At 48.6% G+C, this 121,896-nt stretch overlaps 1 protein-coding gene across 2 annotated transcripts; it reads left to right on the forward strand.

Annotated features, from left to right (window-relative positions):
* Nucleotides 1–12,303: 12,303 nt before the first annotated feature.
* Nucleotides 12,304–117,994, forward strand: MNT (MAX network transcriptional repressor). 2 transcript variants are annotated; one of them, XM_006138575.5, is made up of 6 exons: nt 12,304–12,567; nt 45,347–45,905; nt 51,080–51,121; nt 51,759–51,870; nt 98,840–99,032; nt 105,536–117,994. In XM_006138575.5, the coding sequence occupies exons 1-6, from the start codon at nt 12,495–12,497 to the stop codon at nt 106,243–106,245; spliced, it is 1,689 nt and encodes a 562-aa protein (XP_006138637.1). In that variant the 5' UTR covers nt 12,304–12,494; the 3' UTR covers nt 106,246–117,994. The 2 variants fall into 2 exon arrangements, with proteins under 2 accessions (XP_006138637.1, XP_006138638.1); XM_006138576.5 differs by lacking the exon at nt 51,080–51,121.
* The last annotated feature ends 3,902 nt before the right edge of the window (nt 117,995–121,896 follow it).

Consider the following 121,896-nt stretch of genomic DNA (forward strand, 5'->3'; position numbering starts at 1 on the left):
CAACAAAAATGATTAAAGGCCTAGAAAACATGAGCTATGAGGGAAGACTGAAAGAACTGGGCTTGTTTAGTTTAGAAAAGAGATGACTGAGAGGGGACATGATAGCAGTTTTCAAGTATCTAAGAGGGTTTTACAAGGAGGAGGGAGAAAAATTGTTCTCCTTGGCCTCTGATGATAGGACAAGAAGCAATGGGCTTAAATTACAGCAAGGGAGGTTTAGGTTAGACATTAGGAAAAATTTCCTAACTGTCAGGGGGGTTAAACGCTGGAATAAATTGCCTAGTGAGGTTATGGAATCTCCATCACTAGAGATATTTAAGAGCAGGTTGGATAGACATCTATCAGGGATGATCTAGACGGTGCTTGGACCTGCCGTGAGGGCAGGGGACTAGACTTGGTGATTTCTCAAGGTTCCTTCCAGTTCTAGTGTTCTATGATTATTTCAAAATAATGCCCCCTTATTTTGAAATAATAAGTGGAGTGTCCACACTACCAACCCTGTTACTTTGAAATAGCGTTAATATGGATGCGCCGCTGCTGCTATTTTGAAATAACTACTCCCCAGAGTAATTCAAAGTAATTACACCCCAGTGCTTCCTGCAGCTCTAAGGCAAGGTAGCGCATCCACAATAACGGAGCCTGCCTCAAACTAATTTCAAGGCTCCCCTACAGTGTGGACATGCTATTTTGAGGGTTATTATTTTGAATGTAGTTATTTCACAGTAATTTTCTAGTGTAGACATGCCCTAAACGTTTGACTTTGCCACCTTCCTACTCTCCCTTTACTGTAGTTTTTTGTGTGTAATTTCCTAGGTGTACTAAAATGCAAATGGAAAATTCTATCATGTGGAATCACACTGACACCCTCATTGGGTTGAAATGCTTAGATCCACAGCACAGACTTCTGCCACTCAAGGTAGTTGGGTAACTGACAGCAACAGTAGTAGGGTACGTCTAAACTACATGGCTCCGTCGACGGAGCCATGTAGATTTGTTTGTTCGGCAAAGGGAAATGAAGCCGCGATTTAAATAATCGTGGCTTCATTTAAATTTACATGGCTGCCGCGCTGAGCTGACAGACAGCTGATCAGCTGTTTGTCGGCTCAGCGCGCTAGTCTGGACGCTCCCCTGCCGACATGAAAGCCCCTTATCGACCTCCCCGGTAAACCTCATCCTACGAGGCATAATGGAGAGGTCGATAAAGGGCTTTCAGGTCAGCGCGGGAGCGTCCAGACTAGCGCGCTGAGCCGACAAACAGCTGATCAGCTGTTTGTCGGCTCAGCGCGGCAGCCATTTAAATTTAAATGAAGCCGCGATTATTTAAATCGCGGCTTCATTTCCCTTTGCCGATCAGCCTAATCTACATGGCTCCGTCGATGGAGCCATGTAGTTTAGACACACCCTAGGTTATCATTCTTTAGACCAGACACTGGAGGAGAATGACACACATGTTGTGCCAACGGGTTTCACACATATTTACTGACAACCGGGGAAAGGTGAGCCTCAGGGACCTCAGGGTCCATTCCAGATTCAGGGGCGGAATGTTTTGCCTGTGGTCACAGACTCTGCTGCCTCATTTCCCACCAAGCTTGGGTCCTCTCCAGCTTGTTCCCACTCCAAGCCTGCTACTCACACTTCTCATGCAGGTGTTCATTACATATCCCCCTCCCACCTCCTATCCTAGTCCCAGTTTCCTTGCTCAGTCAGTCCCAGACTTCCTTACACTCCTCTCAACCCCAGGCCTATTCCCCCTGAAACCTGGCCCCAATCTACTGGTCCAACCCCATGCCCATTCTGGTGCTTGTCTCTGTGCACCTGAGCCAGATGCCTCCTCATCTTCGTTCCTTGGGTGCCAGCAGAGGGAGCATATTGAGCACAGTGGAAACATTCCCCTTCCTGTGAGCCCATCAGGACAGCGCCTCCAGGGTGACTCAGGGCCAGCAAGTCCCACTCGGCCCCGGGACAGAACAAGAGCAGCAGCTCTGTCCGGCAGGAACAACGTTGCCCACCTTGGCGATTTTTCGCCAGACGGGCCATGTTTGGAAAGCCTTGCAGACAAAGTATCTGGAATCAGCAGCAGACGACTTCTGGGATGGCAGATGTGTTGCCTGCACTGAAATTTGGGCAGTTTTCCATAGGGCTTGTCTGCACAGGCTTGGCACTAACACACTGCCAGAGCCCTCAGCTGGGGCTGGGTGGGTCTTGGCTGGCGGGGGGTTGTTGAAGGGACATGGTCTCGGGGGAAGGGGCAGGGCTTTGGGTGGAGGGGGCGGGGCCTCAAGTGGAAGGGGCGGAGCTTTGGCTTGCCTTCCCCAGCTGGGACTTCACCCACCGCCCGTGCTGCCTGCATGCTGTCCATGTCCCTCATTTGCATGACCTCATCCTGTATCTTTTACAGTGTGGCAGCAGGATCCGCATGCAGCAAACAGCACATCATCATAAGAACAGCCATAATGGAGACCAAAGCTCCATCTAGCCCAGTATCCTGTCTTCTGACAGTGATCCCAGGTGCCCCAGAGGGAATGAAGAGAACAGATAATCAAGTGATCCACCCCCTGTTGCTCATTACCAGCTTCTGACAGAGGTGAGGGACACCATTCCTGCCCAATAGACATTGATGGACCTTCCTCCATGAATTTATCTAGTTCTTTTTGGAGTCCCAGTCTTCACAACATCTTATGGCAAGGAGTTCCACAGGTTGATTGTGCGTTGTGTGAAGAAATACCTCCTTTGGCTTGTTTTAAACACTAGCACACTCTGTATGTAAGCATCTCCAGTCTAAGGGAGCAAGTCTGGGGCCTGGTTTGTAGGGATACAGTTCATAGTCCACTCCCCCAGTGTGGTTTGTGTGGGTTCATTCCTCCAGAGCATGATCAATAACAAGAGAGCCTGGGGCACACTAGCACACTCTCCCCCACACAACCGTGACTAGGATGACTTGTGACTTCACTCTCCCTTGTTAGTGGTCTCAGTGCCTCTGGATTACACAGCCTTCAGGTTGCAGGGTGTACAGATGCACATCTGGTGTTTAATTAAACACAGTCCTGATTTACACCAGACAGGATCTGGCCCTTGTGGGAAAGGGACTGTAGAAGGCAATGTTGTAATGCTTTTTCCCACTCCGCATACTTAAAACTTCTTTTTTACATTGCTACAGAGAACAGAGCAAGCGGGCTCTTTCCCTCCTTGGCGTGCCCTGCTACACTGAAAGCTTTGCTTGACAATCATGGCCTTTATGCTGTCATCTGAAGTTCTGACTGAATTATTAGTTGGCAACACCAAATAACTGGGCTTTTGTCCTGCATGTGCTACTGTGGTAAGTGACGCAACCTCCCTTTAAGAGGCACTGAGACAAAGCGATGTTGCATTACAATTCTCTAGTCCTTTTTTATTTCATTTATTTATTTTTCCTCCCCCAGATTGGTAACACCAAAGAGGGTAAGTGACCTATTTGGAGAATGGCCTCCACAGAGATCTTGGGTCCTCCAGAAATATTGCAAGATGGAGGCTGGGGGAGATTATTGAAATGAAATTTAAAATATCGGATTAAAAAAAATAAATAAGAGGAGGCCCTCAACTGAAGGCAAAAGACTTCAGCATTTGAAGCAGCAGCAGTCCTAGCTCTGAGGGTCATTCTTACAGCGGCTTTGGACAAGGCACTGGATCCATCTGCATTTTGGCTTCTCTATAAAAGCAAGACAATCTCACTCACCTTAATAACTGTGAAGACTAATCAGTTATTGACGTCGTGCTGCAGTTGAAAAATGCCAGGTAGTGTTATATGGATCCACTCTGGGTGGTGGAGATGCTAGATGGTGTGTGAGACTCCATAGCGGGGCCGTTTATTGGTGACGAGCTGACGAGGAAGGCAGGGCAGGGGTTGGACGTTGCTGGGGCTGCCTCCCACTAAAAACGAAACCAAACTTCTTGAGACTCCCAGGACTTGGCTGCGGCTGTCTGGGGATGCCGCTGGTTCTGGGGGTGGTTTGGGTTATCCAGCTTTTAGAACAAAGTCTAGTCCCCGGGTTTTCAAACTACGGTCATGAGCCAGGACTGGGTCGTGGAATGTTGGGCACTGGGGCTTGTCACCTGAGCCCCCTGCAGCAACCAGTGGGGCTGCTAAGGCAGCTTCTTGCCTGTCCTGGCACCCCAGATTGTGCTGCACCCCAGAAGCAGCCAGCAACAGGCCCAGCTCTTACGTGGGAGGAGGGGGCTGCCCCTTCCATGAGCACTAGCTCCTCACTCCCGTTGGCTGGGAACCTGCTGCTGGCTGCTTCTGGGGGCAGCATGGTCTGCGGTGCCAGGAGAGGCAGGAAGCTGCCTTAGCCCCCCCGCTGCACCGCTGACTGGGAGCCACTCCAGGTAAGCCCCTCCTGCCCCAGCCCCGACCCCCCTCACCAAGCAAGAGCCCCCTCCCACACTCCAAAGCTCTCATCTTCAGCCCTGTCCCTGGGCCCAGTTATGTTGGGTCACAGCATCAACCATTTTCTTCAACTGGGTTCTGAGAAAAAAGTGTGAAAAGCGCTGGAGTAGGGCACTGGGTCGCTGACCCGGGACTGTGCTGTGAAAAGGCAGCAGGTCAGACAACGTGCTAGCTCACAGGATCTGAAACACATTGTTGTCCTTAGTGTGGGCAAGGAGATGTTAGCTGGGGATGCCTAACCCCGGTGGGGATTTATAATGCGCGAGTCCAGAGCGTGATGTGATATAGTTCCTGGGCCTGGCCTCTATACAGCTTTTCATTATCTCTCAGCTAAGGACTCCTACTATAGCTTGAGTGCGGGATGGAATAAGGCTGAGCTACAGGATGGACCTCCCTAGCCCAGCACCCTTGGGATCCAGAGGGCAGCAACAGAGGGGCAGGCATTGACCTCCCCTGGTCCAGCAAACTCCCTGATTTGGGATCAGTCAGGCCCTGAGGATGCTGGACCAGGGAAGGCCAATGCCAGTACCTCTGCTCCAAGCCGCTAGGCTCCAGCTCTGGCCACTGATCTCTGCCCCCGGAGCTCCTGCAGACTCCCCAACCATGCTGGACCACAGATGTTGCCAGACCAGAGAGTCCCGGACTAGAGAGGTTCAACTGGTCTGTGTTCTTTGGTCTCAGTCACAGAGCATGGGTCAGGATTATAAAAAGTTATACCCAAGGGGCCAGGATGGATTGACTCTGGTGGTTGCTGCTCAGATAGGGTACGTCCAGGGCCGGATTAAGGCATGGGCTAGCTGGGCAGCTGCCCGGGGCACCAATCTATGGGGGGACGCCTGATGGCAGCTATAAGGGGCGCTGTGCGGGCTGCAGCAGCACCCAGTGTCCACCCTGCAGCAGCCGCCTGGGGCGGGGGCCGCGTTAACCCCCACAGCGCTGGCCAGCAGCGCCCTTCCCCCCACGGTTGCAGGGCCCTGCACGGCCAGGCTCAGCCCACCCCGGGCTGTGCACCAGCGACAGTAGCCAGGCTGGGCTGCGCCGGGCACGTGGGTCCTGCTGCCACCAGTTCCGCACGCCGTCCCCCACACGCCGGGCGGGGGCGGGGCCGTGCATGCGCCCTCCCCCACACGCCGGGCGGGGGCGGGGCTGCGCATGCACCCTACCCCAACCCGGGGTGCAATTAAACTGTCTGCCCGGGGCGCTGTAATGGCTCGGTCCGGCCCTGGGTACGTCTACACTACAGAGACGATCGAAGCTTCCGGGGTTCGAATGAGCGGATCTGGTGAAGACAAGCTAATTTGAACTGAGAGGGGCTAGTCTTTAAAGAGTTAACAGACTATCTGTTGTTTTTTAAGTTTATAAAACAAGGATTAGAGCTACCTCATGGGGGTGCTGTGAGACTTACAACATTAACATGTGGAAAGGGCTTCTAGACCTGTGGGGGAAAGTATTAGACAAATACAAATTAGTGGAGCTACTATTTGGCTCTTATATTTGCCCATCACTTAGCTCTATTTGATCGCTGAGAAGTTTCCAGCACAATAGATGGGAGATTTCTAATATGCCAGAGGCAAGGTTTTGTTGTTACCAAAAGCTGATTCCTAACCTGTCCTTCTCTTGGCAATCCATGGGCTCATGCTGTGGGCATGGATCTGTGGGCACCTCTGCGGTTCTCCAGACTTTATATAATGCAAAGTAGCTAATTGTTCAAACAAAACTTATGTCTAGATCAGAAACTGCTTTTCTGTTATCCTTCCTTCAGAATTGGGCCTTCTGTTACAATTTTCAGGCAGTCGCATGGGCTGTCAAGCTACCGTACCTTTCACCGACACTACAGTCACCCCAGTAGGGGGAAAGACACGATCGGTGCGGTGGGGAGTAGCGTTACAGGTCCCGTCCCCATTTTTCTCTGCTTTTTATTCTTTCCCCATTTCTAGCCCTTTCTCCTTTGGTGTTTTAATTGCGCTGTTTCCAACATAGTTGAAATATTTGATCTGTTTGGGAGTTAGAACCTATCAACCGGGGGCGGTTTGAGTTGCTTTGCCAAGGAGCAGCTGGAGTCCCCAGTCCTTTAGAGGAGGGGGTCTCAGACTCCTGGCCTGCAGCCCAGTCCCAGCTGGAGCAATAGCACAATCCTCCCCAGGATTCCTGGCAGGCTGGGGGAGGGCTGTCCGTTATTAGCCCCCAAGTCCCGCCCCTTCCTGCCATCGCCCTGCTCCCCCCATGGCATCCTGTCCTCTAAGAACACGGCTTCAAGGACCCTGGAGAGGCCTGGTGCAGGGCAGGGGCAGCAGCGGCCCCCTCCACATTCCCTGTGGCGGCAGGAGCCGTGGGGAAGTGAGCACAGCTTTGCACAGTGCCAGGTCCCGCCCCCGTGGTCCTCCAAGCTGCATGCTCAGGGGACAGGGTTGCCAGATGGTCTCCCAAAAAATATGGTATTTTTTGGTCGAGCAAACAAAAGAAAGAAGGAACACGGGATAAGCGGCGATCACAGCCCTGCCTCCTAGCTGGGAGGTGGGGCCGCGAACGCCGCTGGGAGCTTGTGATTGCACAGAAGCCTGGTGGGGGCGGGGGGAGTGGCTGGGACTTCCAGCCACTCCCCCTGCCCCCGCCAGGCTTCTGATGCAACCAGAGGCACCGAGCAGCGATTGTGGCCCCGCCTCCCAGCCAGGAGGCGGGGCTGCGAATGCTGCTGGGAGCCTGTGATTGCGTAGAAACCTGGCGGTGGCAGAGCTGCCCACATTAGGCTTCCGTCTGGTGCCCAGACGGAAAAATCAGAGAATACCGGACACTGCACGTGTCCGGTATTGTCTGATTATTTTTTTTACCGGGCAGAGGGCTCAAATACTGGACTGTCCGGTAGGATACCGGACACCTGGCAACCCTATCGAGGGCAGGGCAATGTCAGGAAGGGTAGGGTTTGGGGGCTGGTAACGGACAGTCCCATGCAAGATTGCTCTGGCCAGGACTGGCCCACTCCCTGGCTGGGAAACTGAGACCCCTAATTTAGGGCCGGATTGTGCAAAGGACTGAGCGGCCCTTGGACAGAGACTTCCAATGAGGAACCTGCACCGGGAGTGGAGTGCAGGGGTGTAGCCATGTCGGTCGAAGGACGTTAGAGAGGCAAGGTGGGCCGGAAAATATCTTTTATTGGACCAGCTTCTGCTGTTGCGAGAGACCAGCTCTAGTGTGTACCCAGAGCTGTTCTTCAGGCCAGCAGCTCAGAGGTGCTTGGTTTTGCAGGATCTGGTGCTTAGGGCCTGACTTTCCGAGTTGCTTGTGCAGCTATTTAGGAGAAATTCCAATGCCGCCCAGTGGGTTAGCAGAGCACTCACAGGTAGGTTTTGTTTCTGCTGGAGATGCACATGCCTCAGTGCACACAAAAAAAATTATTCTGCACATGGATGGAAAAAATCCACACATGAGTGGAAAAGATTCCAGGGAACATGGGAGCTTAGCAGGCATCCTCACTGAAGAGGGTGCCTTACTAATCTGCTAGAGTTCTTTGAGGGGGGTCAACAAAAATGTGTACAAGGGGGATCCAGTGAAGATACTGTACTTAGATTTCCAGAAAGTCTTTGACAAGGCCTCTCACTAAAGGCTCTTAAGTAAAGTAAGTTGTCATGGGATAAGTGGGAAGGTCCTTTCATGGATTGATAACTGGTTAAAAGACAGGAAGCAAAGTGTGGGAATAAATGGTTAGTTTTCAGAGTGGAGAGAGGTAACTAACGGGGTCCCCCAAGGGTCTGTCCTGAGACCAATTCTATTCAACTTATTTATACATGATCTAGAGAGAGGGGTAAACAGTGAGATGGCAAAATTTGCAGATGATACCAAACTGCTCAAGATAGTTAAGACCAAAGCAAACTGTGAAGCGCTTCGAAAAGATCTCACCAAACTAAGTGACTGGGCAACAAACTGGCAAATGAAATGTAATGTTGATAAATGTAAAGTAATGCACATTGGAAAAAATAATCCCAACTATACATACAATATGATGGGGACTAATTTTGCAAGATCTCTCTCTATCCCCTTTTTAATGATTCCTAATATTCTATTTGCTTTTTTGACTGCCGCTGCACATTGAGTGGATGTTTTCAGAGAACTATCCAGTGATGGCTACTTTATACAAAAAAAGGTTGAGAAACACTGGGCTAGATGGCTTGTTGGTTTGACCCAGTCTAGTGGCTGTTATGTTCTAAAACAAGTGGAGCTGAGTGATGGTGCTTTGCAAGATCAGGCCTTTATTTTTTAAGCCTTTGGTGCTGATTTTTTTACACCACCTGTGGCGCTCGCAGGCTGCTTTCCCTTCTCTGTGCAGGGATGAATCACGCCAGGGAACTCCCTGTATTGAAAGGCAGGGCAGAGCCAGCTCCATTTTCCCCTGCGCTGCGCGAACTTCCCTGTCGAGCCGCCTCACGTGTTTCCCCGGCGGGGCCCTGGGAGAAATGGCGCACGGGCCCTTTAAGGAGCAGGCTTGGCCAGCGCAAGCCATGACTAGACAGATTATCCTGCCCGAGGTGACTGTGCTCCGCCTCCCTCTGCCAGATCAGGCGGCTGGTGTAAGGCCCGGAGCTCCGCCCCCCTCCACGTTGGGTTGCCTGATTTACTGGGGAGGGTGAAACGCCGCAGAAGAGGCGGCTTTGCCTTTCCCCTCCTCCCCCCGCCTGCACCCCCCCCCCCACCTCTTCCTCCTCCATCCTCCAAATGCAGCAGCCTCCGCCAGCAACATCCATCACGAGGCTGGGAGAAAGCCAGTGCGGGCAAAAACTGGGGCCAAGGGCTTGGGGAGACTGTGCAGCGGGGAGGTTGATCTGGGCGCTTTTTCGGCCATAGGCATCACGCTGAGCATGCCCGCTGGGGCGTGCGTGGCTGCTTGATCCTCGCAAATACACCCTCCCCCCAGGGATCAAACACCTGCAAGGGAGCGGGAGGGGCCTTCCTCTCTCCTGGGATTGCCGATCGCCTAACGTCAAAGGGAGCCGTCCCCGAGGTTAACGCACCTGGCGCTGTGCCCCCAGCACCGTTCGCGGCATAGGTGTTCAGTGTGAGCAGCCCCCGGACTACAGCCCGCTGAACCCCCTCTCCCCCATACGATGGGTTGCGCAGCGCACGGGAAAGCACCGATTCCGTGGGCGCATGGAACCGAGAGCGCGTCAGCTGCGGGGTAGGGGGAGCGCACCCCAGGGCGCCGGGTGTCTGGGCTCGGCCGGGTATTTTACAGCCTTCGGGGCTCCATGTTGCAGCAGCTCCCGGTGCATCTCGCAGCCCGCGGGGCTGCCGCCGACTTGCTCGGCGGCCGGGTGCCCTGGATTGGAGGTAATTCCTTTGGCTCCGTAACCAACGCAGCGCGCCCCGTTGGCTGCGGGGACCTCCCCTTCCCGCGCCCTGCAGTTTTCTGACCCTGGCTGAAACATCTCCCGGGAGCGCCGTGTTCAGAGCATTTTAGGCTGTTTCATTCAGCCGCGCCCTCCCGCTTTCTTCGAGGCCCCCTGCGGGTGCGAATCTCTGTCCCAGGAGCGTGGGAAGGAAAAACCCTCTCCCGGTGGCACACTGATGGAGGCGCAGCCATCAGGGTTCACCGGGGGTAACGTGCCCTCCTCCTCTTCTAGTGCGCTGTTCATGGCTGCTGGGGAAACTCCGAGGGTGGCTGGCCCTTTAAAGGAGACGCCGTCGGAGGCAGACGGAGCAGGGTGCCCATGTGGAGCTGCTCCATGCCTTGTTGTTTTCCAAGCGGATTGGCTCGGGGCAGGATGACATATTGTAATCGGATGCAAACGCACTGCGGGGGGAGGAGCAGGTGGAAAACCCGGCGCCAGGACTCACCTCTCATCCTCTTGCAACCAGACCTGGGGTATCATTTAGTACAAAATAATAGTGCATGCGACTCATGGAGTTGTCTCGTTCTCTGTCAAAGTAATCGCAAAGCAAGAGGCACCCCTCCTTCCCAGGAACGAACCAAGTAAAAGAAACTGACACTCAGCAACTGAAAACAAGCCTGTCTGTAAAAATAAATGTGGGTTTCTTTTTTGCCCTGCAGAAACATCTGATGTAGCCTTAATGGGTATTTGTACCCTGTTGTGTATACTTACCTCCCTGTGCTGCAAGGGCAGGAAGTGAATTCAGTGATCTATTTGGCCTTTTCCATTTACATAATTTATCTTGTCCTGAATTACACATGGAACCTTATTTGTTTTCAATGATAGCTACAGGCATATATGAATAATTATGATCACATGTTCTCTTCTGTTTCATCTACCCTGTACAATCCCATTTGCAAAGTTCATACTGATGTGGTGGGACAATACCCTTCCTCTTTCTAGGAACCTAGTGCTGAATATTGAGCAAAGGGCGGTCTTGCAGAACCAGTAACTGCATCATTGTCATGGTTATATAAGAACATAAGAACGGTCGTACTGGGTCAGACCAAAGGTCCTTCAAGCCCAGTATCCTGTCTACCGACAGTGGCCAGCACCAGGTACCCCAGAGAGGGTGGACCGAAGACAATGATCAAGTGATTTGTCTCCTGCCATTTCTCTCCAGCCTCTGACAAACAGAGGCCAAGGACACCATTTTATCCCCTGGCTAATAGCCTTTTATGGACCTAACCTCCATGAAATTATCTAGCTTCTCTTTAAACTCTATTATAGTCCTAGCCTTCACAGCCTCCTCTGGCAAGGAGTTCCACACGTTGACTACACGCTGTGTGAAGAAGAACTTTCTTTTATTAGTTTTAAACCTGCTACCCATTAATTTCATTTGGTGTCCTCTAGTTCTTCTATTTAGGGAACTAATAAATAACTTTTCTTTATAGGCCCTCTCCACACCACTCATGTTTTTATGAAACACCACTCTTTTGTTTTTATGAAAGACCTGTCATTCATACTGACTTCTATTACAGTTAGAGATATTTTCAAATAATTCATGAAAGAAGAGAAAAATCAGCTGATGTGGAAATTCTAAGATCTCTGTCAGTTTGTGTTAATAAAATGTCAGGTGACTGATTTGTGTAAGCCAGGGTGTCCAACACACTAGCCCCGTGTGACTACTTGGCTGGTAAAGTGTAGCTAGTTGGCTTGAACAATGTGTCTGTTTGGCCAGTTGAGTGGGGCTAGATTGCTATATAACTGGTTGGACACCAGGGCTGTATCTTATTTAGGTCCTGGTTTTCAGCAGTGTGAAGCACCCATAAATCCAGATGAAGTTCTTAACACCAGAGCTGGAGGTACTTAACCCCACTGAACAATCAGGTCCCAATAAATAATAACTGCAACACCTGAGGTTGATGACCGGAAATATTCTGTGGGCAACAATACTGCAGGGAAAGAGAACAGAGAGCAAAATGACCTAATTTCCCCTCCCCCATCTATAATTATTATAATTAATAATTATATTGAAAGCAAGGGGTACCCTCCACCTGCTCAGACCCAGTCGGTAACATGCAGACCAAAGCCAGTCTAATTTGTGAGACAGAATCTTTTTGGATTAAAGTGTAGATAGATGTGTTTGATTTATTTATTTGTATTTATTTAAATATTTTACCCCCCATTCTATTTGATTAGTGATAGATAGTTCACAACTAAGTTAGAACAAAGTTCCATGAAGATAGTCTTATCTGACCGTTTGAGTGACTCACTCAAATCCATCAAGAAAAGGAGAATTAAAAAAAAAACACATTTAATTGATCCCAAATAAGAGCCTTGGCCGATCTGCTCCCTTTTGTAGCAAGAGTTTTCACTCAAACCTGCAGTGGTTAAACTCCACCCCTGCAAAATGGCATTGACGAGTTCCAATCCAGTGACCTACACCGATCCAGGCTGGGTTTTGTCTGCAGCTGTCTGTATAGTAGCCGAGGGCAGTGTTAGGCCTTTTTTCTTGTTGTGTTTCTGTTACATACTCATCGCCATCTTGTTGCAAACCCTTTTCTTGTCTGGAAGATTCGCAGGGGATCGGGGGTGGGGGGGTGGTTTGATCAAGCATTTTGACTTGGGAGAAGAAAAGAAGAAGGAGACCTCCCGGTTTTTTTAAGTCTCCAAGATTTTGGATCCTCCACTGAAAGGCAACCCAAGAGATGAGCATTGAGACGCTTTTGGAAGCGGCCAGATTTCTGGAATGGCAAGCCCAGCAACAACAGAAAACACGTGGTAAGGGGGGGACAGCATGTAAAATCGGAATTAGAGCGGTTTAAAGACACAGGACACCATTTCCCCAAAGCGGGGGGAAATATAGTCTTTATTTTTAGAAGAAAGCAGCCTTACTTTCAGCCACCCGCCGCTGCACTGCGTGTTACCGACTGGGTCTGAGGCGGGTGGAGGGTACCCCTTGCTTCCAAAGCGGATTTTGTAAGAAAAAAGCACGGTCTGCAGTCCGTTCCAAATCATTCTATGGAATGATTGCAAAGGGGCTTGGAGATAAACCAGCCTCCCTTTAGCCTTGGGAATCAGCTCTGGACCAGGCAAGTCTTTAATTTGGGATGGAGTGGAGCATTTAGTAGCGATGTGCTGACACATGCTTGTGGGCGATCGGAGAGGCTTGGTTTTCCGGAAGATTAGCTGTCTCTCACCTTTCCTCTCTCATTCATCTGTATGTATGTACAATGCACAGACTCTTACTCGTAGGAGGGGAGTCTGCCAAAGCACTTTTTTTTTTCTTTGCTGAAATGGTGAAAACGATCGTGTTCAGAAAGGAAGAATCACCGAAGCCTTATTTTTTGGGTCAGAACATAAAGCTGTGTTAAGAATGTGTATCTCTGCTGGTGGGTTGGGAGGGAGTAGTTATGCGCCAAAATGACCCCCTCCCCTCCCAATCTGCCTTCATAGATTTGCTTTGCAGTTGAATTCTTAGAATGATCCTTGTTCTATTTAACGTGTGCATGGCTTTTTTTTGTTCCTTGTGGGGGAAAAAAATCTATATTTCAGGGCTTAGGGCGGTGGCAGTTCTCCAGCAGAGCTGAGCGAGGGGAGGTTGCTTTTTGCATAATGAAATGACATCGAGTGTCATATGATACACGCCACACAGTTCCTCCCTCCCTCCCTTTTTTGTGTGTCTGCCTTCCTGGAAATGTGCAGAGGGGAACCTTGGGTGGTTCTCCTTCCTCCCCCCCGCCAATGGTGGGATGGGGTGGGTGGGGAGAGCCCTGATTCCGTCTGCGGGGGGCGGGGGGGGGGAAGGATCAGGCCAAGGCTGGGATGCCTTTCCTTTCGCATTTGGAATCTAGGGTGCTGCTGGCTCGCCGCGTTCCAAACTAGTGCGTTCCATTGGGGGGGGGGGGGGGGGGATGACGTGTCAGGCCCCGCCCTCTACCACGTGCGCCGCCGACACTCCCTGTGGGGCTTTTGTTGGGTTGGGCCACAGCTGTGCTTTCGTTCTGAGCGGGGAGTGTGTGCCCGGTGGGGGAAGGGCTGCTCCATTCCGGGGAGGGGGAGGAGTCAGAAGTGCAAGGGGGGGGGGGGGTTTAAAGAATAATTTACACCCTGCTGCTGGTCTGCTCATTCATGTGCCAGTGCAGTTTATCCGGGCATCTCTTGCTGCAGGAAGAACCAGGCTGCACCCCCAGGAGTTTATAGTATATATGGGATTAAAAATAGAGCAGCAAGAACTATACTTCGGTATTTTCCCTCCAGCTTATCTCCCTCCCCCCTCCCCATGTGATCTTCATCCTGCAGATAGTAAGGGGTGTGCACTAGAGTGGTGATTATTTCATTTCTTAGGTTGTGGTGACATTCACTGTATGCCATCCAGAAGTCAGCCACTTGCAGCCCACTGGGCCGTGTGTGGCCCATGAGGTGTTTTTGTTTACCGTTGCCTGGGCACCGGGTTGCCAGAGTCTGCTGGTTTTTGCCCACCTAGTTTTTTAAACTTGAAGGGCACACAAAGTGAGGGGCGTGCTGATTTCACACAAAGCTGAGTGTGAGAACCACGCACTCCCTCTGCATTGAATCAAAGTGGTGCTACAATTCAGTCGGCCCATCCCACATATCCTAAGTGCACAAGTACACTTGGCTAAAATACCCTGTCCCAGGAGACGGTCTTGGTTACCACTATCTTGTGGCTCGCTGAGATGAAGGAGGGCTGCTCATGCGGCCCACTCACTGGCCTAAGTTGTCCTTCACTGTGCTACACAAAGGCAGGCTTTTAGGTGCATCAATCTGTCTTCCAATTCCCACTGGCTTGCAGGGAGATGCCTGCAATGTTTTGATCAAGACGAGAAGGGTAGTTTTAAAATCATCATTCTGGGTGCTGCTGCTTTTGTGTGTGTGAGAGTGTGTCTCTCTCTCTCTCTCTCTCTCTCTCTCCAATTCTTCCTTTGTGGGGATATTTTTGGTGGAGTGGATGTGGAAATCTCAGTCTACTTGAGTTTTAGATATTGGCCTGTATCAAGATGTGCCAAATAAAAAATGAACCCAGGACTTTTATTGGCATTCATAATAGTGGGAGTGTATGGGCAGGATTAGACCTCCTGCAGGAGGTACCAGAGGGTTAGGCATCCCCACTTCCAACCTGTTATCTTTTCATCACATGGTAGCATAGTTGTAGGTGCGGATGATACCTGGCTACTTGGCAAGAATGCCATCTTTCCTGATTGATCGCCGAACTTGCTATCAACCTTAACCCTGGCATCATTCACTTTTTCTGTAACAAGTGTAACCTTTTCAAAACGAGATTAAGTGTGTATCTATGTGTGGCTAGATTAGCAGTGCATTAATACAGTAAGTGGGCTTTCAATTAATTCTAATCAAGCAAAGGTGCTTGAAAATATTACAGTTGCATTTTGGGATTCCCCTTTTTATTTATTCATTTTATGTGTGTGTTGTCAAAGCAGTTGGAGCGATAATGCAGCATTAGCTCAGTGACACTACCTGCTGCAAAAGCAAGAAGGAACAGCTCTCTTTGTATGTCATTACTGTGGGATGCAGACGAAAATCTATTGTTTCACTGATGAGTCATGCAGGAGATAGTGGATGTGGTGAAGAAAGGCAGCTTGGAGACATGAAAGACCAGACAGCTTTCTGGTTAACTAAGAAGGAAAAATCATCAGTGTAGGCTAGTGGGCTAACATGTCGTCTTCTGAGCCAGAGCTAATGTCATCGCTGAAGCTGGGAGTTGTACCTGTAAACTGAAGCTTTAGGATGCATTTTTTTAAAAAAAAAAATCCATGTGCACATTTAAGATGATGGTTTTACAGCCTCCATATTCCAACTTGCTCCCTGGTTAGTGTTAATGTTCCTAGCTCCACAGCAAGTGCACCCTAGAAATAGAAGAGATGAAATATGTGAGACGTGGTGGCAGGCATGCATGGGACGATAATTTCTCAGGTGCCCCAAAATATGGGAGGCATAGCGCAGAACAAGTAGTGGTAGGGTCCCAGCTGTGTCTGGCAAGGTGAGGTCAGCAAGACACAACAAAGGAATGTCACAGGCACACAGGAGCAGGTGGGGATTGCATGAGAGAGCAGGAACAAGAATGACTCCGGTCACGCAGCTTGTTAGCTGCAGGGGACATTTGTTAAAAACAGGGTTTGTGGCGGAACAGAGCTTGAGGAAGGTGATTAAGCAGACAGGGCCAGAGGGGGCTTTCCAAGCACAAAGAGTGCCATGACCAAGCACAGGGGTGCCTTCTTAAGTCTGTAAGCCCTTTGGGGGCAGGGATGGTCTTTTTCTCTGCTTGCTGGCGCCTGATCCTGAGTGGGCTCTTGGGGTGCTACCACACTAGAAATATTTACTACTGGTGCTAAGAGAGGAGGTCTCCATGCTGGCAGAATAGGGAGGTCACGTGGCAAGGGAGAGTCCACGTGAAAGGAGACCAGGTCAGAGACACAGGGGCTACGTCTAGACTGGCATGATTTTCCGCAAATGCTTTTAACGGAAAAGTTTTTCCGTTAAAAGCATTTGCGGAAAAGAGCGTCTAGATTGGCACGGACACTTTTCCGCAAAAGCACTGTTTGCGGAAAAGTGTCCGTGCCAATCTAGACGCGGTTTTGCTCAAGAAAGCCCCGATCGCCATTTTTGCGATCGGGGCTTTTTTGCGCAAAACAATACCACGTTGTCTACACTGGCCCTCTTGCGCAAAAGCATTTGCACACGAGGGCTTTTGCCCGAACGGGAGCAGCATAGCATTTCCGCAAGAACACTGACAATCTTACATGAGATCGTCAGCGCTTTTGCGGAAATTCAAGCGGCCAGTGTAGACAGCTGACAAGTTTTTCCGCAAAAGCAGTTGCTTTTGCAGAAAAATTTACCAGTCTAGACGCAGCCAGGTAATAGCGGTCTAGTGTACAACTTTAAAGGAGACAGCGAGTTGTATGGACTAGGGGGATGTAATAGTGTAGTCGATTAACCAATACGCAAAAGGTGATAGGTTAATGCTATAGACTACACGCATTTTCCCTCCCCACACATGTTGCCAGTAATTTTTCAGCAGCCTGGCCAGCAGCCTGGCTCAGTCCTGGCTTGCGATGGGTCTGGGACCAACCCCTGCTGTGACTTTGCATTTCAAGTGTATTAGGAGCCAGGCAGGCAGGCAGCCAGAGTCAGTTTCTGCTCATCCTGGTCCAGGAGCTCAGACTGCCCCCCAGATGGGCTGCTGCTACCCCACGCTGCTGTCTCTGAGTGGCAGGGGGCTCCTTGAGAGTGGGGCCAGAGCGTACTGGCTGTCAGCCCCACCGCCGGGGACTATAGAATAGTTGACTAACCGATAAGAATTCTTGAGGTTACTCGACTATTCAATTAACCGATATTTAGCATTCCTTGTATGGACTTGGTGTGTGGGCCAAGGGGGAAACAATTGAGCAGCTCAGCGGCTGGGGAGTGACAAAGCAGAAGTGATGGGCATGAAACAATATTTTGAGCCACCGGAAACGTGTGGGGCTGCGAGTGGAGTCAGGAAGAGAGTCTGCCAGCACTGCTGGGGTCTGATGTCGCTCTAGCAGGGGCCCGCAGGAATGTACCGGCCCCGTGGGAGAGCAAAGCACGTGGCTGCTGGGGAGATCCTGCTGTCCAGTGCCAACTCTAGACTCATAGGACATCTGGCTGCCCCCCTCCATTCCATTGCCAGAGAGGAGGAAAACTTTCTGCCGTGGCAGCCACCCAGCCATGGGACTGAACAGGAAAGAGCTATTGCTCTCAGAGTCTCCTCTGCCAGGGGTGGTTTTTTTTTTTTTTTTTGGCAAGACTATTACGTGTAGAACGTGGAACTGTGCATGTGACAGAGCTTGCCGAGTCAATATCAGCGTGTTGTTTGCTGCTGTGGGGAAAGATCCAGACACTAGCGAATGTTTTGTAGCATGGATGGTCATTTTCTGTGTATTTGCACAGCACTTGGCTCAATGGGGCTGCAGCCCGTTGGCTCTGCCTCCAGGCTCTTCCACAATACACCCCTTCAGTGTAAAGGAGGAAGGAATTATTTTGGGGAAGGTGAAAAGAAGGCCGGTGCGGTTTTTGCAGATCCCTGTAAATGTTGAGTGTGGCAGTGGAACTTTTCACATCGGTATTTGTTACCCAAAGTTCCATACTGTGACTCCGTACTGTGTGGGGGTACGTCGGCAGATACCGAGACTTGCACAAGTCTTGTGTCGAACCAGGGGGAGCAACGGAAGAGTGATGTGGAACGTCAATTCGCAGGTGAGGAGACAGTGGCTCGGATGTGCAGCCTCAGGAAATTGACAGTTAAGCCACAGGGGACATGAATTCTGTACCTGGCTCTGTGACCTGTGCGACGCGAGCTTGGGCAAATTACTTTACCTCTCTGTGCTTCACGCGTGACATGGGGCTAGCCGTGCTGATATGTCTCCCCGGGGTGTCGTGAGGCTTAACTCACTAATGTCTGGCAAGTGCTTTGAGGTCCAAGGGTGCAAAAGGGCAGAGGATTACGAAGTAATATTAAAGCACTTGATTCTTCTTTGACACCAATAAATAACACAATCTCGGGACCAGAGCTATCTGGGGGACAAATGCTAATACAGTGTAAAGCATGTAGCTTTCTCTTCAGCGCTAAATTACTAAGGTCCTCTCCTTGCCCCCTCTCGGTCAGTGGGAGTGGACAAGGCCAACTGACATCCTTGGGGGGAGGCCTATTGTTTCAAGCTCAGGGGGCCGATGTGTTCAGCCAGTCCAGAAATCAAGATGGACTGAACATTCTAGAGCGCTTCATAACAGGAAGCGAAAGAATATTCCAAGGAGACACATGGCCAGTTTGAATTCCATCAAGGGCTGTGCTCCCACCTGCCCAGGCTCAGTGATCTCCACCCATCTGGGCAGGTACAACGGAGGGACCGTTCGTGGCAGCGAGTTTGGGTTGAGAAGATCTGCTTGAAAAGAGAGGAAGCCATAAGATCCATGGAAGGGAGCCATGGTTATTTCTGGTTGACTGGTTGGGAAATCAGGCTAGAAGCTTCTATCACCAGATGTTCTGTGGGGTTTTTTTGTTTTTTCCAGACTGACTCTGTTAGTGGATTGCAACTTGAATAGTCTCAAGCTTTGGGGATCAAACCAAGGAAAAGCCACTGGGAAAGTTTCACTTGCTGAACAGGAATGACGTCACATTCTTAAGGGAGTCAGCTGATTTCTGCAGAAGAGCGAAGGGGATCTCTACCCCCATCAATTGCATCAAACAATTGCTTAGGAGATCTCTAAAGCATCTATACCAGGCTTGACTAAATGAGCTATGCAGCCTGCACTGAGCCGGCAAATGCTGTATTTGTAGGACTGTCACGTCACTGTCAAATCTAGTGTATAAAACATTTGTCAGTTTCACAGCAGAAACAGCCCTCACTCCTTAGTAGTTTGTCTCTTTGGTTTAATTGTGTGTCTCAGAAGGCTGGATTCCCTGATCACACATGTGGCTTCCAAATGTTTTGTAAAGCTGACACAAGTATTTCCAAATATTTTGTTTTCCCAGCAGTTACACTGATGCCTTTTCTCTTGGCCAGTCTGCATTTGCTTATCTGGCACACATGGCTTTTTGTTGCTCTCCCAACCTCTGTGATGTGAAGAAAAAACTAAAACAGGTAGGGGATTTAGGGGATTGTTTATATTAACTCAGGGGTGGCCAAATACCGGCCCACGGAAGCTCCTGGTGGGCTGCCACTGCTATAATTACTTGCGCCTCCAAAGGTACAGTCGATTGAAGCTTCCGTAGGCCACAGATTGCTGTTCCTAGCCAATGGGAGCTGTGGGAAGTGGCAGGGACCAGGATACCACTTCCTGCAGCTTCCATTGGCTGGAAACGGCTATCCGTAACCAATGGGAGCTGCAATCACCCATACCTGCAGAGGCTCAAGTAAATAAAGTGGCAGCAGCCCGCCGGGTGGGCTAACGCTGGCAAACTGATGGTGTTTTATTGTTGATCCCTGCCTTAACTGGTAATCTGCCTGTTCACCTCATTTAGTTCTCTAAGGACCCATGTACATTAGGGGAATTGTGTTTGTAACAGTTTGGTCTTGTCTTTGTGGATGAGATAAAATGATGCCATCGGCCATGTTAAATATCCCTCAGCAAAACCAGTTTCTAACCCCATTGGGAATCTGCTTTGTTGTAACCCCATGCTCCACAGTGGTAAATCGTTTGGAATACATGGCTGTAAGGCCTTGTCTGCACGGAAGTTGAAACGGTGTTTAAAAATGGTTCTTACTAGAAATGTGCTTGGATGCTCTGCCTAAGGCACATACTAACCTGGTTTCAAATAGCAGCTTGAACAGGACATAAATGTGTTATTAACTGGTATACAACAGCATTACAAGGTTAGGTAGTGTGAATGCTGGTGCAGACAGGATTTAAAAGTTGTTTAACCGTGGTTAAAACAGGTGCCACGTTTTCAGCCTTTGCTAAAAGATGCACCAGGGTCTGCGAAAGATGCACACATGGGAAACTGCCATCGCCATTCTGCATCGGAGCACAGACTCGGTAGCACACAAGGATCAAATTGGGGGATTGTGTTTTAGGGGTGGGAACTAGGCAGGTATTTTCTCTTTAAATGGACACTCTCCAGAAGTTCCTTGTAAGTTGCATACACACTAGGGATGTAAAAGGATAACTGTTTACATGGCTAACTGGTAAGCCTGGGCTTATCGGTTAGTATGAACGGTTACATGCAGGCTCCCACCCCGCTCCAGAGAGCTGGCTGCCGCCTCGTGCTACAGGTCCGTGTAACTGTATAACCATTGAATGTCAGCAGTTACATGGTTACCCAATTAGCTGCTTTTTAACATCCCTAAATTACACACTTTCTTTCTCTCTCTCACTCTCTCTTCATAAGGTCTATATATAACATAACAGTATCTGCTTCCTTACTAACATTTATTCCTGTCTTAATCTTTTGTTCTTGTAGTGTTGCTCTTAATTGCCAGTTGCATGGGCTGGTTTCTCTTTGTAGAGTTGCTTGAGATTGCCTAGTTGTCTGATGGGGAAATTGAAGCGCAAAGAGACTAAGTGTGGGGGACCGTTGGAGACAGCCAGCATCCTGACTTTAAAAGTGCTGAGCTCCCGTGTTCCCCATTGCAGGTCCCCCCAGAAAATGGGGCTGTGACACGCCCAAGCGCACACGGCAAGTTCCTGGCAGACTAAGCAAAGGTCTTGACTCTCAGTCTCCCCCTCTCCCCACTGGCCTTGTCCCCTTTTGTCATGAGCGTCATGCTGCATGAGTCTTTCAAAAGCTTTGACCCTGGGCTTCCCCCAAGACTATAGTGAGGATTTTTTTTTTTCTTCCCTCATAGGATTCCAGGTCAATTGCCTTTGAGCTCCACTGCACTCAGAGATGTGCCATAACGGATGCATGGCAGGTGGATATAACGAAGCTGATGTAAACACCAGCTTGACTTGTATCAGTCCACACAAGCCTGCTGGAACCACAGACTCAGCAGGCTGGTGGCAAGGAAAGAATTGCCTCTCGTATCCCTGCCCTATCCTGTTCCTTTACTGCTGGACTAAATAGCTCGGTGTCCCCCTCCTTTTGTTTAACTGGATGATGAATGCAGACAGAGTACAGCATGTTAACCTGTGTACAGATAATCAGGACAGGTGATATGACGAGAGGGAGAATATCTCTGCATAGCTTGGAATTTAAATTTTCTCTCAATCTGGTGCTGTCTTCACCAGTCTTTTGTATTTGATACACTAAAAAGGAAGGGTTTTGTAGCATTGTGTAAGGAGATGGGATTGTTTTGTGGGCTGAGCAGAACATAAGAACATAATGCTGGCCATACTGGGTCAGACCAGTGGTCCGTCTAGCCCAGTATCCTGTCTGCTGACAGTGGACAATACCAGATGCCCCAGAGGGAGGGATCACAACAGGTAATCATCACGTGATCCCTCTCCTGCCATCCATTTCCAGACAGACAGAGGCAAGGGACACCATCCCTACCCATCCTGGCTAATAGCCATTGATGGACCTAACCTCCATGAATCTATTAAGCTCTTTTTTGAACTCTTCTAAAGTCCTAGCCTTCACCACATCTGCTGGCAAGGAGTTCCACAGGTTGTCTGTGCGCTGAGTGAAGAAAAACTTCCGTTTTTTGTTTTAAACCTGCTGCCTATTCATTTAATTTGGTGTGCCCTAGTTGTTATATTGTGGGAATAAGTAAATAACTTTTCCTTAGTCACTTGTTTCACACCGGTCATGATTTTATAGACCTCAATCATATCCCCCCTTAGTCTCCTCTTTTCTAAGATGAAAAGTCCCAGTGTTTTTAATCTCTCTTCTTGGGACCTGATCCAAACCCCTAATCATTTTTGTTGCCCTTTTCTGAACCACAAACTCTTGGCTGCTTTTCCTAGCTCTGCTCCTGTCTCCTTGGGTGGCCTTGGGAAAGCCGTTTAAATTCCAGGGGTGAAAGCCTGACCCCATTGAAGCAAATGGCATAACTCCAGTTTGACTTCAGTGGTGCCACATTTTCACATGGCGTGTTTATTTCCCTCTTTGTAAAGTGGGGGAAATAGTATTTGTTAGGGATGTTAGATATCATTTAATGTAATAATCATGTCACTGCACCAAATCTTAGCGGTTACACAATTATTTGATGGTCCCTGGGTGCAGTGCCAGCATCCAGTGTGCGCCTGGCCTCACTCCTGGGGAGCCCCCTCCAAGCCCACACATCGCAGGGTGGCAGGTGGGAGCCGATCTGTGAAGGGAGTTGGTTTAAAAACAGTTTCCTTGTGCAGACCGGCTCCCGGGTGCCGCTCCTCACTGCTGCCTCTGATACAGAAGCAGCAGCGTGGGGTGGTAGCAGCCCCTGCCTGCGGGGGGAAGGAGGAGGTGGGCGGGTCCGCAGGAGCCGATACATGCGGGGAGCCAGCTTGAAAGCTGGCTTCCCATGTGTATTAGCTCCCACCTTTCTCCTTCCCCGTTTCCGCTGCTGCCTCTCAATCAGAGGCAGCATCACGGTGGGGACGGGGAGGGGGAATAGGAGCTTTTGGGGACCATTTAAAAGCTGCCTCCCCACTGGCACCAGCTCCTGCCTCACACACCCTCTCCCTGCTGCCTTTCATACAGTTGTTTGGATTAACTGATAAGCCCAGGCTCAGCGGTTAATCATTTACACGACTATACACTCACATCCCTAGTGTTTATCTGGCTCACAGGGATACTGTGCCATCAAATTAGCCACATTTTGGGTTATCCCTATAGTATAGGTTGAACCTCTCCGGTCCAGTACCCTCCGGACCTGACCAGTATGAAACCAGAGTATTTGCCAAACCATAGGAGGTCAATATTGTCTAGCAGCATTATCAACACTTCCACTGCTTCCTGGGCTCTTAGAAAGCATATAGGGGCAAATTAGAGCTAAATAACAGCACAGAACACTGACAGCCCGGACTGGTGGCTGTAAACTAACTTTATGGGACCGTGGGAAACTTGGCCACACCCACGATAAGTGGACACGCTCACTAAAATTGTGCTGGACCACGGATGGAGCCGGACAAGAGAGGTTCAACCTATGTGGAAAGGGGTGTGTGTGTGTGTGTACGCACGTACCACATGGCCTCCTCGCCCCTCATGGGGGGGTGGGAGCTGCACACCCTCCCTGCACCCCCAGCCCCATCACACACCCCCTCAGCCGATACCCTGCACCACCCAGCCCCCTCACTCACTACACTGCTGAGACCTCACACCTCCAACCCGTCACTTACCCCTTCTAAGAGATCCCATATCCCCAGCCTTCTCCTGCCCCCTGGCCAGACACCTATCCCCAGAGAGGGGGTTGGTGAATGCAGCGAGCAGTGGGTACAGCCCCCTAGTGTGTGTGTGTGTGTGTGTGTGTGTGTGTATTCATGCTAATTGAAAGTGTGACAGAGAGAGAGAGAGAGAGAGAGAGAGAGAGAGAGAGTGTATGTGTGTACGTACACCTACACACATACTTAGGGCTGTACTTTCAACTGGTATGAATTGACATGATTTTGTTGGGAGTCAACAGATCTGATCCTTAGTATTTTATACATGAGTGTTTGATAGATGCATATGCTGGGCTTCTATGAAAGACTCGAGGAAGAAAGGATATCGGCTGCCTCCAACCCCCTCCCCCTCGGCCACATGCATAGGGTTTTCATAGAAACGTAGAATACTAGAACTGGAAGGGACCTTGAGAGGTTATCAAGTCCAGTCCCCTGCCCTCGCGGCAGGACTAAGCCCTAGATCATCCCTGATAGATGTCTATCCAACCTGCTCTTAAATATCTCCAGTAATGGAGACTCCACAACCTCCCTAGCCAATTTATTCCAGTGTTTAACCATCCTGACTGTTAAGTTTTTTCTACTGTCCAACCTAAACTCCCCTTGCTGCAATTTCATAACACTTGGTCGGTGGGGATCTGTAAATACTTCAAACTCACCATTTTACAAATTCTGAATCTTGTTGTTCAGGACTTGAGATGCCCAAGAATGAATTGTATGTAGTGCCTGCATAATTCCATCGGGAATGTAGTAATTGTCTTACTAGAACAGATCAAGAGTCCCTCTAGTCCAAACAGTGGTCTGTATTAGCAGCTGCAGAGGAAAGTGTAAGAAGTCTTCTAGTGGACAGTTACGAATCACCTGCCCATAGGGGATTTTTCTTAATCTTTGACAGAAGATGCTTTGGTTTATGCCCTGAGGCATAAGGGTTTAGAGCTCTTTTTTTAAGGCATTTTCATCCATATAACGTCTAATCTATTTCATGTTTAATCTCACAGAGCTCTTGGTCTCGATGATATTTTGTTTCGGTTGAGTTGCACAGGTTAAGTATGTGTGTATGCAAATGATGAGGGACTCCCAGACAGTGTCTGTTTAAAGAGCAAAAGGATTTCCTTTGATCAGTTTCCACCCTGTTGCTTTTCAGTTCTGTCCAGCGTCCCCCTTATTTTTGTATGATGAGAAGGTGCAAATAGTTGTTCCCAATTTCCTGTCTCTGATCCATTTGTTAGTTTACATACCTGTGACACAGACCCTCTGATTTGTCTCTGTCTAAAATAAACAATCCCAACCCTGCTGTGTACGGAAGCCGTTCTGTGTTTCTCGTGTTCCTGACCCATTTCGGAACTGCCTCTGTGTCGGCAGACTCCTCTTGGCGCTAAGGGGGAGGGGCAAAGTTGAACGTAGCATTCGAGGACAGGGGTGCTGTGGGTCCGTATAATGACCCTAGAGCAGGGGTTTCCAACCTTTTTTGGTCCCCATACACCCTTGGCTTTTAGTAAACCTTCCTGTACCCCCTATTCAATATGAAAGGAAATAAATTCTAGAATCCACAATTTTTTTCACTAACACTACTACTTTTGGAATATTTCAGTTAGGATAATCTAGTTATTTACCACATATTCCCCGTATCTCCTTGACAAGCTTCTCGTATCCCCTGGGGATACTCGTAGCCCAGGTCGGGAACCCCTGCCCTAGAGCCTTGAAGAACATGGGAGGTGAGTGATTAATGAAGATTTTTTTAGGGATTTAAAAATCTGTGATTTTCCCAGTCAAAGTGGGGCAGCTGCTTCTTCTAGTTCTTACTTATCCAGAGAGAAGCAGTTTCAGCTTCCAACCACAGATGGCCACTCTCTCTTGCATGACTATACACCTCTGCTGGCTAGGAAAGCAGCTTTATTTCTTACGAGGGTCTGGTTTTAATTTCCCTAGTACAACGTACAGGTCCCTACCAAACCATGAATAACCTTGGTATGTTTCAATGTGTGCATTAATCCCAGCAGCATCCTAGAATCTCTTGGCTCCCCCTCCTTCTTTCTGCTTCTTCAGTCTTTTTCATAAGAGTCGCAGCATCTGATTTGAAAAAGCCAACTGTCTCCCTAATGGCACCTCATGCAAGCCAAGAAAGTGGCGATAGCCCCTTGGAAGGCGATGGGCGTCTGTACCCGGCGTTAGCCTAGTTGTGCACGGCACACTTGAAATCCTTCTGGGAGCATCTGTGTGTGAATGCTGTGGCTGCCAATGGCATGCTTGGTTTCCCTGGACTATACGAGGAAGAAGTTTTGGTGAGTCTGAGCTTTCTGTTAGATCTAGGTTCTGGGCAGTTTTGTTTGTGCTAAGACACTGTGCTGTTTAGCGGGAATGAAACCCAGATTCCCTTTACCACTCCCAGCACCCTTCAAAAAGGGTTGGAAGCTGTTGTCCGACTGTCATACAGGGCCGCTTGAGTTCACCATCCATTACAGCAGGGGTCTCCAACCTTTTTAAGTGTGAGATCACTTTCTGTATTTAAGTGCAATCCACGATCTACCTCAAACTCAAACACCCTTGCCTCGCCTTCTTCCCGCCCCTTCTCCAAGGCCCTGTCCTTGCTCACTCCATCCTCCCTCTTTCTTTCACCCTCACTCACTTTTATCAGGCTGGGGAAAGAGGCTTGGGGTGCAGGAGAGGTTCAGGACTGGGACCGAGGCTCGGAATTCAGGCTCCAGCTTGGCACCGCTTACCACAGCAGGCTTCTGGGTGATGGTGCAGGGGGCTAAGGCAGGCTCCCCCCTCCCCTGGCCTTGCATCACTCCTAAAAGCAGGCAGAAAACTCTCTCCAACCCTGCCCCTCTCTGCTCTATGGAGATTGGGTATGGGGTGGAGGGAGGGGTACCCTGACATCAGCATCCCCCCTTTCTCTTCTCATGCCCTGCGCAGCAAGCAGGAGGCTCCCGGGGAGGGGGACACCTCCAAGGCAGAGGGCAGGAGCAGCACAGCAGTGCTGAGAGGGGCAGATGAAGAACCAGCACTTGATAGCCTCCCGGCCAAACCAGTCAGAATCACCTGTCAGAGGTTCCAAGATCTACCAGTAGATCCCGATCTACTGATTGGTGACCCCTGCACTACAGGATAGCTAGGTTTTGTCCCCTGGTTCATTCTTTCATTCCAATATCCATCCAGTTTGTTAAAAATGCCTCTCTAGAACTCTAGGTAGCTTCAGTAGTTTTTAAATGCTCTGGTGAGAATTCATACGGCCCAAAATTCAGAGGGTTCTCCCGTCAATTCACAGACAAAATCCTCTGTTATCAATGGCTTGGTCCCCCGTTCCCATTGTGGAAAGCTGAGAATGTATAAGCCATGCAGTTTTCCCCAAAAGTCAGGGAAAGCCGCGGAGGGGCTCCGGCGGCGGGGCAGCTCAGGCGCGCCTGGGATGCCCTGCCGCCGGCTTCCCCCGAGGCTTTGCAAAGCCGCATACCTGGCGTATAAGACGACCCCCGATTTTGGGGGGATGTTTTTTAACATCAAAAGTCGTCTTATACGCCGGAAAATACGGTACCCCAAATGTCCTCTAGCAGCCCAATAAGCAGGGGAAGTGTTGGTAATGCTGCTAGACAATTTTGGCTTCCTGTGGTGCAGAAAATTCTCTTGTTTGGAACCAGTCAGGTCCTGAGGGTGCCGGACTAGAAAGGTTCAACCTGTAGAAGAAAGTGTTTATTGCTTGCTTTGTCCTTCCTGTTGCATAAAGTAATGCCTAACAATTAGACCATTGAAAGAGACAGATGGTTAATAAACAGATACAGTGGTGCCATGACTCAGTGTGAATTGGAGTAAGTTACTTACCCTGTCTGTGGCTTACCTTCCAGAAGCTCTGAAATGGAAATATTAATTCTCTCACCTGCCAGAAGGATTATGTTTTCTTTAGAAGTAAGTTTTATTACAGTAATCACCAATTACTACACACAGTCAACCTGTGGAACTCCTTGCCAGAGTATGTGATGAAAGCTAGGACTTTAACAGGGTTCAAAAAAGAGCTAGATAGATTCATGGAGGTTAGATCCATAAATGGCTATTAGCCAGGATGGGTAGAAATGGTGTCCCGAGCCTCTGTTTGTCTGGAAATGGGTGACAGGGAAGGGATCATGTGAGGATTACCTGTTGTGTTCCATTTCTCTGGAGCATCTGGCATTGGCCACTGTCAGAAGACAGGATACTGGGCTAGATGGACCGTTGGTCTGACCCAGTGTGGCTGTTCTCGTGTTCTTATGTTCTTATGATTTATATTTACAACACAGTCAACCTGAATATTTAAATGTTTCTTGGTTCCACTGGATTTCTCCAGGCAATCCACCATCCCTCATATGAGTGTACTTCAGAGACTGGATGGGACTGTATTCCAGAGATCATGCAAAGTTCCCTCTTGCTTTGGGGTCCTGCAGGGAAGCCATTTAGATGACATGTAGATGCATATGAGAATAAACTGTTTCCTGGCTATTCCTTCAAAAAAAGCAGCTGATGCCCAATAGAAAAAAAAATTGAAATAAACATCCTATTTAGAAACCACTCTGGTGACTAGACTCCCAAGGGCCTATCATATGATGTGGCACAGTCAGTAGTAAATATGTGGTTGTTCTGTCTGCTGAAACCAAAGTTCTGCAGAACTGGGCTTTATGTAGCGTTGTACCTTCTGCTGATTTCAGACTGCCAGTTCCACGGTGCGCACCAGGGAAGGCGGCTCGGTTATTAGGTAGCCTTATCTTTTGAAGGCAAGACAGTTAGAGCTTTTGTATAAATTGTGTCGTGATGACTAGCAGAGAGGACTCGCAAAGGGGGGAAAAATAAAGCCTAGTCTTTGGCTTTGGTTTCATTGAGAGTTTTTCTCATAAGAACAGCCACACTGGGTCAGACCGAAGGTCCATCTAGCCCAGTATCCTCTCTTCTGACCCTGGCCAATGCTAGGTGTCGCCAGATGGAATGAGCAGAACGGGGAATCCTCAAGTGATTCCACCCCTGCCAGCTTCTGACAGAGGCTAGGGACACCATTCCTACCCATCCTGGCTGATAGCCATTGATAGACTTTCCATGAATGTTTCTAGCTCTTTTTTGAACTCTGTTAAAGTCCTGGCCTTCACAACATCCTCTGGCAAGGAGTTCCACAGGTTGACTGTATTCCATGAAGTAGTAGGGATGTTAAATTTAGATGAATTAGCCAATTGAATAGTTGATGCAATTTGTCCATAAGGACACCTCTGCCTTTGAAGTGTAGCAACGGCCCCAGGGGCTGTTGCTATACTTCAAAGGCAAAAGCGCTGTGGGGAGCATGGGGCCAGCAGGGGACTCAAGCAGCCCCCTGGTGGCCCCGTGTGCCCCGTGGTGTTTCAAAGTGGCAGCGCCACCTGGAGCCCGGGGTCAGCTTGGTCCCCAGCTGACCCCAGGCTCCATGTGGTGCTGCCGCTTTGAAACGCCGCATGCAGACAGGCATCAGGCTCCCCATGGCTTTTCAAAGCAACCGCGCCACATAGAGCCCTGGGTCAGAGTCCCTAGCTGGCCCCGGGCTCCAAGTGGTGCTGCTGCTTTGAAGCACCCCCTTCACTTCCCCCCCCCCCCCTTGCTGCCTCTTTCTATTAAAGGAGCAAGGGGGGAAAGTCACTAATCTACTGGGGTGTCGACTATCCGATAAGCGTTTGTTTATTGGATAGTTCACAACCCTATAAAGTAGTACTTCCCTTTGTTTGTTTTAACCCTTTTCCCTATTTCTTGTGGCAAGTAGGCACCAACCTGTAAATAAGATAAAAAAACACCCCTCTCCAAAAGAGGAGCATAATACACAAACCTCTAGATTTGCTGCGGTGGGAAACTGCCAGCATCCAAGACCCGATGGACCAAGGGTCCTGAAGTTTCCTGCGTCCAGGCACAGATCATCAGAAGCCACTTTGATAGACCAAGGCCCGCAAGGACACGTGTTCTTAGGGACGAGTTTTCTCTGTTATCTAGAAGCCAGGTGTGATGTGGCAACTGGAGTTCCTTCCAGCTGTGCCTGGCTGGGAACCTCGCATGTTATTTGGGAGAATCAACCAAATCCCTGTGCTCTGGCTCCTCCTCCCTGGGGCAGCAGCATCTCGTTGGTCCAACCGTCTTGTTCTGGACACGCATGCTAAGCTTTCAGGGCATCTCTTCAGAGACCGGCTTTGGCTCCGTGACTCGGGGGATCCCCATGACACCACTCCCGGGGGCTTTTGAGAACTCCCCTCCCAGGCTGGCGTAAGATCTCTCAAGCAGAATCCTTAGGAGAATAAGGTTAAACTGGGGTGCTAAGGCTCCACCCCCAGCGCCCCTCCCCCCTCCTTGATTTTTAATTTAAGGGCCCTACACTCAGCCAGGAGTGAGCTTATATGGCAGCTAGCTATGCACATCTTAAAACCCCAGCAACTGGTGCTGGGAGTATCCTCGAGCTTGGATCTCTTTCGCGGTGTCAGATCCCGGGCCCTTGGATCCGTTCTATTTTTCCTTTCCGCTCAGCACTGCATTGGGGCAAAGAGTTCTGGCTCCTGACTTGAAGGAGGGTTTCAAGAGCAGATTGGCGGTGAGGAGAAGTTTGCCCTGCCCAAGAGGCTGTCTGTCCCCCCAAGAAAGAGAGGACATGTGTATCCCTTCCTCTCCGTGGGCACCTTGCAGCTTTGTACAGTCATTTCCTTCTCTGTTTGCTTGGGGGAGGGGATGTTACGAGTGTTGCTTACTTTTCCAATAGTGTTTCACATAAGCACGTCATAGCGAAACCAGCAATAAGCTGTAGTAGTTGATGCTGCAGGAGGCCTTTCAGCATCATCTGATTTGATTTGCTTACATACACGTGCCCATTCTGCTGCTGATTGGGGAAACAAGGACTCAAACCTTTTGGCGGCCTGGTAACTAATCTGCCTCTGAGTTGCTAGTAGCTGCTAGTAGCTCAGTGTTGGAAAGGATGGCTTTGGGCAATGGGCGTGGGTTAGACATTGCTACCCTTCCTAGAACCACCGTTCAAATCCCAGCAGGTTTGATTCCATCCGTTAGGGCAGGGGCTTGGAACCTTTTTTGGGTCAGGGGCCACCGACCACGGAAAAATCAGGTGAGGCTGATTGTACTGACTGATACGCTCTGGGATGGGGCCAGAAATGAGGAGTTCAGTGTATGGGAGGGGGCCAACATGCAGATTTCTGTCCACCTACCTCATGCAAGGAAGATGTTGATAAACAGGAGAGGGCTCAGCGAAGAGCCAAAGGGATAGAAAACCTGCCGTAGAGCGGGGCTCTCAGACTCATGGCCCGTGGGCCATCATCAGCCAGAGCATTTTTGCAAACCGGCCTGGGAGTTCCAGCAGCCGGGTGGGCGTGTCCATCTCGATCCCCAAGCCCCGCCCCTTCCCACCACTGCCCTGCCCTCTCTCCCCCATTGCACCCCATCCCCTGAAGGACAAGGCCTTGGGAGTTAGTGGCGTGGGGTGGCAGCAGCGGTTGGCCCCAGGAACTGCAGGGACGCGGGATGAGCGTGTGCCCTGAGGAACGTTGGAACCATTTACCAGAGTCATGGTGTAGTCTCCGTCACTGGCAACTTTTAAATCAAGAGTGGATGTTTTTCTCAAATGCAGGCGTTAGGAAGCATTTTGGGGAAGTGGATAGCTTGTGTTATACCAGAGGCTACTCTGGATCACGTGGTTCCTTCTGACCTTGGCATCTGTGAGCTATGACTACACAGACAAAGAATGGCTGATCCGTAGCAGACGGGTGGGGAAGGCGTTTGCATCTCTCATAGAGGAAGGTGTGGACAGTGCAAGCTGCCAAGCCAGGAGAGTATTATAAATAAACAAACCAGAACTCCTGGTGTCCAAGATGTGCCTAAAGCCAGGCGGGTACCAAGTGCAGCTGGTCAGTCTCTTTTTCCCCCCACCCCCCGCCACGGGTGTTGTGGGTGAGCTAGTGAAGAGTACATGTGTAGGGTGTGGAGGATTGTGCCCGTGTGTCATAACTCTGCATAAAAACGATCACAGATAAAAGGCCCATAGGAATTTTTAAAGGCAAATTGAACCAGAAGGTACATAGTTTTACCCCCATGTATCTTGCTTCTTCCATTAGAACTAGTGCCTCCAGCCAAGACCAGATGTAACATTTTGCTCTGATACAGTGAAAGAGGTTTTTTTTTTTTTTTTGAGGTGACGTCCTCCTCAGTCTCTCGCTGCTCATAGATTCCCCTGTCTGCTCTCCAAAAAGCAACTCTCCTTCAGCTTGTCTCATGGACAACATCAGTCCTGTGTTAGGTTTGGTACATTCCTGAAACTGGGATGCTCTTCCTCCCATATGAATTGGGCTCCTCGGTGCCCAGGAGAAAGGATTTGAGGATCCTACAAGCAGCCTCTGTGAAGTCTGAGGTGGTAGTATCCTGCCTTTTCTAGGGTTGAACAGAGTTGACTATTTTTTTAAAATTAAATTAATGGAGATTGCCTATCTCCTAGAACTGGAAGGGACCTTGAAAGGTCATCAAGTCCAGTCCCCTGCCTTCACAGCAGGACCAAGTACCATCCCTGTCAAATTTTTGCCCCAAATCCCTAAATGGCCTCCGCAAGGATTGAACTCACAACCCTGGGTTTAGCAGGTCAATGCTCAAACCACTGAGCTATCCCTCCTAAGATTAAATCTCAGGATTTAATACTACTTAGCACCTATTTCATCCATCAGTTTCAAAGTGCTTTCAAAGAGGAAGATAACATTTCATTGGCCCCATATGGGAAAACTGAGGTGGAGTGATTTTGGCCAAGGTCACACAACAGGGTGAAGAAACAGAATCTAGGTTTCTTGATTCCCACCTCCGTGGAGAATAAAAGAGGGGACGGTTGGGGTCAGGTCAGGTTGGAAAATGATTCAGCCCTCTCGGGCGTGGGTTGGGCCAGGTGGACTTGAGTCCAGGATAGGTTTAAACACTGCACCCAAGCAGAGCGCTAGTCCAGTGCCCTCTTCACTGTAGTAGAGATCCTGACTGACCCGATGGGAAAAGGGTGCAATGCAGCTGAACAGAAGGGAATTCGGTAGAGACGGAAGGGCGAAATTGGGGTTGCATTTTGTCATTTTTATCTGAACTACCAAATCTCAGGATTTCATACCTTATTCTGCCTCCTAGCCACACCTGTCTGCAAGCCCACTGCTCAATTCCCAGCTGTCCTCTACCTTCGGGTCAGCAGGGAACCACTTTGGGAGGGCAGGGTCGGCCTTTTCCGTCATGGACTGTGAGTTCTTGCCATCGGTTCCAGTGGGATTTTACCTTCAAAAACCTCCCTCATCTTCTCTGCTTCTCTCCATAACCTGGGGTCTGCAAAAGCAGAAAATAAATAGTCTTCCCATTGCCAACAGTGGGGTTCTGGTTGGTTTGCAGTTTTCCATTCACAATTCAGAGAGGTCTCAGTGGATTACAGGAATGGGGCCATAAGATGCATCGTGAGTGTTATTTGCCTGACAATGGTAATCCAAAGATATTGTGCTGCTTTTGAAGTCTTAGAAGTCTGGGGGAAAAAAACAGCATCCTCCTCCATTCTTTGTCCAAGCCTGTTCTCTTTTCCTATTCCCAACAGGGGGACTCCCACCAGAAAGATCAAACCAAGCACGTATTCGTTTCAGAACTCCATTGTTTGTAGCTACGCTGTCCCGCCCAGACATTTGTAAGCAAACTTCAGCTGCATGGCATTGTCCTCCAGACAGCTGATTATTGCTTTAGCCCACTTGGAATGCTGGGAGAGGAGGTGTTTGCTGTAACATAAGACACTTAGGGTGAGCGCTGCACTAAAACGGGAAATGACAAAAATGCACCAACACAGTTGGTCTCCACAAGCTGGCCTAAGGTCCGTTTCTTGTTCGGGAGGTTTAAAACGGTTAAAAATGTAACCGTTAAATATCTTAGTGGTTACACGTGCTGCGGACTCTGCAGAATAAAGCTAGACTGCAGAGCCTGGGGTGGCAGCCGGCTCCCCATGTTCACTGGCTTCAGCTGCTGACCCTGCTTCTGGGGAGCCAGCTGTCACCCCACGCCTGCAATACAGGGTGGCAGCCAGCTCCCTGGGAGCCAGTGTATGTCAGGAGCTAGCTTATAAACTAGCATACTGGTTCCTGGCCCCGCTCCCCGGGGAACCAGCTGCACTGCAGGCTCTGCAGTATAAGCTTTATACTGAAGAACCAACGGGGCGGCAGCGGACTCCCCAGGAGCAGGGCCGGGAGCCGGCATCTAACCATAACTGAAACCAATAAGCTGATGCTTATCGAGTAACCGTTAAAATGGTTAACCTCTTACATCCCTATTTCTAGCACAGCTCTACAGGATTTGTCTGTTGCATTTCTCCCACTCCAACCCCATGAAGCAACCAAACTAAAGGGAAAGGAATTCTGTGTTTATTAAACTGTTATTTTACTGCTTATTCAGTATACACGGCTAACCTTTCTAGAGAGGGACCTGTTTGCAAACTGAGAAACAGAGCATCATCATCTCTAGTTAACAGTAAAAGAGATTTTCAAAGGCAGTTTGGCACCCAATCCCCATTCAAATCCAATGGGATTTTCCCTTTCTAAACTGACCCCTAATTCCCTTACATTCTTTTGGAAATTCAAGCCAAGAGGCACAAAAATGGACATAAACTACACGATTATCAGTATGAAATAAATATCTGAGTTAAGATTTATCAGAGGTAAAGGAAAAAGAATTAACAGGAGGGACCCATCTCCCACCCATTTAAACTGGTGTAAATCTGGAGTAATACTGATGTGTGATCTATCAGAGCTTTTGTGTGGCATGTGCAAATTAATACAATAATTTCTTTGCGTTCCCCACTACCTGAAGCATTAAATGGTTCAAATATACATTGAAATGTGCCTGGATGTGCCATCTGGTTTTCTTTGCATTGACTCCAGGAAGTTCTGATTTACACCAAGGGCATGTCTACACAGCAGGGCGAAAGCCAAAATAAGCTACGCAACTTGAGCTAGGTCAATTGTTCAGCTGAAGTCGAAATAGCTTATTTTGGCTTTTGGCGCTGTCTACACAGCAGGAAATCCGAAAGAGCACTCTTCCTCCGACTTCCCTTACGACGAGGGCTACTGGAGTTGGAGTAAGAAGTCCTCCAGTTCAGTGGTGCACAATCTTTTTGATCTGCAACCCCCGTGCTGTGGGGGCCCCACCAGCTGGCCAGATCTAAGTTCCACACTGTGTGGCCACCAACAGCCGGGCTCAGTCCCTGGCCTGCCGGATCTAAATACTGTTACCTCCTGGGAAGACATCCATGAACCTCTTGGGGGTCACGAGCCATGGGTTGCACACCACTGCTCCAGCTCAAAATTATTTCGACATTGTCTGCTTGTAGTGTAAAGGCGGACGATGTTATTTCGGAATAACGCTACTGTGTAGACACAGCCCATGAGAATTAGGCCAGTGCATAAGTGCATGTGCACTTCTGGCATGTTCTCTCAATATTCCAGCATATGTATATCAAAGATGGCGGATTTAGCACAGGCAGATGCTCTTGACATGTCAGTTGTGAAAGCTGATGGTCTGTCCAGTTAGCAACACGACAAACAGCAGGAATCCTTCATATTGTACTCTTGCAAAATGTGTTTTCCTGGAAGGCCGCAGCCTGCTCCTTCGGTGAACTTCTGCATTCCTGACAGCAGCCGCTCCTGCCGAGTGGTAGCAGGAGGTGTATATAGCTCTGTCTGCAGAACTACTACTTGTAATTGCAGCTTGAGGAAATTTCCAGGCAAAGTAGGCGTTAGACATAAACCCAGGCGATTATTACATAACAAAGTTAAGAGTCCTTGATGTGAACCAGTGAGGCCCTAAAATAGCACCAGTTCACTATCAGAGACTGTTGACCCTGCTACCTGTGTCCTCCTCATGTGACATGATTTGCTGTCTCTTCTCTTCCTCTTGCTGCTAGTGCGGCAGTCCTGCTCCTTTATTAGGTGCAGCCGCTCCAGTTGGGGCTGCAGCTGAACTCAGATCCTCAGCCCGAGGGACTGAAATCCAGCCACGGAACATGGACAGCTTGAGCGGGGGTAGTGAAAGTTTCCCAGTTCCAGCATGTGACCTAGAGAGTCCCCGAGGGATTTGAGAGGAGTTCCGCTTTCATAGTCCCCTCAGGCCTGGCTGCCTCTACTGAGAATGTAAACGGAGGGTGACCGTGATGGGGGTGAATTTGGGGATGTTGGCCCCTGTTCAGGAATCCGAGCAGGCCAGAAATACCGGGGCCTTGTGAATGTCATAAACATCCCGTGTGTTCTAGGGATGTCAAATCCAGCTTCCGGCTCCATGTGAAGCTGCTGATTCCCAGCCCAAATGGCCTGGGAGCCAGCAGCAGGCTGCGGGCAGGGGACGGTTCCCAGATAACCGTTACCCAATACGTGGTGCTAACCAGGTAACCAGTTACCCATTCATATCCCTAGTGTGTTCTGCATATTGGATTTGTATGAGACCGTCTAGGTGAACTCATACAAAAGTGGGCCTTGATGAGTGTGTGTGGACTGTCATATACGAGAGATATGCCATGTGCTTCTGTATTTGTACATATGATACAGATGGGGAAAAAATTGTCTGAGGCCACCCAAGTTATTTCATATAGACTTCTAAAGAGCTCTCAAAGGACTTCTTAAAAGCTCTTAGAAATATAAGACTGGAAGAGACTTCAAGAGGTCATCTAGCTCATCCTCTTACACTGGGGTGTTTGTCTGACCTGGCCTTAAAATTCTCCGATGATCAGTTTCCACAGCCTCCCTATTCCAGTGCTTAGCTATCCTGAACGTTCATTTTCCCTAATATCTTACCTGACTCTCCCTTACTGCAAACCAAGCTGCTTGCTTCTTATCCTACTCTCTATGGCCAGGGAGAATGATTGATCATCAACTTCTTTACAACAGCATTTTACATATTTGGAGACTCTTATCTCTAAACCAAACATGCTCATTTCTTTCCGCCTTTCCACACAGGTCATGTTTTCTAAATCTCTTATCGCGTTTGTTCCTCTCCTGTGGACTCTGTCCAATTTGCTCACTGCTTTCTTAACATGTGGTGCCCACAGGAGACTCCAGCTGAGGCCTCACCAGTTAGGCACAGGTATAAGCTTGAGGAGGAGGTTCGGCAGAGACTCTACTTCCCTGAGGTCTGTCTGGTGTAATTAAGAGAGCTGTCTTGGCCACACTTTTCCCCTTTGCATATTCAGGAGCAAATGCCAGTTCAGTTCCTTTGTGTTTATAAATAACTCATGTCATTGATCTATTGTGTTATAGATTGGCTAACCCATCCTTGAAATGATTCCTCTAGCCCTGCATTCGTGACACCAAAGGCCTAGTGGGCAGCTGGTCAGTAGCCTGCTTTGTGCTGCATTTACATAAATGTTTCTGAGCAAGAGGACATGCCTGTCAGCCAGGGGCGGCTCATGAGCCTAGGCGAGCTAGGCAGCTGCCTAAGGCGCCGCTGGCCCGGGCACCTGATGATGACATCACGACCATTGACAGCCGTGCAGGCAGGGGCGCCGATTGTGCAGCCCCGCCTAGGGCGCCAGCTGCTGCAGCCGGCGCCAACTGCTGCAGCCGGCCTCAGGCCGCTCCTGCTGTCAGCTGACTTTCCTGCTCTCTTATCTGCTGGGATGAATGAAAATTGCTCATTGTGTGATTTTTCACTAACAATACTGATGTGTAAATTGATTAGCATTGCCCTCACTTTGAGGTCACGGGGCAAATGCAGGCCATATTCTGGGGTCTTACATTATAGCTATTCTTAGAGATCTGCACAAATTCGAAATTGGTATCCATATCCATAGCCGTGAAAAAGAGCGGCAGAGACCCGTAAATTTGCAGGGTTCTAGGTACAAAGTTTTGTGTCTGTATCTGCAAAAATGAACCACAGTTACTAGGGATGCTAGATATCAGTTAATTGAATAGTCGAGTAACCACATTCATTCCTATCGGATACTTGACTATTCTATCTTCCACAGGGGTGGGGCGGCATCCAGTGCTCTCCAGCCCCACTCCCAGGAGCCTCCTGCCACCCTGTGCTGCTGCTTCTGTATCAGAGGCAGCAGAGTGGGGTGGTAAGCGGTGCCAGTCCATGAGGGGAGCCAGTTTAAAAACCAGCTCCCTGCGCAGACCGGCTTCCTGCCATCCCGTGTTGTTGCCTCCCGTGAGGCAGCAGCGGAGGGGTGGCAGCAACCCCTGTCCGCAGAAGGTATGAGCTCCCTGTGGGCAGAGGCTGCTCTGCAGCAGCCTCTCCTGCCTCCCCCCTCTCCGCTGCTGCCTCTAATACAGGTGGAGGGGGGAGGAGGACACCATGCAGCCAGTGCTGCAGGGAACCATCTTTTAAGCTGGCTCCCCCAGCACCAGCTCCTGCTTCCCCCTCCTTGCTGCCTCTGATACAGAGGCAGTAAAGGCGTTGGGAAATGTGAGTAGTTGAAAAGATTAACCAATAAGCTTAGGCTTATCAGTTAATTGTATACTCGACAACTTGTTTACATCCCTAATGGATACCTGCACCCATATCCGCAGATGCGGATAATCACAAATATAAAGTGGCTATTTGCAGGGCTCTACTTATCCTGACTTAAATACCAGGAGCCTGGACGGACTTTCATTCATCATGGACTTCTGTTGAGTTGTCCCAGGGATGAATTTGGTTTCAGGGTTTACCAGCCTTAACCAGACTTGCAGTAAGTCCAGCAGTTTATTATCAGACCAGAATTTTTTAACTTCTTTCAGCTAGTTAGAGGTTCTTCGTCCCTCCATCACAGGCAGTAAAATCTGGCACCGGTGACATACTCCTTGCCTCTTGGAGCAAAACTGCCCAGCAGCTCTAATGCTGGAGAGCCTGCTCAAACATGAAAAAGAGAGAACAATTAGTCACCAGGTCACCCGGATCGAATTTCCTCTTGTATTCTGTGCCAGGGCAATCCTGTTGGTTCTGGCGGCCAACCAGGCAGCAAATTGGAGTAAAAGAACAGCAGACAAAGGGCTTTTATTTATTCATTCTTAATGTTGTTCAGTTTAAGTGAATCAGTCTGAAATGGTTGGTAATTCAGCTTTAAAATTGTTTACATCAGTGGAATCCTGCTGACAGGTGTTTGCCCTTACATCTTCCTTTAAAAAAATGATGTTGGTAATATCATTTCCTCACGGTTGCTTGTATTAGAGAAGACCACAGTCAAGCCCAACACCACAGTCCAAACCCCCCCTTGCTTTGAGGGCTCCCACATGCCAGCTTCACAAGTTGGCCTTGATCTCTGTAACAGACTGCATCTAAGCACTGCATACGAATGTGCCGGGAGCTTGGGAAAACCCAGATTCCAAGTGTGGAGTTTCACATGCTTTCCACCCCATGTGTCTCACGCAAAGCGTTGGAAACCTAGCCCTAGTTTTTGAGCCTGATCCAAATGTTGCCTTCCGCTTTTTTAGATGCTGGAGCATTCTGAACCGAGTCCTTGTCCCAGCCTGGGGTCTGGTTGGGTTTGCACTTTGCTTGTTACTGCAGCTGAGAAATGAACCAGGATTCTCAAGGTTCATTGGCAGCAGCTGTAATAGGGGGGTGAAAATAAAGCTTCTTTTCCTCCTTTGCCTCAACCGCAGGAAACACACTGAGCTGCCCTCGGTTGGAATTTGCTCTCTGCATATTTTACACTGTCTGCTGCTGTTCCTTTTCCTTCTGAGTGTTCTATCCCCTCCCTGATATGCACTGTGCCAAAGTCTGCTTTCAGTTACTCTGCTGCAAGTCTGGTTGATTCCAGTCAGGGTTGTGCCTGTTTAGATGAGTGCAGAATTGTACCTGAATACTTTTCTGAGAGTGGGTTGGTGATAGGAAATACCCAGTATCATATCCGACAGCAAACAGGCATGTTGGAATGGGACGAAAGTTCTGCCAGCATCTGGAAGAACATTTTATTCCCTCCACCTCCTTCCCCACTTGCCCCACTAAGCAATTCAACTAATGCAAAAAGCATTTGTTTTTAATTGAGAAAAACTGCCATGAAGTGGAGCTGAGCATTCAGTTCTGTATGTGTGAAAAGGATTGTTTAGAAGAGTGTGTTGGAAGACTGCTTGGGAAAGAGTTTTATCAGCGGTTTTTGTGTCGCTGGTGCAAAAGGGAAATCCCCAATTAAATGTAAGTTGATGTGGGCTTCTGTTGATTTTGTTTAATTTGACTACTCTGCCCAGTTCTAGCCAGTGTACTGTAGGGATAGGACATTCAGTAATGGATTTAAAAGTAGTCATTCTCTACAAAGGAATTTTATCACACAATTACAGAGAGAGACTGCTGAACTGGAATTCATTTACAAGTTTGACACTGTTATTCTGGGCTTGAATAAAGATATTAACTGGTTAATGCACTACAAAGCCAATTTCCCCAACCTTGGATATTCGCATTTTCACATCAATAGTTATGAATGGGACACATCCAGCCTACTTACTTAATTTCATTAACATGGGTCCTGCAGTTGACAGGTAACTGCTTTTGAGTCCTATATTCCTTGGATTCTGTATTTTCCACTCCAGCTCATCTGATGAAGTGGGTTTTACCCATGAAAGCTCATGATCTAATGTATTTGTTAGTCTGTGGGGTGCAACAGGACTCCTCATTTTTATAGGGCTAGAAGTCATCAAAGAATTAGGTGGACATTAGAGGAGTTGCATTACATCACCTTACTAGCTTTATTTAAAATCTATGTGCCTTTATGATGGATGATGTTTTAGATGTTTTGGGTTCATTTACTGACTCAGGGCCAAATTCTGCTCCATTTTACAATCCATGGTAACTAAAGTGAGTGGCGTTACTCTGGATTGACATCAATGGCATAATGTTATTTACATTCTAGTAGCACCTAGAGGCCCATTTGAGAGCAGGGATCCATTGTGGTAGGCTCCGTGCTCACAGATAGTGAGACACAACCCCAGTCTAAACAGAGACCCAGACAGGGAAAGCGTCTTGCCCAAATCTGTGCTAGGAATGGAACCCGGGTTTTCTGACTCCCTGTCCAGAGCCTTTGCTGCTGGATCATGCTGCTCCTGTGGTACAGAAACGATCATGTCTAGCATCAAGAGGTGAAGACGCCAAACCAGCTAGAATAAGCAGAGGCTCAAATTCTACTTGCTCAAAACCCCCACTTTCTGGTATTACCAGTCTCTTTTATTTCCATCTGGTTTTGGTGCTGCCGTCTAGGGGAAAGTAGTGAAAAAATGGGAGTACTGGTGTGCAGTGTAAATATCTTCATTGAGTCAGACCCCTTACATGCTTCAGAATGCAGGACAACTCCTAGTTTCTTCCGGGGGACAGTTGCATTTGACAATAGTGGGCCATTCTTGTATCTTCCCTCTGAATCATTTGGGAGCGTCAAAGATAGAATGCTAGACTTGCTGTACCACTGGTTCCTTTGCTCCTGAGTATTTGAGGATCATTCAGGGGAAGGAGAGGTCGTTGGTACCAGATTTGTGGAGTAACTCCGTGACTGCAGTCACCCCTTAAACTTGCAGGTAGGGGGTTGTTTGCCCACTTCAAAGGAGTGAGTTTGTTTTCTAGGAATTTGATGTCAAGCAGGGATGTGTGGAGATGCCAAGTCTATCTGGGTCTTAGCACTAGTATAAATACATTTCAGATGTGCCATATTTGCACAATTCAAGCCAGGAACCCGGCACATGGTTAACGGGGGTTTATTTTGCTAGTCAGGACACACACATTTTGTCTGGTGGTGTAAAAATACACACGGGCATGTCAAAGTTAAGTGAAAGGGCATGACTAATGCACAATGGCAACGAGATGTAATTTACGAGCCTTGCTCCTGCCTCGCCACAGTTTCACAGCAGAAGTAAGTCTGTGGGTTCCAGCTGAATTCCTCCTCACTGAAGGCTTCACACAGCTCCCACTGAAGTTGGTGGCCCAGCTGCCATTGACTTCAGTGTTGTGGGATTGCACCCTCCCCCAGCCGTAAATCAGGAAGGGTATGTCTACACTACCCCGCTAGTGCGAACTAGCGGGGTAATGTATGCATACCGAACGTGCAAATGAAGCCCGGGATTTGAATTTCCCGGGCTTCATTTGCATAAGCCGGACGGCGCCATTTTTAAATGCCGGCTTGTTCGAACCCCGTGCCGCGCGGCTACACGCGGCACGGGCTAGATAGTTCGAACTAGCAAGCCATTCCGAACTATCTGTACGCCTCGTGGAACGTGTAACGAGGCGTACAGATAGTTCGGAATGGCTTGCTAGTTCGAACTATCTAGCCCGTGCCGCGTGTAGCCGCGCGGCACGGGGTTCGAACAAGCCGGCATTTAAAAATGGCGCCGGCCGGCTTATGCAAATGAAGCCCGGGAAATTCAAATCCCGGGCTTCATTTGCACGTTCGGTATGCATACATTACCCCACTAGTTCGCACTAGCGGGGTAGTGTAGACATACCCAAAGATCTCAAACCCAAGAAGTCCTTTCTGTCCTGAATCACCCCAGGGAGGCCTTTTGAACCACATGCCCAGTGTTGATATTAGGCGGTGGAGGGACTGGCTCACAGCTGTGTGAAGTCAAAGAGAGATGCATGAGCTGGAAGGGTTTGCCTGACTCATGCACAGGATCTCCGTAGGGCAGCGGTTTTCAAACTCTTTTTCTCATGACCCAGTTGAAGGAAATCGCTGATGCCACGACCCAACATAACGTGACTGGAGTGTGAGCTCCAGGATGGGGCTGAGGATGAGCGCTTTGGGGGGTCGGAAGGGGCTCTGGCTTTGTGGGGGGTCAGGCTGGGCCAAGAAGGGCTTACCTTGAGCAGCTCCTGGTTAGTGGTACAGCGGGGGGGGGGGCTAAGGCAGCTTCTTGCCTCTCCTGGCACCGCAGACCATGCTGCCCTCAGAAACAGCCAGCGGTAGGTCCTCAGCCAATTGGAGGGTGGAGCTAGTGCTCAGGACCGGGGCAGTGCATGGAGCCCTGTGCGCTCTCCCCCTGCCTAGGAGCTGGGCCTGCTGGCAGCTGCTTCTGGGGCGCAGCACAGTCTGCTGTGCAGGACAGACAGGGAGCTGCCTTAGCACCCCCACTGGTCACCTGATCACCCTGCAATAACAAGACCCAGCATCCGACATTCCTCCACCCAGTCTTGGGTCATGACCCCTAGCTTGAAAACCGCTGCCTTAGGGAGATGAAGCCAGGATGTTTTTTTAAGGCCGGACACTGTCATTGTCTCCTTTCTCTTTGGGCCTGATCCCACCCCCCTGGAAACCCTGAGGAGTTTTGTCACTGCTGCTTCAGCCGTTGCAGGATCGGGTCCCTTTAAAGACATTCAAGAGCCCTTGGCCTGTTTATAAATGGAAAAAGCAAGACGTGGACAGAGTTGATGGGGATTGAATTCTGCTGCAGTGCAGTACGCGGCAGCAGGGTCTTTTGTTGGACCTGGACTGGCGCCCTGAGCTGGAGGGAAAAGAGTTCTCTGGCAAGGCACCGTGTCGGAGGGCTCCCTGCAAAGGGCCTGCTTAAAACTGTGTGACGGCGTGCGGAGGATAGGGCCAGCGATTCCTTGTCCTTAAGTTTCTTTGGATGGGGTTTGGTTTCATTTTGAACCAGCTTCTGGGAGGCAAGGGTTAAAAATAAATGTGCTTCATCTTTCTTAATGCCAAGACTCCAGATTTGTAGCCTGGGGGTCCGAGGTATTTAGATCGGAGGGTTTGCTCTGGGCCTGCCTAGTTCAGGGTATATAAGATAAGAGCTGTGGAGGCCAAAAGGTAGCTCATGCCCCACCCACTATATACATTATTGCACAACTAGCTAGACCTGCTGTGAAAATGGTTTTATCATCTCTGAGGAAGCAGGGAGAAGGCCACTACCCGGAGGCAAGAGGCAGATCTTTATAATCTGTTGGTCTTGTCTGGTACGAGATGTTCCGTATACCAGTAAGGCAGTGAGACCTAGTCTTATAATTTGTGAGGGGGGGAGGGGTGTCACATTTTGGGAGGGCAGATTGGGCCAGGACATTGGCAGCTCCGCTACTTGAGACAGCGGGTGGGTTATCTAGTAGTATATGTCTTTTCTGCCAGACTGCCTGGTCTCACTGCTGTCGGGGAGAGTAGGCTGGTGGGTTTGTGGTTGGATGTGTGCGGGACCCTTTGGTTTCTTGTCCTGAAGGTCTGGTTCTGAAGGCAGCACATTATCTTCTACTCCCTGTTTGAGTTTGTCTGTCTGTCTCTCTGTTTGTTCAAGAACTAAATGGTAAGAGCTAGGACTGCCAAATTTGGTATACTGAGCAAGTAGGGTTGCAAGATAGTTGAAACAAAAATACCGACCCCCCCCCCCAAAAAAAAACCCAACAACAATACTGGGAAAAATTCTGTTGAAGGGGAAAAAAGGGGGGGAGACCAAAGTTGTTGAGCCAAAAAAAAAAAAAAAAAAGGACTCCAAACACTTAAGCCAAAAAAAAAAAAATTAAAATAAAACAGCATGTCCCCTTTAAAAGTGAGTGCAGGGCAGAGGTTGAGCACTAAGACCCAGGGGAAGCATTGCTGGGAGGCCAGGCGCTGAGTGTTTGTAGGGTTGCCAGGTGCCCAGCATTTTTGCCTCCTGGCCGGGAGAAAATTCAGAAAATACCGTACATCTAAGGTGTCCGATATTCTCTGAATTTTTTTACCGGACGAGAGGTGAAAATACCGGACTGTCCGGGTCAATACTGGACACCTGGCAACCCTACGAGCAAGATCAGGGTTTATTTGTGCCAGGGCAATAGGCTGTGCCTGGAATGGGATTGCTTCTCAGAAAAGGGACAGATAGGGTTGCCAGATGTCCGGTATTGACCCAGACAGTCTGGTATTTTCACCTCTTGTCCGGTAAAAAATTTCAGAAAATACCAGACACCTAAAATGTCCGATATTTTCTGATTTTTGTCTCCACCTAGGAGGTGAAAATATTGGACACCTGACAACCCTACAACACACTAGGCAACTGGGCCTCCCCCCGGCGCCCCTTGCTTTTTTTTTTTTTTTTTTTTTTTTGTGCTCAACAACTTTGCTGTCTCCCTTTTTTCCCTCCTCAACAGAATTTTTTCCCCAGTGTTTTTCTTTTTTTGTGGAGGGGGGGAGGTGTTCGGTATTTTTGGTTACATCATCTGGCAACCTTAGAGACAGAAATACCATGAAAGGGGCTGGCTGGGGACGCATCCCGCCCCCTTGGGACTATCCAAGCTTTGAGCCAGCCAGGCACCCTTTAGAGAGGATGAGGGGGAAGTTGAGGCTCCCCTACCCTCTCCGATTCGTACAGAGACACTGCTATCTGTTCCCATTTGTCAGGAAACAAGGGGAAAGTACACAGTTTCCTGCATTCCTCCCTCTGGCTGGAGAGTGCAGGGGGCAGATGAGCTGAGCACTTTGCTCTCGTTCCCTGATAGGGACAGGAAGGGGAAGAACAAGCCGCCTTGGTAGGAATTTTCCTTTTATTTTAAAAAAGAATAAAATAAAATATTGAGATAAAGGCCTGAGCAACGCCGGGTAAATGTGCAAGTATTTTATTATTGACGCACGAATCAAGGGAAGGTGAGCGGAGAAAGTAGCAGGATCTCATAGCTGGGTTGCAGGACAGGGAATCGAGAGCCCCAAGCTGTGTTCATTGCTCTGCACTAACTTACTGCCTGGACTAGGACAAGGCATTTCATCGCCCTGGGTCTCCGTTCCCCCATCAGCAAAAGGGAGGGATACCGATATTACCAGAGACCTACGGATGGCAAATACAGTGTCCGGGCAAAGGGCTTCACTATGAGCACTTTCTGTTTTCTTTTACAGAAGAAAATGAAAAGCTCCGCCTAGAGCGGGAACAGGAGCAGAAGAAGGCCAGCGTACAAAGGGTTAACAATGCCGTCCACCCAGAGGAGCCCAGGAACGAAATCCCAGCAGTGCCCATCTCTCCCCCTGCGCCAGCTCCTCCCCCTCCTCCGCCTCCGCCCCTAGCAGCCCCCATATCAGTCATTCCCATCCCCGTGGTCACTAGCCCCCCTCAGCAAGCCACCCTGTCCCCTTCGCTCATACGCCACCCGCCTCTCATAAGCACTCCCAGCATCAGCAAGGAGGTGTCCTCCGGTGCACCTGTCATACAGAGACCACCCGGCCCCCTTCTCCCAGACGTCAAGGCTGCTACGCCCCCTTCAGGGAGCCCCAAGCAGTTGCAGCAGTATGCCGCTCCAGTGCTGGCCATCTCTCAGCATCATGTGGTTCCACAGCCAATCCAGCCTCAGCCCCATCAGCCTCTGCAGCAGCACCCGGCACCGCCTCAGCAGCTCAACGCTCTTAAGCTGGCCCCGGCCGAAGATGCCAAACCAAATGAGCAGAAGAAGAGACCTGGCGGGTGAGTCCCTAGAAACTCTTACACTGCTTCATGCATGTGTCCTGTGGTCAGCTCGCTGGAGCACCCATTAGGGAAAGGAAAAGGGAGGAGGCGTGGGGGGGGGATGGGGTTTTTGATCGCTGCTCTGTGGAGGGTTCTCCAACCCTGTCCACAGTCAGATCAGCACCAGGCATGTTCCATGAGTGTTTGGATCAACAGTGGGATGTTGGCTTGGTTTGCTCTGACCAGAGCGCAGGGTTTGGCCTGACCCCACATTGCATTATAAAAGTTGGCTCGCAACCAGGAGCACACACATCCCTGGAGTATACTGACGTCCTCCAGGGGAACATCAGCTCATTTAGATATTTGCCTCGTTTTATAACTGGCCGTGTAAAAAGCAACTGGCGCCAGTACCAACTAAAATTTCCTACAGACAATGAGATATGTCCTGCTCTACGTACCATACACTGAAATGTGAGTGCAGTGTTTATATGCCAGTTGATTTATTTTATAATTATAGGCTAATAATGAGAAAGTCAGCAGTTTTTCAGTAATGGCATGCTGTGACAGTAATTTTAGGTCTGATTTTGTGAGCAAGGTCGTTTTTAAGTGAGGGGAAAGCTGGATGGTACACAAGACAAATCGGACTCCTGGAAAGTTATCTGGAAAGCTTGAGAGCCACTGCTGTAGACTACTTCTCTGATCCCAAGAGGTCTGTAATGTTGCTTAAGCAAAAAAAAGAAAAGCCTGCAGGGAAACCATGCAGGGACTAAGGATGTTAAATTGCGGTTAATTGACTAGTCGAGTAGTCAATGGAATTTCTATCAGCTATTTGACTAGTCGATAGGCACTTCCGCTTTTCTCCTTTGAAATGTACAAGAGCCCCCACTGGGGCTTTTGCACATTTCAAAGGAGGAATGTGGAACTCCGCATACAGCTGGGGACCAGTAGGAAGTCCCGCTAACTCCTGGCTGCAGGTGGGCATGCCTGCTTTGAAATATATAAGAGTCCCCAGTGAGGGCTCTTGTGCATTTCAAAGCCATGGAGCCCGGGGTCAGCGTGGGACTCGGAGTCCCCTGCTGACCCCGGGCTCCATGCTGCACTGCATGCCACGTAGAGCCTGGGGTCAGCTGGAGACTCCCCAGCTGATCCCAGGTTCCATCGAAATGCTGCGCAGAGCCCCGGATCAGCTGGGGAGTCCCCAGCTGACCCCCAAGCTCCACGGGTGCTGCCCCTTTGAAATGCCAAGGCGGCATTTTAAAGAGGCAGCACCGCACAGCTGAGCTGGGGATCAGCTGTGCAGCAGCTGCCCCTTTGAAACGCCGCCTTGGGGTTTCAAAGCAGCGCAGCACAGCTGATACCTGGCTCAGTTGTGCGGCACTGCCGCTTTGAAGTACCCCTTCCTCCCCCCTTCCCCCCATGCTGCCTCTATCTGCTAGAGGCAGCAAAGGGGAGGAAGCATCTAGTCAACTAGTCCTTAACATCCTTAGGAGGGACCCTGTGAGCAACAGCAGTTCAAATTTGGTTGTCATTAGAACAGTTTCCCAAGGCAGATAGCATCATCATTATTTCTTTGTGCAATGATAATTTTAAATACTAAATTAAATGCAAGGTGAGCACACGAGCAGCCTGTTTCACAGAGGAGGAGTGTCCTGGTTCTCATGTGACAAAGGTAACAGAGCAAACATGCCTATGGTTAGCTGCAGTGGACAAGTTCTTTGTGCTTGGTGTCTCAGTTCAGGAATTAAAGGGGAACTTTGTTGAGACAAAATTATGTATAACCGGTAACTAAACTCCTCTCTCCAGCCAGATAAGAGGTCCAGCAGAGGTGAAGATTCTGAGAGCTGCCCCTATGCTGTCCTGCCAGTTTGTCTTAGCCGTGGCCTGGAGAGACCACATGTAGGGGTGTGATGACATTAGGGACGTGAACGGGCCAACTGTTTAACCAGTATCCAGGAGCAGCCCCGCTGGGGGAGAGAGGGAAGACCAGGAACAGGAGCCTCACACATGCGGGGGCTAGGAGCAGAAGTTACCCCTTCATCTCCTGCAGCCCCATGCTCCTGGGAGGTGGGGGAGGGGCTTAATCAGTTAACCAGTTAAATCTAAGGTTCAGTCAGTTAACTGATTAACCAGGATTGTACATCCCTAGGTGATACTGGGTCCTTACTGTACATTTGGCCTTCCATGCCTCTGCTCAGATTGTGAACAAGGATGCCTTTTTGGGGTGGACAGCTGTCCACTGAGACCTGGGGTTGGTACCAAGCAACAAAGAGTAGCATTGCCTTCTGCTCATTACCAGACTGAGCGGGATTTGCACTGCTAGTCAAGAGGTTCAACGCGCCGTAGTCCATTGTTTATATCCTGTGTTCTCTGCCTTCGGTCTCAGCATTGCTCTCATGCAGCGGTTCCCAACCTTTTCCAGATGAGGACCTATTTTGACAATTCAGAAAGACTTGGTGATGCAAGGCAATTCAAAAACCGGGGGAGGAGGGAGGGCAGAGCCACCTAGGGAGACACTTGACTCTTTTGAAATGTAATGGCAACCCATATTTGGGTCCCAACCCATAAGTTGGGAAACCCTGCTCTAATGCAACAGGGAAAAGGAGTCCAAAAATGAAGGGCTGTGAATTCTGCTCATTGGTGGAGAGAGGGTGCCTGGCCTTGCTGAGCAGCATCCTCCATCTCTTGGCTGACTGAGGCGCGTTGTTGACCCCCGGCCAAGGGGGAGTCTCATCTGGTTCACCTCAGCCAAAGAGTAATGGCTGCAGAGTGGGGCCTTGAGAGCAGGGGAGGGCTGTGAGGTGTAGAGAAGATGAAAGGAGCTTGTGTCTCTTGGGGGCACAGAGATTCTTCCCAGGAAAGCCAGGAAAGGACAGAAGGATAAAAAAGAGTCTAAATCAGGAAGCTATGAAGAGAGTAGCAGTTTTTCTCCTCAGAATATAATCATAATTCTCGCTAGAAAGGTTGTGGTCTTTAGCACTGGATTATCAAAAATGTCAGTTGCTACTGAGGATGTGAAAGCGTAACCGTTTACATGGTAACCGATGAACTCATCGGTTAATGTGCGTGGTTGTACACACCCTTCAAGTATGCATGGAGAGCCACCTCCCCCTCCTCCCCCCTGCACTGCTGCCTCTGTAAGAGAGGCAGCAGTGCAGGGCATTGGCAGTAGATGGTGTGCATGGGGAGTCAGTTTAAAAGCCAGCTCCCTGCACACACTGGCTCCCGGGGAGCTGACTGCCCCTCCCACGCCCACGTGTAACCGCTGAACTTTTGTTTTTTAGCGGTTACACATTTACTTGAATAAACGTATTTTAACCTTCCTAGTTGCTACCAGGATTGCTTGTGAAAAAGAGATTGTGCATACGAATGGCTAGATAGACCCATAACTGCCCATTTGTGTCAAGTATCAGAGGGGTAGCCGTGTTAGTCTGAATCTGCAAAAGCAGCGAGGAGTCCTGTGACACCTTATAGACTAACCAAAGTGTTGGAGCATAAGCTTTCGTGGGCAAAGACCCGCTTCGTCAGATGCCCATTTGTGTTCATGCAAGTCCGTGGTCTGGGCAAGTCCAGTGATTACTCTTCCTTAATAAGTGAGCAATTGGGTGCCTGCAATTCCGGAACAGGCCCAACGTGCTCCTTTCTCTAGCTCTGGTTTTATGTGACGGGGAAAATGCTGCGTCAGAACAGATTACCACAGCCCCAGGCCCAATCTCCAGAACTCTGCTTGTGGCAGGCAGCCACCTCCTGACTTGCACCCAATTATTCCTGGAGGGTTCGGACAGCGGGCAGTGCCTTTGACCGTTTAGCTCCGAACAGGATTTGCTTGTTTCCAGGACATTAAGCAAGCCACCTTGTAAATGCTACTTTCTGTAATGCCTTTGGGTCAGACACCTAGGTCTGTGCTGTTTTCTCTTCAGCGCTGCTTGTCCAGACACATGTATGTGGAGAGATGGTTTAATTAGCTCATAAATGTTTCATGGGAAAAGGCCCAGGGCGGTTTATTTTTAATTGATTGAATAATTTTAGCCCTTATACAAAATTGACCTTGCTTTCCGCATATTTTTTATCAGTGGCAAATAACTGTACAGAGACTGGAAAATACCAGAGCTCTTTCCCTGCCTAATAATATACTCTCCAGTCTGAACCCCAGAGCTAAGTTGTGGCCAGGGGGAGGTGACATTTGTGAATTCATTCTGAAAGAAGGTTTTCTCTGTTTTTATAAGCATCTGGAGCCCTGGCCCTATACTGTGTTTGTTGAACAGTGGCAAATTCTGTGTTCCTTGATTACATTGTTTCATATTTCTGTTTGGTTACATTATTCCAGTTACAACAGAAAATGAAAAGCTTTCAAGTATGCCTGCCACGTAGCATATGTTTTAGTTTATAGTTGTAGAACTCCCACTGATGGGTGGGTATGGATTAGAAATGGGCCTAAGGTCTGGCTCCAAACACTCCGAAACCGCTCTGAAGTCAAAGCTTGGATACTATAGTGTTTAGTGCTGTACAGTATACATGCCCAAAATCCACACCAATGTAAATACCTCTGAGCTTTGCATCTTTTCTCCTCTCTAATGTATATACCTAATATACTAACTGGAACCTATATGCACCTAGTATACAGTATATACCAGTGTTTCTCAACCTTTTTTTTTTTTTTTTAATAAAGTACCCCTTCAAAAAAATTACAAGTACCCCCAGTACCTACAGTTTTCAAACACACAAACATTTTTTTCTACTATTGCAACACATTTGTTTAAACAACTTAATCATAGCTGGGTGGGCAACGAAATTTTTGGGTGTAAAAAGTACAAAAATAATAAAGCGCTGTAAAACTTAAAACAAAAATTCAGTTTTCTCAAAATTTCAGTTGTCCCCACCCCCCAGACTTCTCTCAAGTACCTCTAAGGATACTCATACTACTGGCTGAGAAACACTGATATATACATTATGTATTGTGTATGAGATGTATGTGCATGGTTATAATATATATATATATGGTTTATATCATATATACAACAGGTCTATACTATATTTACAAATAATATGTTATAAAAACCTCTCATTTCTGAACAGTTTCCTGATGTTCTTTAGAAATCTCTCCTTATATATCAGCGACACACAAGGCTGAAGGCTCAAATGGACACAGTTCTAAATCTGACACTGAGTTTATCTTTGTTCTGTTTGGGTTGCAGGGTTGGGACCAGGGAAGTACATAATAAATTGGAGAAGAACAGGTGCGTAGAAAGCCAGATTTTTGTTTATTGTAACACCCTTTCTTATGCTTCTCGTCTGCAACTACTTGTTTTTCTAGAAAGACTTGAACAAAATGTAGAGTTACTTTAATTGATCTTGTATTACTCAATTTCCTTTTTAGCTGACTCTTGTCTGTTTTGCTTACTACTGAATTGCATTACAATAACCCTGCAAAGCCCTAATCCAGCAAAGTGCATTAGCACATGCATATTATTAATGTTGCTTATTGTGTTGAAGTAATACCTAGAGTCCTCCCCTGAGATCAGGGCCGCACTGTACTGCAAACCGATAGTAAAAAGCAATCCCTGTCCCAAAGATCTTACAATCTAAATAGATAAATGGTGAGAGACAAAACAGACACAAAAAGTTGACAGGGTTTATCTAAGAGCACACCACACTACAGTGGCAAAATTGGGAATGGCACGCAGGTCTCATATGCTCCAGTCCAGCAACTGCTCCACTGAACCACACTGGCTCAGGTTTAAGAGTGCAGGTAATCCCACTGATCGCGACCCACATCTTTAAGTGCTTTGCTGGATCAGGCCCCAAATTTAGTCCTCATCCGCAGTTTGGCTTATGCTCCCGCAAACTGACAGGCGACTCATGTTGTTTCTCCAGGCGTGCCCATTTGAAAGAATGCTTTGAGACGTTAAAACGCAACATCCCCAATGTAGATGATAAGAAGACCTCAAACCTCAGCGTTCTAAGGAGTGCCTTGCGATACATCCAGGTATGGCCTTCTTGGAACTGATTGTTACTCCTGGCTGCTGATTCTAGAATGCTTTACTTGTTGGCACAAAAATCTAGTATTGTGGGGGGGTTTTTTTTTTACCGTTTAATTGTTTTTATCATTGGTTGAATTCTTTGGCTTTCAGTGCTTGCAAAGGTAAAATGAACAGGGACTTTCTCCTTAATGTAGAATGGTCATTTGTACCTTGCAAAATTTTCAGCATCTTTGGATCTGCTGGGACTACCCTGTGTAATCCATGATGCCTGTTGTCAGAAAGTCCTAGTTTACCAAAAGCCATCCATGCCCATGAGAGCGATCCACTTTGGATCAACTTCCATGGTGGGGTCGGGGACCACCCGAAGGATTGAGTAACACTTAAACCTGACGTTAGGGGGCCTTTAAAGGAACGGAAGTGGTATATAACCCTGCTGCTGGTCCTCTGCATGGGTGTGAATTGAACCCCCAGGCATTTTTCTCCCTGGGGACCCAAGACACTAGTAGGTTTTGTGATGGTTTTGAATGTCTCTAGTTTTTTGCCGGGGAAACAGGGCTGCACTGCATCTCTGACATGTTCTATGGCAGGAAGAGGCGCTCCGGGCCTGGGAGCTGTGAGTGGTTGTGATGCAGGAGCACATCATTTAGAGATTAAGGATCAAATTCAGCCCTGGTGTATGGTGGGCCAGCTCTTGTTGAAATCAGTGCAGAAGTGTGCATGATAATCTGTGGCTGCGTTTAACCAAAGCGTGGTACTGTACTGTCAGCAGTGAGAGCTGGAGGCTGTTGTTTGTCTGTAGATTCCAAACACCTTTTCCTTATGTAACGTTTGTTAGTGTGGTCTAAGGATGTGATCGGTTAAGTGGTAAGCACCACCTGGTAAGGTAACCGGTTACCAGGAGGCTACTCTAGCCCAGCCGGGCCCACAACACCATGGTAGGGGGCTACTCCAGCTTGGCCGGACTGGAACAGCCCTCTGGTTAAGCAGTTAAGCGGCTAACCAGTTATACATAGCGGTTAACTGGTTGACTGGCATTTTATATAGAGTGGTCAACGGTACAGTATGTAAAAAGAAATCCCAAGCCTTGTATTCGGTGATTTTAAAGTTTCCATAAGTGTAAATTAAAACTAGCTTTGTGATTTACAATGGGTGTCTGCTAACTCTCTGTATGTGTGGTATCCTTAGTGCTGACTTTTGGAGGTGCTGAGCCCTTCCGGGACTTCACCTGGAGATCCAGGTGCCCAGCAATTGCTCGCCAACCCTCAAGTTGACACCATTACTCATTACATGCCTTCGGAGCCAGAGGTCGAGGGCTCGAGCGCCCCCCCCCCCCAAATCCAACATGGGGTCACCCAAGATCAGCTTGGCGATGGATGCACCTGGCACCGTTGGGACATAGGACAGATAAGAGGGGCTGAGATATAGGGCACTTGGGAGGCTCCTTCAGTGGTGCAGTGGATAAGGTATCTGCCTCCAGAACCAGAGGCTAAGGGTTCAAGGCCCACCCTCAAAAAAGATGGATTTGGGACATAGGATGGATAAAAGAGACCTGGGGGGCTCCTCCAGTGACCCAGTGGATAAGGTAACTGCCCTCAGAGCCAGAGGTCAAGGGCCTTGTTCTATTCTGTTTGTGCTTGTGCTGGGAAGGATGCCTTCAGCTGGGTGGGTGGGAGTGGAACACAGCATGGAAACCAAAGGAGAAGAGCTGTGTTCCCAAGAACAGTCATTTCTGGAGAAGCAGTCATTTTGCAGCTCATGGGCATTGAAAAACTCAGGAGCCTTCCCTTTGATTTCCAGGGAAGGAGCTGAGCTTCCCTTAGTGCTAGCAGAGACAGAGCGAGCGGATTGCCCACTCTCACATATGGGAGTCAAGTCCAAAGTCCTGATACCATGAACAGAGACGTCTCGGGCGTTGGTGGCTGACACGCTATGAATATTGCTACAAGCGCTGGTCCATCCCTCCGCAGGCGCTGTTGACAAGCACAGTGTTCATGCTGTGCCTCTAGAATGCAACGTAAAATTCTCTTGAGGGTGACAGTGGGGATGACGGTTCCTCTCTGTCTCTATAGTCTTGATCCACCATGAAATACTGTGGCGGCTAGGAACAGCGAAGGCAGCAGCACGGCACTGTAAACAAATGTGCAATCAGATCTGTAAATTGCTAAGAATTAAGCTCTTGCACTAATTATAGCAGAGCATTTCCCTGATAATGGAGCGGTTCGTAAGAGGAGGATAAATGTTTCCATTCAGACAGTTAATGAAATACGTGGTCGTGTCCTTGAGTGCCTCCGAAGTGTAAACTGCAGTTAGGACAGTCCAAAACACGGCCATTGACTCAGAAGAGCATCCTGACACCCTTGTGTTTCCCCTGTGTGATATCTGTTTCGGTTTTGATCTCAGAGTTGGCTCCCCTGTGCTCCTCCATTCCTCACATAGCAGGCCAGTCATTATTTGTGCAGAACCGAGTGGCAAATGAAATTAAAATGGTGCTGGGTTTATAGCTGCGCAGTTGCCTTTGAAAAATGTCTTGGGAGCCGTGTTCTGTTTTGGGAGGCCGGAGGGAGGGAAGGGGAAGGGCGCCCATCTCTACCCCCACCTACCCACTGGCACTGACAGGCATGTCAAGGTAGTATAAAGCTGCAGCCTACCTAGCCATTCACCCAGGTGTCAAATGCGAAAATCCAGGCAAGGTTGTCATTTTGATGCCAGGTTGTTACAAAAATGGCTCTGAACGAAAGGAAATCTTTGTCTAATTCTTCCCGTTCGTTCTCCCGCCAAGTTCACAATGACCACGTTGGGGTGTTGGGGCCGTCAGTTGCCTGCTGCCTGTTTCTTCCCCTTGTAAAAGCCAGTCTTTGTCATGGAAGTTATTGGCGAAGGAAAAAGAAAATGTGAAAGGGTAAAAAATAGGGATGTAAGGGTGTGTCTAGACTACAGGGTTTTGTCGACAAAAGTGGACTTTTGTCGACGAAACTATACCTGCGTCTACACTGCCGCTGAGTTCGGTTGACATAACGTCGACAGAACTCAGCAGTTTTGTCGATGGCGGTAAACCAGTCATTCTACAAGGAATAACGCCTTCTGTTGACAGAGTTCTGTCGATAGAAGGCATTATTGCATTTACACTGTCCTTTGCATCTACACTGTCGTGTCGACGAAGCGGCTTGCTTTGTCGACAGAACTGGATGTAGTCTAGATGCTCTTTGTCGACAGAAGCTTTGTCGACCGTATCTGTAGACAAAACTTCTGTCGACAAAAGCCTGTAGTCTAAACGTACCCTAATTGACTAGTCAACTATCTGAGAAGCAAAAGCTGGGTCTTTTGTACATTTCAAAGGCAGCACACGCGCTAGTCCTTATCAACTAATCGAATAGTTGATGGAAATCCCGTTGACTATTCGATTAGTTCATTAATCGATATTTAACATCCCTAGTGAGAAAACAAGGCAGCAGCTTCCTTGTCCCCTTCTGCTCCAAAAGCAATGGCATCAGCTTGCCTTGAGTGAAGTCCTTGGCCTTAGGTTGGCAGGGTTAGGCCAGACAGTGAGAATTTTGCCACATAGGAATGAAAATGTAACTGGATAGCTGTCCAAGCCGGTGGTTGAGGGATTAAAACGGGCGCCAGCGATATTTGAGGCTTTTCAGTCCTGTCTCTGATAGAGATGTAAAAACAGTTAAAAATACTCACTTTGGTTACAGTAACCACTGCTGGCCCCACGGGTTGCCAGCGTCGGGAGCTCCCAGTGCAGGGCTGGGCAAGAGGCTGTCAGCGAACTGGATCTGGGCCACCTAGCATTTTGATCCAGCCCCCGGCAATTTCCGGCTCTGCCGCTAATGCGTTGCCATGGAGCGCGAGCCGTTGCAATTGCTGCTATCGAAAGGGCTCCTGGCCTGCGGCTACTCTGCCACTCCCACACCCCCAGACCAGTCGAGACCTGGGACCAGGGGAAGGCGCGAAGTCTCCTCCCCTGGCCAGGAGAAGTGGCACCAGAGGGACCAGCTGGCAGTTCTCTCTAGGCACTGTGCACCTACGGTGGGTATGGGGGTGGCTAAGACTTTACCTTCTCCCCCACCTCCAGGCCAGTCAGGGTTTCCAGGCCTTGCCCCTTACGCCCGAGGCCTCGCCCCTTCAGAAATTCACCAAGTGGCCCCCCCCTTTAAAAATTATTGCCTGCCTGTCCTACTGGCTGCTGGCCCTGTGGGCTGCTGGAGCTGGGAGAGCTCACGGCACTGGTGATCCACTGGAGTTTAACCGGTAACCGAAACCAATAAGCATCAGCTAATCGGTTAAACTCTTACATTCCCTAGTCTCTGCAGTACACCCAGGGTGTGTCTAGACTGGCATGATTTTGCGCAAAAGCAGCTGCTTTAGTGCAAAATCTTGCTGCCTGTCTACACTGGCTGTGAGTATTTGCGCAAGAACACTGATTTTGTAATGTACAAAATCAGTGGTTCTTGCGCAAATACTCCAACGCTCCTGCTCAAGGATAAGCCCTCTTGCGCAAGACGGCCAGTGTAGACAGCCCGTTAATTTCTTGTGCAAAAAAGCCCGATGGCTAAAATGGCCATCGGAGCTTTCTTACACAAGAGAGCGTCTACACTGGCACGGATGCTTTTGCGCAAAAGCAAATCTTTTGCGCAAAGGCACATGCCAGTATAGACGCTCTCTTGCGCAAATACTTTTAACAGAAAAGCTTTTCCATTAAAAGTATTTGCGTAAAATCATGCCTATCTAGACACAGCCCCAGAGTTTCAACCAGCTGGCAGTACTTTTGATAACCTTGTAATTCTGTTTGGTACCCTCTCGGTGAGCCCTGCTGTAGGAGACAGCTTGGATTGCTGTCTCCATAAATCCAAGTGCAGTGGGTAAACTAAGGCAAGCTTCTGTTTCCCCCATAAATTCAACCATTCACAATAAGAGAAAGCACGAAGGAAATGATACTGGGGTGAATCCCTCTCCCAAGTGAAACACACTGGTGATTGCATGAAGATCTTCACAAGCCCCTCCGAACAGCAGGCTTTGCCTAGTCCAGAGAACGAGGGGGGGTCTTTACTTTTCCCATGAAACCCTTACACCATTGACTTCAGTGGGAGAACTGTCCAGATCCTGTCCCACCTACGCCCTGTTCACACATGGCCCTACAGGCAACTCTTTCAGTTTCACTGCCAGGTTGAGAAAGTTACAGGTTGTGGGTGTCTACACATGCACTAGGGAGCTCTGCACTGTGGGGCCTACAAGGGGCCAGGGCCAAGGGAGAGGTGGGTATGTTGTGAGCGGATCCACGAATAGTGGGCACACGGTGGTTGTAGATGGTTGTAGTACTGGACAGGTGAACTCCCACAGGGCCTATACACTTTGCGTTTGTGCAAAGTAGGGATGTGAAGATTTCACCAGTGAGCCTCACCCTTAACGGGCGACGCTTACCGGTTAAGGTTAACCAGTGGGGCTGGAACAGCTCCCTGCCTGCTGCAGGCAGGGGACTGGTCCAGCCCCAGAGGGGGCCCACCACAGGCAGGGGCTTCTCCCATGTCCCAACTGGAGCAGCCTCTGCCCATAGCAGGCCCACAGGCCCCTTAGGCAGGGGCTGTTCTGACCAGGCTAGAGCAACCCCTGCCTGTAACTGGGTGGGGAGAGGCCCCCTGCTCCTGCCCTTTAATTGGTTAACCAGTTAAACATTTTGTATAATCCCAGTTAAACAAGATTTCCCATCCCTAGTGCCAAGGGACAGGATTTGAGCCTGGATGAGGAAAGCCAAGCAGGATTGCCCTTGCAGTTCTGTGGGTGCAGCCGTGTTGCAGACAGGACTGGTTAGACCAGCTTTGGGCTGTGGGAGGGGGCTCTGGCTTTGGGGCACGGGGTCAGGGATGGGCCAAGAGAGGCTTACCTTGAGATGCTCCTGTTCAGTGGTGCACTGGGGGGGGCTAAGGCGACTTCCTGCTTCTCCTGGCACCGCAGACCATGCTGCCCCCAGAAGCAGCCAGCGGCAGGTTCCCAGCCAGCAGGAGTACGGAGCTAGTGCTCAGGGAAGGGGCAGTGTCCGGAGTCCTGTGCGCTCTCTCCCCTCACCCCCCACCACCACTTAAGAGCCAGGCCTGCTAGCGGCCGCTTCTGGGGTGCAGCACAGTCTGCGGTGCCAGGACAGGCAGAGAGCTGCTTTAGCGCCCCCACTGGTCACCTGATCCCCCTGCAGCAACGAGACCCAGCCCCCGACATTCCACAACCGAGTCCTGGGTCTCGACCTGTGGTTTGAAAACCTCTGGGTTAGATGCTTTCATTTCTAGTGAATCATTTCTGTCCGATATTTTGAATTTGGGTGGTTACAAGCAGGAGACTGACAATTCTGTACTTTCCTTTTGAAAAACGCTTCTACAGCCAGATTCCTACGGCACTGAGAAGTCTGATTTTTCCCGGGCTGATAAGAAAACCTTTTATGGTGGATGGATTCCGCAGAGCTAGTTGGAAGCTGGCAGTCTAAGTGTGTCACGTTTTGGGCACTGAGGAAAATGAATATGTCATTTCCCTCCCAGAAAGTCTCCAGTGGCTCTTGCTTCTCCCCTCTTCCCCATTTCAACCCCCAAAGTCAAAACCAATAGAGCAGAAAGTTGCTCCTACAGCCTCTGGACCATGGCTGGAGTGAGTAATGAACATCTCTCTGCTCGTGGGTGGGACTGCCTGTTAGCCCTTCCTGGGCGATGAGGGGGTGAAGCTGGTGAATTGGTGTTTGCACTGAGCAGACAGAGTCTGGGGCTAGTTCTTTTTAAATCAAGGGACTCACATTTGAAGTCGTGTGTGAGTCTCTGGGTAATTGAATTTGCCTCGGAGGAATCCGTAGAGGTCCCCCCCCCCCCCCGATCACTACATTGGAACAGCAGTGCCAGGGCCTGTTCCTCTCCGTAGAAGCAGCACCGGGGCGTTTATAGATAGCCACATCTGAGCCTCGTGCTGGGCTGAGAGGGCGAGGCAGGTATATTCCTGCTACTGCGTCTTGCTTAACTCTTCCCCATACAGTGACCTCATGCTATGGTGTGGGAAGATATCTCAAGCTAAACCAGGTCAGGCTGGATTAGGACTTGGGTGGGAAACCCCAAGATCACCTGGGTGCTCTCAGAAGTAATAGGAGTGGTTCAACAGGTTACACGCTGAGTCAGTAGTGAATCTGAATTCCAGCATGTTGTCAAGGGTCATTGTGCTGCTAGCTGAGCCATCTTTAGAGTGAAACGTGAAACCGAGGCTTCAGCTGCTTGTAGTCCCTTGAGATTCCCCAGGCCTTTTTCACAAAAAAGCACCGGGAAATGCAGTCAAAGGTGATTTCCCCTCCCTGAATCCCCAGGACCATCCATTGTGAAAATCTTCCTATCGCCTGGTAACTGAATTTCAGCTCTGATAGTCTTGCTGCATACAACTGGTGCCTACCACCGAGTTCGGGAAGTAGATGCGCAACTTCTTCAGTTTCAGCTGGATACAGTTTTGACTTCCTCTTCTAAATTGCTATGGGGTGTTTCTGCAACCTGATATATAGCTAAAAGATAGACCACAATACAGGTGTGTCTCTGTACATCTTTTTGGGATCCTTCAATGTAATGCTGTCACACCTGCTGCTACAGTCCCCCTGTCCCATCCACAGCTATCCACTTTATAGCTGCATCTGCGGATGTAGAGGCCAATATCTGTGGCTCATTTTTGCAGATACGAATGCGGATACCAATTTTGTATCTAGCATCCTGCAAATCTGTGGATACCCGCTTTATATCCATGGGTACCTGCGTCCACAGATGTGGATATCTGTGTCTTATTTTTGCAGCTACGGATGCAGATACAGATATGCATTTTGTGTCTAGGGTTGCCAAGTGTCCGATTGTCATCCGGACTGTTATTCGGGTCCCCTGTCCAATAACAAAACCAGAAAATAGCAGACATGTGAAATGTCCAGTATTTCCTGTTTCCCTCGGTAAATTTTCCCCTGCTGCGTCGGGCGGGAGAATGAGGAGCATGGGGCCATTTAAAGGCGCAGCGCTATTTTTTTTTTTTTTTTTTTGCTCAACAAGTGGTCTCCCCCCTTTTTTTCCTCAACAGAAATTTTTCCTGCTTTTTTTTGCGCGGGGGGGGGGGGGGGTTGTCGGTATTTTTTGTTAAGCCATCTGGCTACCCTATGTGTGTCCACGCAGGGCTCTAGACACAGGACGGCTATTATTTCTGTCCCCAGCTGCTGCTTGCTGAGGGCTCGCTCAGGCGCGTCCCTTTCTAAGGGGGGCCACAAGGCATCCTCCTGCTCCACAGAGACCCCTTGCTGCTCTTCTTCCAGAAACACCGCCCACCAAGTTTACCCCCACCCCCTCGCGTCTCGCCCCACCCACCCCAGGGCCATGGCTGAGCAGATTAAAAAAAAAACCCAACCAAGCCCCCCAATGCTCGTGGAGGCTTGAGGGCGGGGGCGGGGTTTCATTTGGATGCCCTGGTGGGGGAGGCGGCTTGCCCTGGTGGGGGAGGCGGAGGGGTCCGAGCAGAGGGGGCCCAAGGCCGCGCGCGCTCCTTGCAGGGGCCCGATCCCGCCGAGTCCGGGCGCTGGGGGAGAAGGTCACCGTGACCGCGCGGCGCCGCCCAGCTGCGCTCGCCTGCCCGGCTCCCTCCACGTGTGCAGCGCGCACATGGCGCCGCTGTATCTGCGGGCGCGCTGCGGGGCGGCCGCCCCCGCCCTCGCTTTGCAGCGCTACCTGGGGGGCCGGTGGGGGGCAGCTGCTCTGTGCAAAGCCGAGGGGGTATGAACGCCCCAATCCAGGGGCGTGTCCGCTTTGCATCCGGAAAAGAAGCTGGTCAGTTTCTTGCTCGGTGTCCAGCCCCCCAGCAAGGCAGGTTGGGGGTTGCAGAGGCTCCCGGGGGCTGGCTGTTTACAAACGAAATCGCGTTTGGATTTTAAACACGTGGGGCCCCACGTTCCCCCAGCTCCTGACTTTTTGCCAGGGATCTAGGTTTGATTATTGTAAAGTTTAACTCCTCCCCTCCCCGGAAAAAAAAATTGCAATGTGGGATGCAAAGGGCGTTCGCGTCTGTGGATATGAAAAAAAAAAAAGTCGGCAGTCGGTTAGGCCAGGCCTTGGTTGCAAAAGAACAGGTGTGGCTTTATACCAAGATGGCTATCATGCTGTAAAAATGTCAGTGTGTTTATCTGTTAGCTACATTTAGGTAAAATTAGACTCCAGTGTAGGGTTGAGCCCAACTATGAAAACTACCCATGCCTTAGCCATGGCAGAGAGGGTTGCAGCATTGCTCCCCCCCTTTACACTCTAGGATTTTACATTGTTAGCTATGTCAAGCTAGAAAAACACACTCCTTTTTGAATAGTGATAGAAATGTAGCCCTGTTAGTCTGGTGTAGCTGAAGCAAAATACAGGACTATGTAGCACTTTAAAGACTAACAAGATGGTTTATTAGATGATGAGCTTTCCTGGGCCAGACCCACTTCCTCAGATCAAATAGTGGAAGAAAATAGTCACAACCATATATACCAAAGGATACAATTAAAAAAAATTTAAACCATCGTTAGTCTTTAAAGTGCTACATTGTCCTGTATTACACTCCTTTTTGGCAGTGAAGACATAGCTTGAGTGAATGTACCTACATATCTGATACAAACAGTGAATTTACCTACTGCACTTTGAGTCTCAGAAATTGCTTTCCTCTGTTCCTCTCCTCCCCGCTCTCTTCTCTTTCTTCTCGTTCTTGAGTACCACAAATAGCACCCAGAATCCCAGTGCATATCCCTTAACAGATTTGACACGTGTTTCTCTCCAGTGGGACATGGGATTTTGTAAAAGGGAGAGTTGAAAAATTGTAATTCTCGATCTAGTAAAATAGTTAAGCACAAGAACACTGAACTTCTAGCCACCACCTCCCCCCCTCAAAAAAACCTTCTTGTAAAATTAATCCCTCCTAATATAAGTGAGTCTTGCCAGCTCGTAAGTTGCAGCTAGTGGATTTTTTATGCCCTCAAGCAGTGTAATGGGCTAATTTTGAAGCCTCTTTTCTGGCAAAAGACTTTTTTCCCCTTTGGGTCCAGCTGGAACGTCTTGGAAGCGAGCCTACTTGTTTCCTTGGTTGGATTTAAATATTTGTGTCTGCGTCACATCAGATAAATCAGACAGTAAAATTCTGAACACCCCATATATCTGTCATTTTAATTTATCCTCCAAGTTGGGTTTGTTGATCTGCAACAACACATGTGGCTTTCTGCTATTAAAACGATTGCACAACGGAAATTGGGCTGAACACAGTTGGAAGTCAGTAATCTTTAAAAAAAAAAAAAAAAAACCTACACGCATGATAGTTGTTTCTAGGCAAACCACCTGGCTTCAGTGCTTTCAGTGGGAGGGACTGTGTCCTAGTGGTTAGAGCAGCTGACTGGGCCTAAGGATTGTTGTGGCCACTCATTTTGCCGCTCGTTTGTTCCGCAAGCCACTGAACCTTCTCTGTGCCACAGTTTACTCCGCAGTAACATGGATTCCTAATTCATACAGGTTGTGCGATGTTCAATATACGTAACATGCTTTGAGGGGCTGTGATAAAAGACGTTTTGGAGGAAGTATGATTAGTGTTTATTTAAGTTCCTAACATAATTGCAGTGAAGCCCACTGAGAGCTTGGGGGACCAAGCTCCCTTCTGTCAAAAATTGAAGAACCTTGGCAATTTTTTCCAACTGTGTGCAAAATATTTTGTCCTGTGCGCCAAGGCATGTGCAGATGTGCACCACCAGTAGAAACAGATGCTGCCAGCTGTGGGTGCTCTGCTAGTCCATTGGGCTAAGTGAAAATGTGGAATTGAACCTTTCTCTAGCTGTGTTGAATAGGGCACTGTCTTAGTGGCCAATAGGCACATAAATTGTAACTGGAGCCTAGAGAGGAGACAAAGCATAGTCAAGATTCTCACTCAAGTAGGAGTTTTGTTTCTGAGCATCTTCCGTGTTGGAAGGATTTCTCTCCTGCTCCCATCCCCCCAGGAAACACTGTGGCTGTGTCTAGACTGGCATGATTTTCCGGAAATGCTTTTAATGGAAAAGTTTTCCGTTAAAAGCATTTTTGGAACAGAGCGTCGAGATTGGCACGGACGCTTTTCCACAAAAGCACTTTTTGCGGTAAAGCTTTCGTGCCAATCTAGACGCGGATTTGCGCAAAAAAGGCCCGATCGCCACTTTCGCGATCGGGGCTTTTTTGCGGCACACAAATCAGAGCTGTCTACACTGGCCCTTTTGCGCAAAAGTTTTGCACAAAAGGACTTTTGCCCAAACGGGAGCAGCATAGTATTTCCGCAAGAAGCACTGATTTCTTACAGTAGGAAGTCAGTGCTTTTGCAGAAATTCAAGCGGCCAGTGTAGACAGCTGGCAAGTTTTTCCGGAAAAGCGGCTGATTTTCTGGAAAAACTGGCCAGTCTAGACACAACCTGCTAGCATCTTTGCTGGGATATATTTGAGGCCCTCGTAAGCAAGGCTCTGTTTCCCTTCTAGATGTGTTCTCAAATCAGGCTCATCGCCATTGTATATGAACCCTTTCCAGTTTCATGGGTTATTTTCTTCTGCACGTTATTTTAAAAAAAGTTTCAAGTGCTTAGTAACACCAGGGCACCAGGACAGTTCTCAAACTGAGCAGTGGTTACAGACTGAGTCACAGAGCCTGACAAATTTCAGAGCCCACTGCAAGCCCTGTTTATTTGCCAAAGCTTTCCCACTCCAACCAAAGTCCAGTGCGAACTAAAGAGCAACCTGCTTATAAAAAATAAGACTGAGCTGAACTCCCCGGAGAGGCAGAGAGTAGAATCCCATGGTGAAGTCCGTAATGGGCAAAGACATGCAGATTTAAATTACTGCGGACAGTGCTTAAACACTATGATAGTGGGTGCTATAAAAATGTCTTAGATAGACAAATACTAAGACTCAGGCAAACCACGGGAACGTTTATGGTTAGAGGGAGCTGGCTTAGATTATTATTCACAAAAGATGTCTGCCAGTTCCTGGTTTGGTGGAGATTAGTCATAAAACAGATGGAAAGTTACAGAATAAACCGGCAATACCAAACTGATCTCTTTGCTATCTTTGAACTTGGGAAGGGGCAAAAGAGGAGAAGATTGGGAGTTATTTGTGCTTTGGGACAGATGGAAAGTCAGGACTTAAAAGTTCTGTCCTGAGTTATAACCATTGAAGTCAGTGGGCTTGTATAGGGATTAAGTTGGTATGGAATTTGCCTGCCGGTTCTAGGCCTACATGTGATCATCAGTTGGATTTCTGTTGCAGAAGCTGACTTTTTTTCAGTATGATTTTGGTTGTAGCCCTATATGTTTGGAGATTTATATGAATGATTTACTCAAAGCACTGGTCACAGGAAGAGCCTGATTCAATAGAACTGCTATAAATCAGCTGGCCAGAGAGTCATTTCCCCCCCCCCTTTCCAAAATTAAAATTAAAATAGTATTTGTTGTTCCCTCAATCCAGTTCCTTAGAGGCAAGGGGTCACATCAAACCACACACCTCCAGCTGGGAATAGCTGGCTCGCAGAGAAGTCAGGCAGTACATGGATAGAGACCCTGAAATACCCTAGCGTTAGTTCCGCCAAATCCTGATTGAGACACATTGACAGAACACAGTGGGAGCCAGTAGTGTTGGAAATATTTTTAGGGTTAGAGTGCTGAGCTGAGCCCCTCCCTCTCAACAGCTGCTCATGCCCCTCAGTGGCCCAGGATGGGGTCACACCTAGGTTTGCCAACTTGACCAGATGCCCTGGACGCCATTGTTGCAAATGGACTCTGGTCCGGGAGAGCTGGCAACCTAGCCACAGCTAGAGACGGCTGCGGAGCCCGGGGCCAGCACTGGGACCCCAAGAGGCTATAGAGCCTGCAGAGCCGATGGTCTGGACCGCGGACACAGCGGGCAGTGGGACCCCAGAGAGGCTGCCCAGAGGCTGGGACCTAGGCTGGTAGTTTAGCAGGGAAGTTGGGTGCAAAACCTGAGGTGCAAAACTCCTGTGGTGGGAGCAGCTTGTACTGCAGCTGCCCAGATGCTATTCAGTCTTGAGGTTAAAATAGCAGTGAAGACAGGGAAATTCTGCTTTTAGCTTAGGTTAGCAGCCCAAGTTCATATTACTGAGCCAATTCAAATAGTGTCTTAACCCTAACACGAGAGACCACCCGTGTGGGCGCCATAAACTTCCGCCTGCGATGTGCCATACCATTGACTGTTGTATGATGTTAGACAGGCTCCTTCAGCTCTCTGTGCTTTGGTTCCCCCATGTCTTTTCTGTTTACAATGTAAATAGAATCTTTTATCTACAGGTGTACACTCTCTAGTCTGGCACACTCTGGTTCAGCAACCTCCATGGTCTGGCAGGAATTTAATTATGGATGTGGCCAAATTTCCCACGGTCCCATAAAGTTTGTTTACAGCCACCAATCTTGGCTCTCAGTGTTCTGTGCTGTTATTTAGCTCTAATTTACTCCTACATGTCATCTAAGAGTGCAGGAAGCAGTAGACGTGTTGGTAATGCAGCTAGACAATATTGACCTCCCATGGATTGGCAAATTCTCTGGTTTGGCACCTGTCAGGTCCCAATGGTGCCAGACTAGAGAGGTTCAACCTGTACTACTGTTATTTGTATGCTGCCCTGATCTTAGTGGACTAATGTTCCCATATTACAAATAATAAATGAAAGATAGGATTCCCAACTTCCCACCGGAGGCAGACAATTGCTTATGAATCAAGTTTGTCCATGTGAATTGGTGACAATCAGAATGCTGCTTATCAATTACTTTTAGTTTTTTTACTTCTGTAATCAGAGCTCAGAGAATTCCAGCCGAACCTCTCTCATAAATTTAAAGTGGAAAAAAATTACTTGCATCGTTTCAGGTGAACGAATTATTACCGCACATTACCCAGCCGCAGTATTGTGCAGCTGCGTGACTTGCTACCTGGGGGCAAATCAGTACAAATATAATTCAAAGGAGGTCAGATTAGTGCAGCTCAGAAATGTTGGTCGTCAGCCTTTTCGCTGATTGCGTAGCTGCGTGGCCTGGGGAGACACCTTTGGCGTGAGTTGACATGAGGGATCTTTTTGCTTAGTGGCAAATGAATTTGATGATGGCTCCAGTGCTTAGCTCTGCCCACGCACCCGAGTTTTTCAGTTTATACTGAAACACTTTTTTGTTTGTTTTAAATTACCATTCGTACCGTGTGATCAGAGCCTAGAAACAGTGGTGCTGGATGAGGCATTCCTCCCCACACAGGCTAGAGGACCAAAACCTGGACACCACTTCGTAGCCCACTGAAACGCTCAGATGAAGGCTTAAAGGGTGCGTGGACGCACACAGGGATGAAATTCACACTGTGTGTCTGTGGCAGTGGTTCTCAAACATTTTGGCCCTCAGCCCACCCCACTCAAGGCAGAGCTTTCTGCGGACCAGCCAACCACCCATGATTGCAAAATGGGTGGAGGAGAGGATGGGGGGGTGAGGTCTGGACAGGAGGTTGGGTACAGGAGTGGGCTGAGGGTGGGGGGGTCCTGGGTGGGTGAGGGATGGGAGTATGAGGTCTGGGCATGAGGGAAATGGGAGGTGCTTACTTGGCTCCCCGCCTCCTGCTGCTCTCAGGCTCCGCCCCCTGCTGCTTCCATTGGCCGCGATTCCAGCCAAGGGGAGCAGTGGGGAAAACCTCCACGAGCCCCTTCCCCCCCTCCCTGGCAGTGGGAAGCTGGCCTGGTGCTCCAGCTTCATGGGCGGGTTCAGGGCTAGAGCGCCAGTGCAGCCTCCCTGCTGCAAGGGAGGGGGGGAAGCCCCGTGCTTGTGTCCCTCCTGCCAGATGGTTGTGGACCCTTCGTGTGCATGGATCACGCTTTGAGAACCACTGGCCTATGGACTCCGTCCTGTCACACTGAAGTAAATGTAAGTTTTGTTACTGACTTCAGTGAGAGCTGGACCAGGCCCTACGGCAGACGGTCTTCCTGTGTTTGACTAATACTGCAAGCCGAGTTCATCCCGGCAGGAGGATTCTCAGTGAACTCACTGCCCCGAGTCTAAATTTGGCCTTCCCTATATAGTTCTTCTGTAATGAACCAAGCTCATTAAGCTCCTGTCCCACCACAGCTGAATCACTAATCAAAATGCATGAAAATGAGCTAATCTGATAGCTACATTTTTTCTTTCCCTACCTTTTGAAAGTGCCGACATGACCCTGTTACTTTTCATTGTGCAATGACTCCTGGAAAAATGACTGCTTATAAAACATACCCGATCAGACTCTGTTCCTAGCAGGCCTCCTTCATGTGGCCAGCATTCATGTGCCAAGGGCTGCCTCTTCATGTTGTTTACCTGACCTGATCCATTGAGTCCATCTCATCTAATTAGCCTGGATTTTACCATACAGGTTGGAGGCTCCCAGCACCCACAGGCTGTGCTCATGCACTAGGGTATTTTGTAATCGCCACGTTTCAGAGAGCAAGGAGAAACTGGCATTTTTAAAGCCACTGATCTGTACATACGGAGCAGGAGTTTGGTACCCTGAGTTAAAAGCATGATATAGTTGGACGGTGAGAGTTAGGGGATGATCCTCCAGTGGAGTCAATGGGAGTTTTATATGCACAAGAAATGAAGGATCTAGCTCCTCCAACCAGCATCTGGTTCAGAAAAGGGCAACAAAACTGATTAGGGGTTTGGAATGGGTCCCAAGAAGAGAGATTAAAAAGACTAGGACTGTTCATCTTAGAAAATAAGAGACTAAGGGGGGATATGATCGCAGTCTATAAAATTATGACTGGTGTGGAGAAAGTCAATAAGGAAAAGTTATTTACTTGTTCCCATAACATAAGAACGAGGGCTCACCAAATGAAATGAATAGGCAGCAGGTTTAAAACAAAAAACGAAGTTTTACTTCATGCAGCACATAGTCAACCTGTGGAACTCCTTGCCAGAGGATGTTGAGAAGAGCAGGGCTTTAACAGGGTTCAAAAAAGAACAAGATAAGTTCATGGAGGTTAGGTCCATCAATACGTATTAGCCATAATGAGTAGGAATGGTGTCAGAGGCTGGAAGTGGGTGACAGGGGAGGGATCACTTGATGATTGCCTGTTCTGTTCACTCCCTCTAGGGCATCTGGCATGAGCCACTGTTGGAAGACAGGATAATGGGCTAGATTATTACCTTTGGTCTGACCCAGTTTGACCATTCTTATGTTCATCTGACCTCATGTAAATCAGCATGGCTCCATTGACTTCAGTGAAGCTAGCCCAGTTTATATCAACAGAGCATCCGGGACCTAGAGATTAAAGGGCAAATCCCTTGAGGTTTTTCAGTTCATTGCTATGGGGGAGGGGGACACTCAGCATCTTTCATGACTAGGTCCAAAGATGTTCACCTCTGCTCCACCATCGTGTGGTCCAGACGGATTCTGCTGTGATGTCGGGGGCTCCATTGGAGTAAGGTCAATCCCTCTGAGAAATCCTGTACTATGGTTCTGTTAAGTTCATGCAAAGTTCACTAAGGTTCATCGAATTCTAGAACACTAGAACTGGAAGGGACCTCGAGAGGCCATCGAGTCCAGTCCCCTGCCCTCATTGCAGGACCAAGCACTGTCTAGATCATCCCTATTAGATGTCTATCCAACCTGCTCTTAATGGTTGCTTTAATAGTTGGGGCAGTCATTTTTATTCATTCCTGACGCATATGTTTGTGGTATGAGCTTATAGTTACAATATCGTTTTATACATTCCGAGTGCAGAAGGAACTATGTTGATAATCTAGCCCGACCTGTTGTCAAACAGAGCCGTAGAACTAGTTCAGACAGATGTTTTAGAAAACATCTGATCTCAATTTTAAAATGGTCAGTTTGGGAGAATCTGCCACGGCGCTTGGGAAATTGTTTCAGTGGTTAATTACTCTCACTGGGAAAAACGTGTGCCTTATTTCCAGTCTGCATTTGGCTACCTTCGACTTCCTGTCATTGTTACATTTGAGAATAGTTGCCTTCCCGTTGGTTAACTCACATATTCGTTGATGTGAGGAAACGGCTTTCCATATTGCATCAGACAGCTCATACGTTTGATCTCTCAATCTGGCTTGAGCACTGACCAACACCTGACTGAGTCCAAAAGCAGCCACGGAACAACGAACAAAGAAAAATTCCAACCACACATATCGCCCATGCCTGGTGTAGGATTCTTAACATGGCGGAAGATTCCTTCCGGGGGGCTGGAACAGCCAGGATGAATTTTCCATTAGTACGTTTGTCTTCAAATGCAGTATGATCTGTGGCGTAACATGGCCCCGCTCTTTTAAAAAATCCACCCGCTGTTTGTCTCCCATAGGATGGGTCATTGATGTGCACATTGTCTTAACCACGGAAGATGGGGCTGACACACAGGTTCACAAAATGGAAACAGCTTTTTAAGCATTTTTTTCCTTTTGTCTGTTTTAAATGTTAAAAAGTCTGTATCTGTCAAGCCATTATCCCACAAGGAGTAATTTAGGGAGCCATTGCTGAGGTTGCGATGCCTCAGATGTGAACGACCTTTGTCCCATGCTGTGGATTTGTATAATTGCGGTTTATTTCTAGTTTGTTTCCTATCGCACACGTAATGAGTTTGGGGTTGTACCTGCATAAAGGAAGGTACGATCCCTGTTTGAAAGTGCTTGCACTCTTAGGCCAGGTCTAAGCTAGACCTGGCAGCTCGGCTTACGGTGCGCAACTCCAGCGATGTAGAATATCTGGGGTTGGTTACCTTCAGCAGAGTTTGACAGCATCCCCACAGTGGGAAACAAAAGCTCCCACTGGTTTCCCTTACTCCTTGCAAAAGGAGGCATACCAGACAACAGCGAGGGTGCCCTTGGAGTTTGATTTAACAAGTCTTGACTAGACTTGCTAAATTGAACTCCGGATGATCGATCGCAGCAGCGGCTATCTTCTTTTTTGAGTAGACCAGTGTTTCTCAAAGTGGTCCACGAAACCACTTTGGGAAACCTGTTAACTGGCCGCACCCGTTTGTTTACTTACCAGCCATGGAGCCTCGCGGCTTCTATTGGCTCTGTTTTGCTGTTTGCAGCCAAGGGGAGCCACAGGAAGCAGCAGCCCGGCCCACGCCACTTCCCACAGCTCCCCTTGGTGGCAAATGGCGAAATGGAGCTAATAGGAGCCGCGAGGCTCTGTGGCTGCAGGGCCGGTAAGTAAACAAACCAGCACAGCCAGTTAACAGGTTTCCCGTAGTGGTTTCATGGACCACTTGGAGAAATACTGGTGCAGAGAAACAAAAAACAGGACTATGTAGCACTTTAAAGACTAACAAGATGGTTTATTAGGTGATGAGCTTTCGTGGGCCAGACCCACTTCCTCAGATCAAATAGTGGAAGAAAATAGTCACAACCATATATACTAACGGATACAATTAAAAAAAATGAACACCTGAAAAGGACAAATCAAATTTCAGAACAGAAGGGGAATGGGGGGAGGTAAATGTCTGTGTGCTAATGATATTAGAGGTGATAATTGGGGAAGCTATCTTTGTAATGGGTAAGATAATTAGAGTCTTTATTCAAACTTAAGTGTAAAGTGTCGAATTTGAGCATGAATGACAGTTCAGAGGATTCTCTTTCAAGTGTAGTCTTAAAAGGCCTTTGAAGCAGGATGCAAGTAATCAAGTCGTTGAGACAATGTCCTTTCTGGTTGAAATGGCAAGAAACTGTTTTTTCTTTGTGATCCTGTCTAATATCTGTTTTGTGGGCATTGATCCTTTGGCGAAGCGTCTGAGACGTTTGTCCAATGTACATAGCAGACGGACAAAGAGGAGGCCTTAAGAACTGAAGAGAAAGCATAGGGATTGCTTGGCCAGGCCTTAATAATGCTCCTGGGTGAAGAGTTTTGAACACCAATGGGCTAGCAAAGCTAGAGAGTGGACCACCCAAGTGACCCTCCTTCATCTCAGTGGGGTGTAAGAGCATCATAACCACGATGGTCTCCCGGGACAGGGTAGTTTTGCTGCCTGCGCTGGCATCCCTGGAATATGCGGGATGTGCCGACTGAACCGCAGCAGCGCTGGGCTTGGCAGCTGAGGGAGCTCCCGTCTCTCACAATTTTGTGTGCAGCCAGCCCGCACCTCCCCTCAATGTGCCCTAGCTTTAAGTTTCAAAAACAACGTGGCTGACAACCAGCAGGATCTGGCAACCCTGCGTGCAGCAGCAAACAAAATGTCTTGCGGGCCACACATAGGAGCCCAAAGGGCCACTGGCTTTGAACCTGACTCAGTTTCACAGCGGTAGGTGTTTGTTCTGCGGTTGCACAGTGGCGCGAGCGTGCGTGATGCAAGCTCCGTGGCACTGTGGTGGTACTGCTGAGAGAAGTGGCCCCGTCAAGTCAGGAGCCTTGGCGGCAGGGCCAAGTGGAGGGAGCGTTCTCTGCCCGCGCTGTCCCTTTTCTCTGGCTAGAGAGAGGACTTTGGTCCCCAGAGATGTCGTCCTGGCACCCTCCCTCCTGCAGCTCCTCCCTCATCTGGGGGCGCAGCCTTCCATGACCATCACCATCCCTCAGGACCTAAGGTCCTTAAGACATCTCTCCCCAAGGCCTGAAGCTGCCCCTCCTCACTGGACTGAGCACCGAGCTCCCATGGCAGGGGAAAAGGGGCCCTCCTTGTCTTCCCCAGGAACCACCCAGATAAGCCCCAAGCTCCTGCCCCACCTTGAGCTCTCCTTCAGCCCCAATATCCTCCTGCACTCCAACCTCTCATCCCCAGCCCCACCCCAAAGACCACCCCCCAGCCCAGAGCTTGTACCCGCTCCTGCACCCCAACCTCCAGCCCTCTCCTGTTGCCCCCTCCTGCACCCCTACCCCTCCTCCCTAGCTCCACCCTAAGGCCTGCACCCCAGGCCAGAGCCTCTGCACCACAACCCTCTGTTCTAGCCCTCAACCCCTGCCCTACCCTAAAGCCTACAGCCAGAGCCCTCACACTCCTGCCCCCCAGCTCTCTGTCCCAGCCCTGAGCTCCCTCCCACACTCAGAACCCATTGGCCCCACTCCTGCCACATGCATTTTGTTATGTGCACCCGCTGCTTTTTTTGTGACAGTTGCCCGGAATGGTGTACCGTCACCTATTTTCCCAATACAGAGAAAAGGAATGTCCCCCGGGTGTATTGACACCTGTTTTCCTGGGGTGACGGAAGCCTACTTGGGATGTGAGGCATTTTTCTTTTCTGGCTCCCAGCACCGTGTTTTGGCTCTTAAAGGGGCTGCGACTGCATTTTGGACCCCAGCGTGGTGGGGCTTTTTTGTTTTTGTTTTTTTTTTCCTCTCAACAAGTTTGAGCCTGGAGTACCAGCACCTTTTTCCTTACAAAAAAAAGCACCGTGTGCACCAATATGCCAGTGATGTGCCACATGTCACCTCTGTGATCGCACAGCCCCTCCCCACTGGTGTACATAAAAAAATTCATTCCCATTCGGTGTGGGGGGAGGGAATAAGAGGGCCCATGACTTAGCACTCACTGGCAAGTAAAATCTGATCGTTGGCCTTTGCTTGTGACTTGTCGATTTCCCGTTACAATTCCGTGACAGGAGAGTGGCCCTGGCCACGTGGAGCCTAAAATAGCTACTCCGGCCTTTGGAGTCACAGCAGTGTTAGGAGAAGGCGGAGAATGTTCTCCTACGTGGCAGTTTGTTGAAACATATGCTGTGTTATACAATACCATTGCCCTCCCGAATGGGGTCTGGCCCTTACAACACTTCAACCCCCTCTCCTCGTTTACATGGGCGACTGCGGTGTTCCAGACCTGACACTTTTCACTAATCCAGCGAGTAGATTAGGGTCACTGCCAAAACAGATCTCTGGTGTCCTTAAACAGCTTGGTGCAGGTCACAAATTGTCACTCGCTGCTGCCAGGAACAGATGTTAACATAGAAGGGGAGGGAGGAATAATTAACCTAGCAGGCACTGCTGCCAAACAAGAGTCCAAATCAAGTGCTTCTCTGCCATAGCCTTTTCCTCCGTGGGGCGGCTAACTGAAATTGACTGATGCACCCATTGTGACAGGATAGTAAGTATGATTTTTCACCTGGGATCTGTTCTTTAACTGCGGTCTCAGTTTTTCCTGTAAGCTGAGCTCTTGGGCGGCCACACAGGAGAGATTCAGAGGCCGTCCAGCTGATTAGCAGAGCACCCACAGCGTGCGTTTCTACTGGTGGTGCACATCTGCACATGCCTCAATGCACATAACAAAACTTATTCCACACATGGATGGAAAAAAATGAGAGGGAACATTGGTTTCAGTAAATAAGTTAATTGACCTTTTTACATGGCATGTACCATACTTATGTACTTGTGTGTGTGCAGAACGTGTGTACCCAGATAAACCCGCATAAAGTGTGTACCACAGCACCGCATCACATGCATTTGGCAAGTCGCCTCTGGGATTTTACTGGCATGAGTTAAAACCTTTACCAGATCTATTGCTCATCTTCCTTCTCATGCCTTCTTCCAGAGAAACAAATGCTTGTGTACAAGATTTCAGTGACATTTTTCTGTGGCTCTTTTTTGGACCCAATTTGGTGAAATAAATACATTAATTAATATTAATTAATTTATGCCTCTCCTAGGGCTTCCCAAACAGTGCCTTTGGGTTTTCTAGAAAGTCAGGGCTGGTACAATCACTTTCCCCTTACAATTTTTATTCAGGAGGGGTGGGGGGGAAGGTAGATGCACGGCCCAATGGTTAGAGAAGTAAACAGTGAGGGTTAATCTTATTTTGGCCAAGTCACTTGGTTGTGTCTCTGTTTCCATGTTTAATGTGGGACACTAGTGATACTTCCCCTTCTGCATCAAGGATTTTGGGATCCTCTGATGAAAGGTTCTATAGAAATGTAAAAATGTGATTTATTTTTTGTATTGTTACCCACAAGGATTCTTGTGATTTTTCCACTTGAGGGACTGTTAAAAGTCTGTCCCATCCATGAAAGGGAGGGAGAAGGAAAAAAATGCAGAGAAAGGTGGAGGAGAAACGTAGGGGAACATCTTCTATTTCTCCGACTTTTCAGTTCAATTTCTGAACAAGACCATCCTGGCAACAACAGAATCCATGGTGTTATGGCCAGCCCACCTTGAGAGCCAGGGTTCCATCTGTCTTGCTGCCCCTGAATCCACAAGAGGAATAGTGTTGATGCCATTACACTGGTCTTCTGAGACACTCAATATTTCCAGTCTAACTCCCAATCCCCAGGGTATTTAGGGCCCTTTTTCATAAATGTAGAGTGTGTGGATATCACAAGGAGAGCTTGTGATGATACAGATGAGAAGATGTACTTAGGCAACTAGATATCAATATATAATATGCACATACATATAAAAATATATGTAACATGCATATAATTGTGTGTATGTCTACAGTTTATATAACTTTGTTGAATAAACTCTCCATATAACCCTATCTATGTCACCAGAAAGTCTGAAGGCATTAATACCCTTGTAAATTGCAGTTATTACATTTCTAACTGTTACAGGAAGACAACAATTATCACCAATTGCTTTTCACCAGAGTGTTACAGAGCCATGTCCTCGTTATTTGATGAGCTATACTTACAGATGTGACGATAATCTTTGCTGGACCTGATTCATAAAGTACAAAATAATCAATTATAATAATTTTGCAACTTTTTAATGACAGCCAGCTGAAAGCTCTATATGTGCGTGACCATGCACTGTCCTAGTAACTGCGGACAAAGATATAACTTATTTTGTAAGAAATGGAAATGTAAGCAGGATTCTCAGAGACCCCCTTCAACTTGAAATCTTGTTGTTTTCCAAAGCTGAATTAAATTTGGTTCCTGGTTCTGCAGCTGCCCCATATCCTTTGTGCCAGTTTCTGATGCCTTCAGCAACATGTTTGGATGTTCTGTAGTGATGTTTCCTCTTGCACTGAGAAAGACCCACACAAACAACAGGGAAAACTGGCTTTCCTTCAGGAGGAAAAAAATGACACTGTACACAAAGTGAACAGATCAGAGAAAAGTGTCATTTCCCTACTCTCGTTCCGTTACAGTGCTCTTTAGTGTCACTTGTAACTTTGGTTGGTTAAAAAAATTCAGACAGAGGTTTAAGTCAAGAGTGTCTCTTTACTTTTAGTTTTGCATTATTCTTTTGGCTAATAACAATGATGTGCCCTGGAGAGGTAATCCAGGGACACCGATATACAGCTGTTGCACACCTGACCTATAGAATTCCAAATGCAGCTCACAGATGCTACTAGTGAGGGCATCTTGGTGAGACTACAGATCCCATCATGCCATGATCCACTTTGGTCCAAATAGCTGGGCTTCTCAGCTCCCAAAAAGGTACAGCATGTTGCACCTCTGCTCGAAAGTGGATGCCGCGTGACCTGTTTTTTGACACAAGTCAGGTGCCCTCTTTTGAGAATATTTTGATTTCTTTGCTAAAGTTCCATCTCGGAATGGAGTGGGCAATAATTTTAGAAGGGGGGGGGCACTTCACAAATTTTTGAAGTGGGCCCAGGCTACCCAGGAAGGGGCGGGGCCTTGGGCAAAAGGGGCAGGGCCAGAATACTTCCGTGCTCCCCTGCCCATAGATCCTGATTGGCCTGGGGGTCGGGGGAGCATGTGAAATCTTTGCCCCCCCATAGAGAGAAACGCCAGCTGTTCAGAACAGCTGGCGTTTCCCTCTAGGCAGGCATCCATGCCCGCCCCTGATGGTGGGAGGAGACTTTGTACTCTCCCTTCACCCCTAGGTTTATCAGGGCCTGGGGGCGGGGGAGCACGTGAAATCTCTCGCTCCCTGTTGCTGCCCTGCAAGGGGTGTCTGGTGCCTAGAGTGAACCAGTGGAACAGCTGTCAGTTCACTCTAAGCGCCGCTCATCCCAGGCAGGGGAGGAGACTTCGCACGCTTCCCCCTCCCTAGGCCCTGGGGCCTGATTGGCCTGGGGGTGTGGGAGTGGCAGGGTGTCCGCGAGCTGGATCAACCTGCTTGGCGGAGGCTCTCTTGCCCACCCCTGATCTTAAGTTCCTAACACTTAAGCTCTGCTGTCCTTGGGGTGTGACTGGCCTTTACGTTGCTCATGTTCCCAAAAGCCAAAGATGTTTTTATTGAAGTGGAAAGTACCATTTTTTTAAAAAGAAAAGTATCAATTACATTTTCCAGGCAGAACTCTCCACCAGCAAAGTTGCATCATTTATTTCGGTCTAATTCGTTTGTTTCTAGGTAGCTGACATATTTTTGTTAATCCTGGTGCATTGTCCTTAATTAGGGGACCTAGCATCATGAGAAGGTTTGGCTGTCCACTGCTGTTAGCAGATTAGTCAGTAGGACACTCTGGAATTATCACTGTGTTTTTCCCTACAATTTGCTCCATGGGGAGAGAAAGGAATCCGTTGGGTCTTTGTCTGTATTTTTCTCCTTGATGCTGCAGATCCTGGGATATGGGCGCATCATTGGTATCTCTCAGTCAAGCTGCACTTTTGATTTGATGTAAGATTTTCAAGTGCACCCAAGTAATTTAGGAGCCTAAGTTCTATTGACTTGCCATGAGGCTTAGGCTTTTAAGTTTTAGAGGTAATGTCTGCACTACAGACTGTGGTCGACAGAAGTTACATTACTCATCTGCTGACATTTGTACATCACTTAGGTGCATGTGTAGTTGGCTGCGCATACTCACTAGGAGTGCTTGAATCATTGTAAAAGTCAGTGTATTTTTGAAAACGAGACTCAGGCTCCTAAGTCACTTAAGTGCTTTTTCAAATTTTATTCTTGTCCACCTTCCCGTCCACCCCCATTATTGTCTCTCTCTATGTATAAAAAAGCTTTTCCTGACAGGCGACAGAATGACATTATCACACTCTGTGGTTAGATGACTGTAGTGAGTGTAGCGGGCACAGCCACCTAGTAGCATATAAAAGAACTGTTGGTTTGCACTATGGGAACTACAGGAAAACATTTTACGTGTACAAAGGCCAGTGAAAAAGATAACAGAGCAAGAAATTATTACCTGTGATGCTACAGTACACATACAGCGTGGTTCCAATATTCTTTAGCACTGACATTAGCTTTATCCTCAGGAAAAAATGTGATTTTTTTTCTCATCTTATTCTACACTGGAACTAATACTTTAATATTGCATTCAGAGGAGAAGCTGCAGAATGCTGATCAGCCAAAAATTATGAAAACATTCTTAATAGGAATGAGCCTTAAATAAGAGAATTTTAATTACAAGATTCTGTAAGCAATTCTCCGCAGTGCTTTACTCCTGAGCCATAAGGTAATATTATATTGTGATTCAGGATTCATTATCATCCACAGTTTTGCATCTCTCTGTTATTTTCCACTTGACAAATGAGTGCTTCACATCCTGTGGGGTAAGTCTCACTTCCATTTCCAAATGGGGAAACTGAGGCACAGAGCGAGCGTGCATGATTTGGCTCGTTACCCATTGAGTCATTGACTGAGGCGGGAACTGGGCCCAAGTTTCCTGCTGTCCATTCCCACGCTTCACACATGGTAGCATTTAAAGTTAAGCAACCTGAGTTGCTTGGGCTTTGCCTTTGCTCACAACGCCCAGCACAGCCTTGCCTCTCCCTTTTAGCAGCGTGAGATGACTCAGTCCAAACTCCTGCAGCCGCCGTAGTTTGCAAACAGAAGGGCAGGCCCACAGCCTCTAGTGTATCTTTGCTGCATTTTTTTTGGCTCTTGGAGTACTAATTTGAATCTGTGTGGGAAGCACCTCTTTCTACTTTTTGTTGTTGTTTTTGTTTCCCCAAGATGTGTTCTAGCATCAGCCATCCTCTGACTTTTTGGCCTCTTCTGCACTTCCTCTCCTTGTGCGTTGGTTTTCGTCCAGTCCTCCAGTTTCATTCTCTGTCACAAGACAGTCTCAGTTGCTCCTTCCCCATAGAGTCTTTGGGATGGGACCAGATTGCTCAGAGCTTCAGAATGGGGCATGCAAACTATGGGTCGTTAGTCGTTATTTCGGTGGTAACAGCGGCAATTAGCTCAATCTTGCCACTTACGGTAGGGCTGGCCTGGTTGTGAATTACTTTGCCTTCTATGCCGGGAGAGGAAGAAAGTTACGGATGCCCTCAACTGATTGTGAGCTGCCAAAACTGTGTATGGGCCAGACGCGCCACCCCTTGCAATTAGATTATGGCCTGATCAGCTAATGTCTGTGTTCCCTCCCACATTTGGTTCTAGGTCAGAACCTTAGTGTTGGCATTTCGCAGTGGGCTGAACCACCTCCCGATACAGCAGGGATGCACGAAAGGGCCTCGGTGGGCTGGATTCGGCCTGCCAAGCAGGTTGATCCAGCCTGCAGAGGCCCTGCCACTCCCCCGGCCAATTAGGGCCTGGGAGTGGAGAGAGCTGCACAAAGTTTCCTCCACCCCCAGGCCCTGTTTGGCCCGGGAGCAGAGGGGGGACCGTGCGAAGTTGCCTGGAGGGGAACCTCTGGGAGAGGGGGCAAAGACTTCACGTGCTCCCCCATCCCAGACCAATCATGGGGAAGCAGGGAAATATCCTGGCCCCTCCTCTTCCGCTTGAGGCCCCGCCCCTTCTGGTACGGCCTGGGGCTACTTCAGAAATTTCTGAAGTGCCCCCCTGGTAAAAAATTACTGCCCCCCTTTGCGGTACAGGAACGTGGGACTTGCCAGGCTCCACCAGACTTGAGGTCCAGTAGTCCCATGCCTCCGAGGAGGGTGTCTGAATCCTACAGCGGGGTCAGCGGAGGATAATCTCGTCCTAGGGAAGGTCACTCCATGATCTGGAATAGACAGAGATTAGCGTAAGCGCTGAAGTCTGAGCTTTGATTTCTTGTCCAAAATTTTAGTTGCCTGAACGTCAGCTCAGCTGTTTTGCAGGATCCAGCTCTGGTGGCAAGATGAAAGGCGAGTGTGGCTGTTTTTTGCTCCTCCTCCTCCTCTCCTGATTAAATCTCCTTCATGCATAGAGCTGTGTTTCTGCAAAAGGCAGGCTGGCACAGGTACTGCGGCAGGGACTAACTTTTTGTTATGTACGTGCACGGGTCCTGGCTCAGTGGGGTGCTGGAAAAATAAAAGCCCCCCCCCTTCTCTTCTTTGCCCCCCTCGTCGCCTCTGGTTTGGGGCACATTCTGTTTAGATGGAGCAGTCTATCTGCTCTGTCAAGCTAGAAAGGATGGAAATGGCTGCGCCAAAAATGCGTTTAATCACCAGCTTGAGCCATCTTGCTGAAGTGACCCCTTTGGCTGCTTGTGGACAGGGCAGGGCTGTTCCCTCAGGAGGGGAGCTGCTCACTTCCTGGAAACACCGTGTTGGCTGCCTGTCTGCGAGTGTGAACTCACACCCTAGCGCAGGAGTTTTCAAAGAGCAGGGCGCAACCCCGTCTTGGGTGGTGGAATGTCAGGCCTTCAGTCGCTTTGCTGTAGAGTGACCAGCGGGGGTGCTGAGGCAGGCTGCCTCCCTTCCCCGGCACAATGGGCCACACTGCACCCCCGAAGTGGCCAGTAGCGGGTCCTGCTCCTAGGTGGGGGGCTACGGAGCTCCACGCACTGCCCTTCCCCCTCTTCCCCCGGAGCACCGGCTCCACACTCCCATTGGCTGGCTTCTGGCATCAACCATTTTCTTCAGCTGGGTCGTGAGGCAACAAAGTTTGAAAGCCGCTGCCCTAGGACTTTGCAAACCTCCTTGGCTACTCGCTCTGTCCAGTGTGTTGTGGCAGATGGAAAAACTAGGGAATGAGGCCACTCACAGATGACAAAATCAGATTGGTGTGATCCGTAGATAGACCTGTGCTCCTCTCACCCAGAGTCACACCACGGGTTGTGTAGCCTTTTTGAAAGAATGTGAAAGGTGGCTCCAGATCGACTCTCTATTGATATGTAATACGGTAACCCTGCCTGGTGCAAAGATTGGTGATAAGAGTGAGGGGTAGGGTGGGATATTATAGAATCACGGAACACTAGAACTGGAAGGGACCTCGAGAGGTCATCGAGTCCAGTCCCTTGCCCTCACAGCAAGATCAGACACCGTCTGTTCTTTTAATTCCTTTGGCCTTAGGTTTTGTTGGGTGAACTTCAGTGCTTGTTCAAAAAGCTGGCTTGACAGCTCAGGAAACCACAGTCCCCAAACGGATAGTGGCAGAATGAGCTTCCCCTGCAGTACCCCATCCACATGTCTCAACTCTGCATGGGGAGGGCAAGAAGAACGTTCTGTTCCTGGAGCTCAGTTAGTCCTTGACGTGTGTGCTCAGGCTGCCAACAAATGGGCGCTGTATACCAGTTGTGGTCAATGTTCCCACTCATATTTTCCACCTATGTGTGGAATAATGTTTTTCTATGTGCACTAAGGGGTGTGTGAATGTGCACCACCAGTAGAAACATAAAACCTAGCTGTGGGCGCTCTGCTAATCATCTGGGTGGAATTAGAATCTCTCCTGAGTGGCCGCACAAGCGCCCAGCTTACAGGAAGCACTGGATGTGGTGGGTTATGTCATAGGGACCCTTATCCTTCAGGAGCAGGGTCCGTCACAATTATTCCCCATATGTCACCCAACAGCCACCAGTGGGCTGTCATTTTCAGTGATTCCCAACCAGTGGTCTGCCCCCAATGAAAACTGCCGAAGCTGTAGATCAAGGGTGGGCAGTAATTTTCACTGGAAGGTCACTTAATGAATTTTGGTACTGGTCATGGGCCAGCTCCACCCCCGGAAGGGGCGCGGTTCAGGACTAGCCTCCCCCCAGAGTAGTCTGGGGCCAGAGGCTTTGAAGTAAAAACAGAGCATAGAGCTTTCAGCTCCCAGCCCCTTTGCTACCTTGTTGCCTGGCAGCTGCCCTGAGTTGCTATGGCTATTTAAAAGACTCATGGCTCCTTCCCCTTCTGGGGTAGTGCCGTGGCCAGGAGCCTTTTAAATAGGCTGTAAATTCAGTGGCACAGGCAGCAAGCTATAAATAGAAAGCAGCCAGGTGCAGTCCGTGGGCCGGATTAAAGTGTTAGGTGGTCCAGATCCATCTTGCCCAGCCCGGCTGTAGATTCTTGCCTTTAGTGATGGCATTTTGGCACCCAAACAGAAGCAGGTGGAAACGACTGTGAATCCTCCCATTAACTTTGTTGGGCTTTGGATCCTGCCCTTAATGACCTCCTGTTTTTCCTGGGGAGAATGTAGATGCCTGTCTTCCGAGGCAAAACTGCCAAGGAAACCAGTAAGGCATTTACTGTGGTACAAATTGCCGGGTGTCGGCCTGTGTGGGTTGATTTTAATTGCGTGTGTGTGAGGATGCGCGGGCGCGTGCACGCATGTATTTCCCTAAACACTGAAAATCTGCAGCAAAGAGGTTACTTCGACAGTTCTTTTACTTAGCATGATAATGACACGGCCATGCAGAGACGTGTGTTTTCCCTTCTGTGTCAGGCGGCTAAAGAAGAAGGAACTTCTACTGCTGCCACGGCAAGATTTCATCTGTAAAAGCCAGTCAAATGAAACAGTTGCTATGGAAACCCCAGTTTTTGTTCCCTTGGAAACCAGCTGGTGGTTTCACACATGCTGAGTATTGAATACAACTCTCACCTCGGCTGCTGGGCCGGATCCTGCTGAGCCCCGAGTGCTGTATCTTGCAGACCTGTGGCCTTCTGTGGCAACCAGGCCTGGGTCTGTTCCTGTCGATGTCAGTGGGAATTAGGCCACTGACTTCAGGAATAACAGCAGGGAGGCCCTTTGGGTAAGGACTGAGGACATGGTATGTACTCAAATAGAGCAGGGGCAGGAAACCTTTTTTGGGTCCAGGACCACTGACCCACAGAAAAGTCAGTCGGGGGCCACACACAAGTGAGAAGGAAAAAAAATCCCTCACTGACATGGCCCCCGACTGAGAAGAAAGACACTCCCCACATTCCCCTCACACACCAGAGCCTGGGGGGGGGGGACGACGACACACCTCTGTTTTGGAGAACAAGCCCTTAGTTTTCATGCTCTTTTTACTCAATCTCTGCTCCGTGGAGAAATCCTATAGAACGTAGTAGGAGTGATTTCTGTAGTAAGGTTCGATAGAAATGATTCCAAACAGCGCTACTTAATAATGGAGCAAGATTCAGAGAGATTAAGCCTTTGTGTGGCTAACAAGAATATCCAAAGTTGTTATAATAGTTCTGAAATACTGCAAAACTATAATCTCTCAGTCCCTGGAGTTAGATTTATGGGGGACATGTTATTCCATTGCTTCCTACAGGGTTCTTTTTTTCCATCTTCATCTGAAGCATCTGGTTCTGGCTGCTGTTACCCGATAGATTTGCTTCCAGTTCCTATGAGAATGCGATGCCTTTCACTTGACTTTTGGTTATTTTCAATCATCCTTATCAAATGCTGCAGCAGAGCTAGAAATCTCCGTTCACTGCTATGTGATGGTTCCAAAGACACCTGTAGAACAGAGCATTTTCTGTTCAGCTCAGTAGGGATTGCCCATATAGGGCGATTTCACCGGGGAGTTTCTCTGTGTAAAAACCAAATAAGGAAGTCACGTTCTGGCGTGGTGGCATAACTCTCATGAGTAAGGCTTGCAAAATCAGGCTCTAAATTACAAGTCATTTTACGATCACTCTGGGTGTGATGCCTACTAGCACAGCAGCCAAAAGGCTTCTTTGGAAGTGGGTTTTTAAATTGCTAATGTAATGTACACAAGGAAGCATTTTATGAAGATTTTTTACACTTCCTGGATGCCCAGGGCATGGCTAATGTTGTTCTGGAGGTGAAACACAGAGGAAGTGTTAGGGCCTTATTGTCATCCAGACATCAGAGAGCTAGCTATAACCTGGACATATTTGTATGGCGACAAAAGGCTGTTGCTGTGTACAGGTTGCCAAATGATGGCAGGACCACACAAGGACCACGTTGGCAGGTCTTAAATTCCGAGAAGAAGGTATGCAAAGGGGAGAAATGTTACAGCTGGTGTTGCTCCATTTATTTGCTGCTGTTCATGTTGCGCTTTTTCGGTTTAATAATCTGTATGTTGGAACGCTGCTCTGAGTCTGCCTGCGACAACCCAACACACACATTCAGGTTCTCACTTGGGGGAAGTCCATTAAATAAAATAGAAAAGGGCCTGATTTTCCCATGGCTTGTGCTTTGTGTTGTCATGCACAGCTGTGCGCAGCGGTATAACCGCGGTGGCCAACCTGCGGCCCATCGAGGTTCCCTGTGCAGCGCACAAGATATTTTGTTTACCGTTGCCCACGTGCAGGATTGCCATCTGTGTAGATTTTTTTTCCCTACTGGTATTACTAAAGTGACACGCACATAAAGCAAAAGCACATGTAACGAGGTTTGTGCTCATTCCACACAACTCTGGCTGTGAGAGCTGGATGTTCCCTCTGCGTCAAGTCAAAGCGTTGTACAATTCAGTGGGCACACTGAGATGGAGGGCCACTCACACGGTTCACTCACTAGCCTAGGCTGCCCATCACTGGGCAATAAGAGGCTACCAAACCAGGATTCTTGGCTACTACAGAGAGTAGCATTATTACAGGCAGTCCCCGGGTTACGTACAAGATAGGGACTGTAGGTTTGTTCTTAAGTTGAATCTGTATGTAAGTCGGAACTGGTACATATTGTAGGGGAAACTCTAGCCAAACATTTCTCCAGAGCTCAGTTTTATTCTCCCACACCTCACTTCCCTCAGTCCTTTATTCTCAAGCTGATGTGTCTGCTGAGAAAAGCCGCTCCGCGTCTCCCTGGTCTGCTGGGGGCAGCAGCTAGTGCGGGGTTGCCTCACCCCGTTTGTAAGTAGGGATCCGATGTAAGTCGGATCCATGTAACCTGGGGACTGCCTGTACACCCTCTTTGCACCGGTGTAAATTAGTGATGTTAAATTGTGTTTAATCCATCGAATTTCCATCGACTACTCGATTAGTTGATAAGGGGGAAACTGCAGAGCCACAGCGGGGTTAGCTCCCGACCGCGGGAGCTAACCTCGCTGCAGCTCTGCCTTTTAAATGTATGAAGCCAATATATTTAAAAAGCAGGGACACAGTGTCTAGGACCGGGCACGAGCTGAGACCGCTGATTCCCAACTCGCTCCCCGTCCCCGCTCCTGTGCCTCTGCCCCCCTGTGGAGACGGTACTGCAGGAAACCAGCTTTTAAGCTGGCTCCCCCCAGCACCTGCTCCTGCTCCCCACCCCTTGCTGCCTCTCTGTGACAGAGGCAGCAAGGGGGAAGAGGGGAGCGACTAGTTGAATAGTGACTCAACTAGTTGCTTACATCCCTAGTGTAAATGACAGCACAGGGCAGCAGAGAATGAGATCCGAAGGGCTATGAGCCAGTCCCACCAGTATCCCAAGTGTCCCAATGAGACGACTCATCCACAAAGCTAAGCACATGCTCATTTTCAATACAACCTTTGCCCCCCCACCCCTCAAAAGAAAGTTAATACCTTGTGGGGGATGGAAGAAGTTTCTCCCCCTCGTCCCCTCCAGAAATTCAGGCTCTTTTTGCCCTGTTGGTGTGTGTCCTTGCTCATCATTTGCTCTCTCTTCACTTCTCATGCAGCGTAGGGTTTAATCTAGCAGCTGGGGTGGTTCTCAGTGAACATTGGTGCCACTGTTTCTCCTCAGAGCCTGCCAGCGTCCCCACATCTCAAAAGGCCTGGATGCATTCTGGCAAACAGCGTGAATGTCCTGGAGTTAGTGACTTCTACCGCAGCAGTGCTGGGGCCAATGTCTGTTGTGTCCAATCAGCATGGTTGAGATTTGTACAGGCACAAAAGTCAAGAAATTCAAAGTTCTGGTTGTCACAGCAACCCGTTAACACTGTAGAGTAACAGTTGCCTTGGCAACCAGTCCTTTAAATTTCTTGGTTGGGGGAAGGGGGAAATTGCGGTCATAATTTCTCATGAACATAAGAAACGCATGGAACTTCTGTGCTGAAAATAGCAGCCTCCTGGGCTAGTGTGCTCGTGAAGCCAGCTGAAATCGGATTGCACCTTGTGCTACAGTCAGGTTGCATCTTCACATCAAAGCTCACATGCTGCTGGGCTCTTGCAACTCTATTGCGTGTGCAAATAGAAAACTGGTAACATGAGTGTCCATATTAAAAAAAAAAAAAAGCCAAACTTATTGGTCCCATTAGGTGCTTGCTTCTGGGTAGCATGAGCTGGACTCAGTTTTCCTTTGAGGTACAGAACCTCTGGACCACAACTTTTCAGTTGAACAGGAGCTCTGAGAAGTGCTTGTTTGATACAGGAGTGTTACTGATCACCCCCAAACCAGAGTCCCCTTCCCAAACCACTAAGAAAATCTCTCACGGCACATCTGCCAGGTTAGCTCACAGGATCATGTGGCCATCTCTTAGAATGGGCAGAATGACAGTCGCCCCCTCCAGTTGCTACTAACCGATTTTGCTGTATGATAGTAATGTTTATGGCCTGTTTAATAGCTGATACTTCCCACATGAAATGAAACTGTAGCGCAGGGAAGTATATCCATTTTTTAGGTAGAGAAACAGAGTAACAAATAATTAAGTGATGTATTCAAGTCCAAGAGAAGGAATCAGTGCCTGAAACAGGACTATTTCTCTGACAAAAATAAACACATTAAATAGCATGGCAGGATAGTGGTCCAGGGTGAACAGTGAATATGAAGCAGTCAATATAAAGCTTAGGCAGTCTGCTTTCACTGGCTTATTCTGTTTGCATATGCATTTCTCCATGTACATGTATCTGGAATATTTCAGTGCATGAATCGTGAATACATTAGGTGGATGCTACATGTGTTCAATGATGCAAGTTGTGAACACTTAAAAACTTTTCTCAGACGTGCGTAAGGTTTTTGTCCTCATCAAAGACTACATGCGCGGCGACTTTGAAGTTAGCCTAAGCATGAAAACCACATGTGGGCAGTTGGATATCTGGTGGAAAACTTGTGCTTAATTTTATTTTGTTCATGCATGAATGGTGCAAAGCCAGTCTAATTGATTTAAGTGGAAATCTCAGTCATCTTTCTCCCTGGAGAAATTCCAGCCAAAAGGATCTTTTTTGGTGGAAAATGATAAACCTGACAAAGCAGAGCATTCTAATAAAAATGCTAAGTATAGTATCGGTTCTCTAATGGTATAATACAAGCCTTTGGTTTTTTATACTAACAAAGCGATCACTAACCTTGGACACCTGCAGTATCATCGCAATTGTCCTTGATCATGTATTATCTCCGTAAGTGGGTGTTCTGTTGCTCTGCAGGAGGGGAGCGCTACAGATGAAAAATGAATCTCCTAATGATCTATTGCTGTTGGGTTTTTTTTGAGCTTCTTGGTAGGTGACGAGAATTCTTGGCTAACTGAAAGCAGCTGAGAGTCTGGTGTAGGGTTTTAAAATCTGTATCGGTGTTTAAAATCAGCCTGCTTGGAGAGGTTTCTGCCCTTACAGGGTTGTTTTAAAACACCAGCGCCCTCTGTCCTGGTAGTTATTAGTTTCCCACACTGTCAAATAAGCTACTTGCCCTGAGTTTCCACTCAGGATTTCTCACTCCTTCGGGGCATTCTCCCCTTGTGGAGGAGTGACTGCCTCCGTGTGGGTCAGCAGCAGATTACATCGGAGAGGGGGATGAACTCCTTCCAGTCCTCTGCTGGAGAGATGGTGCAGGACAACAGGGAGATGTGCAGAGGACACTCCAAAGGAAAAAGCAACTGTATGTCATGGACTGGATCACCCTATGCTCAGTACAAAGACCTAAGGAAGATCTCGCTATATGGTTCATCTTAGGGATGTTAAATTTAGATGAATTGGCTAATCGAATAGTCGATGCAATTTACATCGATTAGTTGATAAGGGCGCCTCCGCCTTTGACGTGTAGCAACAGCCCCAGCCTTCAAAGGCAAAAGCCCTGCGGGCATTTCAGAGCACCGCATGAGTTCAGGGTCAGCTGTGGATTCAGAGTCCCCAGTTGACACCAGGCTCCATGCAGCGCTGCTGCTTTGAAACGCTGCGGCGAGCCCGACGTCAGGCTCCACATGGCGTTTGAAAGTGGCAGCGCCACATGGATCCTAGGGTCAGCAGGGGAGTCCCCCACTGGCCCCGGGCTGCACGCAGTGCATCCCCGCCTCTCCCCCCTCTCTGCCTTTTTCTGATAGAGGCAGCAAGGTGGGGGGAAGCGACTCGGATTATTTTAGGAGTGGGTAGGTGAGATTCTGTGGCCTGCACTGTGCAGGGGGTCAGACTAGATGAACATAATGGTCCCTTCTGACCTTAAAGTCTATGAGTCTAGTCGACTAGTGTGTTGACTATTTGATAAGCATTTGCTTATCAGATAGTCAGCTAGTCCTTCACTCCCTAGTTCGTCTTATGGAGGCTTCCATGCTTTTTCTTGGAAGAATCAGCAGCCCGTTACATTTAATGGCTGATCTGTGATTTTAATCCTTTTCCTCCAAACTCTCTCTCTCTCTCAATGAGACAATACTCACTGGTTTCAGAAAGTTTGAGACCCAAACACTCACACCAAAGCTTTTTGTTTGTGGCTCTCCTACATCCCAAGAAGCTTCCCTTTAAATTGGAGGCCATGGGCCAGGGGAGAAAGAGAGAGAGGGAGGTGTGGTCTGGGCACAGGACTGGGAGACTGGACTCTAGAATTCTAATCCCAGCTTTGGTGCTGTCCCTGGAGCTCCAGAGAGCAAACGGTCTCCCGCGAACACAGTCAGGCAATACCATTATCTGGTGAGAGGGGGCTAGATGAGACTGTGCCAAGTGTTGCAAGTAAAGCACGTCTCCACTTCACAACAGGAAGCTCCGAAGGGGACCATATCCTGATGGAAACAGCAAGGCCGCCTGGAAGGAGGAAGTGTTTCTTTGTAAAGGGCGTTGCTTTGAGCAAAGGATTGGAACATTCAGGCTCGGAGACCTGGGCCAAACTTGGGGAACATGCATCTCCCATAGCTTGGCAGACAACTTCATCTTTATCTCAGCTACGAGCCCCTGCAAACTCCCTACTGGAGTCTTAGATTTGTCTTCTTGACAGTTTCCATTAGGAGTGACAGCGAGGGAAAGTGGGTCAGATTGCAGCTGAAAATCTGCCACTGTGCCAGATACACGTGCGACTGCTTTAACAAAATATCAGACGTAGAAAGAGAAGTATTGGGGTATTTGTGCTAATTCCCTTATTGAAACATCATGCCTGGTAGTTTAATTGTTGCTCTTCTTTATCTGGGGTCTGGGTTGGGTTTTTTTCCTGCCTGGTCTAGACTTATTTTCTATCTCTGTTGCGGATCCCGCAGACAAGATCAGGTGAGATGGGGGGTGCATATGAAATTGGATCCTATTTTTTAAAATATGCAACCTCTGTAGGTTGCAGTAGCACCTGGGGCTGAGTTCTGCTGTGAGAAGCATGGTAATTCAAATTCTTCTTTTAATAACGTTGTGCTGGGGGGACTGGGAAGTAGGGATGTAAAATGCCGGTTAACCAGTTAACCCGTTAACCTGTTAATTGTTACGTTTAACCAGTTGACCACTTAACCGGGATCGAGGGGGCTGCTCCAGCCCTACCAGGCTGCTGGTTAACTAGTTACCGGTAATCATCACCCAGTAAGGGTAGTGCTTACTGGTTAAATGGTTGACCTGGTGCCTCCCTGCTGGGAAGTCTGTTGAAAGATGATTTTCATGGCAGAGGAGCTCTAAGCCAGAAGATCTAGAAGAGACAGGGCTTGAATATCACGGTGCCCTTTCTGGCGAAACCCAGTGTCTGACACTGATGAGTCTTGAGAGTGCTCAGCTGTGAAGAGGCGGGTGCCTTGTCTAAAATGACCTCCAAAAGCAGCTAAAAGAATCAGGGCAAAATTCACCTCTGACCGACTTAAGCTGGCTATGTGGGAGATGTAAGCACAGCTGGACCTTTGCAACTGCAAGCAGCACCCTGCCTGGGCCCCAGACCCTGAGTCAGCATTTCACCGCATGGCGGAGGCGGTGGGGGGGAGCCTCGCTGAAGGCAAGCGGATTCCAGGCCCTCGGAGCAGAAACTCCTCAGGAGCGAGAGCGTCCTGCTGGGGCTGAATCCCTGGTGAGATGCCGGGATCAGACACTGCAGGGAGGTTTCGTTTCCTCCCCCTGCTCTGTCTCTGGCGAATGCAACTCTGTCTGGCTTTAAAAAAAAAAAAAAAAAGCTGCAGCAATATCTCCGCAGGGGCTGGGTGGCGTGGAGCTCGCTGCGTGTTTGCAAAGGGCAAGGAGCGCCTCGGAGGGGTGGGACTAAGGTAAAGGGAAATATCCTGATCAGACTGATTGAGGAATCGGAATGCCTGGTGTGGCGTTAGTGAATCTTTACGGGCGCGCCTTCGGGGTGAGAGACAACCCCAGTGGCCGGGCCCTCCCTTATCGCCGTGCACTCGGAGCGAGCTTCCTGTTGGAGCACACACACACCGCCCCCCCGTGCATGTACGTGCGTGCACCAGTGTCAGGCGCGCGGGTTGCACAAGCCCTAAAAGGAATGTGTAGCTACAGCAAGTGGCTGTTGTCAGCTGGCACCCAGTCAAGTCATTTCCCGGCAGAGGGAGGGGCTCAGGCTGCTGACATGTGGAGCGCTGCGTGGGGGCGGTGGGTGGTAGGAGGAAGGGCTGGGCTTGGAGCACTACCATGCAGACAGCTTGTGTGCCAAGAGGCGGTGCCCGGACCATGTGAGCTCCGGGGGAGTGGATTACTGAGAGAGCATCCGCGTGAGATCTCTGACCCCAGCCTCCAGGAGAGAGTCTAGTAACCGTTGCTAGGGGCTGCTTTCCTTGTGGCGATGAACTCTGTGTAGCTCATCAATCCCAAGTCACTGCTCTGACTCACCTGGTGCGACACTCTTCTTTGCTCTCAGGAGGGAAGGAAACCGAATCCGAGTCGGGATTCTTGTGACGTACGACATACGGGTTTGCAGACCGGGGAGTGATTTCTCCAAAGCGGCCTGGCTCTGTGTTCTTTCACTTACCCCGCCATGTGGAGAGTCATGTGGTGATATCTTTGGAGGGAGATGATGTGTAGAGACTGGTAGCAGGTCTTGTGTGCGCACATCCGTTTATGAGCATTTTATTGGCAGGCTTTTTCCTTTCTCCCTGGCTTACATTGCAAAGTGACAACTCCTACTTCGCTCACATTGGGGCTGTGCCAATGAAGGACATTTTTTCACGGCTGAGAATAGGAACATGTGTCTTCCCCCACTCTCCTCCGCCTCTGTAGAAATCGGAGCCAAGCCAGCTTGTGTTAAGTGTTGCATAGTTTTGTAACGTACCCGCCACAACCCAATGAGAAGCTGCAGAATAAGGGGCTTTAAAATAAACGCCTGGATTTTAAACCATGGCAGCCTTATATGGACTTAAACCAGCTCTCCTAAGATTAAAGATCAGAGCTGTAATATAGTCAAGAGCCCCTTAATCCCCATCTATAGTAGTCACAAAATTTATGATTTACCTGTGTTTTGTTATCTCGGTGCTTACTGTTGCTGCTATAAACTATCAGTGATTTCCAGTATACACCTCTGAGATTAGGGGGTTCCACTGTAATGTGTCTGTTTAAAAAAAAACCAAACATGAAAAACTTCTCTCCCTGGAGTGAAAATATTAACTCGTAAAAGGTTGTTTACCTTGGACAAAATCCAGCTGTGGCATAAAGCCATTTAAGGGAGTTGCCCCTCCCGTTACAGCAAAAGCTGAATTTGGCCAGTTAGTATAAATTACTTGGGTTCTGTTTTAGGGTAGTTGCTTTGTTTGCTTTGGGGAGGGGGGGGGGGAAGACTCCAGTAATTTCTGCGCTTCACTAATACAGTTTTGACGCAGCTTTGCTGTAAGGAGGAGGCAAGAGTCACCCTCAGTCTGTTGTTTGGTAACTAACAAATTAAGAGCCCCCATCTGGGTCCCACTAGACTAGTCAAGCAAGCATGAAAGGTGTCCCAAGGAAGGCTTAAGTCTGTTGCCGTTTGGGACTGTTACAGAATATGGGACCGTACCCTGTCTGGAGACAAAACACTGGTAGAATTGCAGTCTAGGTGCCTGTGTCCTGAAGATAATGGGGTTGATCCTGTGTGAGGAAAATCAGCAAAAGCGTTGTCTTAGATTTCACTGAGTGTTGGTTGTGAGTGGAGAGAAATACCCATGACATAAGCACATAGGAACGGCCATACTGGGTTAGACCAAAGGTCCATCTAGTCCTGACTTCCGACTGTGGCCAATGCTATATGCCCCCAGAGGGATGAACAGAACAGGGAATCATCAAGTGATCCATTCCCGGTCACCCATTCCCAACTTTTGACACCATTCCTGCCCATCCTGGCTAATAGCTATTGATGGACCTGTCCTCTATAAATGGATCTGGCTCTTTTTTGAACCCTATTAAAGTCCTGGCCTTCACAACATCCTCCGGCAAGGAGTTCCACAGGTTGACCGTGCATTGTGTAAAGAAATATTTCCTTTTGTTTTAAACCTGCTACCTATTAATTTCATTTGGTGACCCCTTAGTTTTGGTGTTACGGGAAGACATAAGAATAACTTTTCCTTATTACTTTTGCCACATCAGCCATGATTTTATTGACCTCTCTCATATCCTCCCTTAGTCGTCTCTTTTCTAAGCTGAAAAGTCCCAATCTTATTAATCTCTTCTTATAAGGCTACGACGGGGTAGGTGACAATCTCTTTGGGTATAATTTTCAAAAGCACCTGTATGATTTAGACTTCTAAGTTCCTGACACAATTGAAAATGGGATTTCGACACTTTAGTGGATTTTACTCACTGCTTGTCTTGAGGGCTCATAATTGAAGCCCAAGGGCTAAACGCTTCTTCTTATTCACAGCCAGCCTGCTGTAGAATGGAGCTACCTAACTGAAAGATTCTGTATCCCATTAGCAGAATCCTGTGCCTCACTGCTGGTTTAGGGCTTCCAAAAAAAAAAAAAAAATCTGTGAAGATTAGGGATGTGAAAGTGTAACTGCATACATGGTTGACCAATGAGCTGGGGATCATCTGTTAACCTTCATGGTTACATGCAGGCTCCTGGTACACATGGGCTGTGTCTAGACTGGCCAGTTTTTCCAGAAAATCAGCAGCTTTTCCGGAAAAACTTGCCAGCTGTCTACACTGGCCGCTTGAATTTCCGCAAAAGCACTGACTTCCTACTGTAAGAAATCAGTGCTTTTTGCGGAAATACTATGCTGCTCCCGTTCAGGCAAAAGTCCCTTTTGCGCAAAACTTTTGCGCAAAAGGGCCAGTGTAGACAGCTCAGATTTGTTTTACGCCAAAAAGCCCTGATCGCGAAAATGGCCGTGCCAATCTAGACGCTCTTTTCCGAAAATGCTTTTAACGGAAAACTTTTCCGTTAAAAGCATTTCCAGAAAATCATGCCAATCTAGATGTAGTCATGGGGAACTGACTTAAAAGCCGGCTCCCCACATGCACCAGCTCCCAAGGGAGCCACTTCTCCAGTCCCCCCTCACTGCTGCCTCTGATACAGAGGCAGCAGTATGGGGAGAGGGGCAGGCAGGAGCCACCTGCTGCCCTGCATGTAACCATGTAACCACTGAAAATTTCAGTGGTTACACAGTTAATTAATTAAATGCATTTTAACATCCCTAGTGAAGATCGGCTTCTTTCTTGTCACTATTAGGGATGTAAAATCCCATTTAATTGGTTCACTGGTTAAACATAGTTTTGACCGATTAACTGATTAAAGGGGACATGGACAGGAGCCTCACCCTCACCCCAGGGAGGGGCCACTCCAACCTGGGGAAGGGTGCGGGTGGGGACAGGACTCTGCTGGCCCCACACGGGACTGCTGCTTCCAACCACAGGTAACTGGTTACCTGAGTACCCCTTCACATCGCTAGTCATGATCTGGTGCAATGACTTCAAATGTATAGTGGTGCTTTGTTTGCTGTGCCTTTGTGTATTAGGAAGACTGCCAGTGACACAGCCTCTTTTTCCTTCTCTGCTGATCAATGTATGTAAGGGCTCTCAGACTCTGTTAGCAGGGGCTAGCAGAAAAGGACGGTGCATGTTCTCTTTCTTACTTCACTTCAGTATTTCCTGGTGATGCTGCCTCTTCGCCTTCCCCCTTCTATTAGTAGCCCTGTTTCAGGGTTGTGCTGCTCAGGTATGCTGGTTAATAATAGTACCTGTGCTTATTTCTTTTTGTAGCGTGTCAAGGTTTCTTCCAACCCCAGTGGTTCCTCTCCTCTCCGCACCACTCTCCCAAGGTCCTTCTCTGGGAATTGGTTCTGCATCTTCCCTAATCAGGGCCTAAATGACTCTGTCTGCTGGGCAGCTCCTTATATAGAGTGCTGCCCCAGAAAGCCACACCCTGATTGGCTACTAAAAAACCCTCTTCCTCATTGGCCAGAGCTCTGTACACAGGCTCCCTCCTGCCTGCCTTAACCCCTTCCAGCCAGTGTGGGGCAGTCGCCCTACCACAGAATGTTACAGCACAGAAGCAGCAAGGGACTCCCCCAGATTGGGCTTGAGGAGGGGACTGGAAGAGGTGTTCAAGTTCATGCTGCTGCTTTGGGGTAATGCCCCTCTTAGGGTTCTGGAACTGGCTGCCTCATCAGCGCATGTTTCATAAATTCTGTATGTGCTTTGCCCCCGTGATTCATTTACCGATGTCCTTAAGAGAGCCTCTTTCCATGTCAGCATTTGCCACGCACGTACAGACAGAGTGTTCTGGCACACAGCTTAGGAAGTCAGCAGGGTGGAAGCGCTGGGCGGGAAAGGGTCTGACTTTCACATTCCAGATTCATTTCATGGGTCTTAATTTCTGAGTTTTCTTTGGGATGCGGTGGATGTGTGTGCGTGCACGGAGGAATGTAGGGAGAAGGGTCTAGTTGGTTTGAAAGAAAAATCCTCAACAAACATTGTAAACTTAGGTTGAAGAGCCTGGCTTATGTCTGCATAGCGCTATGGTGGTTTTGTGTGAGAAAACAGGTATACAATTATTTTTCTTCTTCGTTCCATGTCTAATCCTGCCTCCTCCCCTTCCCTTCTGCACTCTGTGGCCCTCTCAGCTCAAACCCGAGGGTTAGATAATGGAGAATGCAAACTGCGAGTAGTTTTCAGCCATGATTGTGCCTTGCATTCTATGTGCCTTGCATTTTAATGGGTCCCAAACTGTGCCCATGCAGAATTCACTTAAATGCAGCCCATATTTGGGAGACAGAGCAGGAAGCAGATGGGTGAACAAGCCATAGAGCACTTCGGGGAGGTGAAAATCAGGATGCGGGGGGGGGGGGGGGGAGACACAAGCCCCTCCCCCCGCTTCTCCCCCCAAAAAGTGAAGTGAGATATTTAGTATTCATTATGACCAGATGTGATCTTGGGTTTTTAAGGTTTCATATGAAAGATACTGTATGGGGTAAACTCCCATGATCATTAAATGCCTGCCTTGGAAGGGCCGAGTTTATCCTTTTCGAATTTGAGTCTATTGTTTTGGGGCGTGTAGGTATTTGAGAGCCAAATTTGAACCACTGTGTCCTTGAAGCTAAGAGCTTCCAGAGGAGATCCTGGCCAAGTCAAGTTACTTGGCAGATCCGTGCTGGCTGGAAGTCATCTCCCTGTAGTATAGGTGGGGTCTTGATCCTGAGAGGGGTTGAGAACTCAGAACTTCCATGGGGATTGTAGGCGTTCAGCACTTCTTTCAGTCCAGCCAGGAGCTGGATCAACGGGTGGATCTCAGGAAGCCTGCTCTGTTTCCTAGTCCATTTGGATCACCTGCTATGAGAGTCGGCCATAAAGGCGTTTCCCCCATCGCTCGCATGCAGCCTTGCAGAGTTTGCCATGTGGATTATGGGAGGTTTTCACATTGCCCTGGAGCATTCAGCAGGCCCCACTGACAGAGAGGCGGTGCTCACCTTGGCAGGCTAGACTAGGGATGTTAAATATTGGTTTATTGAATAGTTGAGTAACCTCATGAATTCTTATTGGTTAATCGACTATTCTGTAGTCCCCCGGGGCAGGGGCGGCAGTAGTGTGGGCTGTCAGGTGGGAGCTAGTCTGTGAGGGGAGCCAGTTTAAAAACCAGCTCCTCTTGTGGACCGGCTGCTTGTCACCCTGTGCTACTGTCTCTAATAAAGAGACAGCAGTGTGGGGTGGCAGCAGCTTCTTTTCGGGGGAAGCGAGGAGATCTGAGTTCCTGGACACAGCACAAACTGCAACTGAGCCAGGCTGCCTGCCCGGCTCCTAATACACTTTAAATGCAGAGCCACAGCAAGGGTAGGACCCAGACGTGGCGTGAGCCAGAACCAAACCAGGCTGCTGGCCAGCCTGCTAAAAAATGTACTGGTTGTGGAGGGGTAGGATGCGTGTAGTCTATAGCATTAACCTATATCAGGGGTGGCCAACCAGAGGCTCGCAAACCGCATGCAGCTCCCCCCCTCCCCTGGCCCTGGGTGCCGCTCGTGAAGCCCCGTGGCTCGAAAGCCGCCCCCGCACCCCACAAAGCGGCTCTTTCCTGTGCTGACCTGGGCAAGGGAGCCATCCGGCGCAGCCATGAAAAGCTGCAGAAATAAAGATAGCGGCAGGTGGTGGGTGCCTGCTGTGGCCAAAAAACCTCAAAACACGTTTAACTGCGGTTTCTTAAAGGGGCAGAGTCTTTTTTTTAATTGGTTAATCAACTGCACTATTACATCCCTAGACTAGACGTTCACTCAAATGCGGCAGAGCTCACATTTCTACGTGCACGGCCTCAGGAGCTTTGCTGCAAAATGCTACTGCGTGCCAAGGAAGGGGAGGAGGCAGTATGGAGCAGTTTCTTACGCAATACATTGTTGCATTGTGTATGTGCTTCTCCTTATTACATCAGCTGGCCTGGTGCCACCCACTCTAATGCAATTAACACGATTCCCACAAGTGTTGGTTGATGAAGCCATTCAGTTCTGCAATCTTAACTATCCTCAGAAACCAAAGCATCAGCAAACACATGGTAGGATTATTGTGGACTCTTACAATGTGGGCCACAATTTGCTTTGGCTCCTGCTCCGTGCATGATGCTGCTCTGTTAATTGTTGCGGTGGTCTTAAAGAAAGGGACCAATCTTGCAGTGTCATGACTAGGACCCCCATTTTCAGCAGGATATTATGCTCTCATGGGAGAATGGAGGTGTGTGTGGTTTTTGGTAATGAACTGGACAGTTCTTTGCTGTGTATGTAAGGCTAAGCAGCTCAAAGCCCCATATAGAGACGAAGCCATGGGCAAGATTTTCAACAGTGATTAGTTGTTTTGGGTTGGGTTTGGGGGTTTTTTGGTCCCCAGCATCTGAAAATGGAGGGGCATGAAATCGCAAGGCACTTTTGAAATTCTCGGCCTTAGGTTCGTGATTGAATACAGAAGATTTCCGTGATAGCAAGGCATGCTGCAGAAATATACTCTACTTAAACAGGAGCAGGAAGAAAGTCAGCGGAAAGCTCTCTCTCGTTCTTTCTCCCTTTTTCTCCCTACCTCCCTTTTTTAGGGGAAATCTTCTTGTTGGGATATTTTTGTTTGTTCGTGGAATTTTTTTTTCCTGATTGGCTGATAAGCTGGCTTGTTATAAGTCTTCTGAGGCTGTTTTGGTTCGGTATTTAAGGAGGGAGCATGTTGGTAGATGGAGACGTTGTTGATGGGATTTCACTCTGGCTGTGGGGGGAAAGCATTTTTGAAGAGGCAGGTTTTATTACTTTTTCTAAGTATGGTTAGGCTCTGGAGGCTCCGGTGTCCTTTAGGAGTTTGATCCATGACTGGCTCCTTTCAGCTGAGGATGCTCTGTCCCCGTGTCTTAGACACAGCATCATGGATTTCTGATCTGTTTAGTCCCAGAGAGCCACAACTGTCTTGACAGTTCACAGATAGAATCATAGAGGTGGAAGAGACCTCAGGAGGCCATCAAGTCCAGCCCCCTGCCCAAGGCAGGACCAATCCCAACTAAATCAACCCAGCCAGGGCTTTGTCAAGCTGAGACTTAAAAACCTCTAGGGATGGAGATTCCACCCCCTGCCTACGTAACCCATTCCAGTGCTTCACTACCCTCCTAGTGAAATAGTTCTTCCTAATGTCTAACCTAGACCTCTCCCACTGTAACTTGAGACCATTGCTCCTTGTTCTGCCATCCATCACTACTGTGAACGGCCTCTCTCCACTCTTTTTAGAACCTCCCTTCAAGAAATTGAGGGCTGCTATCAAATCCCCCCTCAAAATGTAGGCCCTTGGGACTTATTCCTAGTTGTGTACTTTGAGAGGATGTAGCCCACAGTTGCAGCAATTTATTTTGGCGTAAGACTATTAAAAATTTCCAAAGGAGACATCATTATTAACACTATTAAAGCTCAGTTTAAACACACGCCCGTTACTTAATCAGACTTGTGGCTAACTTCAGACCCAATGCAAGCAGGTGCAGTTCTATTGATAACCGTGAAGTTGCATTTACTTATATCTTGCTTGATTTTGACTCATTAATCACCCAGAGAGTAGTTATTAATGGTTCACAATCCTGCTGGAAAGGTATAACAAGTGGGGTTCCGCAGGGGTCTGTTTTGGGACCGGCTCTCTTCAATATCTTCATCAACGATTTAGATACCGGCATAGAAAGTACGCTTATTAAGTTTGCAGATGATACCAAGCTGGGAGGGGTTGCAACTGCTCTGGAGGATAGGGTCATAATTCAAAATGATCTGGACAAATTGGAGAAATGGTCTGAGGTAAACAGGATGAAGTTTAATAAAGACAAATGCAAAGTGCTCCACTTAGGAAGGAACAATCAGTTTCACACACACAGAATGGGAAGCGACTGTCTAGGAAGGAGTATGGCAGAAAGGGATCTAGGGGTTATAGTGGACCACAAGCTGAATATGAGTCAGCAGTGTGATGCTGTAGCAAAAAAAGCAAACATGATTCTGGGATGCATTAACAGGTGTGTTGTAAGCAAGATATGAGAAGTCATTCTTCCGCTCTACTCTGCGCTAGTTAGGCCTCAGTTCTGGGCACCGCATTTCAAGAAAGATGTGGAGAAATTGGAGAGGGTCCAGAGAAGAACAACAAGAATGTTGAAAGGTCTAGAGAACATGATCTATAAAGGAAGTCTGAAAGAATTGGGTTTGTTTAGTTTAGAAAAGAGAAGATTGAGGGGGGACATGATAGCAGTTTTCAGGTATCTAAAAGGGGTGTCATAAGGAGGAGGGAAAAAACTTGTTCATCTTGGCCTCTGAGGATAGAACAAGAAGCAATGGGCTTAAACTGCAGCAAGGGAGGTTTAGGTTGGACATTAGGAAAAAGTTCCTAACTGTCAGGGTAGTCAAACACTGGAATAAATTGCCCAGGGAGGTTGTGGAATCTCCATCTCTGGAGATATTTAAGAGTAGGTTAGATAAATGGCTATCAGGGATGGTCTAGACAGTATTTGGTCCTGCCATGGGGGCAGGGGAATGGACTCGATGACCTCTCGAGGTCCCTTCCAGTCCTAGTATTCTATGATTCCATGATTCATTTTTGGTGCTGTGCTCAGCCGTTGTTGGGATGAGCACTGTCCCTACAATGGGGGAGATTCCAGAGGATTGACCAAGCAGAGCATTCTGTTTTTTAATAGGTAGCAGGTTTAAAACGAACAAAAGGAAGCACTTCTTCACATAACACACGGCCAACTTGTGGAACTCCTTGCCAGAGGATGTTGCGAAGGCCAGCACTTGAAGCACCTGGCCTTGGCCGCTGTTGGAAGACAGGATACTGGGATAGATGGAACTTTGGTCTGACCCAGTGTGGCCAATGTTATATTCTAATGCAGTGGTTCCCAAACTTTTTGACATCACGCCCCCTTTTTGAAATTTGAGAAACCCTCACACCCCCCCCTCCCAAAAAAATAGCAAAACTTGGGGTGGGACTGATGGGAGTGTGTGTGGCTGGGTCACCTTGGGCCCCCCCTGCAATTTCTTCATGACCCCCAGTTTGGGAACCCATGCTCTCATGGCAAAGACAGCAGGTGTGTCCAGTTACAATGGGTCACATTTTTATTTGCATTTCTTCCATTCCTTTCTCCATCCTGTCCCTAGACTTTAAAGAGAAAGGAGAAGGAGTATGAACATGAGATGGAGCGGCTGGCACGGGAGAAGATTGCTACCCAGCAGCGACTGGCTGAATTGAAGAACGAGTTGAGTCAGTGGATGGACATCCTGGAAATTGACAGAATTATTCGGCAGACAGTTCAGCCAGAGGATGACCAGGCATCTACCTCGACTGCATCAGGTACCGTTAGCTTCTTGGTCATCAACGTGGCATTGCCTGGTGCTAGTGGTAACATGGAAAACAAACTGAGCGTCCTCTTGGTTTCACCCCAGACCTCTGAACGTGGCACTAAGCAACGGCATCTCCTCCTTGCGGGGTCAGTAAGACTTTTGACTTACCCTGCCCATGTTCTGCTTTTGTAACAGAAATTGGAAGCGGACGAGGGTCTGCCGGTGAAAAGCTCCGTTTTAGCCGGCATAGTGTAACACGATCAGCAGACTTGCTTTCACAGCTAAGTAGCTGCATCGCCATTGCCTTTGTAAGACCCACTTAGATCTAAGACCCACTAGATCTAAGACCCACAGCTCCAACCTGTGAGCAGTGTTTTCCAGGTGATGCAGCAGGAGCCAAATATGGCTGTGCCATCGGCTTCTTTAGGGTGTGGAACCGGAGGCTCAGGGAACCTGCGCTGGTGATCCCGCCCCACCACTGGACTGGAGCACACAAAATTTACTAGCCTGGGCCCTTCTAGGCCTGGTGTGCGAAGGGAATGTGGGGAGTGTCTTTCCCCGGCTCGGTCATGGGCCACGTCAGTGAGGGTTTGGCGTTTTTGTTTTGTTTTGTTTTGTTTTGTTTTGTTTTGTAATGACTCCCCATTGCTTCCTGGGGCTATAAGTTGAGGTAGCACGTCCACATTAAGGGGGCTTGCCTCGGACTGGTTTCGAGGCATCCCTGCAGTGTGGACGCGCTATTTCAAAATAGTTATTTTGGGAGTTGTTTTTTCAAAATAATTTCCTAGTGTAGACATGCCCTCAGATGCCACAGGACTACCCATTGTTTTTAAAGTTACAGACTAACCCGGCTACCCCTCTGAGACAGAGTCGTATGTGTTGCAAACCCACTTTTCATTGTGCTAAATGCACTAAGTATTTCAGGCCTCTCTTGGAGGAATCTGGAGATGAAATTAAATAGGACTTTTTTCATGCCCATTAACAGGTAAGTAGTTTCCAGAAGTTGAGCCATCATGATATATCCAATCCTGAAATCAGGCTTAAAGCACACAGAATTGGAATCAGATGACCTGAGTTCTAGTCCTGTGGGCACATCATTTACAAGGGCACCATTTCAGGAGAGCAGTGGGCAGCAGCCGTGTGTACCGGGATGTAGCTGGATTTTCTTCCTGTTCCTCTATCAAGGAGCGAGGGGAAAGTACTTGGATACCGTGAATTACTCCTCCGTCCCCTGTCTTCCCCAGCCAGGAGTGAGGGGCATGCACGGAATCCAAGTACTTTCCCCTCACTCCCTTATCGTCAGAGGAACAGGAAGAAAAGCAATCCGTGTCCCAGGACGCACGTCTGCTGCCCCCCTGCTCTCCCAAAACAACGCCCTTGAGCATTTGGGCCCAGATTTGTGTCCGGGTGCCCAGCTTCACAGCCTAATGCTTGATTGTTCAGAGTGCAGCGCCCTGGGATCTCTTGTGGACTTCCTCTGGAGCGGTGGGTGCGTGGCACTTCTGGAAATCAGGCGCAAAGTTGCTTGGGGTCGGCACCCAAAACGAGAGATCACTTTTGTAAAAGTTGTTCTTAGCCTCTCACACGGGGGTGGCTCATTCTTGCCCATCTTCATAAAGCCCAGGGAGGATCTTGCATGGGAATTCTATGTATGGACAAGGAGGTATTGTTTAAAATTGCTGTTTAACCATTAACATCTGCATGCTTGGTCACCCCTCCTTGTAAAACTCAGCTCCCCACCTTCAACACCCAGTTTTAACCTAATACCGGGCACATTCCTGGTGGTTGGAGCTGAGCAAGTATAAAGCCACAGGTGTATTTTCATAGATTCATAGATTTTAAAGTCAGAAGGGACCATTATGATCATCTAGTCTGACCCCCTGCACAGTGCAGGCCACAGAATCTCACCCACCCCTCCTAGAATAATCCTCTCACCTATATCTCAGATATTGAAGCCTTCAAATACTTTGAAGACCCCAAGATGCAGAGAATCCTCCAGCTGTGATCAGTGCCCCATGCTACAGAGGAAGGCGAAAAACCTCCAGGGCCTCTGCCAATCTACCCTGGAGGAAAATTCCTTCCCGACCCCAAATATGGCAATCAGCTAAACCCCAAGCATGTGGGCAAGACTCAGCCGCCAGACACCCAGAAAGTTCTCTAGAGTAACTTCTATCATCCCTCCATTGACCTATTTCCCGGTTCAGTATTTGCACTGGGGTCTGAGGGTTTTTCTGCCCAGTAGAGAGGAGACTTTCGAAGGGAGCTGAATGGAGGAAGAAGCCGTCAGTCCGTTGGAACGGTTTTAGCATTGGCCTGCTAAACCCAGGGTTGTGAGTTCAATCCTTGCGGAGGCCATTTAGGGATTTGGGGCAAAAATTCATTAGGGATGGTATTTGGTCCTGCTGTGAAGGCAGGGGACTGGACTCAATGACCTTGCAAGGTCCCTTCCAGTTCTAGGAGATAGGCAATCTCCATTATAATAAAAAAAAAAACAAAAAAAAACCCCGGTTTGAGAAAGAAAAGGAAATGGTTGTTAATGGAAGCAAAACCCTTTCACACGCACCTGCCCCGTCACGCGTTTGTCAGTGCGATAGAACGGGCCCTGCCTTTGGCTCTTGTGATCTGCCCTGTGAAGAATAGACAGTTTGAGGATGTGCTTTGGTCGAGGTTAGCCTTCTGTAGCCATTTGTATCAATTCCTTCAAACAGAGATGGCATCTGCTTGTGAAACTACAGGCAGTCAGTACGGCAGCCTCCGGAAAGGGAAAATCTGAGTTTACCAATTCTGTCCAGGTTCTTCTACTGTGCCTGTCACCAACAGGGCTGACAGCCACCGAAAGGGGCGGGGCCTTGAGTGGAAGGGGCGGGGCTGAGGGCCGTCAATCCTTAGCGCCACCTGGAGCACAGTGTAGGGCCTCCCCCCCAGTCCTCAGAGCTGCATAGAGTGGCTGGGAGCCCCTTGGAAATGCCAGTTGCCCCTTTTGCCTCTCCTTCCCCATCGCCATGGCATCTGAGCATCAACAGACTGAATGTAGGCGGCTGGAAATGAGGAATGATGCCAGCCTGCCATCTCTTGAGCTGTCCTCTGCAGGGAGGGATCTCTGAGAGGGCTGGGAAGAGGGAAAGGCCTTCTCCATTCCTCCCAAGACGCGGTGTCTTTCAAGATGCGCAGTTGCCATTGCATTGCTGCCTTTAGAATGAGCAACGCAGAGTAGAACACTCAAGATCCCAGCGTTCCCTGGCTGGCCCAATCTCCCCTTTCCGTAGCCAGAGGGCAAGGAAACGAACGGCCATATTTCCCCATCTCCCTTTCTTTCCTGATGTGAGAGCAGAAAGAGAGGGGCAAGTTGACTAAACCCCTTGGCAGAAATAAAGAAAGAGTCCCAGGGTATGTCTACACTAGAAAGTTAGTTCGAACTAACGGACGTTAGTTCGAACTAACTTTCCTATGCGCTACACTAGCGCTCCGCTAGTTCGAATTTGAATCGAACTAGCGGAGCGCTTAGTTCGAACTAGGTAAACCTCATTTTACGAGGACTAACGCCTAGTTCGAACTAGCTAGTTCGAACTAAGGGCTGTGTAGCCCTTTAGTTCGAACTAGTGGGAGGCTAGCCCTCCCCAGGTTTCCCTGGTGGCCACTCTGGCCAACACCAGGGAAACTCTATGCCCCCCTCCCGGCCCCGGACCCCTTAAAGGGGCACGGGCTGGCTACGGTGCCCGTGCCAGGTGCAAGCCTGCCAGCACCCAGCTAGCAGACCCTGCACCTGGCACGGCACAGAGCCACCCACCCGATGCCCCCCAGCCCACCCCCTCTTGCCGGGACCAGGCTGGCGGCTCCCGGGAGCTTGCCCTGGACCGCAAGAGGCGGGCACCTTCCTGGGCTAGTGCGGACATCGTGGACCTCGTCCACGATCTCCGCACTAGGCACAGGAAAGTGGCCGTCTAGGGCAGGAGAGCTGCCAGCCTGGCCACCCAGGACCAGGTGTGCATGAAAATCAAGGGGGTCCACTGAGACCCCCGACACTGAGCCCTGAGCTTACAATGGCCGTCCTGGGTCAGACCAAAGGTCCATCTAGCCCAGTAGCCTGTCTGCCGACAGCGGCCAACCCTAGGGACCCTGGAGGGGATGGACCGAAGACAATGACCAAGCCATTTGTCTCGTGCCATCCCTCTCCAGCCTTCCACAAACTTTGGGCAGGGACACCACTCCTACCCTCTGGCTAATAGGACTCCATGGACCCAACCTCCATCACTTTATCTCACTTCCCTTTAAACTCTGTTCTAGTTGTAGCCTTCACAGCCTCCTGCAGCAAGGAGTTCCACAGGTTAACTATTTGCTTTGTCAACAACAACAACTTTCTCTTACTAGTTTCAAGCCTGCTACCCAGTCCTTTCCTTTGGTGTCCTCTAGTCCTTCTTTATGGGAACTCAGGAAGAACTTTTCTGAATGCACCCTCTCCACCCAACCCCTGCTTTTAGAGACCTCTATCCTGTCCCCCCTCCGTCTCCTCTTTTCTAAGCTGAACAGTCCCAGTCTCTGTAGCCTCTCTTCATCTGGGACCTGTTCCCAACCCCTGATCATGTTAGTTGCCCTCCCCTCTCCCAGCCTTTCTCTTCCCCTCTCCCACCTCCTTTTCCCAGTGTCCCCCAGTTTTTTTCAATAAAGACAGAGTCAATGTTGGAAGAAACGTTATCTTTATTTTGTACATCAATAAGAAGAGGGGCTAGGGAAGGGCAAGTGGAAGGAGGTGAGGGAGGAATGGGGTACGAGCCCCCGATGGGGAGGACTGGGCTGGCTCTGCGGGCTTCTGGGGGTGGAAGCTCTCCTGCAGCCCCCCAATTACTCCCTCTCCCCAGATGGCAGCCTGCGGCAAGTGCAGCCGGGCTGATGGCCGAGTGGTGTGATGTGCCCAGTGTGGGCAATCCAAGCCAGAACTTCTTTGGAAGCGGGGCACCCCTTAGAACTGTGTGTCCGGGGTGGGGGTCGGGACCCTTTAAGCGCAGCCCTCGGCTAGCCTGAGACAGCATCTCCATGCTCTAAGTCCTCCTTTTATGCCCTGCCGGCACTGCTTCCGGCCATCATTAAGCCCTGTTCAGAGTCCACTCAATGTGGACTTACTAGTTCGAACTAGCAAAACGCTAGTTCGAACTAGTTTTTAGTTCTAGATGCGTTAGTTCGAACTAGCTTAGTTCGAATTAACTAATTCGAACTAAGTTAGTTCGAACTAGCGCTGTAGTGTAGACGTACCCCCAGTTAGCTAGGTCTCTCTACAGCACGGCCACCTGCGGCCTGAGAGCCACACGTGGCCCCTCAGGGTTCTGTGCGTGGCCGGCGAGACATTTTGTTTCCCGTTGCCCATGTGCAGGGTTGCCCGATTCTGCTGGTTTCCAACCACCTGGGTTTTTTCTACCGGGAGTATTGACCTGGCCCGCACGTAAAGCAAGGGTCCTGAAATGAGGAGGGTGCTGAGTGCGCTCAGCATTGACCGTCAGAGCCGGGCGTGCTCTCTGCCTCCAATCACAGCGTTGCTACGGTTCAGTCGGCACTTCCCGCGTGTTCTAGGTGCGCAAGCGCAGTGAGCTAAACTACTTGGCTGGTCTTGGTTGCAATAGTCTTGCAGCCCCGTGAGATGAAGGAGGGCCGCTCATATGGCCCACTCACTAGCCTTCATTGCTGCTCTACGACAAGAAAACGCCCCAGGCTAGGCCTTTGCCTTGTTCTATAACCCTTGGATGTGCAGACTTCCACTAGTTTCCCATGCAGCCATTCTTTATCACCATTCCTGAGCACCTGGGAAGCTCAGAAAGCATTCGCCAGAATACTGTGTCTGCCCCCATCACAGGAGGCAACTCTCACTGTCTGATTTCTTTCCCCCAGCCTGGCGTCATCAGGGCACCGCTCTCAATTGGGGTGTCCCGCTTTGGGAAGCTGGCTTTGCCCCGCTGTGAAAATCCCTGTCTTGGCAATCCTAGTGGGAGTGCGGAAAAGTTAGTGGCGAGGGTTGGTCAAGTCGATGACATTGAATCTGAATAGGTAGCAGAACTTGAATGGGTAGCAGGTTTAAAACAAACAAAAGGCAGTATTTCCTCACACAACGCCTCATCAACCTGTGGAGCTCCTTGTCAGAGGATATTGTGAAGGCCAGGACTGTAGCAGAGTTCAGAAAAGAGCTAGATAAATTCATGAAGGATAGGTCCATCAATAGCTACGAGCCGGGATGGGCAGGAATGGTGTCAGACCCTGGGATGGGTGACAGGGGATGGAGCACTTGATTCCGTGTTCTGTTCATTCCCTCTGGGGCACCTGGCATTGGCCACTGTTGGCAGACAGGATACTGGGCTAGATGGATGCTGTATGGCCGTTCCTGGGGTCATGCTATCCTCATGCTTTAGAGTGATAACTCTGTCCTGCCGGTAGGATCTGTTCCTCCCTTCATGCCCCAGAGAGGCTGGTGAGTCAGGGTCATCCTCTGCACTCTGTTTACCCCAGTTTCTTTCCTGTCGTTTCTTCCAGAGGGCGAAGACAACATTGACGAAGACATGGAAGACGACCGGCCCGTGAACTCGTTACCAAAACTAACCCAGCGCCAGCACCCCGAGTTATTGAAAGCTGTCCCTCCGAATGCTGCTTCCCCCCACCCGGCGGCCTTGCCTCCGCACCTGTCTGTCCATCAGAAACAAGCCCCTCCCCACGCGCAGCCTCCCCTCCAGACCCAGGCGCTCGTCCAGCCGCAGGCGATCGTCCCCGCACAGACTCACCTCGTGGCGGCTTCGACGGTGCAATCGACTGTTATTGCCCACACTGCCACCACCCACGCGTCGGTCATCCAGACTGTCAACCACGTGATTCAGGGTCCGCCGGCCAAACACATCGCTCACATCGCACCTTCCACGTCCAGCCCTGTTCAGCTCACCACTGCTGCTCCGCCTCTCGGCCACATCACTGTGCACCCGGCAACCATCAATCACATGACCCACCTCGGCCAGCCCATTTATCCTCAGCCTGTGGCCGTCAGCCAGCCGGTGGTGAGCCACATCGCTCACACGATTTCTCACCAGCAAGTGAACGGAACCACAAACCTAGGCCAGCAAGCGGTGATGGCCAAACCGGCTGTAGGAACCCCCGTTGTTCACCATCAACAGTTAGTTGGGCAAACAGTGCTAAACCCGGTAACTATGGTCACCATGCCCTCATTCCCTGTAAGCACGCTCAAGCTGGCCTAGGACAGGAAGCCCGCTGGCAAAAGTCTTTGGCTGGCCACCTTTCCTGAAACTCCATACATTCCAACCACGTTCGATTCCAAGGGAGAGTAGTGCAGGAACTCTGTGAACAGGGAAGAATGACACATTTAAGGTTGGGACTGTCACGTCCATCATGTTTTAACAACCAACCTGTCCGTGGTAATGAGAAACGGGGTTTCTCTGCACTTGAATTTCGCTAAACAGAGAAAACTTTTAATGACGGTTGTTCATAGTGATTTTTTTTTCCTTTTACGTGTAATCAGTGACCTATGGATATGGTGTTCTTAAGACTTTAATTTCCCCCTTTCATGTGTTGCTTCTTTATAGAATAAAAAAAGGCTGATCTCTCTATTGAGACATTGCGTAGAATGGGAAAAAAAATCATAGACGTCTATATTTTTATATATATATGTATCTGCCCAAAGCTACATATATATAAATAAATATAACTGTGCAGAAGGCCCTTGGCAAGGTTGTTTGCAGGAGTATTAGTCAAATGTTAATTTTCGGAGGAAGAAAGCAGAGTTTCCTCAGATGGTTTAGTGGACCAGGGTACAAATATTTCATGACAAATAAAAAAAAAAATGTTAAAGGTATTTCCCTTCCGTATATTACATTTCAGTAAACCATCTAAAATCACTGTGACTTGTTATGGCATTTAAAGGAAATTCTCTGTCCTGTTTAATAAAAGGAAAAAGAATGCACAACCGGACTTCATTTGTTGGGATTTCATAAATGACTCACTTTTTACAGCTTTGTCAACAGAAGATTTCATATTTGTTATTTTCATGGCTTACAAATATGTTTTGTTTGGGGTTGTTTCGGGGTTTGTTTTTGTTTGTTTTTGCTAACGCAATAATTGATTTCACAGAACTCTCTGTGCACAGCTCTTATCTATTTCAAGATTCCTCACACAAGTCCCATTCCCTAAAAGGATTTTGACAGAGGCAGTTATTTTGAACTAGTGGCTTTGAAACATATTTCACCCATCAGGTGGAATGGAATCTGGGACAGGAATGCTGCCAAAAATTAGGTTGATTTCTGCGGGGGGGAGGATTTTCCTGAATGTGACCACGTTTTAGTGCTGGATAGTGTACGGATTAGACAGTTGATCAATATGCACAAGAAATGCTCTGAAGAGCTGCTGAGAGCTTTTAAAAAAATGAAATGGAATTTAGTTTGTGTATAGGATAACAGTAAATCCATTCTAGAACCAGTAAACCGTTCTCGAACCAGTTTATTCCAGTAAATCAGTTCTAGAACCTGACAGTGTGTCTTACAAAATGCAGCGAGCAACCCCTTCTCATCTGAAGTGACTACTTTAAAGCGTCCCAAGGTTTCTGATATAGTTTTGTTCCATCTTTTGTGGTGGTGGAACTAGATCCCCATTGAAGTCAATGGCAAAATTCCCATTAACTTCAATGAGCGATGGATTTATTTTTTTACAAATACTTGCCATTCTTTGTGCTGGTTGCTTAAGATATGTTTTATTATCTGTTGTTTGAATCTTCTGTTTCTTGTCCCACTTTCCATGCCGTACTAATGCTAACATTCTCCTTTTTCCTCTTTCTTTTTCAATCTGTAATCCCGATGCAGGCAAAACTCCCACTGCAGTGAGGGGCGGTTTTGCGTGTGTCGAGTCAAGTGGATGTTGGTTCCTATCTGAGCTTCTGTCCTTTCTATCCTGTTACTGTCTGGAAATGGCTGGTCGCGGGAGTAAAGGAGCAATTAACTCGACCCCCTTTGGAAGCGACATCAACCCCGATTGGGATGTAAGGAGTTCATTGACTAGTGATTGGACACTTCGCCACCCTAGCCGTTGAGTGTGCAAATCTCTTTTCTAAGTCGAGATCCCTTGGAAATGGATCCTTTGGACTGTATTTGTCCAATACTCACATTCACATCAGTGGGCATGTCACCTGAGTAAGGACTGCAGGATTTGACTCTGGAATCATCAGTGTCAGATAGTTACTACTGAGTTAACCTTAAAAAACAACAAATAGTCTGGTAGCACTTTAAAGACTAACAAGAATTGTTTAAGTTTAATCTGAAAATCTACCCCCAGATAGATCCTGCCCCACCCGACAGTTGGAACCATTCAAAGCGGCGATCTAATACTGTTTCCCTTGCCGCGTAGACAGGGATATTGCTCCTAAGAATTGGAAGAGATCCATGTTTGTGAGAACTTGCATGAAACGAGAAGTTGTCGGGGGAAATCATCCCTGTTTACGCTAGTCTGGGAAATTGTATGAGCCCTTTGCCTGCCTTGCTAGCACCCTCAGTTACAGAGCAGTCAGCTCTTAAAGCAAATGAGGCCCTATTCCCAAACCACCTGCCTATACATTTATTCCTAGTCATTCCCAACGTACTGTTAAGATTGTGGAGATAACAGAATCGCTCCAGGGTTACTTGCTCCTTTATGCAGTTAGGGGCTTTCTCAGGAAGGCACTATTTCTTGTGTGAGTTGTAGCCTTTGATGGACCTCGGTGGAGATCAGAGTTAGCCTGGAGGACGGTGACTCTTCATCAGAGAGTCTTGGGGTGTGTGGGGCAGGGTTGCCCACCCGTTTAGGGATAACTGTGTGGCTTTGTCTCCTGTAGCCATGGAGGAGGAAAGGGGGACTAAGAGCTCCCACCTGTCCTTGGCACAGGTCAAACTGATGGACCCTGAAAGGACAGTAACAGCGAAACAGGAAGTCCCGATTCTTGCCGTCGAAGGCTACATTTCTCAAAAAACTGGGGGCTCCAATCCAGGGGCTAGAATTCATGTGCCCATGGTTACTGGGATTACAACTATAAATTGCCAGCTCAGATAAATGTGGCTAGCGAGTCCTTGAAGCAAGGTTGAGGGCATCCAGGACTGGACCCACAATTATCAACCTTTGCAGGAAATTACAGTCATTGCAGAGGTGACTTTGGGAGCTGTTGCAGGCATATTTTTGCATGTGGATCTGTTCTCTCGGTGTTGGAAAACATGGTCCCTGAGAGACTTTTGTAACACATCCTGGATATCGAGCGGGGAAAGAGACACACAGTTACTCCTAAAAACACAGACTAGTGAAAAGTGTTGGAGGTGCAAAGGCAGCACTGCTTTCATTTTACACCGGGGAGCAGGTTTGCTTGTGGGTTTGTCAACGGCTTTTGTTGCGTCGGCGTGTCCTCTTGCCAGCCTTCGACTCTTTGACTCCTGTCAGTAGATTAAAATGTAACGGTGACGGGAGGACTGAGGACGGGGCAACACTGCCGTTTCAATTCCTGTAATTTGCTTCTGCCTGACGTCCCCTCCAGTGATGCTAACAAGCCCCACAACAAACAGGGCTCCGCCCCTGCGGGGGAGCTGAGGCAGTCAGCAATACTAGGGCTTGGTCTTCACTAGCACTTTTGTTGGCAAAACTTCTGTGTGGAAACAACACACCTCGACTGACCTGAGTTTCACTGACAAAACCACTGGTGTGGACAGGGGTGCTGACAGCCTCTGGAGGCCCCTGGACAAGGTGATGAGGGGGGCAGCTCTGTGCTCCTGGAAGGGGCGGGGCTTTGGGCAAAAGGGGTGGGGCTGGGTGGAGGTGCCCATCCCCTCCCCCTGCCCTCAGAGCTGCTCCGGCAGTGATTTAAAGGACTTGGGGCTCTAGACGTTGCCACAGTAGTGGCAGAGTCTGGAAGCCCCAGGCCCTTTTGACTTGCCGGGGGCCTGGGGCAATTGCCCCCCTCCATCGACAGGCCTGGGTGTGGAAAATGCTTCTCAGTGTGGGGGTTAATGACATCAACGGGCGCGCTCTCCTGCCGGGTGGCTACCGCGAGAAACCAGAAAGTCTGTAGTGTAGCCATAGCCTAGACATCTTGGACCAACCCCTTCCTCATTCCCAGTCTCCACGGTAACCCAAAAGACTGTTGTTTGTTTGCAAGTCTCAGGGGGGTAGCTGGGTGAGCCTGTAACGTTACAAACAACGAGTTGTCCTGGGGCACCTGCTGTCTGGCCTAGCGAGGAAGCCCCGTCCCGTCTCGTCATCTCTGCCATTCCCGTTGAAACCCTTCCCCCCGGACTCTAATGCTTCTTAGAAATCCTGTTCAGTACTGTATCACAAGGGGCACTTTAGCAATGTCTCTCCTCCTCTGAGATGTGTGTTTTCCCTATGGAGAAAGCTATATATAAATAAATACATATATATCTATATATCTATATATCTGTACACGTTGGGCTTCGGAAGATCGGTATGTCCCAAAATAAATAAATAAATATGAAGTTTACAAGAAATCTCTTCTGTTGTCGCATAATATTAGTGACTGCTAATCCGACCGCAGGGAAAGCAGTCAAAATGGGATTCCTGGACAGGCGGCTGCTGTCATTGAGGCCAGCGGTTTTCAACCTTTTTTTCTCATGACCCAGGGAAAGAAAATTGTTGATGCCGTGACCCAACATAATCTGATTAGAGTGTGGGCCCTGGGGTAGGGCTGAGGATGAGAGCTTTGGAGTGTAGGAGGGGACTCCAGCTTGGGGGGCCAGGACTGGGGTGGGAGGGGCTTACCTTGAGTGGCTTGCGGTCAGTGGTGCAGTAGGCGGGGCTAAGGCAGCTTCCTGCCTCTCCTGGCACCGCAGACCATGCTGCTCCCAGAAGCAGCCGGCATCAGGTTCCCAGCCCCTGGGAGTGCCGAGCTAGTGCTCAGGGCAGGGGCAGTCCATGGAGCCCAGTGTGCTCCCCCCCCATCTAGGAGCAGGGTCTGCTGGCGGCCACTTTGGGGGCATTTCAGTCTGCAGTCCAGGACAGTTAGGAAGCTGCCTTAGCACCCACCTGGTCACCTGATCCCCCTGCAGCAATGAGTCCCAGAGCCGACATTCCACCACCCTGTCCTGGGTCGCGACCCGTCCTTTGAAAATTGCTGCATTCGGCTGATTTAATGCCCATGGAAGTCAGTGGATAGGTTTCCACTGACTTCAGCGGCCTCTGGATCAAATCCTTGAGCTGCAGTGGGTCCTAGCGCTGCAGCCTTTAGACAAGTCCTGGTGTACGTGTAACACGAGGATGCCCTCCAAGATAGGGTACCGAGAGGGAGCAATTGGTAGGTCAGGCAGTTTCTGTCTCCTTTCAATCTAATTTCTAAAATGAACCTGCTGTAGAGGCCACATCTAAATGCTGCTTAGTAGGCACAAAAACCAACTAGCTTTTAAAAAAATCAAGTACTCCAAAACACTCTCTCTTGCAACTGGCACATGAAATATGGAGCACAGCCCTGACCTCGCAGAGCTGTAAATCCAGAATGCAACTCACAAGATTAGAATCTGGCCCCATTTTCCAGCCTCGTGCATCTTGTGTAATCCCTTATGCGTGTGCTAAGTGGGTGTCAAGGGTTCCTATTCTGGCTTGGGAGCAGTCCGCGCCCACTCTGCACTCCCATTGCGCAGGGCTGACTGACGACACACTGCGCGGTGTGTTAGACAGTCAGGCCTGACGCACTGTGGCTCGTCAAAGCCAGTACAGGGGACTCTGTTCTTAAAGGTGGTGTTCTTGGCCCAGCTAGTGTTTCATAAGCTCTGATTTCTCCCTTTCAAACTGCAGATTGCCGAGGTGTTTCAAACCAGATCTGAGCAGTATCTGTAGTTTTAATAATAATAATAATAATAATGATGATCCCTTTTACCCCAGAGAGTGGCTGGAATTTTTAGAAGGCTAAGTCTCTTAGCAGCAGAAGTCCCAAAGACTTTCAGTTGGACTTCTGCTCTGAAGACTATAAGTACTGCTCCAGATGACTCAGGGTGGTGGAATCAGTCTCCAGTGGACAAGCTTTCCTCCTCAGTTCATTAATTTGAAGCTTGTGAACGTGAGGGACTAAATTCAGATGACCCTTGGTAATGTCCGGCCAGATCCTGAAGTCTCGACTTACGCTTTTCTCAGAAAAAACGCGCATTGATCTCAATAGAGGCTGAGAAGCGACATCAAGATCTAGGACCTGATCATGCAGTCATATACTGCCTGTTGAACCTCTCGATTCCAGCACTCTCTTGTCCAGCAACATCCGTGGTCCAGCATGATTTTAGTTGGCCAGATGTTCACTTATCATGAGTGTGGCCAAGTTTCCTGCAGTCCCATAATGTTTGTTTACAGCCTCCAGGTCTGGCTCTGTTCTGTGCTGTTCTTTAGCTCTAATTTACCCCCAAATGTCTTCTAAGAGCCCAGGAAGCAGTGGGAGTGTTGATAATGCTGCTAGACAATATTGACCTCCCATGGTTCAGCAAATTCTCTGGTTCGGCACCAGTCAGGACCTGAGGGTGACAGACTAGAGGTTCAACCTGTAGTACTTGATACTGCTGATGCTCCTGGCAGTAATGGTTGGGCCTGGTAGCCCAGCAGCTTTGAACCCCGCCCCTGCACCAGACAGAGTGGGGACCAGCAGCCCGCCTGCACGTTGCCAATCACACCATCCGGGCATCCATGTGCTGCAGTATAAGGAGTGCAACTTTTACATCAAAAATTCCAAAGTGAATTTCCCTCTCTTCACCTGCGCTTCTGCAGGACACAAAAAAACTCGTTTTATAGGAGGCTACACATCATGCCCTTGGCTTTAACAGTCCTCTTTTAAGCCAGACCGTCTTTTCTCTGGAGTTGCATTTGTAAGCAGGACAGAGCAAGGGAAGGAGTTTTAACGGCTTACAGTCTGCCAGGCAGGTGGGGTCTGTCTTTCTGAGCGTGGCTGCTGAACACAGTTGGAACATTGGAAAGCCAGTTTTGACCCAAAAGGTTCTTCATGTGACTCTAATAGAAACAAAGATAATCATTCCTTAAAAGGCTTGCATGAAGACATACAAGGACAGCCTTTGTGCTTTCGAGCCGACTCCTGTAGCGATTAACGTGAGGGTTTGGTTTTGGGGTGGGAACTGGTCTCTTTAATCCCAATCCATCCCTTTCTCTGTCCGGCCATCAGTCTGCAATCAAATCCTCGCTTTGCTCAATCATTAGCAATTTCATGTCTTGATAAAAGGGGGGGTGCACGTCCAAAGCAATAAACCCACGGCGGGGCCGGTGCTTTTACAGTGGGCAGGGCTTTCTGAGGTCATATTCCCAGACAGTATGTTGCGTGGCTTGTTCCTGCCCCATTCCCGCCAATGCCTCTGGCTGTGCTATGTCAGAATACAGCCCTTGCTCGCTGTCCATAAGGGACTCACGGATAGTGAGAGATTTGCAGTGCGCAGTGCCAGATTGGGGCTCTTTAACTGTCCTAAGGGACACCTGCAGTGATCATAACTGGAGTAGAAACTTTGTATTCCAGTTAAATTACTGGAAGCCTGGCAAGATGGCTGCACAATGGTGTGTATGTTTCTCTCTACACACAGGTGGGCTGTGTGTGCCTTCACCACGTGTGTAAGTGTGTATGTGTAAAAGAATGGGACCGAACCGAAACCTCAGGCCCAAACGCTCTGAACCGTTGGGGGAAATCAGAGCGGAACCCAAACTTGTGTGTCCAGGCCTCATGGGGGGCGAAGGAGGGGGTGTTGTGTTGCTCAGTTCTAGTGAAAGGCAGGTTTTCTAATGGAAAGTACCGTGTGGCAAGACTTTAGTTGTAATAATGGAAACTGCTTGATTAAAATCACGTACTGTGTTAGCAGCTGAAGGCTGCTAGGCTATATTAGTCCATCATTGAAAAATCCAAATGTTTGAAGAGCCTTAAATCTTCCTTGGAGGGAAGCAAACAGAGCTCTTTGTGGGCCGTTCTTTGTCTACAAGGGTCCTGTTGGGTGGGGAAGGAGAAAACCAGGAGCAAATTGTTCTAGTTATTCAGGGTTTGATCCTGCATCGTTCAAGCCAATGGGAGTTTTGCTGTTGTCCTCAGTAGAAGCAGGATTAAGCTTGCATAGTGCAGGGACAAAGGAAGGTTAATTCTTATTTTTCTTTCTTTTTTCTCTTTTCCCCCACCATAGAATCTGATGGACATGATGTTCCATCTGCAGCTGCTTCTACTTACTGCTTGTGTACAATTTATCCAGGTGGGCTGGTGGAAAACTTCTCCACCAGTTATGATTTAGTTTATTCTTGTGTCATAAAAATAGCAGGTCCAAAGATCAGACGGGGCTGTTGGATTCTAGCGTTGAACTATTTGTCTTTCTGTTGTTGTGTTTTGGGTTTTGTTTGGGGTATTTTTGTATTAAAAGTGGCCTTTCGTAACAAAAATAAAAAGACATAAAATAAAATGCCTTTGAGTGGGTTAGATGGAGGTGAGATTATATTGCTGCTTTTGTTGATGTTGGTGTGATTGTCCGTATGCACGCCTGTTTATAAACGTAGAGAAGTTCAAGCAAAGATTTTATTGTGTCTCTGATTTTTGTATGTAGCCTGTGTCTCTTTTGGACAGATCTGCATCCCGAGTGAATTTTTTGCATTTTAAAAAAAATGTGTGACAATTGTTACGGGTGGGGAGGGGCGGAAGACGGGGATTTGAAAAACATCACCGTGTGTGTATGGGGATTCAGAAGAGGGATGGGGGAGAAGACTTAATTTGCCTTGTGTGAAAAAGATGCATTTGATGTGTTTGTTTTATCCCCTCTTGCTTTCTGTGATGTATAATGAGAAGGGTACTGAATAAAGGTAAACATTTCTTAGCTGGGTTCCAAAGGGGCACAGTTTCATGAGGTGCTAGCGGTCTCCTCCAAAGCCCAAAGAAGTCAATGAAAGTCTTTCCATCAACTTCAATGGGATTTCAATCAGACCCAGAGGGTCCAGTTCAGCACTCCCTTTCTATTCAGTAAAAGCACTTAGGCCTTCTACACTTATCAGGAGATGGAGGCTGTAAAGCTCAATCTACCGGGGTTTGATTTAGCGGGTCTAGTAAAGACCCACTAAATCAACTGCTGATCATGTTCCCGTCAACTCCACTACTCCACTGGATTCAGAAGCGTAAAGGAGTCAACGGGAGAGTTTCTCCTATTGACCCCTCACAGTGGAGATGATCCAGTAACTCAGTCTAAGGTACATCAGCTCAGCTGCACTATTCACATAGCTGGAGTTGTATACCTTAGTTCGACATTGCCCCCTAGTGTAGACCTGGCCTTAAGCACCTGCTTAGGTCCATTGACTTTAATGGGAACTAAGCATATGCTTAGGTGCTTTGCTGAATAGGAATGGTTTTAATCACACATGCAAGTATTTTGCTCAGCTGGGATGCCTTAATTGTCTTGTAGTCAATGGGAGTTGAAACTGCATAGTAGCTGCTCAACTCCTTTCATGATCAGGCCATTAAGACTTTGGAATTCTGAATCTAGAGTAACCAGTTACCCATCGTAAACTGTTTATATATATTTTTTTCAAGTACAGTGGAATGATAAAAGGCAATATATGTAAAAGTCCCCCTCACCCGCCATGAATGCGGGGAACTGGGCTTGATAACCTCTTGAAGTTCCTCCCAGTTCTATGATTCTAGGAAAAACCCCAATATTTTCGACCTACTTTCAATCTCTCAGCATTTGTACAGTCTAAAATTGATACCAACACTTTATTTTTAGATTTCCTCGTTAGTCAAAATATCATCTGTTTGGAACAGACATTCAGAGTTAAGAAAAAGGTTGCCTTTTATACATGTATTATTTTTTAAGGTTCATTCCTATTTATGGCTTTTTTCTCTTCCTCTGTTTTACAGTATTTTTAAAAAATAATCCCAAACTTGAAGACCCAACAAGACACCAGCACAAACATAGCCTCATTTGCCAGAATCAGAGAACTGTAATAATAGGCAGTGTTTCAGGTGGATGTTATTTTTCTTATAAAAGTGACATGGAAATGTCAATCATTTTCTGCACTCGAATTTAGGATTTCTACAGGCTGCAAAAAATGTCTTTGGCCTGATTCTCATTTACTTTAAGGGCTACTTACCAAAATTCTCTCTAATGTTTTCCAGCTGTGCAGATTTTTTCCAGCCAAGTGCAGAATGAATTTTTTATGTGCACCTTGGTGTGTGCTAATGTGCACCACCAGTTGAAACAAAAAACCTAGCCATGGATGCTCTGCTAATCAGCTGGGTGGCATTTGGAACTCTCCTGAGTTGCCACACAAGTGAATGGCTTACAGGGAACACTGCTCATCACACTGTTAGGATAGTTACAAGTTTCCTTAAAGTCATTGTTACATTTATGACTAATTTAAGACCTGCTTTATGCTGCAGAGTGGTGTTAAGGGACTTGCGTGTAAACCAGAATAAGGGTGCATGTACACTGCACCGTTATTTCGAGATAACTAGTGTTATTTCAAAATAACAATGCGAGCGTCTACACAGCCATTCCATTATTTTGAAATTATTTCAAAATAACAGACAGCTTATTCTGAAATCTGTAAACCTCATTCTACAAGGAATAACACCTGTTCCAAAATAGCTATTTCAAAATAAGGTGTATGTAGACGCTCCACTGCTGCTATTTCAAAATAGCCCCTCACCAGGGCCATTCCAAGTTATTCCTCCCCAGTGCCTCCTGGGGCTCTAAATCAAGATAGTACATCTACATTAGGGGAGCCTGCCTCGGACTAATTTTAAGGCTTCCCTGCAGTGTAGACGTGCTATTTCGAAATAAATTATTTTGGAATAATTATTCTAGAATAGTTTATTTCGAAATAAGCGTGCAGAGTAGACATACCCTAAATTCTATTAATTCGACTCCTTTCCTGGCACTAATTACATTGTGAAATAGCATTTTTGGTACTCTCCAGAATGTCCCAACCTCTTTCAGACGGGCAGAGGGCAGGACACAGGAAACCGACCGATGCTTTTGCTTCTAGGTAAGTATCCTGACCCTCGCCCACCTCCCACCTCCCCACTGCCATCCTGTCCTTTGGTACCTTTCTTGAGACTCCTCTGCACATCATGCTCAAACCAAAACCGAAGTATCACAGGCCCGATCTGTGAGGTGCTGAGTGCGCTTGTCGATCGGACAGCTCACACGAGTCAAGATTTCAGGATTTGGTCTGTGCATGCACAGACATAGACGCCTTACAGACATGACTATTATGATCCTGACTCCACAAAGCACTTAGGCATGGTTGAAACATTTAAGACTGTGAGTGGTTCCGTTGACTTACAGGGGACTATTCCCACGCTTAAAATTAAGCATGTGCTGAAGTGTTTTGCTAGATCAGCGCCTAAAGCGGGAGTGGAAAATCAAACCATCCCATTCTCAGGCTTAAGTCTTTCAAAGAAATGTATCTATAGAGATAGAGTTACAAATATCTATGTTGAGAGAGCTGCAGATACCTAGTTATAGCTAGACAATTTAAGCACCTTTGTGGCTAAAAGTATTTACCTTTATTAGCTCTGAAATTTTTTCATGAGGAATCCTTCTGTGAAAGGCATTGCTTACCAATGCAAAGTTACTTCCACTGCTTGTCCACGATTCAGTGGTGGGCAACCCTATTCTCCTTCTATTGAGCATCACAGGAAAGCCAAGCAATCTGGAACCAATCACACTGGGCAAATGGTGTCTTTGTTTACAGTGCGGACTTGTCACTGTGTTATCAATTTATTGAACTATTAAATATTGAAAAATCTAGACTGTAAAGATTTTTATGTGTTTGGATACATCTGCTCTGTGGAAAAAAACTAATTTTGTACATATTGTATTTTTACTATTCAGCTGTATTATATTGGCTCTTCATGCTCCACAATTTAGGTATCAAACATGAATAATATCCATGTAATAAGCACTTGCCTGAAATAAAATATAAAACTGAAATAAACATGCACTGAAACCTGAAACAGGATTTTGCATCTCCATCCTCGTGCTTTATATACGGATCTTCCAATTTATTTATCGTTTCCCAGGCATCTGATTCCCAACCTGGCAAATATCTATTATCGGGCTTCACACTTGGGACTTTTGATGGAAGTCACCACCACAGCTAGGCCGCAGGTGAATGAAGGCAGCTCCCGAGTACCAGTTAACTGGAACCCAGTAAGCATCATCCGTTAAGGGTGATGGTTACTGGGTAACTGGTTAACTGGTTACCCATTCTCTTCCCTAGTTGTGATAGTGCTGCCCTGGTGTGGTGTTGCCACCCTTTCTTCTGTGCTGCTGCCTGCAGAGCTGGGCCCCGAATCAGCAACTGCTGCTCTGCAGCCACCCAGCTCGAAAGGCAGCGTAGAAGGAAGGGTGGCAATACCACAACCCCCCTAAAATAATGTTGTGACCTCCTCCTGCAGCTCCCTTTTGGGTCAGGACTCCCAGTTTGACAAACACCGGCCTCCCCTCGGAAATCTGTGTAGGACAGGTAGACGCTCCCAAAAGAACAGATTTCAAGTGGGGGGGGGAGACCAGATTTCACAGTCTGTGACGTGTCATGGCTGTGAATTTGGTAGGGCCCTAACTGTAGCCACTAGGACGAGTTTGCAAGATCAGGTCTTTGCTTCCCCCCCAGTGTATTGAGAGTTCATCTGAAAGCCATTCTCCCTTGTCTCCAGCCTCCAAAATCATAACCCTTATCCAGTCATCAGCATTCCTCAGAGGAGACCAAATGTTATAACAGATAGAAAGCACAAACGGGAAGTTCTGGCCCCATTGAAATCAGAAGGATCGCTATCAATGGGGGAAAACAAGGGCAGAGGTTCATTCAGCCCCTATTCTGGGGAGCTTTGCTGGCTTAGGGCAGTGGTGCTCCACCTTTTTTCATTTATGACCCCCGGAGCTGGAAAAAATTTTGTTGAGAGAAAAAAAAAAACACCAGAAAAAATTTTTGGTGAGCAAAAAAACTCCCCAAGGAACATTTTGTTGTGGTTCCTCTGCCACTCTCCCCACCCCCACCATGTGTACGTCAGGTGCCACGCCAGGAAAACAACATGACAGCTGGCCCGGATCAAAGCACTGCAACCCCCCAGGGTTGCACACCACTGGCTTAGGGGACTCCAGCCCCACCTGCTGGTTCCAGCTGTAAAGTCGCTGTTCACCCAGCTACGTTCTGCTATAGGCCAGTAGTTTGCATCACCATTTCCTCCTGCTGTAATCACCCGTCCTGACTGAAATTGGCATTGGATCACTGACGTGTCTCGGCAGAGGAAGAGCTGCAGTGCTAGGGAAAAGTTCATGCTGTTAATCAATCCAGTGCACAGGATCCTACTTTCTGGCTGCATCCACCATGCTTAACCTGTGAAAGAGTTTGAGTTCTCAGGAGCCTGTCTGCTCAAAAGATATTTAGATGCCTAAGTCCCCTAGAAATCAGTGCGAGTCAGAATCTATATGGCTTTTATCATAGACTTCAGAGGGGCTAGGATGTCACCATCAGACTTTCAGGAAATCCTGCGAACATCTGCCGCCATTAAGGATCACGGTTACCAAGTTTCCAGGGAATTTTTTCTAACTGGTGTACAAAGAATATTTTCTGCCTCAGAGCTGTGTTATTGAACTCTGCTCTAGGCTATTCCCGTCCCAGGCCATTGAGAGCAGGGTGTTATAACATGATTATAGAACCACAGAACACTGGGACTGGAAGGTGCCCTGAGAGGTCATCAAGTCTGGTCCCCTGCCCTCAGGGCAGGACCAAGCACCATCTAGCTCATTCCTGACAGATGCTCTGCTAATCAGCTGGGCGGCATTTGAATCTCTTCTGGGTGGCCACTCAAGCCCACAGCTGACAGGGAACACTTGTTGTGACTTAAGGCTTGCTCCAAACTGCCGTATGTTGATGTGCCCCAGAGCTGGCTGCTTTTGTGCCTTCCATCAGTGGGTGAAGTGGCCCTAGCTATCAGTCGTGAGTTTGCTGAGTGTCCTCTGCAAGAACAGCCGCTATTTAAATGCAAGACGTTATTATTCATTGGGACAAGCTTCCCATGATAATGAGATCAATTAATCTTACTCTGTGGCACTTCACAGCTCTTTTAAAAAAAATCCAAAGCTGCAGCAATAGCATCCTATTCTATTGAGGGTCGCTAGAGAGGGATCGTGCATCCTCAGATCAGAAGCCTTGGGTTTAATTTCGGACTGAGTTGCTTAGCACAGTGGTTCCCAACCACTGGTCTGCAGACCGGTGCCGGGCCGTGAACCGCTGGCTGCCGGACTGCGGCACACTGCCAGGCCACGCCCATGCCTTGACAGGCCCATACGCAGGAGGGGGGGGCGCGAAGGGTGTGAACGCACCCCCTCTCCATGGTCCCTGTGTTGGTCTCTACCATGGCCCTATGGGTGTGCCAGGCCTTAGGTCATCTTTTCTCCTTTGCCCAGTTCAGCGGAGGGGTGAGGTGGGGCTGCTGGGGGGAGTGAGCAGGAGGCCGGCTTGCAACGCCTTGCCTACCCCGCGGGGCACTAGCTGCTGTGACTCTGCCCCTGCAGCCCAGTGTTTACCCCTGCTCCTCTCCCCAGTGTGGAGCAGCAGCTCAGCCAAAGCAGAATGGACCCAACTGTTGCCAGGGGAGCCGCGGAGGGATGGCTGGGGGAGCCGCGGAGGGACCACCAGGGGGCCCTGGCTGCAGACAGAGGCCCCCTGTGGAGATGTGAGACCTTCCCACCTGCCCCAAATGCGTCCCCTGGTCCCGGAGGTGGGTGGGAGCATCCTGGCTTCTCGTGCTGCTCCTGCCTTCCCCAGGGGTGCCAGGAGTAGTAATTTGAGGGCCTACAACACAAGCCCATGTAGCACAGGCCTGGTTAGAGGCCTGAGGCCTAGCTATCAACGGACAAAACATGGCTAATATAAAGCCAAGCTAAGCTGTGAGCAAGAGGCAGGCCCCTGCTCACAGAACTTGGCATGCACAGAGCTGAGAGTGCAAAACACTAACTGGTAACAGGCCCAGGTATAGACCAGTAATTGGTACTAGGTACGGATTGTAAAACAGTAATCGGTACTGATCATAACTTGAAAGCAAATGGCAGCACCAGCTCATTAAAAAAGATGTTGGTACCCACATTCCCCACAGATACCAACCCAGGTTCCGGAAAGGGTCTAAAATGACAGCATGATGGATAGAGATGATCTAATCGAACCATGAGGTGCAGGGTGATGGGTGGTATCCAAGTAGCCTCAGAAGGTGGTAACCTGACCTGTCAGGAGTGATGTGTAACTTGTTTGTACCTGTATATAAAGTGGTGTCTTGGGGGGGAGGGGCACCATCTTTGGATGTCCTGAGGGGCAGTAGGACCTTCCACTAGTTGAGTCATTCCATTGTTCCGGGGTACATATGTGGAATGGTGCAGTAGAGTCTACTGAAAGCTATGACTGTACTTTGCTTAACAATAAACCTAGCCTGGCACCTTCGATCCTTACCTGGTTTGTGCTCTTTGGGGGCTCTCTTGGGGGTCAGTTATGGAGACTAAGTGCACAAGTCGACACAGCACAGATCATTGAGCACCCTTGCATGCAGCCTTCTGGTGATCATCAACAACGGAGACAGAGACCTGTGAGGACACGTCAGCAGTAAATCCTGACCCCACTTGATTGACTGCACCAGATAGGCTGGAGCCACTCTGCCTGGTTCACGTGTGGGGCGTGCAGGCTGGGGGCTTGGCTGTGCACATCTCCCTCTCTCCAGGGTGGGACTAGTGCAGTGAGGTGAGGACAGAGGTAGTTTGAGGTGTCTAACTCCTTTCCCTCTGGGCTGCAGGCAGAACAAAAGGCCTAACTCATGACATTTATGTGATTACATTTCAAACAAAGTTTACATAGGTGTTAATGGCTCAAGA

The sequence above is a fragment of the Pelodiscus sinensis genome, chromosome 21 (assembly GCF_052426305.1).
Source record: "Pelodiscus sinensis isolate ZL-2025 chromosome 21, ASM5242630v1, whole genome shotgun sequence".
NCBI lineage: Eukaryota > Metazoa > Chordata > Testudines > Trionychidae > Pelodiscus > Pelodiscus sinensis.

Coding starts and splice junctions, on each gene's coding strand:
- MNT (XM_006138575.5), top strand. CDS start 12,495: ATGAGCATTGAGACGCTTTTGGAAGCGGCCAGATTTCTGGAATGGCAA. Junction 51,871..98,839: donor GTGCCTTGCGATACATCCAG/GTATGGCCTTCT, acceptor TCCTGTCCCTAG/ACTTTAAAGAGAAAGGAGAA. Junction 99,033..105,535: donor ATCTACCTCGACTGCATCAG/GTACCGTTAGCT, acceptor CGTTTCTTCCAG/AGGGCGAAGACAACATTGAC.